This window comes from Rhododendron vialii, chromosome 6a (genome assembly GCF_030253575.1).
Source record: "Rhododendron vialii isolate Sample 1 chromosome 6a, ASM3025357v1".
NCBI classification, from domain to species: Eukaryota; Viridiplantae; Streptophyta; class Magnoliopsida; order Ericales; family Ericaceae; genus Rhododendron; species Rhododendron vialii.
This window is the reverse complement of record NC_080562.1, coordinates 30,204,703-30,342,037: the sequence shown is the minus strand read 5'-3', so window position 1 is coordinate 30,342,037 and position 137,335 is coordinate 30,204,703. Positions and strand designations below refer to the sequence as shown.

The window sequence follows — 137,335 nt, the reverse complement described above, 5'->3', positions numbered from 1 at the left end:
CCAGTATCGGGAGACTTGATTTTGATAAGTATCGATCTCGATTTATCAAATCTCGTTTTGACTCGATTTTAACTGATTGGAATTCTCTTTGTAATTTTTTTTTGAACAACAGATCTCTTTGAATTGTTTCAATCTTTGCGCTGATCCAATTTTGTTGTTGGATCTCAAATGAATGGATATGATTTTGGCTTTGTTGTTTAATCCAATTTTGTTGTTTAGGAGCAGATATGATTTTGTTGATAAATGCTTTCTTGAAACTGAATGAACCTATATATATATATATATATATATATATATATATATAAACTGTGTATTTTTCTATGAGAATTGTATAATTTCTATGAGAACTATGTATTTTATATGAAACTTGTATATTTTTTATGAGAACTGTCTATGAGAATTGTATTTTTTCTATGAGAACTTTATATTTTTTTATAAGAACTGTGTATTTTGATTACCTTTTTTTGTTTTTGTTTAATTTTTGTTCGAGTGTGTATTTTCTATGAGAACTGTCTATAAGAACTAAGTATTTTTCTATGAGAACTGTATATTATCCATGAGAACTGTTTATTAGAACCGTGTATTTTCTATGAGAACTATATATTTTTTATGAGAACTGTGTATTTTAATGTGTTGTAAGAATATGTGAACTTTTTACTTTTCATTTCATATAATCAGTTCACATAGCTAGTTCTCATAACGCAGTTCACATAGCTAGTTCTATGAGAACTGAGTAGTTCTCATAGACTGACTATAAGACTTGATAGTTAAAAATTCAATTCTAAAATAGTTCTTATGTGAACTATTACTTTTTTACTTTGATTAATTTTTAAAATATGGCGGTGAGAATATTTATAGGTATATTTGAATTTGATTACTTTTTTTATTTTTGTTCAATTTTTGTTCGTGTGTGTATTTTCTATAAAAACTGTGTATTTTTCTATGAGAACTGTGTGTTGTTCATGAGAACTATGTATTTTTCTATGAGAATTACGTATTTTTCTATGAGAACTATCGATTAGAACCGTGTAGTTTTATGATAACTATATATTTGAGAATTGTGTATTTTAGTGTGTGGTAAGACTATATAAACTGTGTATTTTTCAGTTCACATAGTCCAGTTCTCATAACCAATTCACAAAGTTAGTTCTCTATGAGAACAATCACTTCTCATAGAACTGATTATGAAAACTGACAGTTCTCATAAAACTAGTTATGAGAATTAGCAATTCACATAACCAGTTCTCATAACTTAATTCACATAGCCAATTCTCTATGAGAACTGAGCAGTTCTCATAAAACTGACTATGAGACTTGGTAGTTTTCATAGCCAGTTCACATATCCAAGGGTATTTTATAACTATATTTGATTTTGATTACCTTTTTGTTTTTGTTCAATTTTTTTTCGTGTGTGCATTTTCTATGAAAATTGTGTATTTTTCTATGAGAACTATGTGTTATTCATGAGAACTGTCTATGAAAATTGAGTATTTTTCTATGAGAACTGTGTATTTTTCTATGAGAATTGTGTATTATCTATGAGAATTGTCTATTAAAACCATATATTTTCTATGAGAACTATATATATTTTATGAAAACTGTATATTTTAGTGTGTGGTAAGACTATGTGAACTGTGTATTTTTCAATTTACATAGCCAGTTCACATAGTCCAGTTCTCATAACCAGTTCACAAAGCTAGTTCTCTATGAGAACAGTCACTTCTCATAGTCAATTCTCATAGAAGTGACTATGAAAACTGGCAGTTCTCATAGAAGTGACTATGAGAATTGACAGTTCTCATAGTCAGTTCATATAACTAAGGGTATTTTTGTCCGAAACAGTTTTCATAGGGACAGTTCTTATAGAAATAGTTCTCATAGAATTTTCTCATAGCAAATGGTATTTTTTTAATCTTTCATAATTTCATATTCAATATGGATCTTGTTTAGTAGATATCGTCGAGTAGGTTCCAAAAATATAATTTTTTTTAAAAATGAATATCTACAACAAAAGATATGACTTTTTGAAATTTAAACAATGTTTTAATGGTACACCAGTGCTCATGGAGCATTGAATAATTTTTCTATACTAGATGCTCTCTAGTTCTGTGCGCTGATGCACGTGAATGGGCAAGGTTGGAATAAAAAATACAAATAATTGTACAGAACTAAATGAAGACCGAGCCTAAGTTTTTGGGCCGGCCTAAAAATTCCCCATTAATTAATCTAAGCCTTTTTACTTTACAATGCCCAATTCAAACATTGTAATGGCAACTCTTTTGTAATAGTTTTTTTTTTTTTTTTATGAAACTACCAACCTTTGTAAGAAAAATATAGAGTGTGCCTCATTTAAGTAATTCGCTTTCGGCCCCTGAGAGTTATGAACCGACGTGATATGACCAAACATATCTTGATAAACGTACATCACTATTCACTCCCGTTCGGCTAAATAAGTCAATTGATTTTTTTTTTGTCCTTATTCAAATTTTTTTCGTATTTGTTAATTTTTCGTTAATTTTTTGAGGATTATTGCACCATCATGATGAGAAAAATCTAAAAAGTAAAAAATTATGATAGAAATCCAATTTTTTTGAATAAAGACGAAAAATTTGGCTTATTTTTGTCTTTATTCAAAAAAATTAGGTTTTGATCCTAATTTTTTACTTTTTAGATTCCTCTTATCATGACGATACAATAATCCCCAAAAAATTAACAAAAAACTAACAAATACGAAAAAAAATTCCGAGTCTCTGAACATTGCCATGTGAAGAAAATGCCTTGCTATAAATGTGGTAAGATGGGCTGGGAAGCCCATCTCTGTTTTTTCACCCAGCTCTATTAAATGAGCGTTTTACTCTCTCTCTCTCTCTCTCTCTCTCTCTCTCTCTCTCTCTCTCTCTCTCTCCAGCTATAGTCCACAAATGTATACACGCATACACACAGATGTACACATGTACATTTGCCTTATTCGAATGATAAAACTTCTAGTAATTCAAGTGGTGATGAGCAGGGCAAACTAGGTTGACTGTGGTATCTGTAATAGACTTTTCTCTGTGTACATTTTTTTTTTGTCATTCGATAGATGTCGGCCTACTCTTTAAGGGGATGGAGAAGGGGGTATCGTTAAGCGGCATACAGATGGAGCAAGCCCAAAGGGCATCAATCACACCACACCAAGCACTCACGCTCTTGAAGAGAATTGAACCTTCACTTTCCATGTGGAAGAAAGAAGTGACGAAGTGCACAAACTTCTATATGAACAAGGCAATTTGGTTTGTGAGTTCTATGAAATGCCATAAGTACAATTTCCAAACAAAACACAACTCCGATCCATATGGAGAAAGCACGTAAGGTAGGCACATCTAAAAGTCAATAGCATTCATGTATCTGGATCTAATACTACTGCATGCATTAACATAGTATCAAACATCAAGAGGACTACCGACTAACAAGGGGGAGTAAAGAAGATGGAGTTGCACAATAAACCAATGTACGTATTTTTTGAATCAATCAAAAACCGAAACTGAGTGCCGGAACTTGCAAAACATGCAATACGTAGGAACAAACATGTTGAGAGGTACTATATACAGGCCGAATTACTGCTTCGAAAACTTTGCATAATGAAGACAGCTAGACCAAGCGACAAAACGAGCCGAAATTATTGAAGCCGAGCAAAGTGAAGACAGGCCTAGATGAGAGGCAATTAATTGCATGATGAAGACAAGACCTAGATGAGAGGCAATTAAGAAGACAGACCTAGATGAGAGGCTATTAATTGCATGGAGTAAGACCAGCTAGGGCCACGAGTAGGTAACAAGCAGGCAGGTAAAAACACTTGCCTCATTTCTTAAAGCAGTACTTCTACACTTTATCTAGCCTTCTTCTACACTTTATTTGACCTATCCAAATATGGTAGGTCGCGACCAAAATTATTGTAGCCGATCGAGCAAAGTTTGCAAATGTGAGTAGTAGTGAAAAATTAAGAGGAAAATTAAACTAAACTCATGCCCACTAGATTATATATATCCGAAGTCCAATACATTTTACTAGCGCATTAAAGCCAATGTTTTCTTTTTTCTAGAGAAAAAAGATTACCGAAGGAGTCTTTATTCCACACGCGAACACGATTGGAAAAATTAGATAAATTATCGCAGAAGGGCACGGAGGGATCATTCCAGGATTCCTTGACAAAGAGGAGAAAAATACGGGTCGCTAAACCAAATAGACTCACAACGGAAAGGTTGAGTGAGTGGGAGATCGGAGCACAGATGGGTATTAATTAAGGAGAATAGGGCAGTGATCCGAGTGAGTGCGAGGAAGGTGACGGACAATCGGTTCAGGGAATAGGAGCTTCCAATCCGCATTACTCCAACACCTATATCCGAGATCAATTGATTCAGGGAATAGGAACAGACAATTAATTGATTCAGTACGTTCTTTGATTAAAAACCCCAAAGCTACGAAGATTTGACCAGGGTTTATTTCGCGCAGGAGAATCCAAGATAAAAAAAGGGATCCGGTCGGCTTCTGTAAACTGCACAGAAACGTATGCAGTTCAATCTGAACCGTTCATTTTAATAATTAATGGTTCAAATTTGTTGAAATTTTTAATAGTAAAAGTATATTTTGACCGGTAAAAATATGAAAACAAATCTAGACCATTAAAGATATCATTCGACGGTTACAATTACTTAGACCGCACCTCTGCAGTCCAAGTATTCAAACGTTCTTGAAATTTGGAGGCCCACCTCCAAGTTTATCCGTGGCAAAGAGAACTTGATAACAATCTCTAATGACTAACCAAGGAGCAACCAAGTCATCCCTCTAAACTTTCTTATTGTTATAGGGAGAGGATGGCAGTTAAGTACCAAGAGGCAGGAGAGGAGATTTGGACTAACCTGGACACAAGCACTGATTCTCTTGGAATCAGAGAATCCCTAATCTGTTTGGAACTTACAGGCCCCTTTGAATGATGGGGTTTTATGAAAAGGTTATGGTTTGTTGTGAAAACCTCTCATTTGAATTGAACATTTTGGTGAGAAATGGAAAGAAAATTATAAAAAAAGAAATGTTTTGATTGGCCCTTCTCCTTTCTCACAAAATCTCATAAAAAATGATGAGATTTTATGAGAAATGGCTCTCCTTTCTTATTTCACCATCCAAACGAGCTGTTAGAGAAAATGGAAGGAAAAGAAAATGGGAGAAAGATGAGAGGAAAAATTTATCATTCATAAAATCTTATTTTCTTCTATTTTTCTCTTCCAACCAAACAAAACTAGAAGAGAATTTTTTTTAATTTTCCTTTATTTTCCATTCGTTTCCTTAATTTGGAATTTAGGAAAAGTGATTGGAAAGTGAGAGAGAAAAAAAAAAGAGAAGAAAATTGGGAGATAATGGAAGGAAATTTTCAATATTTACAAGATTTGAATTCTTTATTTTCTCACCTCTTTCTCTCTAATCTGAATAATTTAAAGGATAATTTTTTAATTGTTCTTTCTTAACTTTTCCTAAGTACTAAACAAAGCCTACGAAAAATTTTCCAGTGTCGGGTGGATAATGCGTAGTTTCCGCTTGGCGCATCCGAGCTGTCCATTATCTTTTTGAGTTTGAAAATGTGAAATAAGTTGCTTATTTTTTAAGAAATTTTTTGGAACGGAGCCTTAGAAATATTTGTGTATTATCAGTAGGTGTATGATTGTATACATAGATATGTATCCTATTACGGTATTACCGCCGTAATAGCAAATACTCCCCACTTTTCCTCCTATTGAGAACCGATGTGGCCCATCCTAATTAGCCCCACCCTTTAGTCTTTGTAATGCTTATTCAAAGATTAATAAAATTTTCTTTTCCATTCAAAAAAAATCCTAATTAGGCTGATACGCACCTAAGATTGCTTGATCGTGGTGCTTAAGTCCGTTAGTTAGAAGTGTTTTTAGCCTTTAATTGTCGTTTTTATTCAATATTGCTCGTAAGGTAGTTTGTTAAGTGTTTCAGGCAAAACACCCTTAAAAGGCGTATTTTGAGTGCAAAGCCAACCCCCAAGTTAATTCAAGAATCATCGGCCGGTGGAACTGGTGCCAAAGTGACCAAAGAACGAAGAAGAGAAGCATCGGGCAAGCCCACGGTCGTCGGGTGTCAAGACTGGGAGGCTGGCTTGAAGAACCAGAGATAAGCTTCCCGTATCGATACGGATTTTTGACCGTATCGATACGCGTTGGTTATCTTGCCAAGCAGAGAGTCCCGTATCGATACGGGCATAATCTGTATCGATACGGGATTGTTACGGGAGATTGGCCTTTTCAGCTTAACGACGTGGTATCGATACTTTGCTTAATCTGTATCGATACGGAGAGCTTTCGGCCATATATTTTGCTACTTTTTGGGCTTTCCATTTATGGAATACTTGCCTTTTATAGTATGTTTTTTAGATATTTGACGAGAGAGAAACCCATTGTGTATAAATAGGGGTCTCCTCTCTCCCCTTTGCTATCTAGCTCTTTATTAATTTTAGTCTTTTCCTCCATTAATGTTCTTTCAAGCTTTTCTAGTGTAATCTCTTAGAACTCAAGTAAGTAATTCTCGTTTGTTAATTTCTCGTTTATTAAAGTTGTTCCTACGGACTAGATCTTTTATAATATCAAGTTTGTTTTCGTTTTCATCGGTTAAAAGTCATGTCTCATTTTTATGCTTTCTTTTATGCTTTAGCTATGTGTGAGTAGTCGATAGGCCAAGTCTCGGGGTAATCTTTCCCAAGTACTTAGATGGTTATTTGGTTCTCAAACCTTCGGGCTTAAAATCTTGGTTTTCGGAATTTCATTAAACTAGTCTTTTTGGTCTAAGCGAGGCGTGTTAACTCCTTGGTATGAAGTTTAGTCAAGCGGTCTTGGCAAGCGACATATTGAGGGCTCGTGGCCCCCTACGTGTTAGATAAATTAGCAAAAATAGGTTGATTTACTTCCGGTTAATCACATCTTCCGATAAACGTAGTCATTAAAATTAAATCCTCCGGGCGTGAGCACGCGGTCGTGACTCTCGCCTGAGTTATAATTGAGAACTGGTAACGGCTTAAGTCAAGGGTTAGACGATCCCTAGACTTGCCTCCTTTAAGTTAATCGAGCGTTTTCCTAGTCTTTTGCCTTGGCAATTTTCCACCGTTAGAAGCAAAACCAAGTTGGCCGTCTTAAACGCCACAATCCACCTTATAAAACCTACAATCCGATTAAGCTACATTCGAATTCTCTGTGGGTACGATCCCGGACTTCCGGATATTATGCTACCGATGATCTAGCCCTACGCTTGGGGTTTTCAACCTTATATTTGAAGGCGAGGTTTGAGGCGAAGCATTTTTGGCGCCGTTGCCGGGGATTTCTTTTATAGCTTATTAGGAGGATCGACAAACCATTATAAGTACTCCGTTTATTTTTCCTTTGTGTACTTTGAGCTCGGCTTAGCGGATACCTCTAACTGAGCCACCAATTCGACTTGAGGTTTAACGAAGCTAGTCGAGCATCAACTGCCTTTCTGCTTACTATTTATTACTGCATCTATAGCTGTGGTGGTGGCATAACCCCACGAGACTGTTTGTGAATGAGGCGGCGGCATAGCCCCTCTAGTCTGCTTAATTGGACTGTGCAGGTTGTCTGCTCAATATCTATCGTAGCCCTTTATCGAATCGGCTACATCGATCTGCATCTCGCGAGCTATCACCTCCATTAAGCCCAATGGCAGATCAACCAGCAGCTCGCACTTTGCGCGATTATTTAACGCCAGAAAGAGGTCCACATGTCTCCCCCATAGCCATTCCCACTTGCACTGCCGCCAATGCGTTTGCTTTCAAGCCAGAATACCATTGGGTTATCCCAGAGTTTCGGGGGCGTGAATTGGAGGATCCCTATGCCCACATTCGAGAATTCGAAACTATTGTTAGCACCTTTGTGACCGGGCCGGGACAGCTAGATCAAGCTCGCCTGAAGTTATTTCCCTTTTCGCTCAAGGACAAGGCTAAGCAGTGGTTCCATTCTTTGAAGCCCTGCTCCTTGCTCACATGGGGGGAAGTGCAAGATGTGTTCACCACCAAGTTCTTCCCGGTCAGCCGAACCAAGCTCCTCATGGATCAAATTCAGAATTTCAAGCAAAAAGATGGGGAGGTCTTCTACAAGTATTGGGAGCGTTACAAGGATTTACTTGCAGCTGTCCCACACCACAATTTTCCCATGTATTTTGTGATCAACTATTTCTATTTGGGTTGTGACCGAGAGTCTAAGCAGCTTCTGGATACTATGGGGAGCGGTGATTTCATGGGGAAGGACCCCGACGCCGCTTGGGAATTCTTAGATGCTTTGGCCGAGCGAGCTCAAACTTGGCAATACATTGATCCGGGTGACCAAGCTATGAGAAATCAAGGACCGGGAGGCTCCGGTAAGTTTTTAGTGAATGAGCAGAACGGTCTTGAGACGCGGTTGGATGAGCTCTCGTTAAAGTTGGACAGAATGAAGCTAGATTCGAAAGAAGCGAAAGAAGCGAAAGAAGTGAAAGAGGTTCGCCAAGTGGAAGAAGTTTGTGTCATTTGCGAGACTACGGCTCATTCGACCGACAACTGTCATACCATCCCCACCCTTCGACAGTACTATAATCAACTCCCTGAAGAAGTATGTGCACTGAATCAACGTTGGGATCCATATTCCAACACTTATAATCCGGGGTTGCGGTCTAATCCAGCTTTCCGTTGGAGTAACCAGAATGAGGCTGGCTCGTCAACTTCTCAAGGTCCTCCTCCTCCTCAGAATCAAACATGGCGCCAATCTCAGTTTCAAGGTCAACCACGGTTTCCTTCGGCACAATCTCAAGGCCCGCCAGGATTCATACCACCGAGCCAATTCCAAGGGCAAAATCAATTTCAGCAGCAACCAGCTCCACCTCCACGACATTCTCTGGAGGATTCTCTGAATGCATTCTGTCAAATGCAAACGACCACTAATGAGCAAACTACTCAAGCGATGAACGACATAAGGAATCAAGTGGGTAAATTAACAACGGCTATCGGTGTATTGCAACAAGAAAAAGGCAAACTACCTACCCAGCCTCAACCAAACCCTCAAGGCCAACATTTTGCACAAGGCTCTTCGGTGACTTTCCCTGAGCAAGTAAAGGCCATAATATCGTTGAGAAGTGGGAAGACGGTTGATAATGCTCAAGTGGAGCCGCCGGTTGCGCAAATCTTGTTACCTTTTCCGGCACCATTGAAGCCCACAATGCCAAATGGGGAATCTCCCAAACCGGTTCCTACGGAAGAAGAGAAGGGAAAAGCCAAAGAAGTTGAGGTTCCACAAACTTTCACCGTTCCCGCTCCATATCCTAACCGACTTAAGTCGCCTGCCAAGCCGAATTTGAACAGTGATATCTACGAAGTTCTCCAGAAAGTGACGGTTAACCTTCCTTTGCTCGACGCTATTAAACAGATTCCATCATACGCCAAATTTTTGAAGGAGTTGTGCACTCACAAACGGCAACTCCAAGTGTAGAAGAAGGTGTTCTTGACCGAACAAGTAAGCTCACTCTTCCAGTCAACCCTTCCGCCCAAGTATAATGATCCGGGCTGTCCTACGATATCCATCACCATCGGGGGTAAAGTTTGTGAAAAGGCTCTTCTCGATTTAGGGGCAAATGTAAACCTCCTACCGTTCTCGGTCTATGAACAACTCGGTTTGGGAGAGATGAAGCCGACTCGGGTGACTTTACAACTGGCAGACAGGAGTATTCGCATTCCCAAAGGCATGGTGGAAGATGTCCTTGTCCAGGTTGACCAATTGGTGTATCCGATTGACTTCGTGGTTCTTGATACGTGCCCGGTACCGGCAGCTCAATCGTCCGTTCCAATCATTCTTGGCCGGCCGTTTTTGGCAACATCCGACACCGTCATTCATTGCCGGGATGGCCGCCTTAACATGAGTTTTGGCAACATGAAGATGCAAGTCAACATGTTCCATATTGGTAGCCAATTGGGCGATGACGAGGATGTGTGCGAAGTAAGCATGGTCGATTCACTTGTTCAAGACCACGTCACTACGTTTATTTGCAAAGATGAGTTGGAACTCGCACTGACTTCCGCCGAGGCCGATTTTCTTGAAGCCCCTGAGGCTGCGTACTTGTGCTCTTTGTTATATGAGGAGGAGATGTGTGGTATAACCCCGTGGGTTCCAAAATTTGAGGAGCTACCTCCTATTGAGAAGCGCGCCGTTCCGTCTAGCGTGGAACCCCCAGTGCTTGAGTTGAAACCACTTCCGGATACCCTCAAGTACGCCTATCTTGGCAACGACAAAACATACCCGGTGGTAATCTCCTCCGCCCTCACCGAACTTCAGGAATTTCAATTACTCTCTAAGTTGAGGAAGCATTCAAAGGCTATTGGATGGTCCATAGCCGATATCAAATGAATAGATGGATCTCTTTGCTCTCATCACATTTACATGGAGGAGGATGTTAAGCCCTCTCGCCAACCTCAATGACGATTAAACCCGATTATGAAGGATGTGGTGCGAGCGGAAGTTCTTAAATTGTTGGATGTTGGCATTATTTACCCGATAGCGGATTCCAAGTGGGTGAGCCCGATACAAGTGGTACCTAAGAAGTCTGGGGTGACTGTGGTGAAAAATGACAAGGATGAGCTTATTCCAATGCGTGTTCAGACTGATTGGAGGGTGTGCATTGATTATCGGAAGCTGAACGCCAGTACCAGAAAGGGACCACTTTCCCCTTCCCTTCATCGATCAAATTTTGGAGAGAGTGGCCGGGCACAAGTTCTACTGCATTTTGGACGGGTACTCCGGTTATAATCAGATTGAGGTGTCCTTGGAAGATCAAGAGAAGACTACTTTCACGTGCCCATTCGGGACCTTTGCGTATCGTCGTATGCCGTTCGGGCTTTGCAACGCCCCCGGTACCTTCTCGCGGTGTATTATGGGTTTATTCAGTGACATGGTGGAGAAAATTATGGAAGTATTCATGGACGACTTCTCAGTTTTTGGTGACTCTTTTGAGGCTTGTCTTACCAACTTGGGGTTAGTATTAGCCCGGTGCGAGGAAAAGAACCTAGTGCTGAATTGGGAGAAATGTCACTTTATGGTGACCAAAGGCATTGTACTTGGCCATATTGTTTCTTCGAAAGGCATCGAAGTGGATCGGGCAAAAATCGATTTGATTGGGAATCTTCCGACTCCAAAGTGTTTGAAGGATATCCGATCTTTCTTGGGGCATGCCGGTTTCTATCGGCGTTTTATCAAAGATTTTAGTGCAATTGCCCGGCCTTTATGTCATTTGCTCGCCAAAGATGTGCCGTTCGAATGGACGCCGGGTTGCGAGGCCGCCTTCTCCAAGTTAAAGTCAAGTCTCACCTCTCCACCTATTGTGTGATCTCCGGACTGGGAATTGCCCTTCGAACTCATGTGTGACGCCAGTGATTACGCCGTTGGAGCTGTTTTGGGCCAAAGAAAAGGGAAAGAGCCGTACGTCATCTACTATGCAAGTAAGACGCTCAACGAGGCTCAAATGAACTATTCGACTACGGAGAAGGAGTTGCTTGCCATAGTCTTTGCGTTGGACAAGTTTCGGTCTTATCTGGTGGGGGCTCCGATTACCGTGTACACCGATCATTCTGCTCTCAAGTACCTTTTTACGAAGCAGGATGCCAAGGCGCGTTTGATTCGGTGGATTTTACTCTTACAAGAGTTTGACCTCACTATTAAGGACAAGAAGGGTGTCGAGAATGTGGTGGCCGATCACTTGTCTCGATTAGAATTCGAAGATCATACATCGCACCTTCCTATCGATGACTCCTTTCCCGATGAGCAGCTGTTCTCCATCACTACGGCTCCATGGTACGCGGATATAGTGAACTACTTAGTCACCGGTCTTATGCCTGGACATTGGAATTTGCAGGAGCAGCGTCGGTTTTTGGCCGAGGTGAAACGGTTCTCTTTTGACGACCCGTATTTGTTTAAGTATTGCGCCGACCAACTTGTTCACCGTTGTGTGCCCGAGTCTGAGCAACATAGTGTTATCCAGTTTTGCCACACGGAGGCTTGTGGCGGCCATTTCTCGTTCAAAAAGACCGCCGCTAAGATTTTACAGTGCGGTTTCTATTGGCCACAATTGCATAAGGATACGTTTGCTTTCTGCCGGGCATGTGCGCGCTGTCAACTTCTGGGGTGCGTAACGCGACGTAATGAGATGCCGCTTACCCCCATTTTGATTATTGAGGTGTTTGACTGTTGGGGTATCGACTTCATGGGGCCATTTCCTACATCTTTTGGGTACCTCTACATCTTGTTAGCCGTTGACTATGTCTCCAAATGGGTGGAGGCCATCCCTACTCGTACCAATGATGCCCAAGTGGTGGTTGAATTTCTCAGTGACCAAGGGTCCCACTTTTGCAACCGATCCATTGCGGCCCTCATGCGGAAGTATTCCATCATTCACAAAGTCTCCACGGCTTACCACCCGCAAACAAATGGCCAAGCGGAGCTGGCGAATCGAGAGATTAAACATATCTTGGAGAAGACGGTTAATCCTACTCGCAAAGATTGGTCAACTCGTTTGATCGATGCTTTGTGGGCTTACCGTACTGCGTACAAGACTATCTTGGGAATGTCACCTTATCGGTTGGTTTACGGGAAAGCATGCCACTTGCCAGTCGAGCTTGAGCATAAAGCGTATTGGGCCATTAAGAAGCTGAATTTCAATGTGGTACAAGCTGGTGCCCGCCGCAAGCTCCAATTTACGGAACTCGAGGAGTTGAGGTACAATGCTTACGACCATTCTAGCACTTACAAATCTAAACTCAAAGCCAAGCATGATAATAAGATTTTGCTTAAAAACTTTGTGCCCGGTTAGAAAGTCTTGTTGTATAATTCTCGATTGCATTTGCATCCCGGGAAGTTGCGCTCACGTTGGGCCGGACCTTATGTTGTCAAAAATGTGTCCCCTCACGGGGCGATTGAAGTAGAGAGCATGCGTAACGGTTCCTCTTTTACAGTTAACGGTCAGCGGCTTAAACCTTTCCTTGGTGGCTTTGAAGCTGGCGAGCTCGATGAGGTCTTGGCCGATCCCGTTTATACGGATGGCCCATCGTTTTAGCTTGTGTTACTCTAATTTGCACGGGGAGCGAAAACGTAACCGCTGAACTTAACTGTTTGTCGGACCCGGCCCCCAGGTAGGGGGTACCCTCCATTGACTTGGGTATATGTAGCTCCGCACGCCGCTACTAAAAAAAGGATCGTGTGCCCAGCTCCGGTTAGTAAGGGCAATTTTAATATCAGCGACATAGGGCTTTCATTAGCTTTTCTGATAGGAGTAATTCACAGTGAACCACTCACGTCTTCCAGATTAGCCCCAACGGGGGTGGCATAGATCTTAGGTTAGGCCTTGATATTCCCGTGCTCCATTACCGCACTTGGCTCTATCTTGTGCCTGCCTAGTTGCGATCTTAGGGGACGCTGGACTTCATTGTTTGGCGGAGTCCAGCTGTGACTTGGACGCTCTGAGTTCTGATATTAAATTCTGTATATTTGTACATTTGTAAATACTGCTTTTATGCTTTGTTCTTATTTCTCATGTTTCGGGATTTTCTCACCAAAAGATTTCACCAACGCATCATTGTATCGGGCTTTAATTAGTCCTTCTTTGTCGTAGTTTGCCGTTAACAATCCATGCTCACCAGATATGTCCCTATCGGGGGCAATTTAGGTCTTTGGGTGCGGCTTGAAATTCCCGGGCTTTGGCACTAGGCTCTGTCTTGCATCACTTTGTTTTGATCATAGGGAACGCTGGGCTTAATTGCTTGGCGAGGTCAAGTGGTGAATTTTACTTCGGGCATGATGTAACAACTTTGATGGTCTAGTATAGCCACCCGCGTTTTGCCTACTTGGTGAGACACGGGACGAAAAGTATGACTCGTAAGATTGCGTGAAAATCGGGTGGTGTCTTTTGTTTTTCTTTGTCTATATGTTTGTTGGCGCCCAGATAACACGAGCCGGGCGGTTCTAATGTCATTTGGCTCTTAGTAGGTAGTTCGAGCTTAAGTCTTTTGCAGGGTGTACGTGCTACCACACCAGCCTTGGTGGTTTGAATTTAACATCGGAATGATTGAGGCATTCAGGAGCCCTAAGCATGGGTGCGATTACGCGTCGCGGTTGTTAGTCCAATAAAGTTTTGGCCATGATCCTGTGTGACTAGCTGTGGTTCCGTTGGAAGAGCCGAAGGAGTCGACCTTGAAAGCCGTTCGGATGACAAACGGAGCCGATGACGCAAAAACCTCCAACTTGGTCGAGGTATAAGGGGGTTGACATTCCCCCGTAGGTACGATCTTTTGTTCCTTTTTCCCTACTGTTGTTCTCCATGCTATGAGGGCATAGCATATTTCAAGTTGGGGGGAGGGACATAAATTGGATATTTATGTTTTATGCGTTTTGTTTAAATTTTTCGCTTTTGGTAGATCAATCCTTCCGTTATTACAAGTTAGTGGAATGGAGCAACTTAGCACTTGGTCATCAGTTCATTAATTGGCAAGAGTTCGTGTAAATATTTTTGTTAAACTTGTTCTGTCCAACTCGAATGCATGCTAAAAGGCGAGAAATTAAGTGTTGAGTGTGTTGTGAGCAGGTTTGACCCATATCCCGTTGATTGTTCTCAGTATATTCTTAGTTAGGTTTTAATCTCATGTCATGCCTAAACATGTTCGTTATCTACTTTAAATCGCTTCGGAATCTATGACATATGTAAGAAATGATACAAGGCCATCTTTGCTTGATTAAAACCACAAGAGAGTCTCATTGTCCTTTAAAAATAAAGCCTAGTCCGCGTCTCACTCTTATCCATAGGAAACCGGATGTTTGGGTGGATGGTTGGAAGTTGGTTTTAAGCTTTGCTGGGGCTGGCTTCAGGTTTACAGGCTCCGGGTGTATCTTAAAAGTGGCTTCGGGCGTCGGCATTGGCTATCGGGTGGCAAAGTTGAACTTCTGGAGATAAGCTACCCGTATCGATACGGCCCGTAAGGCGTATCGATACGCGTTTGTTCGTGGGTAATCAGAGAGCCCCGTATCGATAAGGATTTTGGACCGTATCGATACGCGTGGGTTAAAATCGAAATCTGCAGTTATTAAGGTCGGCCTCTTCATCTTCCCAAACTCCATTCTCTCTCACTAACCCTCCATAACCGCCCAAGCTCTTCGAAACCCAACCCCAAAAACACCCAAATCAACCCCAAAACTCCATAATCTTTCATCAAAACTCCAAGCTTTCAAGGAATTCCAAAGGTTTTCAAGGATTTCAAGTCAAATCCTACTCGTACCAAGGTAAATCCTCTCTCTCTCTCTATGCGCATCATCTCCCATTGTTCTTCCTCTATATTAACTCCAAACCTTGATTACCCACTATATTGCCATGCATTGCTATTTTGAACCATCCTACCATGTTTTCTAAACCCCGATTTCCGAAATCACCCATGAACCCCTGTTTCCTAGATTTTTGAAATTTTGATTGGATTTGGGACTGGAATTGCATGGCGAAGTTACCATTTGTGTACTAAAGTTTAGAAGCAGAATCTGTGTAGTACAACTCAGAAGTGTTGTGGATTTTGTCTGGCCGCCTGTTTTTGTTGAAACTTGCGCGTTCCTGGCTGCGATCTGGGTTGTTTTCTGTAGTATTTTGTTTCAAGATTTGGGATATTGTTCTGTTTGGTAGGCCTTGCATGCAATGGTGAGAACAAAGACTGTGGCTTCTAAGGGCAAGGCTCCGGCTTCTTCTTCGCAACAAGCGGAGGAGATAGTGCAGAAAATGGAGGAGAAAGAGGAAATGATTGCGAACCCGCAAAAGCGAGGCTGGGCTAAGAGGAGGACGGCGGCTGAAATTCGTGCCGCAACTCAAAAGAAATGGGAAGAAGGGATTCGGAACCGGGGGTTCAAGAATGAGCGACATGTTGATGTCGACAACCTTGGCATCGAGAATCCGTTTGTTCTTCGCATCCGTGACCAAGGTTTGTCTTACTACCTTGCCCCTAATCCTAGTTATAACAAAGAGCTTTTCGTAGAATTTTACAAAAACATGAAAATTCCGCCTGAGGAGGATGAGAAGAAGGATGATGCTAAGGTAACGTCGAAAATTGGGAAGATTCCTATTGAGGTGACTTCAGGGTTTATTGCACGGGTTTTGAATTACCGCCAACCACCCGCGGATGATGTGAATTATCCCGATGAGGAGTATGTGGCAGACGAGACCATTGTTCAGGAATTGTACAAAAATCCTAGGGAGGCGAGTCTCCCTCATGTGCCTGGGAAGTTTAAGGAAGTTTATCGGCTTGTTAATCAACTAGTGCACCACAATTTCAACCCGAGGGGGACTGAGAACAAGCCGGATAGTTACGAGGGGGGAATGATTCACGCATTCATGAATCCAAATGTGGTGTGTGATTGGGCAAAGGTAATATTTCAGGAGATGATTGACTTCAAAGCCAAGGCCCCAACCAACTCTAGGTTGCCTTTTCCATGTTTGGTGACCGTTATGTGTTTGGCTCAGAAGGTTCCCGCTTGCAAGTTTCCGGAGCGTGAAAAGCTCAATCCAGGGGATATTAATAGTTCCATACTCACCCGGAGTATCTCTCAGTCCCGACCTACTGCTGCTGCTGCCCCACGTGGGGCGTACTTGACTACTTTGTCACCAAAGGGTGCAAAGTCGGCTGCTTGGAACAAATTGCTGTTCTGCCAAGGGGTGGCCACTATGGGATGCTTGAAGAAACTGAAAAAGGAGACAAGAGCCAATGCAAGGAGGCAGCGGAAGATTGACCATAAGTTAGACTGGGTTCTGAGCCAAGGAGTGGGGCAAGCCAGTGAGCAATATGTACCACCGCCCGAGGAGCCTGATGAGGATAGTGATGATTTTGCTGGGGAGGAGCCTGTGTTTGTGGATGACGAGTAGTTTGGTGGAGCAGATGGAAATCCCTCAACTTGGTCGGGGTGCTTGGTGGTTGACAGCCCACCTCTTATCTTTTATTTCGTTGTTTTTAGTCTAGTTTAGTAAGTTTTTGTTGAGGCCGGCATGTGGCCTATGACTTGGTAGTTGGAGTTGGAGGCGGCCAAGGGTAGTTGAACCAAGCTAGTATATGGCCGCCATCCTATTTTGCTAACCGTTCTTTGATTTAAAACCAAGGTCAATATATGCTATGAAGCCCTTAGTAGATCTTTAATATGCCTTGATTCCATTTCGATTTATTGCCTGATAGTTAGTATATTTAGTTTGTGGCATGTTTTCTTTCGGCAATTCAGTTTTCAATCGTTTAGTCGTAAGTTCTGTTTAATGGTGCTCTCCACTTATAAGGCATGGTATTTTTGTTCTCCGTGCCTAATTCGAGCACCTTTCTTGTGGGATATGGTTACATTGGTTGGAATTGGTTAAATTATAGCTTCATATCCGTCTTTTGTCTTTTGGCGCTCGTTTTGAATACTTGATTATAACTTGCTCAATATTTAGCTGATCGCTCAATTGTTGGCTGCGAGTTGTTTTGGAATAATTAAGTTATTTTAACTCTTGCCAATTAGTTGCAGTTTAAGTAGGTGCTAAGTAGCTCTGTCGGAAGGATGGTCAGGCGTTCTTTATTTCCTTTAGTTTCTATTTTGTTGCTAGGGGCTAGCAACGCTCAAGTTGGGGGGTGTGATACGCACCTAAGATTGCTTGATCGTGGTGCTTAAGTCCGTTAGTTAGAAGTGTTTTTAGCCTTTAATTGTCGTTTTTATTCAATATTGCTCGTAAGGTAGTTTGTTAAGTGTTTCAGGCAAAACGCCCTTAAAAGGCGTATTTTGAGTGCAAAGCCAACCCCCAAGTTAATTCAAGAATCATCGGCCGGTGGAACTGGTGCCAAAGTGACCAAAAGAACGAAGAAGAGAAGCATCGGGCAAGCCCACGGTCGTCGGGTGTCAAGATTGGGAGGCTGGCTTGAAGAACCAGAGATAAGCTTCCCGTATCGATACGGATTTTTGACCGTATCGATACGCGTTGGTTATCTTGCCAAGCAGAGAGTCCCGTATCGATACGGGCATAATCTGTATCGATACGGGATTGTTACGGGAGATTGGCCTTTTCAGCTTAACGATGTGGTATCGATACTTTGCTTAATCTGTATCGATACGGAGAGCTTTCGGCCATATATTTTGCTACTTTTTGGGCTTTCCATTTATGGAATACTTGCCTTTTATAGTATGTTTTTAGATATTTGAGGAGAGAGAAACCCATTGTGTATAAATAGGGGTCTCCTCTCTCCCCTTTGCTATCTAGCTCTTTATTAATTTTAGTCTTTTCCTCCATTAATGTTCTTTCAAGCTTTTCTAGTGTAATCTCTTAGAACTCAAGTAAGTAATTCTCGTTTGTTAATTTCTCGTTTATTAAAGTTGTTCCTACGGACTAGATCTTTTATAATATCAAGTTTGTTTTCGTTTTCATCGATTAAAAGTCATGTCTCGTTTTTATGCTTTCTTTTATGCTTTAGCTATGTGTGAGTAGTCGATAGGCCAAGTCTCGGGGTAATCTTTCCCAAGTACTTAGGTGGTTATTTGGTTCTCAAACCTTCGGGCTAAAAATCTTGGTTTTCGAAATTTCATTAACCTAGTCTTTTTGGTCTAAGCGAGGCGTGTTAACTCCTTGGTATGAAGTTTAGTCAAGCGGTCTTGGCAAGTGACATATTGAGGGCTCGTGGCCCCCTACGTGTTAGATAATTTAGCAAAAATAGGTTGATATACTTCCGGTTAATCACATCTTCCGATAAACGTAGTCATTAAAGTTAAATCCTCCGGGAATGAGCACGTGGTCGTGACTCTCGCCTGAGTTATAATTGAGAACCGGTAACGGCTTAAGTCAAGGGTTAGACGATCCTTAGACTTGCCTCCTTTAAGTTAATCGAGCGTTTTCCTAGTCTTTTGCCTTGGCAATTTTCCACCGTTAGAAGCAAAACCAAGTTGGCCGTCTTAAACGCCACAATCCACCTTATAAACGCCACAATCCACCTTATAAAACCTACAATCCGATTAAGCTACATTCGAATTCTCTGTGGGTACGATCCCGGACTTCCGGATATTATGCTACCGACGATCTAGCCCTACGATTGGGGTTTTCAACCTTATATTTGAAGGCGAGGTTTGAGGCGAAGCATAGGCCCCACACCTTGGCACCCCTCCTCCCTCTATAAGTACAAAACCCTTCACACTTTCGATCCCTCCTATTGTGCACCAGAGAGAGAGAAAGAGAGAGAAAGTCGGCCCTACCACCCGCCGGAGCCTTCATTGCCGCCGCCATGCTCTGTTTTCTCCGCCGATCAGCTCTTTCGATGAAAAATCTTTAGGGGAGGGGTATTTGACCTATCCAAAATCTTTTCATGCTCGTTATGTTGTCTTAGTGAATTAAAATTGCATATATTAAACGAACAAAAATGGTATTTTTGGGCACCAATGGTATTCGTCTGGACAAACCAAACTTGCAACCTCCACTTCAACACTAGCAGCCACCTCTATGCCAATGAAGAATTTGTATCGATTTGGGCATCTCTAAAATTCCTGCTCGGGCGGGTGGCTTGTGCGCACCGAAGACAACCTGGTTCTCTGAAATTTTCACTTAGGCGGAAATCAATCCGGGATTACGTTGAAAGACTCCGCTTTTAGGATTTCCTAACCCAATTAGGTTTTCTTTTGTTAGGCAACTTGTCGTTGGCTATATATAATTGTTATGTGACCTTTTTATTGGTTTTATATTTTGCCAATATTGTACTCTATACATCAGTGGGGGGTTAGCGGGAGTTAGTAAGATAGTCTACAAAGGATTCAGATGCTGTCCATAGCCCTAAAACCATAAACGCCCGCAACGGGGCTTGAACCCTGGTCTCCTGCATGGGGAGAACTAGGAGATGTCAAGTGGGCTAAAGCCCATTGGCGACCTTTTTATTTTTGTGAGAGCAAATATTAAGTTTTTGGTTGAGGGTTTAAGAGGCTTTTGCCTTTGTTTTTGGCTTTAGTTAGATTTGGGTAGAAGGGTTTTTGTAGAACTTGTTTGTAGCTCTTTGAGCATCTGTTTGTCCTTGTTTAGTGGAAGCCATTGATTGACTGCTTGTGGAGTGGATTTACATCCCAAAGTAAGCCAAAGCATGTAAATCTGTGCATCTCTCTCTTCTTTCGTTTGATTTTTCTCACATTCTTTCACGTTTGGTTTGATTATTTTGGTTTGCTTTGCACAACAACTCATTGATTCGATAGTCATAATCATCATCTTGTTATTTGGCTTCCGCACAACAGTCCATTGATTTCCCTCCAAACGAAAACTTTTGTGGGTTATTTGGTTTTCTATAACTTATTATTATATTTTCTGTTTAGCCCATGTAGTCTAATTTTACCATCGTTTACCATTTTAGACCCTAAAACTATTTTAGTACAATTTTAGTCGTGTAACATGTAGAGACTCAAAAATTTTAATTATTGAAATGTTTATTAATTGCTTAATTGGGAAAGTAGGATTTATTGGTGGTAAATTGAATTGAGGATTGAAGTGAAAGGATAGAGACTTGAAGGAGTATACGTGTGATTAGAAGATATGGGAGTATATATAGTGGGGTGTGTGTGTAGGAGATTATTGTATCTCCCATCCTCTCTCTCTCTTACTCTCTCATAAATCCTCACCCAAATACCTCAAGAACCTCAAAGATCAACCTCCCTTTGACCTTTCAATTGCGTTCTTGAGCTCGAAATTCCTTGGGTTAAGCTTGGAGGAGAGCATTCGGTTGATTTCGAAGTCTTTGGAGCTAGGGCTTGTCCAAATCAAATGGATCTTGATTATCGTCGCGAGATAGGGACTTCTTTTCCTCTATTATGTATTTATATGTTGATTTGGTGTAGAATCATGCATTGGATCGTTAGGTTTTATTGTCATGTTTTCCTTTGAACAATCTGCAGAATCGCTGCTCGAAACCCCGTGGTATCGATACAACATAAGCGTTGTATCGATACTACAAGGTCATCTTTCAGAACAGTTAATGTTGTATCGATACGACTTTGGTGCGTATCGATACCAGGACCTTAAGTCCAGTTTTGCTCTTGTTGCCTCTCCGTCGAGCGTTTTGACCTCTGATCACTTTTAAACTCCTTTGAATACCTCCTAACCTACCTTAACCATGTCTAATTGACTTCTTTTGATTATTCGAGGTTATCCATGTTTTGTTGGTCTTCCGTTAGTGAGGAATGAATATGAAATTACTTAGTTAAAATGTCGTTTAAGTGCATAATACTGATTGCTGGTATTTGTGATTGTTCATGGCGTGTTTGTGATAACATTGGCATATCGTATGATGTTTCATGTGAATGTGTGATCAATGTAAAGTCTTGGTTTGCTTGTTGAGTACGAAGGTAGGTGTGTGAGTCTAAAGATGGGCTAGGAAGTCTCGTAACGCAATGGGTGGTAATACGGAGACTTAGACGGTTCTCGTAACGCAAGGGGTGGAAATACGGCGAGCCGAGTCGTTAGGGATCACCATGACACAAGGGGTGGTAACACGATAATCTTTATAGTGTTGTATGGTAGCGCAAAGGGTGGAAATACCGATGGTGGGAGTTTGGGATAGTGAGTCGTGTTGGGACTGGAGAGTGTATGAGTCTTGTGAATTGTGTAGTTAATTGTGACGTTGGTGTACTTTTGAACGACCGAAATGAAAGTCGACACCCATATGAATCAATTGTTATCTCTTGAGTGAGCTACATCTCCATGTCATCTCATTTGGCACTTGTCATCATATCTATAAATAAGACTGGTAAAGATTTTTATATTAGGCTAGTGTAGCTCAACCTAATCTTTCTTTTCAAGTTTAAATACCAGACAATAGCTTGCATGTTCTATGTGCTTGGATGCGAAGACTCTTTGGAAGCTAACTACTTTAGTTACTTGAACTTCTTTGTAATTAACTTTCTTTTGATAAAGATGAGTTTGTAACTATTTACTCTAGAACTCCTTATGACTAAACAGTTTATAACTTAATAACTTGTTCGTATTTGTACTTAAAGCTTAATTTGGGCCGAAGTGCTATTGTTGTAAACTCTTTAAACTTGGGGACTTAATTGTAAATCGAATGGATGGGAACTCTTTTGGGTATCTATCTATATAATGTGAGAATCTTTTTATCGAAAATGATTATTTATTTATGTTGAAAATTGAGGGCGTGACATAACATGCTTAATTATGGTTTAATCCCTAAAAATATGTTTTATTACAGTTAGACCACTAAAGTGTGCTTATTGACAATTATCCTAGAGTATCTTTATCGCCATTTTTACACTTGGAGTATATTTTATCATGGTTTAAATCCTATTAAATGTTTAATTACTATTTAGAACCCGTAGTAGAATTAATTACAGTGTTTCCTCTGCATGTTAAAGTAAAGATTTGGACTTCGACTATGATTTGTTTATAGAAATAACTCCAAAAAATCCTAGACCCATATAGTATGCTAATTGGCTTACTCGCATGATTTATTGTAGCAAAGAATGAATATGTCCTTCATTGCTAGTTCATTACCGTTGGTGTGACGTAAAGGTGTAAAAGGAAATGATATGGATCATGTTGAAATTTGAGGTTGACATGCGGGGTCCTACGATTGTAGGTGACCTTGGGGGCCCAGGTAGTTATGATGCAAAATCCTAAATAGACATGGTTATGATTAATTTTGGTGAATATGTTTTAGGATAAGGTTGGATATGTACTATAGGTGCATCCTAGGGGTTTGTTTAGGCATCTTGTGATGGTGGCGGATAAATTCAACCGAGTAGATAACTTATAAGTATTCATCTAGACTCCTATTTTTAGAAGTATTCATCTCGACTCCTATTTGGACAAGCGGAAGTACTACTTGAATAATATCAGGGCCATAGCTTAGTGGTTAAGGGTGGGAAAGATTCTCGAGACAGAGATTTAGAATGACAAATAGGTTAACGACTAGTTAAAGAAATTGGATATCATTGTAGATTTTAAATCACATATGTAAATTTTTGGGTGTGCGAAGCACACACCAAAGTATAGGTATTTCCCTCTAATGGGCCCACCCCCTCAAACCAACTCCATCATCTCATAAAGGACTTATTAAACTTGACCGTGAGACCAAGTAGAATGACAAATTCAATACCGTAGACATATATACACACACAAAAACATTGATATAAATACTTGGATTTATAGAAAAACCAAAATAAAAATATAGGAGTACTAATTAGTGTACCTCTGGACTGCCGATAAATGTAAAATACAATCCTTTAATGGGGTGATTAGCCAAAGCCATTTTCTCAATTGGCCCAATCAAATTCGACATTGCTATGCTCGAGTTCTTCATCGTGTTGTAAAAGTACCGAGCTGCTATGTGCAATATCAGTTTCATGACTTTTATAATCTTCGATTATGATCAAGAAACAAGTATCATTTTTTTTTTTCAGGGAACCAAACTCCATAAACCATCATGGTTTTAGAAAATTCTGAAAAGACGGTGAGACTTATACAGAGCCTATGTGTAAATGCACTTGTGGGGACAACCAACTAACATCTAACACATCACCAAAAATTAAAGAAACAGTGGGGCACCTATTTAGTTGCTCTACTCTAAGGTGGTGTTTGAGAACTCAATTTAGCATTTAAAATTGAATGTGCTAAGTGATACTCCCTCCGTCCCAAAATGTTTGTTCGGTCCGCAAAATGGAGTCTTAAAAATAATACGATTTTTGCAAGAAAAATTCAAAAGTTTTTTAACAAGTTACTAGATATCAATAACTTCTATTAATTTGTGAAAAATGTTTGAATTTTTTCTTTAAAAAATTGCATTATTTTTAAGTTATCATTTTGCGGACCGGACAAACAATTTGGGACGGAGGGAGTAAGTAATTAAGGTGGTGGGGTAGCTATATTTCATCATACTTAATATTTTAAGTGACTTTTAAAAGATAACTTAGAAAATTATAGGAATTAAGTAGAGCCTAGTTAATTATGAATGAATTTGTCAACACTTGCGTAGCACCTATTGCTCACCACTACTACCCTTAACAACCACGTACCGCCACCCTTATTGTAACCAAAGCCACAACCACCACCACCATGGCACCTCTGTTGCCACCACAACCATCATTACCCCATCGTTGCCACCACCATTGCCACACCCACTCTCCTGTCGCCATCACTCCACGATCGCTTCAATTATTACTACCACCACAGTAACCAACCACTAACCCAATCTCTCCAGCAAAACCACAAGCATTCCAACCACCATTATCTCTCTCTATATCTCCATCATGTTCCATTGCTACATCCAACTAACTTCTTCGCCACCACGACTACGCAACCCCTCACTACTATCATGACGCACCGATGGTGACACATTTGGGCGACAGGACATAAATCTTGTCACCGAAAGTATACAAACGGTTACACAACAAGTCACAATGTCGTTGAAAGTCTAATTAGTAATTAGCAACCTCGACATAGTTCCTGTCACTAAAACATACTTTTTGGGCGACAATTCTTTTTTGTTGGGACCTGTTACCAAATTTATGTCATTGTTAAGAAAATTTCAAGACAATTACACAATTTTATCACTCTTGACTTTTAGTGTCACGGATACAGTGACACCTCTTCCTGTGTCGCCAAGGTGTCACCAATGATAATAGGTGGCAAAAATTAGACCTTTGGTGTTCATGTCACTAGACTTTTAGTGTTAGATTCGTTGCCATTGTTTAACCATACCCCCTCCGTTAACCACACTATAAGAAATTACACCATTCCCGACTAACAGTTTAGTCGGCAAAAGGTAGAATTTTAGTCGGCAATAAACTTTCCCGACTAAAAAATTTGGTCGGCAATTTAGTCGGGGAATTGCGGTCGGCAAAGGTAATCGCCGACTAAAAGAAGTTTAGTCGGCATATGTTGGTTTTCCCCAACTAATTATTTAGTCGGGAAATATTTAACAAATTACCAACTAATAATTTAGTTGGGAAATATTTTATAAATTACCGACTAATTATTTAGTTGGGAAATATTTGATAAATTACCGACTAATTTTGGTTTTAGTCGTCAAATATAATGTTTTAGCAACTAAATGGTTGGTCGCCAAATGTAATTTTTGCCGACTAAATATGATTTGGTCGGTGAATATACGTTATTAGCGACCAAATAATTTAGTCGCCAATTACTATTTCCATGTCCACGTCATCACCAAAAATGGATGCTCCACGCTGGCACTATCTGGCCCCTCGAGCCACCACTTAGAATTTTGATTTGTGTACTTTAATTGACAAAGTGCCATTCCCAAGATTCAAAACCCCGACCTCCAGTCCCATGCGCAGTAACTGTACCAATCTGGCTAACCACTCTCTTGTTTAAAGCATGAGGATTTAATTTATATATTCTATACTCCTTAAGTGAATGCATCAGCACGATTTCTGATTGCGCTTTGCAAAAAAAATTAAGTGCTTCATTTTATAATTTTTTGAGCTAGCTCGAAAATTTTATTTTTCTGATTAATATATTCTAAAATGTCATAATTAATTTTTTTTTATCTCCAGGCTCTTAAAGTATGTGCTCTTTCATTTGGTTCAACGGCTCTCTTGGCCCTATAGCCAAAAATTAATTTTGGACTCTTTAGAATAAAATGATCAAAAAAATAAGATTTTTTCACCGGTTCAAACAAATTAAAAATGAGAGCACTTAATTTTTTAATCATATTTTTTAATATATAAACAGTCTAATAAGTGCTCCAATACAGTTTAAAGTCCTACCGATAAAAAAAATTGGTTAAAGTCCCTATAGTGCACAGCTCGAGGGCAGCCTAAAAAAAGAAGTAAATCCCTTATCTTTACATACTTTGATCGGACGTAAAATATCATTCTAACAATGAATTTGCGTCCCGATCAAGGGGCTTTCAAAACTCGATAAATCCAAAATTTTACGAGAATGATTAAAACATGAAGTACAAAAAAATGAACGGTATTGATCGTTGAGATTGTATTGCGATCTTCTGGCTACTATATATTAGATTATAGCACAAAACATTGATTCATAAACAAGTAAAATCAATGTATAGATTTTAAAGGTAGTTGTCGGCTCATTTTTCTTAATGCTTTGATCTAAACTGTTAGGATTTTACATCTTACTGATTATAGCATTGGCACAAAAAATCGGAGATAATTAGATATTGGCGATCACATGATCAAAAAGGCATTTAATACGTTTGAAGATTTCGATCGGGAAGGTTGCATCGTGATCAATGTATCGGATCAATTATTTCCCTTCTTGAAGTCTTTTGCCACGATCAGAACCATCTATCTTTAATTTATTATGGGTTAGATCATTCTTACCGAGATTATAGTTGATCGATTTTCATTAGACAATTGATCAAACAAAAAATACCTTTTTTTTATAATGAGTTCATGTGCCAATAAAGGGGTTTTCTAAACCTAATCGAATCACAAATTTACAAGAATGAATAATTCAACAAGTGCAACAATATCAACGGTCTCAATCGTCATGATTGTCTCGCAATCCTGTGGCTACTACAACAACGAGTGCAACATAAGACCTAGTTGATTACCAAGTAGATCAAAAGTATAAACTATAAAGGTAACTACCGAATCACTTTTTATAATCCTCGATCTGAACCGTTAGGATTTTATGTCTTACCGATTATAGCATTGTCACCAAATTCGGATATCATCCAATATCTGCGACCACATGATCGAGCTATTTAATGCGTTCGGAGACGTTTAAGTGTTATAATGCACTAAATGAATCCTGCCGGAGATCTTTCTTGGCAATCGAAATCATCCATCTTTGACGCAATACGAATAAGATCATTTGTACCAAAAATGAAGTTAATCCCATATAGGTAGACACTTGATCAAACAAGAATTTTTTTTAATTTAAGAATTTGTGTGCCGATAAAGGGGCTACTTTAACCTTATCAAGCCAAAATTTTACGAAAAATCTATGATTAAGAAGGACAAAAAAATGAATGGTTTTGCTCGAAAAAGTTGCGTCGTGATCTATGTAGTCGGAACAAATATTTCTATTATTGAAAGTTTTAAAAATGGGGAAAAAATTGATATTTCATGAATAAAATTGTTTTTAGTCGGCAAACATATATAAATCCCGACGAAATAAATTAGTTGGGAAATTTATTTCATTTTTTGATTTTTTTAAATTGGTGAAAATTGCTTATTTTTCCTACTAAACCTATTATTAGTCAGTAAAACTAAATAAATGCCGACTAAACTAATTAGTCGGTAAATGTATTTCGTTTATTGATTTTTAAAATTCGTAAAAAGTTTATTTGTTCCCGACTACTTTAGTGAGTTTTTGGTCTTTGTTATGGGGTTTTTTAGCGGGTTTAAGGCTTTCGCTTTGCTTAAGATGTTTTAGGTTGGCTTCTTGTCGTCCTCTTTGGTTTGGTTCTCGGGTGGCTTTTTGTCGGTGTACCCGAACACCAAAAAGAATGCCAAGAGAAACACACCAAAACAATGAAAACCTGGAGGGAAACTGAATGCCAGCCATGTTGAGAGATCGAGGTAGCTAGCTAGGAGAAGAAATTAAGTACAAAAAACTGGAGGAAAATATCTGATTGGATTCATTTCTCATCCAACTTACTTACTTGTACATACACCAACTAATCGTCCAAGTGCTCCGATACACAGGTACGTACACACGCAAATGCCTGACTTAACCAACCAAGCTTCGCCGGTATCGCTAACAAGGTACTCGAGTATTGCTTCAAAAACTTTGGCATTAACGGTTAATGTAGGGAAATCGAAGCCGAGCGCTCAGACTCATAACGAACAAATCACTCATGATCTTGGGATACTATCATCACAAAAAACAAATCAGAGAAAATGAAGAGAAAGAGGAACAGAATATACAAATATACGAGGTTCAGCAACTTGTCTACGTCCCTCATTTCCTTTTAAAAATTAGGTAGGTGAAAGGTTTTTGGTGCAAATAAAAAGATTATGTACAAAAGAATTCTTGTTTTGGTCGGCTACAAGGAGATGGAAATGCTTTTCGATTGGGTGACATGAGAAAGATGCTCAGTTTGGTCAACCACATCAAAACAATGATCGGGAAAAAAAAAAAAAACTAACATTAGAATATCTTTATAATATGAGAAATTAACAATTGGATAACACTACGACAAACAATTAATTGACCAATTAAAAGAGAGGAAAAAATTACAGTTGTATAACAACCGTACAAAATTCGGGTGAGATAATAAAAATAAAAATTGACCAATACTCCAATTTCTAATACTTCACACAAAATATGGGATTCAATCCTTTGTCGTTCGAAGTGACTTTCTTCTTCTTCTATGAACCAGTGATGGTCTTTTCATTCTCCAAACACATAGTAAAATTGTGTCCGACACCCTGCACAATCTACAAGTCTTTGTTTGTTTTCCTTCCTTCCCTTCCACCTTTCACTCGTTTTCTTTTCAAACGACCTTCTTTCGAAATCGGAGGACACCCAACTTCGTTGAGCATATCAACATTTTCATCTAGCAATAATTCCTCTCCAGAAACTTGGAAATCCTCTCCCAAAACTTGGAAACGATCCTCAATGCTTGACGGCACCAATGTGATGGCTAATAATGAGAAGGAATTTTACTCAATGGAACTAAAGCTTGCTCCACCTGCTCTTATGGAAAGAAACTGGCGCCAATTAAGTCCTTCCAAGTTCCATATGAAGGACTATATTTGAACTAAAATGTCACACCCCATCCCGGAAAAATACCACGCTAAATTATTTTCCAAATGGAATGGACCCACACCTTAGCCCTGCTCAAACAGTAAATAAAAACACCAGCCAAGTGTCCAACTCATAAAAAAAAAAAACTTAACTTGCATATATACGGAAATAACTGTCACATCCCAAACCGGGTAGGTTAATGGTACTATCCCTAGTATGCGACATGTCAAAACCTGATTGTCTCACAATTAAACTAGAACAATCATTTGAACATAAGTTAAACCGAACCACTATTATTAAAATAATAGGTGAACTGTACAACATAGAACAAGAGTCACAAAAACATCAGAGTCCCACTCTGGCCACAACCTATACCAAAGGTGCAATGAGCCACACTCCCAAAAGATCACAGAAGACACCCCGATGATGGTGACAACTGTATAGAGGACCACCTATACTCTCGAACACCTGAAAGAGTAACACATTAAATGCATGAGCTAACCATGGGCTTAGTGAGTACAGTTGAATCATATAAATAAGAACAACTACAACAACAAAAAAAAAACAATTATGGATCAAGCATAAGCCAAATAACTCTTCCAGTAAAACTATTCTTCATAGCCCACCACAAGATCCTTCAACTCATCCCATATAGCCAAGGGTCGTTTATCGCCGACCAAAGTTATCGCGGTACCGTTACCTTGAGAGTCAATGCAAATAAGTATATTGGTGAAACCAGGGGCCATTCAATATAATTCCCAATGGTAGGGACACACTCACATATTCCATATGCGAGCCAATAAAAATATATAAGCCCAATTAGGCAAACACTCCTACATTAGCCCAGGAGCAAGACACACTCCTACATTAGCCCAGGAGCAGGGCAACAAGGCTATCATAGCATGAATCTCAAAACACATTTCTCAAATATTCTCGATCCATAATATTTCAACCAATCAAATCACGTTCATAAAAAAAAGTACTTTTAATAATTCCAAGCAAATCATTTTAGTTCAGATCAATATGATTCACTTGTACTCACCTTCAAAAACAACCGGATTAACCGGAACCTCAACCTAACTCCTAGGTAGAGTTGACATGGGCACGAACCTCTCTGAACCTAGCACGATTCACACGACGATGCAAATGAGTGATGGCAATTCATAATACATCTAATGCATGAAGATGCATGCTAGAGATTAAAACTTATTCAGTTTCCTTTCTAATAATCAACGCCTAAGCACAACGTTTACCATGCTTAATTACACCCTGTACCTCATCACATATATACCAGCAAATAGAAATAATTGTTACATCACAGCCTAACAGTGATCAACTGATGGGTTTTCCTTCATAAATCACAACTTTCTCACATAACTAAACTAATTAAATTTTCTCTTAATGCTTGGTTGGATTATAAGCCACTTAACCCAAGGACTAACATAATCTATTTAGAACTAACAAGTTACGTAAAGAAGATGGACCAAATTCTAGAGCAAGTTTTTATCTTCTACAACTCTTGTGCTAGAATACAGTCAAGATATTGTACGTAGAAGATCTAACTAATAAAACCCTAGAACCCAAACAATTGCTAATCTAATAATCCCTTTTCATTCAGTAGGAGCACAACATGACAAACACAATTCAAGGAATCGGAATATAAAATTACCGACAGCTTTGAATTCCTGTTCCAAAACCCAGTTTCCTTCTCTATGTTTTTAGAGTACTCCTATTGGTACCGATGATACCGTAGAGAAAATGCACCGACGGCCACCGGACGGTCGATCCGAGCCGTCCAAAAATTTTAAAAAACAAAACCGAGTGGGCGTACGCGGGAATCAACGGCATCCGAGGTGTGTAGGGTGCTTGATCCGAGAATCCCTTTTTCGTGTGTATACACGTATATACATATATAGACGAAAAGGGGGTACTCGGATGCTATTGATTCCCCCGCGTTGGCCCACTCGGTTTTGTTTTTTAAAATTTTTGGACGGTTCAGATCGGCCGTCCGGTGGTTGGAGACGGCCGTTCGGTAGCCGTCGATGCATTTTCCCTACAGTACCATTGGTACCAATATCATTTTTGATGTTTTTATTCTCTCCTCACGGCCTGCTTGTGCTCTTTCTTTATTTCTTTCTTTCTTTTTTCTCCGAGAGAAATTGGTACACCAACCGACTGGAATTTAGAAAACAAAAAGTCTTTTATACTTACACATGGAACAGTGACGTGTCTTCCTAGCATTCATGCTTATCTTGGTCCCTAATTCAATCGCAATACCCTCCTTTGTGATTTGGAAAATAACACTTTAGGCCATAGCATGAAAACAAAGACTATGTACATTAATTTGTCTGTATGACACTACAACAAAATTCGGTTATGGCGACACACAATAGTACGTCGGCAAAGGGTTTTGGCGACGCAAGTCCTTGCGTCGGCATGCCGTCGGCGTTGCTATGTCGGCAATAGTTTTTGCCGATGCGAACACCTCCGTTGCCAAAAGGCAGGAGATTTGGCGACGCACTTTGCGTTGGCGAAAGTATGGTTGGTGTGGGAAACATATTACACCTTTTCCGACCTGTTTTGCGTTGCCAAAAGGTAGCCTATTGGCGACCCCAGTTGTTGCATCGCCGAAAGGTTACTTGACGAAAAAAGACAATTTTCTTGCACCTCCTTGGTTTTGAACCCAAGTCATCCAACTACACAAGCCTTTATGCTCAAAGCTACGACCAACTGCACTATACATCTTTTCGTTATATATTTGAAACATCTAATATATATAGTATATATTAACATTAAAATAGTGATTAAAGTTGAATCAAACGTGATTTTGAACCTTTAAACATTAAAATTAGCAATTTTGATAAACATAAAAATTGTAGCCCTTTGTGTTATTGTTCAAACCCAATTTTAATTACCTTCAATCAGAGTTAATTTATTTAGTATTTCGGGTATAACTTTGTACTCATAATTGTGATTGAAGTAATTCAAATTGGGTTTGAATAATAACACAAAGGGCTAACAACTTTCATGCTTATCAAAATTCAAATTGGGTGAAGCAATTTTAGTATTTTGGACCGAAAAAGACTGGGTCTTCTTGAAACAACGTCGTTTTATGTTATTGTATTTTAATAATTTTCTTTTTGCAATTGTTAATTTCTTCTGCTCACTTCGTCCTAATTTAAATGTCTACTACGGATTTTCGTTCATTTTCAAACCCCAAAAAAATATTTTTATATATTATTTTTTTATTTTCTTACACCAAATTAAAGTGAAAATGCACAAAAATTAATAGGAGACATTTAAATTGGGATGGAGTGAGTAGATACTATATCTATGTATTAATTTCACGGGTTCACTAGATTTTTTTAAATTTCTTATTATTACATACTTGATCAGATGTAAAATACCATATTCTAATAAAGAATCTATGACCCGATGAAGGGCCTTTCAAAATTGAATACACCCAAAAATTTACAAGAATGATTAGTACAAGACCTTGGTTCAGAAATAAATAAATTCAATGTATACCTTTTAAAGGTAGCGGACATCTATTTTTTTTTTAAATGATCGATCTAAACTTTCAGCATTTAACGTCTTATCAATTATATCATTCTCGCCAGAATTGGTGGTAATTAGATGTCAGCAACTATATGATCGTAACACATTTGATGGTTCATGAGGCATTAAAGTCCTACAGTGTACAACTTGAGGGCCGCTTGAACTATTTTTTTTTAAATTGGAACCGTCTATCTTATAAATAAGAAGGATTAAACCATTTCTGTCAAGAATGAAGTAAATCTCTTATCATTACATACTTGATCGGACGTAGCGTCCCAACGAGGGGGCTTTCAAAACCCGATAGACATAAAAATTTACGTGAATGATTAAAACACTAATCACAACAAAATGAATGGTATCAATCGCCATGATTGTGTTGCGGTCATCTGGCTATTGTACATTAGACTATAGTATAAGACATTGGTTTAGAAACAAGTAAATTGAATGTATAGATTCTAATGGTACGTAGTTAATTGCTGACTCATTTTTTCGAATGGTCAATCTAAAACGTTAGGATTTAATGTCTTATCAATTATATCATTCTCGCTAAAATTGGTGATAATCTGATCTCGGCCACTACATGATCGTAACATATTCGGTAGTTCCAGAGACATTAAAATCCTATAGTACACAACTTGAGGGCCACATGAACTATTTTTTAAAATCGGAACCGTCTATCTTTTACATAAGACGATCAAATCATTCCTGCCAAAAATGAAGTAAGTCTCTTATCGTTACATATTTAATCGAACGTAATATATCATTCTAATAATGAATTTTTGTACCGATGAAAAACTTCATACCCAACGGCGATGCACTTCGCGTCGCCAATTGCGAAGATTGTTGGCACCAAATATCCCGCCAAAAAATTTTCCCTTTGGCGACGGGATTTACGTCGCCGAATGTGAAGACTATTCGCGATATCAAAGTGTGTCGCCAATACATACCCAATGGCCACGCACCTTGCGTCGCCGAATTTGAAGACTTTTGGCGACATCAGAATGTGTCGCCAATACACATCCAATGGCGACTCATTTTTGTTGTGTCGCCAATCCTTGTCGCCGAATGTGAAAATTATTGGCGACATCAAAGTGTGTCGCCAATACATACCCAACGGTAACGTATTTTTGGGTGTGTTGCCAATTCTTGTCGCCAAAAGTCAAATGTTGTAGTGTGAATGCATGCACAATACTACACACAAACATCATTTCAATTTATTAATTTTTTTTATTAACCATAAAAATGCATGATATGTATGAAATTAGGATTCGGGTCTCACAATAACTATTATTCAAGACGTGCCCACAGGTATTTACAACATATACAACTCCAAAAATAGGCACATAACCAAAAGAGTCAACAAAAAACCAGACTACTATATCAACAACTTCTGTCTAGACTCTGCAGTGGACCCGCGTGCCGTCACGTATCTGAAAAGAAAACATTGTGGGGGGTTTGAGCTATCAACTTGCTCAGTGAATGTTCTTATCCGTAATAAGAGAAGTAATAAAGACAAGTGCTATCAAATAATTTAAACAAAAATATTCAGCCTCACAATAATGTTCCATTACGTAATACTCATAACGCCACTAAGGCAATTCCCATATTCACGCCACTAAGGCAATACTCTTTACGCCACTAAGACAAGAGTCGTCACGCCAATAAGGCAATATTTATCCAGGCCACTAAGGTAATATTCAATAACGCCACTAAGGCCATATTATAATGCCACTAAGGCTACATTATAACGCCACTAAGGCTACGACCATATTCTCGCTTAGGAGCTCAAGCCAAATATTAACCATTTCAATACGAAAAATAACTCTACACAGTGTCTCATCTTCCGTTATTAAAAATAAGAACACCCACCTCGAGATCCAGCCAAAAAATACCAACACGAGCTCACTCCCTATGTGGAATAACGGTGCTCATTGCCGCTTCCGAACCTGACATACAGCACATAAATCCACACATGTGAATGTGGAGTTGAAACCATAAGGAAAACACTATCAATTACTCAAATGGAACACTCCTTTCCTCAGTCACAATTGGGAAACTCCCAATAAGGTATACTTCAGTTCCCAACTCTAAATATTAAGAAAATTTAACCTATTATAAGTTACAGATACAAATATCCAACAGGTAGTATCATATTCCAACTCTTATAAGCTATTTTAGCACTTGAGCATTTAATTTTAGCATTCCGGTTCAAAGCCTGGCATATTACAAGGAAAATTCAGCAGTTACACAGCTTATATCCAGCAACAACGACCAGTTTCTTGCAATAAAAATCAGTTTAGACTAACCTTAAGATCGGGTTTTGACATGTCCAGAAACATAAGTAAAGGTAATTGCATTACTAGTCCCCATTAGAGATGCTAACAAATTACGTGCAGGATAAATTAACAACCCTTTCACATAGGATAATTTTTCCAAAGTAGCCATTGACAACATTTACAGCAACAGCAAACACGATGATCACAATGCCCCAATACGGAGGGAGTAGTTATATTTTCAATGTTATTGTTAATAAATGTCGGAATGAATATAAAAAATATAATTAAAGCATTTAAAGTGCCCTAAACTAATGCCCCAAAGGCACCTTGTAGCATTTGTCTATTACTACTAATGCCTCAAACGGTGGTAGCCTTGTATGTCCGTCAAGTGAGGTGTGGTAAAAGTATTGTTCATGACACATAGTTAATAGGATAGATTTTGATTGGTGAGAGGTACAACTTGTCATAAATGACGTGCTGCCCCAATGGTAGGGCTGTTCGAACCGAGCAGCTCTCGAACTCGGCTCAACTCGGCTCGTTAAGACTTGGTTTGGCTCGGCTCATTTAGTAAACGAGCTGAGCTCGAGCTCAAAGTTTCGGCTCATTTAGTAAACGAGTCAAGCTCAGCCAGCTCGCTTGACAAAAGCACGACTCGTTAAGGGTGACTCGGCTCGATTAAAGAAGTTTGTTTAGTAAATGACTCAATTCATAAAGGCTCAGCTCGATAAATGCTCGACTCGTTAAGACTCGAGCCGAGCTCGAGCTCGACAAAGCTCGGCTCGCTTACTGCCCTATCCAAGGGCAACGAATAATTTCTCCAACAATGCTACCCGCACATACATTTTAGAAACTGATCCTTCACAGATAAGTGTGTGGGCGCGGCGGGGCCCATTACGGGTTTCATACAACGATTCAAGTCGTTCATTAAACATAAAATATTTTTTCAATCTGCTCAAGTCGATACCTGTAGATACTCGATACAATCATTTAACTTTTCATTAAGATTTCAGAATAATAAAAAGTTAGATGGTTGGATCGAACACCTATAGATATCGTATTGCGCTATTTTTCTGCAGAAACCTTTAAAAAATTATTTTACATTTAATAAATGTACAGCTTGAATTGTTTGTGTGAACCTTATAACGAGCCTAACTCACTGATCTATGCAGATCTGTTTCTAAAATGTAGGAGTACGTGTGAACAGACTTAAAGGGGCAGTGGGCCCACACCTTTATTAGAGGCGTACATGTGTCTGACAACGTTTACCTTTCCATGACAGTAGAGTAAGAAAGGACTGTGGGCACACATTCTTTGCTACAGCCGTACATATATGTATGTAAAAAGAATGTGGTCCAGATGTAATTGAGGTAACGTGCCTTTAGTATTTTTGAATAATTTTCTGTTTCTATGTCCCTGGAAGAAAGCCACTTGCTGAAAAAGCACTGTTCTTTCAGTTTCAGCACAATACTTGATTGCATTCAAGTCTCTCTGAGTACGGAGTATATGACAAGTCTACCCTTATAACCTTCTTCCATACAGTCAAAACAAATTACTCCATTTTCTCAGAGCATACACATTAGGATCTCTACTTGCCCCATTTAGCTAAAGAAGAGAGGAATGTTTCATTTACAGGCATGCATCAGCCTCGCCTTTGCTTCACTCCAAGTTAACATTGCTACAGTTCCACGCTGAACAATACGAGGAACTGTTCAAATGTTATACATTATTATTTTATTATCTTGAGCTGGCACACTCCCAGAAATAGGGCCTGTTTGGTACATGAAAGGAAAGTTTGATTTTTTTAATTTTTGCGGGGCTCATTATGGATTCTACAAAGATGATCCAAACCACAATTCATTTTTAAAATATTTTTTATGAGTTCTCAAAGTATTAGCTCAATCCGATATCAATAAGGGCTGTTTCAGAATTCATAGAGAACACCCTAAGAATTCTGAAACACCTCCCTACGAATTCTGAAACACCTCTTAGAGCTATTTTTTTTTCAGGAAATAGATTTGAAGAATGACTTGCGGTTTGAATCATCTTTGTATGATCCGTAATGGGCCCCGAAAAATCATCAATTTCTTGCACATTTGTTCTGCTCCAAACAGGGTCTTTGGCAATAAATATTTAATTGAGAAGAGAGTGAGAATAAACAATAATTTTAATGGAATAACTTTAATATAGAGAGCCTGATGCAGTAGTCAATTTAAAAGTGAATAGTTAAAGTAATAAAGTGGCTTTTTAAGGTGTAATTTGGTCCAAAATTTAAAGAATCTGGTGCCGATGCTCTTAGGACAGGTCTCCACTAACCTGAGTTCTTCTCCACTTAATTATTTTTCTTATTTTATGTGTTTTGTTTGTCTTTTTTGAATTTTTTTTGTTAGATTTGCTTAAATTTTTTGGATTGATCATCCATTTAACCGAAAAGAGTCTAAAAAGTAAAAAATTATGAACAAAAAAAAAATCACTAAAGACAAAAAAAATAATAATCACACAATTGTCTTGAATTTTTAGTGCCATCTTATTTAAAAATTTTCAACATCAGTCCTTTTTTTCATATTTTTTCGACCAGCTACTATATAATCTAAGGTTAACCTTATGAATTACATTGTTAGGCTAAAGGTTAGCAGGTCAGTTGATGCGGATCGTTACAAATTACTTTGGAGTACTTATCCAAAAAATTAAAAAAAAACTACTTTTGGAGTAGTCCACATAGAGTTTTGCTCTATTTTAATTGTGGCTCCTGTAATAGAGGCTGCGTTCCTGTAAATTTATAAGTCTGAAACTTATTTCATTTTTTTTAATTTTTCCTAATTTTTTGTTTATATTCTCGTCAAAATCTTTGGGATTAATCGTTCCTCTTGACAAAACAAATCGAAAAAATATAAAAATATGGACTAATATTGAAAAAATTCAAATAAGACATTACTTTAGACAAATAAGATAATTGTTTTATATTTTTTCATCTTTAGTAGTACTTTTTTTTTCTTTCGGTCATAAATTTATAATTTTTAGATTCCTCTAGTCGATAAAGATGATTAATCCAAAAAAAATATCACCCGAATTTATCGAAAATTCAGAAAAGACGAACAAAAAATACAAAACGAAAAAAATAATTATGTTTAAAAGAATGAAACCTGGGCGATGGGATTGATCCCTAAATATTAGTCGAGATACATGTAAGCTGATCAGCATACTGCATACTGGAGTTATGAAAAAAATTCAATTTCTTTTTAAGAGTAACTAAATTACATACTCCATTTTATAGATCTAATTGAACGACAGTCCATTATGCTTTACCCATAGCTTTTCCATTTTTTTATTGGCCGGCAAGTTGCCATTTGGAGGGAAAACTTCTTCACATGTGAATGAAAGTCAAAATAAGGGAGAAATGCACAAAGACAACATGGTCATTGTGCTTAACCGTGTAATCAACTCTGCAAAGGCTGTCAGCGGGTAAATCAGTACATGGCAGAATGTTTCTTTTAATCGCGCGCGTGAATAGCACTATAGTCCACCCTTTGGGCTGATTACAACATTCTCCTTAATCTCAGTTAATGGTTGGTAGGGGTGTAAACGAGCTAAGTCAAACCGAATATTGGCATGTTCGAGGTCGGCTAGATCAGAATTTGTTTGGCTCAAGCTCGGCTCGAGTTCAAATCGAGCCGAAAAAGCTCGGCTCGAGCGCGGCTCGACAAGCATGTACAAAGTTCAAGTTCGGCTCGTTAGTATTCGGTCTGGAATAAACGAGCCGGCTCGGCTTGAATTCGAGCTCGAATTCGTCAACTTTTCGGCCTTAATATCGACAAAATTGGCTAAACGAGCCGAATCGAACCGAATAATGGCATGTTCAAGCTGAGCCGAGTCAAACCTATATATTTTGAGCCGAGATGAACCTATTCGCGAACCTATATATTGGTATGTTCGAGCCGAGCCTATATATTTCGAACCAAGATGAACCTGTTCGAGCTGAGCCCTGCTTGGTTCGGGCTCGGCTCGTTTATCAAACGAGTGGCAAAATCAAGCTCGAGCTCGCTCATTTATCTTTCGAACCGAGCCCTTATCGAGCCGAACTCACGAGCTGCTCAGCTCATTTACAACACTAATGGTTGGGGAGATCCTTAACTACGAAGTGCAATGTTGCATAGATTTTGTGGATGTAATTTGACACTATTGTCCAGATTTGATGCGCCATATGAGCGCACATGAGTTGTTCCAACCCGTCCGCTTCTCTCTCTCTCTCGCACATGCGATTTGCCACCTCTCTCTCTCTCTCTCTCTCTCTCTCTCTCTCTCTCTATTTCTAAACTTCTGTTCTGTTCATCTCAAATTGTTGGTCATGTTTTACTTTTTGTGTCACTCAAACAATTATTTACATATAATTTTTTTAAAACTCTACCTAGGCTAGATCTCACCTCACCCTCAATGTACTTCCACAGTCAATCAACCATCCAGGGTTCAAGTGACTCAGAAAACAGGAGCTTGCAGGATCTCTTGTTCGAACGGCTTTGTAAGCTTGTTTTTGGTGAAAGAAACCCATAAAAACAAAGAGACAAGAATGAGAGGATTGATGCTTGTAATCTTAATTTAGGTTTGATCATAGTGAATAAATTTGATCATTCTCCTGTGGAGTAGAGACACAGAACGTGATAACGATATGACCTAAACTAGCATCTTGATAAACCTACATCACTACAATCAGTTGCCCCTCCATTCACATGCCACGGATCGTCCATCACCGAAGCCAAAATTCAAGACGTTGCAACCTCACCATTGTGACGTACGTCAACTTTTTTTGGCAGTACAAAGATGTACACGGAACAAATAGAGCGAAATGTGAAACCAAATACTCGGTCCCAGCCCACTACAAGAAAAAACACAATTGCTGACTAAAGGTTTAGTCGCCTAATGTGGCCTTTTTAGTCGCGAAATGGTTTTTCCGACTAAATAATTTGGTCGGCAATTTAGTCGGGGAATGAGAGTCGGCAAATGTAATTGCCGACTAAATAAGGTTTAGTCGGCTAATGTATAGAACATTTGCCGACTAAATACTTAGTCGGCAATAATAATCGCATTGTGGCATCAAGTGATATTACAAAATAATTAAAGGGCCAAAAGTGGATATATAATATTCCTCTTTCCTATGCACCTTTTGTATTTGCATGGTTGGTTTCCTTTCCGGACAGAACCTCTAAAGTCTCGAACCCAATACCTTGTGTTTCATTTCACACCCATCTTGCCACTCAACCACCGGTATTCTCTGTTTACTTTTCGGTAATAAAAATACTTATACCATTGGATTTTGTTTGTTTTACCCTCAGTTTTTTACTGTTCATCCAACGTTTAATATTTTTATTTGAATCCATTATAGATCCTATAAAAATTATTCAAACTGCAAGTCATTCTTAAAATATTTTTTTATAGGTTCTTTAAAAAAATTAGCCCAATACGATTTGAATAGAGCTCTCATATGAGTTAGGGGTCTCTTAGGGTGTTCATTGAAAGGCTTTAGAGCCAAAAATTCATTATATGACCATCCAGGAAAAAATGATAAGAAAAATAAAATCTTTTCATCGGTCCAAACAAATTGAAAATTAGAGGACTTAATTTTTTTTTATCCGGTTCAATCTATTTGTGAATTTTTTTAAAAAATATGAAAAAAAAATTAAGTACTCCAATTTTCAATCTATTTCAACTGGTGCGAAGATTTTATTTTTCTGATAATTTTATCCGAAATGGTCATAATTAATTTTTGGTTTTAAAAGCTTTCAATGAGCACCCTAAGAGATCCCTTAACTCATATGAGAGCACTACCCATATTGGATTGGGCTAATTTTTTTTATGAAACCTATAAAAAACATTTTAAGAATGACTCGCAGTTTGAATCATTTTTATAGGATCCGTAATAGGTCCAAATAAATATTAAACATTGGATGAACAGTACACATTTCATAATTCTATTTGTAACTTGACGGAAAATGATGGCAAAGGCTTAATTGTAAGCTTTTTTTTGTAAACTTTGGAGGTTAAATTGAAAATACGTTAAGTTTGAAAGCCTATGGGACATTGCGGTATAAGTTCAGAGGTTTTTTTTTTTTTTAATTTTTCCCATTTTTTTTTTACCAACACACTAAAAGATAATATTTCAATCACATTCATAAAAAGACAGAACCTATTCTCCAATACACAATTAGAACCATTATCACCCGAGCCCCATTTGAGGTATTTTTTGCCCGGTTAGAACCAATCTATTTTTGTTTTATTATATGGGTTAAAAAATCATTCTTTAACGAGATAACAAGGGTTTATCTAAACTTGATCGAGCCACAAATTTACCAGAATGAATTATTCAACAAGTGTAACAACATGAACGGTGTTGATCGTAATGATTTTCTCGCGATTGTGTGCCTTCTACAATAATGAGTGCAACATAAGACCTAGTTGACTATCAAGTAAATCAAAGTATAGATTGTAAACATAATTGTCGAGTAATTTTTTATAATGCCCGATCTGAACCATTAGGATTTCACTTATTACCAATTATAATGTTGTCACCAAAATCGAAGATCACTCGATATCGGGGACCACATGATCAAAAGATATTTAATGAGTTCGGAGACGTTTTAGTGTTATAGTGAACTAACCAAGCCCTGCCTGAGGTCTTTTTTTGCAATCCAAATCATCTATCTTTGATGTAATACGAATTATAGATCATTCATACTAAGAATGAAGTTAACCGCATATGAATAGATACGTGATCGGCCAACAAAATTCTTTTTATTTAAGAATTTGCGTGCCGATAAACGGCTTTCCTTAATCCGATCGAACCAAAAATTTACAAAAATCTTATGATTAAGAAAGAAAAAAAAAAGATAAAAAAAGAACGGCTTCGATCGGGAAGGTTGCATCGTGCTCAATGTCATCGGGACAAATATTTCCTTGAAATTTGTTTGATAGGGAAAAAAATTAATAATTGCCGACTAAATGTAATTTTAGTCGGCAAATATACTATTCCCTACTAAACTATTTAGTCGGGAAATATTTTTTCATTTATTGATTTTTATTTAAATTAGGAAAAATTGATATTCGCCGACCAAATGTAATTTTAGTCGGCAAATAAACCTATTCTCTACTAAATTATTTAGTCGGGAAATATTTTTTCATTTATTGATTTTTATTTAAATTAGGAAAAATTGATATTCGCCGACTAAATTATTTAGTCGGGAAATGTTTTCCATTTATTGACTTTTTATATTATGGAAAAAAAATGATATTCCCCGACCAAATGTAATTTTAGTCGGCAAATATTACCATTCCCTACTAAATTATTTAGTCGGGAAATGTTTTTCATTTATTGACTTTTCATATTACGGGAAAAATTGATATTCCCCGACCAAATGTAATTTTAGTCGGCAAATATTTCTATTCCCTACTAAATTATTTAGTCGGAAAATGTTTTTCATTAATTGACTTTTTATATTAGGGAAAAATTTATATTCGCCGACTAAATTCATTTTTTAGTCGGCGAAAATTATTATTTCCCGACTAAAATAGGATTTGGTCGGCAAAAATTATTATTTCCCGACTAAAACTATTTAGTCGGTATTTGTTCAACAATTGGCGACTAAATTTACTTTAGTCGGGAAATTTTAGTCGGCAATGGTGTAATTTCTTGTAGTGGCCTTGTATAAATTGTGACCTTTGGCTCTTGCATAGGGAACGGTCAATTCCCCCTCTCATACACAATACACGGCAACTTTCCAAAAAGGTCTTGTTCTTGGCTTTCAAGTAGGGAACATGTCCGGATCCATTAATATTATCCATGAAAGTGCCCATGTTAAGCCGTCCATTTATGTTTCATGGATAATATTCATGTAAGTGTATCAAGCCTTTTCAAGTAGTGAAAAACTAGGACTTCTTTGTGTTTTAGAGAGAGACAAGAGTTTTTGTTTGCTAGTTTGATTTGGAGTTCACAGGAGGATTCCCCAAAGTCTTGTTACAATTCCCTTTTTTGCCCCCACCCCCCCCTCTCCTTTTTTTTTTGTCGTTTGTTGCTAAATCAACACTTGTATTAGGGTAATTGATTTCCAGAGAGAGTGATAGCCCAAGAGGCATAAATGGTTTTCTTTCTCTCCACAATTACCTTACGTTTTTCTTTTCCCCCCCGAAGTCCATGAGTTACGTTGCGTTTTTTTTTTTCGTCAACATACAGTGCAATTTTGCCCCCTAATAAGGAAAAACGTTTTGGGTGTGGACAAATTCTACTTCATAGAGCTTTTGCTTGCGTTTTGGGAGTTTTGTTCCAAAAAAAAGTCATCTATTTTGAGTTACCTTGCGTTTTGGGAGTTTTGTTTCAAAAAAGTCTTGTCTCTTACGTATGATTCACACACAACGAAAAATGTTTGGGTACGGACAAATTCTACTTCATATGTAGAGTTTTGCTCCATCCGGATCACAGAAAAGAGGAAAATGTTCAAGGATTAGTCGGTGTCCAGTTCAGAAATATTTTGTGCGCTTGAGTTTAAGCATAACTCACAATAGTTAGTTTACTACTTCGATTTGCGGTTTTACTGAGCAAAACATTGTCTTTCACTTTGTAGTTCAAGTACAACTCCTAATTCAATCTTTATATTGTTATACTATATCTATATAGTCTATATGTAATGCTAATTGGAAGTCTTGCTTATATGAAATATTGGTAATAATGTTAGCAATTGGATATGACATTATAGTTGAGTGTCGTATCCAATTGGATAGGTCTCCCCGGCCAAGCATTCTTCGAAGTCCCGATGTTATTATCTTTAATGGAATTAGATGCCATTCCACTTTAAGAAAAGGAAGGATTTTGGAAAAAGAAAGTAATTTCAAGGTCAAAAATCACGTGTTTACGCAAATAATTTTCCCACCAATATAGATCTTGTTTGATAGATCTCATTAAGATCTTTTACATGGTGCAAAAAAATTGAAAAATTATTTTTCATTTTCGTTATATTTGAGTTTGAAATTACTTTGTTTTTGAAAAAGAAGATTTTGAGATAAAGCAGAACGAGGCCTGCTTTGTGATGACTACATGAAAATCATTCTAGCAATGGTCGAAAGTGTTGCTAAAGATGTCAAAAGGTGCTACTATAGACTCTGCAGGGTTATACCAGCGATTTCCAAAAGTGTTTGGGAGATTCTCGTCGGTAAAGCCCTATAGCAATGCTTTTTTGAAGCTGGTAGATATATCTTAGTGACGCTTTCGAGAACCAAGCCTACCTATATAGTAACGCTTGGCAGCTGCTGTTAAAGGCAAATATTTTTTTTCTTTTGATAAACATATTTATACTAATTACTGTTGTGAGTTGTAATTTTTTTTATTTTCTTTGATAGGCCTGTGAGTTGTAATTCTATGAGAATTCTATCAACACATCGAAAATGTATTTCGTGAAGACATCAATTTACAAAATAGAGTATCAAGCACTAAAGTAAACTTATCACAACTTTGGGCGTGTATGAAGGGAAAATTTCAAAAAAGTCCCTGAATTTTCTGACAACTCGCAAAAAAACACATGGACTTTCACTATTAACAAAAAAACACCTAAACTTAGCATTTCGTTAACAATTAGGCCCATGCCGTCCAATTCCGTCTAGTCCTAACGGATGGAGCTAACGGAAGGCGTTAACTTTTTAATTTTTTTTTACTTTTTACATTCAAAAATTACTTTTGCCTCTTTCTTTTTTATTAGTAAATAAATATGCAATAAAGTTTTTTTTTCTTATTGTTTATCGAAAATTACTTTAACCCCATTTTTTATTTTCAAATTTTCCTTTTTCCCCCCCCACCCCCCCCCCCCCCCCGCCTTCCCTTTTTTTTTTTTAATTAGAATCAACTCCACACCACCAATTAACCCCACAACCAACCGCCAAAGCCTTAGCCACAGTTTCAAAAATTCGAAAGTATTTTTAACCTCCTCTTTGAAACCTTTTCTTTTTTTTACTACTTTTACTTCCAAAAATTATTTTTAACTCATTCTTTTTTTAGTCATAAACAAATATGCAATAAACTTCTTTTTTCCTTACTCTTTTCCAAAAATCATTCACCCCCGTTTTTTAACTATTTACGAAAATTATTTTAACACCCCCTTGCTTCCCCACACCTCGTCCCGTTTTTTTTTTTTTACTTTCAAATTTAACATTTCCCCTACTCTATCTCCCTCTTTTTTTTTTTAGAAATTCGATCTCATACCACCAATTAATCCCACAACCAACTTATAGATGAATTTTGGGTTTTTCCAAATTGATCGGTGGAGAGAAGAGGGGGGGAGGATTTTCATCAGTGGAGAGAGAGGGAGAGAGAGATAGAGTTGTAGACATGTAAAATTTATTGCCAATCACAAGTTGCCACGTGTTGCGAGACCTAGTAAATAGGGCACGGTAAATGGCCAATCAAATGTTGCCACTTGTCTCGAGGTCAAAAGTCAAGATGATGCATATAAGCCAATCAAATGGTGTCACGTGTCAAAGTGACACAGTTATTATTTTTATTAAGCTCGGTCAATCAAATAAAGCCACTTGGTAAAATAATAATTGTGTTTCTCTTCACAAATAATTGTCTTTCTTAAAATAAAAGAAAGAAGGATAACTATTGAATTTTAATTATTTCTTTTACACAAAATAAAGAAATAATTAAATGGTGATAAATATGAAGGAAGTAGAGATTGGTCATGACTCTCCATCCTACATCTCTATAAATAGAGATGCTCTCCTCTCATATTTTTTGGGTCATCTACACATTCAAGTGTACAAGCTCCAGAGCTCTGAAAATCAAAGCCCTCAAGCTCTTCAAAATTCTTCAAGTCTGTATCCAACAAGAAGATTATTCGGATTGAAGCTTCAAAGCCTCGAAGAACATTTAACTGAAGTCATCATCTTCTTCTTAAATCATCGGAGACCCCATCTTCTTCTTATATCATCAAAGATCCCATCCAAGGCATCCAGAGCTCTGAAGATTGAAGCTTCAAAGCCCTGAAGAATACTCAAGTCAAATCTCCATCATCAAATCCAAGCATCCAAACTCCAAAACTCTGAAGATCAAAGCCTCCAAGCCCTTCAGAATTTGCATCCATCCATCACACTTAAGCTTTCGGAGTTCTAAAGATCAAAGCTTCAAAGGCTCTTCAGAATCTTTCGAGTCCACATCAAGCCAGATGCTCTTTAGTTCAAAGTGTCCAAGCCCTGAAGAACGTTCAAGCCAAGTCCACGAATCATTAATCTTTTTCAACCGAATTGAAGAAGATCAAGCAATTCAACTTGAGAAGAAGATTCAAAACCCTCAAGTCAAAGCCCGTCAAATTCGTTGTCATCTTCTTAAAGACTGTAGAAGATATTGTCGTTTAAATCGCGATCAAGCTGTCAAGCCCTCGTTTCAACAATCGAAGAGAAGAATCAGATAATTAATTTTCATTGAAAATTGCAGTAGAAATTGTAACCCTAAATTTCTCAAATTAATAAAATTGACCTTATTCAGCATTTTTCCGTCTTTTTTCATAGACTCGAATTTTGGGTGATATGATGGGTGCATAAATATGTCTATTTACGCCTCCTAACTTAGGTTTGTTATGTCCGTTTAACGCATTACTTGGGGTTTGATATTTGTTAATTGCGTTTCAGAACTCTCGGAGCCGATGAGTAATATTTGCAGCTAAAGCGCAAAGTTCAAATTTTATTTGGTGCGAAAGCATAGCCGGTGAACAAATGAATTCCAAACGGTTGTTCCGAGCTCTAATCGAGAATTAAGAATAAATGGTTTGGTTCGAGCATGACTAAGGCTTTGCAACGCATGACCAGCGCCATCCACGTAATTGACTCTGCATGACACACCGTGGCCAGTGATTAGTGAGTAGTCGCATAGGTAAGGTTGCAGAGTGATTAGCACACCGTGGCCAGTCTGGACACTGTTCCTATTTTCAAACAATGAAAAAAACAATTTTAGATTAGAAAAATACTTCCCGCAAACGAATCCGGGCATTGTCGGAGCCCATGTGAACGGGGGAATGGGGGTCCAAAACTCATTCTCCGCTGCGCATGGGTAAACGACGACCATAGGGTCTCGCATCTTGTAGGGTATCTTTTTCAATCCAAAGTTGAATGTTTTTAAGAACACTGAATGAAGTAGGTTAATCCGGTCTTGTTACGAGTGCTATGAACCCTACGATCGTACCTCTTTTTAATTATTTGAAAAGAACAGTTATTTCGTAAGTTTAGTTAAATCTCATTCAAAACGACAAGGGGTGGCTACCTAAGAGCCAATTTAATCAGTAACAACCCGAGTTTTTAGTCAGCACACATCACCGTCTCTTTGGATTCGATTCCGAACTTACCGGATATTGTGCTACGTCGATTTCAACCCTATGCTTGGGGCAACCCATTAATTTAGGATTAGGAATCGGTCAAGCATTTTTGGCGCCGTTGCCGGGAACGATAACGTGTGTACGTTAAGAATTCGGATAGTTATTTATTTATTTATTTTTTGTTATTTGTTTTCTTTTTAGTTCTTTTTTTTTTCTTTTTTTGAGTCATTATAGGTAGAGTTAAACAATCCCCCATTGTAGAAAATCAATCACCTCTGAAGCCCAAGTACTACCGGGATAATACCAAGCGTCTAGTCTCTATAGATAGATAGAGTCGATCCCCGTAATTTAGGAAGTGTCAGCCAGTATTGAGTCTTTTAATATTGACAACCTTTTTGTCGATTTAGTAATCGAAACACCAATGGCAGAGCAGACGTCGATGCGTGAGCACTTGCATCCGGAGATGACCACTTCTCTCGGACCAATTGTTTTGCCAACAAAGACGATGGAGGCACGCAATGCTTTCACTGTCAAATCTGGTACCCACAATGTCCTTCCCCTGTTTTATGGGAAGGAGAATGAGGATCCGTATGAGTACATCCGTTATTTCGAGGGGTTGGTGCGCACCATTGCCATCACTTCTCAGTGGAAGAATGATTGTCTTAAGCTTTTCCCGGTTTCACTAAAAGGTAGTGCAGATAAGTGGCTACGGATGCAGAAGCCACAGTCTCTCAGGACGTGGGCTGCTGTCCGAGATTTATTTTACAAGAAATATTTCTCGAAAAGTAAATCAAATTACCTGACTCGCCAGGTCCAATCGTATAAGCAGAAAGAGGGCGAGTCCTTTTTAAGGTGCTGGGAGCAGTTCAAGAACTTGCTATTGTCCATTCCGCATCATGGGTTCGTAAAACATTAGTTGGTGTCATTTTTCTATTTGGATTTGAATGTGGCGACGACCCAACAACTTAAGCACCACTACAACAAAATACACAATTCCCGACTAAACACTGTTTAGTCAGAAAATATAAGCCATTCACCGACTAAATAATTTTTAGTCGGTAAAATATAAAACAATTGCCGACTAAATTATTTTAGTCGGCCAAAACATATATTTTGCCGACTAAAGATCAATTTAGTCGTGAAATATCATTTTTTCAATTTTAATAAAATAGAAAATTAATTCCGACTAAACAAATTTAGTCGGTAATTTTATTTTTTGCCGACTAAAGCTCAATTTAGTCGTCAAATATCATTTTTTCGAATTTTAATAAAATAGAAAATTAATTCCGACTAAACATTTTTAGTCAGTAATTTTATATTTTGCCGACTAAAGCTCAATTTAGTCGGCAAATATCATTTTTTGAATTAAATAAAATAGAAATTAATTCCGACTAAACAAATTTAGTCGGTAATTTACGTTTTTGCCGACTAAAGCTCAATTTAGTCGTTAAATATCATTTTTCGAATTTAATAAAATAAAAAATTTATTCGGACTAAACAAATTTAGTTATGAAATATCATTTTTTTGAATTTAATAAAATAGAAAATGAATTCTGACTAAACAAATTTAGTCTGTAATTTTCTTTTTTGCCGACAAAAGTTCAATTTAGTCGTGAAATATCATTTTTTTGAATTTAATAAAATGGAAAACGAAATTACATTTTCCGACCAAATATATTTAAGTAGGGTAATATCATTTAATCCGAATTAAGAAATCAAATACATTTCCCAACTAATAGATTTAGTCATGGAATATCAACTTTTCCCCCTTTTTAAAAATGTCAAAGAAATGAAATATTTGTTCCAACGACATTGATCACGATGCAACCTTGTCGATCACTACCGCTCATTTTTTTTTCCTTCTTAATCATAAGATTGTCGTAAAATTTTGGCTTGATCGGGCCAAGGAAGCCTGTTTATTGGCACATAAATTCTTAAATGTAAAGAATTTTGTTGTCCGATTAAGTGCCTATCCATATGCAGTTAAACTTCATTCTTGGTACGAATGTTCAAATTCGTATTACGTCAAAGATAGATGATTTCGATCGTGAAAAAATATCTCAAGTGGGCCTCGGTTAGTTCACTATTACACTTAAACGTCTCCAAACGCATTAAATGTCTTTTGATAATGTGGTCGCCAAAACCAAATGATCTCCGATTTTAGTGACAATGCTATAACAAGTAAGACATGAAATCCTAACGGTTCAGATCGATCATTATAAAAAATGACTCAACAGTTACCTTAACTATATATATGTTTGATGTATTTGATAGTTAACTAATTCTTATGTTGTACTTGTTATTATAGTAGCCACAAGATCGCGAGACAATCTTGACGATCAAGATCGTTGATTTTCTTGCACTTGTTGAATTATTCATTCCAGTAAATTTGCGGCTCAATCAAGTTTAGAATATGCCTTTATCGAGACGTGAATTCATTAGAAAAATGGTATTTTTTCATTAAATGTCTTTTGATAATGTGGTCGCCAAAACCAAATGATCTCCGATTTTAGTGACAATGCTATAACAAGTAAGACATGAAATCCTAACGGTTCAGATCGATCATTATAAAAAATGACTCAACAGTTACCTTAACTATATATATGTTTGATGTATTTGATAGTTAACTAATTCTTATGTTGTACTTGTTATTATAGTAGCCACAAGATCGCGAGACAATCTTGACGATCAAGATCGTTGATTTTCTTGCACTTGTTGAATTATTCATTCCAGTAAATTTGCGGCTCAATCAAGTTTAGAATATGCCTTTATCGAGACGTGAATTCATTAGAAAAATGGTATTTTTTGTTTGATCAATTGTCTAACGGAAACAAATCATCTGTAATATTAGTAAGAATGATCTAACAGATAATATTAGAGAAGATAAATGGTTCTGATCGAGCAAAAAAATCTCAAGTGGGGCTTGGGTGGTGTGTTATAAGACTTTAATGTATATTTTTAGACGTAGCAAGGTATTCCGACTCAAAGAATTATTCCCTACTAAATATTTAGTCGGCTAAGACAAAAAAATCACCGACTAATTAATTTTTGGTCGGTAATGATACAATTTTTGCGCCAATCTGAATTTTTTGCGGAAAAAAAATGGCGGGATTTAGGTAATTTCCGACTAAATATTTAGTCGGCAAATATTTTATAATATGAAACGGCGCCGTTACATGTTATCGAAACCCATCCAGTTATACCCTTCCTTTATCTCCTTCACGCATCGTCAATCGGTCCATTCCACTCTCAATCGAACCTCTGACCCTTGCTCCAACCGTGGTCTCTCAACCGCTCTCTCCAGGCGCGGTCTCCACCGTTCAGCACCGCCGCCGCTGCCACACCCTCGACAAAAATCCCTCACTCCTCCGACTGTGGTCTCAGATCCTCCTGCTCCTCTCAATCAAACCCCCCGACGAAAACCCCTCTCCTCCGACTTTGCATTTCCAGCCGCGGTCGAGCCGTTGTGTCTCTCTATCGCTCGCTCCTGCTAGGTACTCACTCACTCACTCTCTCTCTCTCTCTACCCCCGGCTACAATCTGGGATTTCAGTGCTCCAAATGAACAAATCGACTTGGGTTTTTAGTGCTCAAACGAAAAAATCAATTGGGTTTACTCGGTTTTCCAATTTGGCGGCTGGGACTCAACCGTAGCTTTCATATAGTTGTTGGCGTGAATGAATATTGCAGGAGAATGGGCGCATAATCTGGAGTTCTCTCTCTCTCTCTCTCTCCAACGCCCAACACAGCTCGCTGTCTCTGTCTCCCCAATGCCGTCCTCGTTGTAACCGTGTTCTCTCCTCGAACTACATCAGAAATCAGAGCCCAGTCTTCGTTATTCAAGGCTGAGGTCGCTCTGCTTTTCCTCAACAGGTACAATCCAAGCTCAGTCTTTGTTTTGCATGTGTTGAATATTTTGATTATCTACTGATTTGGTTGATTTCTCTTATAATCTGGGTTTTGCATGTGACTGTTATATGGTGAAAAATGTACCACATTGAACCCCCAAATTTACTGTCACATTAATTACTGATTTGATTTATTGCTCTCTTAATCTTGGTTTGCCCTATTGCCGAACTATTGGTCAAAGATGTATGTTAGAGTTTTGTTAAGCATCGGTAGTGTGAAATTTCTTGAAAAAAATGTGTTTCAGTACTGTTTGACCCAAAAGTGGCCGAGTAACATACTGTTTGAAAGCATTTTCAAACTTTACGAATAAGTATCGCTATGCTACAAGTGCAACCAAAGTTGTAATACAGGGAGATTATATGCAAATGAAATAAGTTGTAATCCAGGGAGATTATTTGGAGGCTCGATGCGGTGGGGATCCCTTTTACAGTAATTGGGCCTACAAATTATTTGTCCACTGGAGATTGATTCCAGTTTTGGTGTCGACCATAGGCTGAATACCATTCGATGTTTAGAGTTGTATGGGGTGGGTTGTCAAATGGTATTAGGAAGGGTAGGCCAAACTTGTTGAGAAGGAGAGTTTTGTGCCTGCTGATGGTCGAAGATGCCTCGGTAACATACTACTTGAGAGTGTCTTTCTCTAAGTGTGTGTTCTAGACTTCATTAGGTTGCTCCAAAATGGGAGCAGGGGGCTATGAGTGTGAGTTTCTTGAATGACTTAGTGTGGGTTGGGTTCCTTAGTACTTGATACTCCTACCCAAGTCCCAGGGCCTCAAAGCTTCAGTACTGGAATTTTTCGTCCAAAAAATTTTGGCTTTGTCCAACAGCAATTTTATATGAGAAATGCAGACAAAATAACCAACCAATTTTATTCAATATTGTTTCATGTTCCATAATTATGAGACGTTGTCTGATCCACATACCTTGTACCATATCAAACTTTCATTAAATGGAATGGCACTGCCCTGAATCCATACTGAACTATTCGCAAGACTTACGTTACCAAGTCCAAGGTACTCTCCTTTAAGTCCCACCTAAAAAGAAGTAAAAAGGACACCGATCATACAATATCTCGTGTTGAGATAAAGAAAAAACTTGAAAAAGAAATCTTCCTATAGTGAGCACAATACACACTTAAAGCAAGACGAATCCCATGAACTTTCTCGTAACAAGGCAGCAGAACCACAAACACATCCTCCCCTCCCAACCAATTTTTCTTTGTCTCTTTTTTTTTTTTTGGTTATCTTTCTTTCCTTTTTGGGGGCTTACTCAGGTTTTTTTTTGTTTTTCTTTTGTGCGTGTGGGCATGGGCCCTATGTCCTATGATGAGGTGGAATCGTTGTAATACTAATGAAATTATTGGTTAGGTCCTATGGATAATCGATTCTTTGGGGGACAAGAAATCCTTTTCCTAAGAATATTGCATGGACTTAGCAAGAAAGAAAAGAAAAGAAGATTACACGGAAGTATGTAGTACCAATAAATGTGGAGTTTTATTTTCTCTCTTGCCAACTGCTTTAGAGTCTCCATTCGTACTATTGATGATGTGATGAAGTGTGGCTATAGACTTTCTAGTTGGTGCTGCTTGTCCTTGCTTTAGACTATGATCTGATGAAGGGTGGCTATAAACTTTCTAGTTGGTGCTGCTGTCCGTAGAGCAGGAGATAGTTTTTTTTTTTAGGCTAAGCAAAAGGGAGTTATTAATCATAGACTCATAGTAATGGATACAATGATTAAAAGGATTGAGGGCACGACAGTACTTACCGAAGTTTTTTTTGTATTGTTTTTGCCGTACCTCATACTTTTTCCAATAAATACCTAAGTCGTACCACATCCCAAATAGTATTTTGTTTTACGTAAAAATGAAGCTAACGTCACAAGACTTTTTCCTACGCATAGCATGCTCGTAGAATTAAGATTTTGGTCTATTATTTGGTTGGCATAATGACATTTGAATCTTATTTGTACCTTAAGTTTGGCATTGAAAAGCGGGATTATTTTTGGATTAGGTCTTACCTTTTTTCTTTTTAATTAAGTCATGTCACTATTACCTTAATTTTATGAATACTTACTATATGTAACACCTACCTCTAAATATAAGAACTCTATTTTTCCGGCCGTATCCCAGTCGTACATGTACTCTATCTTTTAGCTTTTACTGTATTGATCTACCCGTAGTTCTGTACAGTAGATCACAACACATTTCAGCATGCTAACAAATAATTATGGGAAGATATGTAATGAGCGATACTTTATTTCCCCCTCACCTTAGGAGGCGAAAATAAAGAATGAAATTATACTGAAGGTCATGTTGAGAAACATTCTGCCGCTGCGTGTTTCTGAACGTGCACATGGATCTCAACTTATAAGTGGATCTGCACTTCTTATCTTGTAAGGTTATCATTGTGGTTGAGTAATATTTTCGATTAGCTAGTAAAATATGTTAGCTTGTAAGTTTTTGTTCACTTTGTTGTGTTTGATTAATTTTTGTTCTTGACTTTCTGGTACTTCTGATGACATGGGCATCATACTGATTTTTCTTTATTCTAAGGCACACCTTTATTGACCCCCAACCATGTGAGGTTCTGGATATTGCTTTAGCCATTATGCCAGTTGTTGGCATAATATTTTCTGAAACTTGAGTCCTGGTACATGGCTGTTTTTTTGGCATTTCAAGTGTTCTACCTTGCTATTTTTTGTGTTCCTTAAGTTTTTTGTTTGGTTGAGTCAAAATGTGCTGCCTGTTGAACATTTTTCATTGTCATGTTTCTTATTGTGTTTATTCGAGCTCTTTGTATCACAGCTGCCATTAATGACTTGCTGTCATTTGCTTTGGATTCGTTATAGTGAGTTTAGCTTTGTTATTGTCTTTTGCTTCCAGAATTTCTATTCCATATAACATTTTTTGGTCATAGTCTCATAGGCAGTGCAAATGTTTTTGCTGCAAGAATAGAAAGACCTGATACTTGAGGATAACCCCACTACTATGATGTCGTGATGGTTTTTTTTTGCGAATTAAAATCCAGTCATTTGAATATCGTCAAGGAAATGGACAAAAAAAAGAAGAAGCTAACAATAAAGGCGGGTTTATTAGTGCATGTTAGTTTTGTTGTACGTTTATTTGTTCCACGTTTAAAGTTCAAAAAGGGCCGAAAAACGTGACAATTCTAACTTCAAAAACAAAAACAAAAAAAACTGATATACCATTATTCTCTTAAATGGTTTACTGCTCTGATTGCATGGAAGGGAAAAAACATTTGTTCTGAACATGTGGATAGTAACAGTTGTTATTGGAAGTGAATGAATAACAATTGTTCTTTTGACGGTGTTCTTATGCTTCATTATTTATTCCTTTCTATTTTGTGCATATACTTTGGCCATATGTAGTGTTGTGAAAAAAACATAGCAACGTTGTGTAACCTTTAATTAATTTTCTAGGTTATAAGTAATGGACAAGAGTTGGATGACGATAAGAAGAAATAGGTTGGCAAGTAGAGAGTATATACTAGGGGTGGAATCTTTCCTACAATTTGCGATGGCGAATTTAGGACCACAGCCTGAGATTCGGTGTCCATGTAATGATTGTCTAAATGGCAGAAAACATAGCTTTGCAGTTAAGATCCATTTGATACGGAAAGGATTTGACTCTTCTTACAAGACTTGGGTGCACCATGGGGAATTTGTTCCCACACCTCAAGCATATGATGATGACCATCATCACCCCAATGAAGGTATTGGGGATGAAACTGGAGGGGAGGTCCCTAAGGATGGTAACCCATTGCAAAATATGTTGGAACAGGTCTTTGTTGGTGGCCTTTTGGATGACGATAGCGATGAATTGCCTGCTAATCTTGGGAGGGGCAATGTCCGGAGTTTCGATAAGTTGTTCAATGCTGCTCAACGTAAAATTTATCCTGGATGTGAAAAGACTGTGCTAGCATTCATTGTTGAGTTGCTTCATGTTAAAGTCTACAAGAAGATGCCGAATGACACGTTCCATATTATGATGAATATTATTAAAGGGATGCGATCAGACTATGATGAGGCTATTCCTTGGAACACTTATGAAGCGAAGAAATTCTTAAGGGATTTGGGTTTGGGATATGTGCCTATTCATGCATGCATAAATGACTGCGCACTCTTTTGGAAGGAGAATGCAAATATGGAAAATTGCCCAAAGTGTAATGAGCCTAGGTACAAGGTGAACGATGGTACAGGTAAAAAGATCCCCCGCAAGATATTGCGGTACTTACCATTGACTCCTAGACTACAAAGGCTATATTGTTGTGAGAAAATAGCTCCTGATATAAGATGGCATAAAGACAAACGTGTAGATGATGACGAATTGCGTCATCCGGCTGATGCTCAGGAATGGAAGAACTTTGATGAGCGATTTCCCGATTTTGCTGCTGAACCACGAAATGTGAGGCTTGGGATGGCTACTGATGGTTTCAATCCCTTTGGACACATGAGTCAATCATATAGTATGTGGCCGGTAATCATGGTGCCTTACAATCTCCCCCCGTGGAAGTGCATGAAAGAACCCTTTTGCTTCATGTCACTGCTTATTCCTGGTCCATCATCCATTGGAAAAGATATTGATGTTTACTTGCGTCCGTTAGTTGATGAGTTGAAAGAGTTGTAGAAGAATGGTGTACAAACTTATGATGCCTCTACTGGAAAAACATTTACGATGCGTGCATGTGTGTTTTGGACCATCCACGACTTTCCTGCATATGGGATGATGTCTGGGTGGTCTACGAAGGGTTATTTGGCTTGTCCCATTTGCAATTGTGATTTCTCATCAGTTAAGTTGAGGAGTAAGATTGGATATTTGGGTGCACGCCGCTGGCTACCTGAGAACCACATTTGGCGAAGGAGCAAGCTCTTTAACGGTAAATTTGAGGATAGGACCAGACCTGTGGAGTTGTCGGGCCAAGAAATATTAGAACAAATTAACTCAGGGACATACGAGCCGTTTGGGAAACATCCAAGTAACAACAAGAAAAGAAAAAGAGATGAGTTTGAGAAAAATTTGAATTGGGGAAAGAAAAGCATTTTGTTTGAGCTCCCTTACTTTGAGTTTCTCAATCTTCGATGGAATCTCAATGTCATGCACATAGGGAAGAACATATGTGAAAATTTGTTGGGGACATTTTTGGGCATAGATGGAAAGAACTAGGATACGGAAAAGGCACGCAAGGATTTGGAGGATTAGGAATTACGCAAGGAGTTGCACCTAAAGAAGCGTGCAAATGGGTCATTTGAAGAGCCCCCGGGCATGTACACATTATCAGCGAAAGAGAGAGAAGGCTTTTGCAATTTCTTGAAATCGATCAAGTACCCAGATGGATATGCTGCAAACATCTCTAAATGTGTGAACACTCGTGGTGGCAAGCTATCGGGGCTCAAAAGTCATGATTGTCATGTCCTTTTGCAAAGGCTTCTCCCGATTGGTATGCGTGGCTATTTGAACAAGGAAATTGGAACCGCGTTATTTGAGTTCAGTAGCTTCTACCAACAGTTGTGCTCAAAAACAGTGAGGAAGAGCGATTTGGATAAACTTCAGGAGAACATTATACTTGTGCTTTGCAAGTTTGAAAAGATTTTCCCTCCCGCTTTCTTTGACGTAATGGTACACTTGGCTATTCACCTGCCTCGCGAGCTTAAACTAGGAGGGCCAGTGCATTATTGATGGATGTACCCCATTGAAAGGTATGTATACCTATTGTACTAATTGTGTCATTTAGCTATAATCATAGAACCATAACCTAATACTGTGGTATTTTGTATAGACTACTTGGAGTTTTGAAAAAATTAGTTGGCAATAAAGCTCATCCTGAAGGTTCAATTGTGGAGGCTTATGTTTGTAAAGAATGTACAACCTTTTGTTCTATGTATCTCGATGGAATTGAGACAGTGTTTAATCGCCAAGAGCGGATTGACGATGGTGGTGAGCATGATGTGGGGTTAAGGGCTTTCACTCAGCAAATCCGTCCCTTTAGTATAATTCGGAGAGCACCTGATGTACCTGTTGACCAACGTGACATGGCTCATTGGTTTGTCTTGAACAATAGCCCTAAAGTAGAACCATATCTAGAGTACGTATTTACAACAATTTTTTTTTCTATATTTGGTTGTGGTTTTATCATCATTCATAATTCTCTATGTTAATTAGGATACACAAGAATTTGTTAGGAAATGGCAATACACTTGACATTGCGAAGAGACAACGCAAAGAGTTTCCTCAGTGGTTCAAACGGCATGTAAGACATACAAAATTAAATTTTCTCATTTGTCGCATTAAGCTATGTTTATTTAAAGTAGCATAATAGTAATTTTTAATGTAGGTGAATGAATTGCGGAAGCAAGGGTCTCCAGAAGCAACTAATGAGTTATGGTCATTGGCCAACGGACCCAGGCCAATAATAAACACATATTCAGGGTGCATTTCTAATGGCGTCCGTTTCCTTACTATTCAACGGGACAACCGTCATACAACTCAGAATAGTGGGGTGGTAGTGGAAGGGGAGCATGAAGGGCAGACAATAAACTTTTACGGTTTCTTAACCAAAGTATGGGAAATGGCCTATTTATTCGATCATCGAGTTGTTTTGTTCCAGTGTGAATGGTACAATTCCGGTTGTAGTAGATTTTTTCGGGTTGATGCACATTGCTCAAGTATTGATGTAAGAAGTCGATGGTATAAGGATGACCCATTCGTTTTTCCAAGTCAAGTCCAACAAGTTTTCTACATTGCAGATACCAAGTTGGGTGAGCATTGGAAAGTAGTAGAATAAATTCACCGTCGAGGAATCTGGAATGTCCCAGAGACGGCAAGTTTGGAAACCAGCGGGTCTCCCAATGAAGTTTTCCAGCAGGAAATAACTACTGAGGTTCCAACAATTGTCGTTGAAGATCCTCCCATCGTATCCTCTTTGCGGAGAAATGATATTGAACCTGCAATTACTAGTGAGGAAGAATATCATAGCGATGAGTATGAAGAAAACTTAATGTCTGATCTAGACGATGAAGAAGATGAAGAAAATCATAGTGATTCTGATGATGATTTTGACATAGAAGCTTAATGTACCAAGAAATTTGGTGGTCCCTACTTGTACCTAAGATTAACTGCCGAAATTAGTTTTAGCTACTTTGCTGTTGTATGTGGCCCATTGATTTGTCCACTTCAATTGATTTTGTTCATTTCCTAGCCTTGGGGGATGTCCCTTGGAAGATCAAATGTAGGTTTGTGTTGGTGGCTACTATCTTTTGTGGTTAGCTAGTCACGCTGTGTTCAAGTAGAGAATTCTAGTGCTGAATTCAAGTAGTGTTTGCTTCTAAATCTGTTTCTGTTGGTGGTGGCCAGTTGTGATTCTATGCTAACAGGTTGAGCTGCATGTGGTGCTATTGATGGATTGAAATGCAATTGTGTATGCATCTTATACTTGGTTCTTGAAGAATCTGGATTTAGATTCCACTAGTGCAGCTCCTACTATGAAGCTGCTTATGATGGTTTTGATATTGATGGTGTTATGCTTTACTTGTCAATTGGTAGTGCTGGATTTTAATGATGCTTGTAGCAGCTTTAACTGCTACCCAATTAGCTAGAGTTATCCAAAAAAAAAAAATTGTATTTTGTTTTCTGATCTAGAGTTATCTACATCTATGCTTACATATGGGTGACAAAGGTTCAGTGTAATTGACTTCTTGAGCAATATGGTTATTAATTGTTTGTCATATGCTACATACCTCATAATTTGCACATTGTTTGTCTTACATATCTCTCATTATAATTCACTTCTTTGATATGCTTGTATGTAAATGGAGTGTTTCAAAATTTGACAGATTGCATCATGCCTCCTGGATCAAAAAAGAGCAGTGCATCTTCTAACTCGACAAGCACAATGCGTAACACTGCAGCAGTACGAGTTGAAACAGAAGCTCTAACACCCGCTTCAGAGATTCTGACATCTACTCCTTTGACTGTTTCATCTCCTTCTACCCATGCTAGTGCTTCAGGTTAATGCACCTGTATCTCTCTCTCTCTCTCTCCCCCTCCCTCCCTTTCTATATGTATCTCACTACATGCCTTTTGTATGAGTTGAATCTGTCATGTCATGTATTTGAGGAATTTGAATCATTGACGTGCCGATCATGCAAAGATCACAAGCACTAATGACCAGACCTGTGGATAAGACCATTAAACAACAATGATGTCACATTCTCAGTTAAATCTGCACACTCTAAATGGGAGAATCACCTGACCATATCTTTATCCTATGTATTCTGGCTAGGAGAGTATGGAAAGCTATTTTTTTATGGTGGCACATCCATTGGCTTCTAACATGTAGTTTTGATTGTAACAAAATCATAACGTTTCTGACGTAAGAGTCTCTTCGAAACTTGAGTTGAGTCCATTATAGTTCAGCGTTAGAAGTAAGCATGAGGATTTGTGGACACTTTCAATCATACAAGGTTCTAGAATCAGTTCTTGCCACAATCAGACTCTCTGACTCATCTGCAGAACGTAGAGCAGCTCTACGATAGAAAAAAGTATGTAATATGCTGAATGTTTGAAACTTGCTGACATAATTGTGAAGTAAAAACCGCATTGGTCATGGTTCATCTGGAAAGACATTTGGCTTCTTTACCAAAAAAAAGTGCAGAACTATGAGGACCCTGCTCATTTTTGGGGGAAAATTGGCCACGCTAGTTATATATTCATCATTCTTTTACTTTTTATTCGTTCTTCTGATGTTAACAATAGTTAAGAATGGCAACAAATGTTTTTCTTATATCAAATTGGAAGTGTCAATTGATGGATCTCCATGCTGTTTTGTCTGCACTCTGCATGTTGGTCTTCGCATCCATTACATTGGAGCTGTTCAGAAACATACATACGGTCCCAAGTTTTCTTGCATATTACACAAAGTTCTCAACCTTTTGCAATGCTTGGCTTAGTATTGGATCCCATTTGTGTACTTGTACATTCTTACTTCTACTAGTACACATGGTTCTGTCCGTTATGCTTCATGTCCAGCTAGTTGCATTGTGGAGCTAATGCTACTAGTACACATGGTTCTGTCCAAGTTATGCTACAAGCTAATGCTAACTTGTTGTAGTTGTTATTCTGCTTCTGCTACTGCTACTGTTTCTGCTAGTTGCACTGTGGTTCGCTTCTACTGTTTTCAAGTGTATTATTGATGGGCATTTGTCTGCTTTTGGTCAGCACATTTGTGTAGTTCCAGTAGTGTTAGTTATGGTTAGCGTATTCATTTGATGTTAACCGTTGTGGACACTTTCATTTCTGAACTGGACTGTTTGTATCTCCTTATAATTACCAGTTTCTATTCTGTTTTGTCTGTATCTCCTTGTCTGCATTTTCTGTCCAGCTTTGGTATTTTGTTGCTTTGAATCCTGTTTTGGATGTTGCTGTTCTGTCCAGCAACTGTACAGTTCTGTCCGTTACTTCCATATCACTTTTGTAATGCTTTTGTAATGCTTAGGAGTCCAATCACTTTTCTTACTGCTGCTACTGTCCAGTTCAGTTGCTGCCAATCACTCTCTTTTGCATGTGTTTCACTCCCAAACATGTGGTGTTTGTTATGGCCCAATCAGTCCATTTTTCTTTTAGCTCTTGGCTTAGATCCTTGTAGCCACTTGGCTTATTTACTGTTAGTTTACAGGTGCACCTTCAGCAAAGCGGTGGTGTGTGCGAGGGCCAACACGTGGAAAAAGAATTAGAAGGATAATTGTTGAGAATAAAGGGGAGAGGATCTCAGCTTATGTGATGCCAGAAATGAGAGCGTTTTGTGGAATAAATGCAAACAAGGTGGCAAGTGAACTAGGGACACAAATTAGGTGGATATGTCCTATTCAGGGATTTTACGCCTCGTGGAATGATGGTAGTGATGACTTGAAACGTGCTGTCCTACAAGCAGTCCGGGTAAGAATGTCAAATTTGAATGGTTACCAGCATAACACCCTCATAATATAAAGACTGCAGATTGCATTCTGTTAGTGAATTCTCTCATATATGTTCGTAGGACAAATTTAAAGTCACCGAAAATGGCGTTGAGGGCACCGAGTTAGTTGAGCAAATTTTTCAAGAAAAGGCAAATCTAATATACAAAGATTGGAAATGGAGAATGAACAATTTCTATACAAAGACATTGGAAGCTGGATTAGACGCATATCATCATCCATTTCAAGAGATGTCCATAGATGACTGGAAGTACTTGATCGATCATGTATTCAAGGATCCAAAACGAGAGGTTAATTGAATACTTATTGGAGTTGCATTTCCAACTTTAACTTAATATCTAACAAATGATTTTTTTATGCCCGCAAAATAGCTGGCAAATTAAATAGGGAGGCTGTACCGTATGGTCATACTACGGGCTCTCGATCCTTTGCTACCGTGATGACTATTGCGGTGAGACATTTTGCTCATAGTGCTGTACTTACTTTTGTTCGTGGTGCTGCTATTGATGATATATGGTTGTGCTTATTCTGTTATGATTTCTGCCGGTGCTATTTGTTGGATTGTTAATATGCTATGGTTATTTAAATATGCTAGGCTGATCAAGAAAAGCAAAGAATTGCCAATGAGGGAAATGATGATGCTGGAAACGGTAATGAGCCAAACAGTAATGAGGGTAGTGTGGGAACAAAGAAGCTCGATTTATGTGATTTGTTCAAGGCATCACATAGATTGAGAGATACAAATGAATGGATCAATTCATCATGCCAAGAGAAACATGTATGCATTTAATGTTCAATCCTTTACTTTTGTTGTCTGCTTTTTAATTAGTCCGTTCCTTATGTCTTTGTTGTTTGTTTTCTTTTTTCCGAAATGATAGGAGATGATGGTGGGAGTACGTGATGAAGCAGCTCTATCTGGCACTCCATTATCAGCCGAAGAACTTTCAATAAAGTGCCTCGGGGAGTCGAAGACAAAGAACTACATTAGAGGATTAGGGAATGGGCCAAAGCCATCTACCTATCTTTCCAAATCCAACTCACAGTCAGCAGCACGCCAGGACCAGCTGCAAAAACTTCAACATGAGTTGGATTTAATTCGTGAAGAGCAAAGAAGAGAGAGGGAAGAGGAGAAGACGCGGAGGAAAGAGGAGAAGACGCGGAGGGAAGAGGAGAAGACGCAAAGGGAGGAGGAACAAAGACAACACGAGGAGGAACAAAGACGACGTGAGGAAAAGTATGAGGAAGAGAAAAGACGGTGGGAGGAGACACAAAGGCGACAAGATGAGGAGCGGTCTATACTTCTAAAAGAGATGGAGGTATTCAAAAGCTTTATGACCCAAATGCAGAATGGTGGACGAGGCAACATGGGAGCAGGGTGATGGTGGCTCGAATTTATGGTACGTAGTTTGAGAATATCACTTTTAGAATTTACTTTGATGCTAAGTAGGAAATTTGGAATTGCAATTTTTTTTAATTCTTTTGAGGTTGAATAATCAATGGTTTTATGACTGGGAAGCTAAGAGTTCCAAGCACCCATGTGTTGCATTTACTTTGTGTGTTTGGATAGTCGTGAAGTAGTCTGTCAACTAGTGTATGAAGTTTGTGGCATGCTTAGACTCCAAATCTATTGCCAGTGAAGACATCCTGAGGACATTTTAAGGGTAGTTATTGTGGGTACATTGATAGCTGGAGCCTAAAATCCTAAAATCTATTTTCACTTGACGTAGATGTTTTGTGTCCTGCCCAAAGATCAGGTTTTGTTTTTGTTTTTGTTTTTGCAGCCATGATGCTTTAAGATACATTAGAGTATTGGTTAGAAGTTGGTATCAAACCTGCACCAGTATGTGTAACCTGTACAGTTGAACCATTGCCAACCAAGTGAAAAAATTACTCTGGCAGTCCATATCTTGTTGCCTTTCTGCGTAACTTATTCCTACATGCATGCATTATTTACATTCGTCATTTCAAGGCTGTTAGGCTGTTGTTGGTGTTGGGCAACTTGATATAAGTTGGCGGTAGCCGCTAACGCTTTCGGAACAATTGGTGATTGAACATGGTATCATAGATTTGGTTCTGAGAGATGTTTGGTTCAAAATTCTGTCCACGTGTTTGCCGTGCATTCTTATTCTCTGGGTGCATTGTGCTTTTTTGTGTGTATGGATGTTTTCAACTCCATGTTCACCACTGGGTTGCTCAAAACCCATGAGGTAGGGATTTCTCCTCTCTCTTTACATGGCTATGTGTTGACTTGAGTATTGGTTTTGCTATTCAAAGTCATTCGATCCATAAAATTCGTGGTCCTTGTAGTAGCTCTTATAATCCATGTGTTTGAGCATGTTCTTCCAAGGTTTTGGTGATCTTCTAGCAAGGGGCTTGTACCTTGTCTCTGTTTTCTGCAGAATTCTTGTTTTGCACGAATTTTTAAGAGCATCAATTGACCTTCAAATGATCTGATTTTTGGACTGATTATGCCTTTTGTTATCTACTATGAGCGTGATTTTTTATGAACATGGTTTATTTGGAGGAAGTAGGTCAAACCCAACAAGTTTTGGACCCCTGTTTTTCCTTCTTCCAAGCTGTCAACTTTGAGACAGTCTCATTTCTTCCACATGTCCTATTTTTTAGTGATTCTTTCACACAAAGCAAGAAAAAGAAGTTAACTTTTAAACCCAACTGGTCTCATCTATTTCGATGAAGTTTTGAGTGAGTTATGGTTACTTTTCGGGGACTGATCCGTTCAAGACTAGCACTGAGGTTTCTTTCAAAAACTCAAGAAGTAGACCTTCATTTACAAATCCGAGAGTACCATTGCGTCCCTAACGAAATTTTGCTTAACAGGGGTGAATGAGAGGTTTGTAAAGTGCTTGTTCTATTTTATTCGAATTTTTGAACGAAGGGACAGCTTGCTGAGTTCTTGGCAGATTGAACGTAGGAAGCACCCTAGACTGACCGGAGCCTCGTGACGGCTTGTTGGACTTGTTCTCTAGAATAAGATGGCGTGTAGATGCAAATGTGATATGTGGGTCATGTTTGAGTAAATGAAAATGTGATTCGCTGTTTGTTATTACATGCCTATAATGTGCTTACATCCCTATAAGGGGACACGAAGAAGGGTACGATAGATGTTAACCTGAGAATTGATAGATAGGTTTGAATGTATGTTTGAGTGTCTTGATGTTGTGTTGTTATTTTTCGAAGTGTCATTTCTCGCATTATGTTTCTCCTCCTCATGAGTAGGGTATATATTTTGATGATAAGTTGGTTAGTCAAATGGGACAGAAAGAGAAAATAGTTGTTAGAGAACCGAGAATGTACCAACACGTACTCTCACCCACGCACACGCATGTACACACACCATTTACTTAAGCTACAGCTTACCATTACCAATATAAGTTTTGTTATTTCATTATCATTCCACCAGCTGTGTGAAAGAGAATTCTATGTTGTCGAAAATAAAGATAGCGTTGTCTGCTCTACCTTTAGTCAAACATTATTTCTTTTATCTTAATGATTTACTAGGAAGATATATTTTGACTGTTATAGTGATGGTACATTGGTGAAAAGCTAGGTTAGTATCCACGAGTTGGAATCATAAAGGAGATTTATGAAAAGAGATTCAATAGATAATAACCTGAGGTTTGAAGGAGTGACGTGGGTGTGTGTGTGTGAGTTCTCCGAAGATTTGTTAGTATGACTAATAGTTTGGCATTAGGGCATATTTGTTACTTGATAAACGATACTCTGATGAAGGGTTGAATTGGCTTTTGTAAGTCAGACTTATAAAGGAAATCGGACAATTGTGATTCAATAAAGGAAAGACTGAAAAAAAAATGGTATAAGTGCATTAGTTCTTGAGTAACTAAGTTATAATGATGATGTACAACTTTATTTTCTCTAATGTCATTACCCATATTTTGAGTTCTGTCTTCAGCCATATGCATGTAGAACTTGCTAGAGATTTTGGGCAATTTTAGCTCAACCTGTCCTTTTCAGTACTGGGAAACTTGCTATAATGACTTGGTTTTTGACAGTTTTGAACCAGAGTTTGACCTTGGTTTGTGACTTGGAAAATAGATGCAATTTGAGTACCTTGTTTTTTGCCCCATGTGTGAGTCTATATAGAGCACAAAATGGAGGAAAACCCATCTGGCTTGGCGCCTGGCGCCAGATGTGTTGGGAAGGTGGAATTTCAGTTCTGCCATAGTGCAGTTTTTTGTTGGGTTTGCCATCCAAAATATTGGATGGCGTTAGGTTATGGACCAAGTAGGGTGGGATATGGATAGTTCGAGGACGAAATAGGTCATTTTGATAGTTCAAGGATGAAGTAGAAAAATGAGTGATAGTTTGAGGGATGTTTTCATATAAAACTTTAAATACTAATGATAGATTGTTCTTTTTTTGGTTTTTTTTCAGGGACGGCGTTTTAATGGAGTATCGTGCAGGATGTTGGTTATTGATTATGAAGATTGACGTTGGATTTTGGTTGTGGACGTGCTTGGATTTTTTTGGGTTATCCGTTTGTTGAAGTTGAGTGTTCACGAGGTTTGGATATATTTTGTTACTGAGCTTGGATTTTTTTTTTCCCCTACGGTGGACGTGTTATTTTGCACTTTAGGAATTTGGATACAAGTTGTTTTTTAACTATTTGGTGGACACCTTTATTTATAAAAGTTTCTATTTATTTCTTGGAATTTTTATTTAGTATTAATTGCATTAGATTGGCAATTTTGTGCATTTAATGATTGTTGGTTGAAATTTATAGGGAATAATAATATGGAAAAAATTTGGGAATGATAAATTGGTATGGAACATTTTCCGACTAAAGTTTAGTCGCTAATAGGTCACAAATTAATTGATTTGAAAAGACATTTACCGACTAAAATTTAGTCGGTGATAATTAAAACCATTCCCCGACTAAATAATTAGTTGGCAAATAGGTAATATATTCCCCGACTAAACAATTGGTCGGCAACTACGTAGCACATCTCCCGACTAAATAATTAGTCGGCCAATAGTAAACCATTCCCCGACTAAATTATTAGTCGGCCAAAAGGTTATATATCCCCTGACTAAACAATTAGTCGGCCATGTTTAATACATTCGCCGACTAAACCGTTAGTCGGCAAATAGTCCGATCTTTGCCGACTAAATACAAGTGCCGACTAAGTATTTAGTCGGGAGATTTTAGTAGGTAAATGTAAATACTTTAGCCGACTAAAACATTTTTTAGTCGGCAATTTCCTTTGCCGACCTTCCACCGACTAATGTGCCGACCAAAATTTTTAGTCGGGAAAGTGTTTTGCCGACTAAAAATTGTACAATTGCCGACTAAACCTTTAGTCGGGAATGGTGTTTTTTCTTGTAGTGTACCTTTGTAAGGAGAAGGACTTTCTAGACAAGTCTCCGGATGATGCGTGAGACTTTTTAGATGAGTTGGCCGAAAAACACCGGAGTTGGGAACCTTCCGACCTTAGTGAAAGAGCCATGGTTGCGCAGAGACCCAGTGGGTCTGGCATTTTTCCCTCGAGTGTACGAGAGCTCAATGTCCAGTCTCAGCTGGATAAAATGGCTAAGCAGTTAGAGAACTTGAAGCTTAAACAAGTCCATCAGGTGAGAGTTGAGGAGGTTTGTACCTTATGTGAGTGTCCGGGGCATCTAGTTACCGTTTGCCCTGCTTTTCCTATGGTGAAAGAGGCCTACCAAAGCAATCAGGCTGAGGTGAACGCAATTAACCAGTGTTAAGACCCGTATTCAAATACCTACAATTCAGGGTGGGCCCAAAACCCACTTTTGAGTTTGAGGGATCAAAAAGCCCCGATGTAACCCCAAGCATCACCTCAGCAGCAAATACAATAGTTTCGGCCTCCTCAAGGCCAAATGACCCAGTTTCATTACCCACCTCAACAATAGCAGGGGTTTGGTCCTTCATCTTTTAGACTACCCCCTGCCATTAACCATCTCCCGCGGGATAAACAGACTGATGAGATGATGAAGGCTCTCATGCAGTCTCAAATTAGCTTCACTCAACAGACTAAGTAGGCAATTGGTGACATTAGGACCCAATTGACCCAGTTGACGGCAGCAGTTGGACAAGTCCAGCAGGAGAAGGGAAAGTTTCCTTCTCAACCTCTAGTCAATGCCGCTAGTACTCATTATATGAGTGATTCTTCTGGCCTAAGTAATCCGAATCTCAGTCTGGAAGAGGCTAAGGCGATCACCACTCTCAAAAGTGGGAAGGTGATCGACAAGGACTTACCTCCAAAGCAGAAATCGGTACCACCCCCGGTGCTGGTAGCTATTCTAGCAGTCGTTCCAGACTTGAGAAGTGTTCCTGAGTGTGAGAAAGAGGTGGAGTCTCCTGAAGTGGTGGTGCTTGCAACTGCGGCCCCCACGACTCTAATGCCACCCGTTGCTCCATATCCAAATCGCTTGGTGGCGAAACCTAAGGTCAATGTAAACTTTCAAATGCTTGAATTATTCAAGAAAGTTCAATTTCCTATCTCTTTGATGGAAGTCATTGCCGCAATTTCTCAATTTGCAAAGGTCTTAAAGGATCTATGCACGTCAAAACGGAGAACCAAGAGTCAGGACAAAGTGCTTCTGACGGAGCAAGTGAGCTCCATTCTCTAGGCTGAGATCCTCACCAAGTGTAAGGACCTTAGGTGTCCCACCATCCCTATAGCAATCGCAGGCCAAAAGTTCGACAAAGCTTTGCTGGATTTAAGAGCAAGTGTCGACTTGCTCCCCTATTCGGTATACTTGAAGTTGGGTTTAGGCGATTTGAAAGCCACACCGGTCTCGCTGCAGTTGGCTGACCGGAGTGTGAGAATTACCAAAGGGGTGGTGGAAGATGTTTTAATTCAAGTGGGCGAGTTTCTTTTTCCAATCGACTTCATTGTCCTGGATACATGCCCAATACCGGAGGTCTTTGAAAAGACTCCTATCATCCTAGGCCGTCCATTTTTAGCTAGCTCTAGTGCTGTCATGGATTGCAAAACTGGACAAGTCCAATTGTCGTTTGGGGACTTGAAAATGGAGGTGCAAGTGTTTAATGTGGATAGCCGAGTCAAGGATGATGAGAAAGTGTATAAGGTGAGTTTGATCGACACGCTAGTTCAGGAGCATGTTGATAGTGTTTTGTATAAGGATCCTCTGGAGATAGCCTTAACCGCCATGGAGGCGTCATTCTTAGATTCTCCAGAGGTAGGGAGTTTGATAGAGATGCCTGCGGTAGAGGATATGTGTGGCGCCGTTTGGGACCCAGTTCTTGAACCGCTGGGTGCCCCATCGTGTTAAGTTCCGACGGGTAGCTTTTGCGTACCACTCTCTTCACTGAGAAGTGGACCCGGCCCCTAGCTATAGGGGTACCCATCATTGACTTGGGGTTTATAGCTTTGCACTCCGCTATTAAAATAAGGATCATGTGCCCAGCTCCGGTTAGTAAGGACAATTTTGTGTCAGTGACATTGGATTTTACTAAGTTCTTTTGTTTTTGGCACAATCTATGTATAATTGTCTTTTATTTCTTGTTTTTATTTAGTTATTCTTATATTTCTTGTTAAGAAAAAGAAAAAAGAAAAAAAAAGAAAAAAAGAAAAATTGAACACAGAAACAAAAATAATATAATGGTCTTGTATAGCCACCAGTTCCTTGCCCTACCGGCTAGGGATGGAGAGAAAAATATGACACGTTGATCGCATGAAGATTTGGTGGCGTCTTTGTTTTTCTTTTTCTTTTTATCTGTGGGAGCCCGGATAACATGCGTCGGGCGGTACTAGGGTTTTTTATTTTGTATTGGGACTAACATTGTGCAGGTACTTCGCTTCAAATTGGGGGATGTCTCCCACCTCTTCTTTTGCCTTGCCTTTTGTTGCTCATCCGCGAGGTGATATCTCTCATTTCTTTCTCCAGCTTGTCTTTTATTTTTCTATGGTTGAGTCGTCACTGAGGACAGTGTCGTTTTAAGTTGGGAGATGGATCACTTTGTTCATTATCTTTTTGCAAAAAAAAAAAAGACACCCAAAAAAAATGAAAATTTAAAAATACTTGTTGGATCCTTTCTACTTGAGACTTGGAGATTGCAATGTCTACTTGTTGGTTGCTTGTGCTGAGAATATGTGGGTATTCATTGAATATTTATGTTACATGGTAATTCTTTTTGCTAGCATGGCGATAGGAATTTATCTTGGCATTCACTCTTAACATCTTTGCACTGCACGTTTCTTGGACCTTGACTGCTTGTGAGTTGTGACTTGAATGCTTTCAATGGCTAGATTAGTGGAAACTTACGCCCATGTGAGCTTTAGCACCTTACCTTCCTTTGGAGTGGTGTCACACAAATTCTTTTATTTGTCATTAAAAAAAGAGAGGAAAGTTTAATCGTTGTCGATCTCATTATTTTTGTCGTCAAGTATTGGGACTTAATGCATGCCTATTATTTCTTGTTTTGGGAATGGAAAGTTATATGGTTGTATTGCCCCTAGGAGATGATAGTAGTCCATTTTTGTGCTTTGAGCCGGTTCGTTTCTTTTTCTTAAACACTAATCTTTTACAAGCAACATTGTGCCTTTTGCATGAGTCTTTTTCTTGTTAAGTTTCACCAATAATATTGTGTCTTTAGAATGGCAAGTTAATCATGTGAAGGCTAATTTTTGAAGAGAATAGGATAAGTGTATTCGAAAATGTTGAACTTGAGTTGCGGTGTTCTTTCCTATGCTAAAAAAAAGGAGGTTAAAACTTGAATGAAAAAAAGAAGAAGAAGAAGAAGACACCAATACACTTGTTGCCAGAAAGAAACAAGTTGTTTCATCGTGGAATTATGTGAAGGGTAAAGAATATGAGGGATATGGCGGAGTTGAAAAGAGTTGAAATATGGCGCACATTATTATTTGTCTTATGTGTTTTGGCCTTTTCTCGGACACTTAATTATGTCTTACTCTAACCTTGAAACAACTTTTTCTTACCTAACTATATAACCGAATAAAAGTCCTATTTGATCTTAGGGGCAATGAGTTGTGGATCGATGGATAGATAGTCTTTAATGCTTGACATTCCTTTCATGAGATCATGTGTTTACCTTAAAAAGCTTTCTCTTCGTGTTTAAAGCGTGCGGGATATTTTGATTCTTTATTGCATAACTTCTGCCCGCACTCATTGAGAGTTTATTAAATGCACTATGTTTCGAGTGTTTTCTTTTGTTGAGTGCATGACACGGTGAGAATTAAAGTCAAGACTCGGTCCGGAGAGAGTACTTGGTTGTGGTTCACTTGTGGTCAAGGTCTTTACTCAGACACGCTAAGTTTGGATACCATGATTAATTTCTATGTTTTGATAGCATCTAAAAAACTACTCTTGCGTATGCTATATTCTTGGCATTGGTGTATCAATGAGTTGCATTGTAGTTTTTGAGTTCCATGTGGAAAGAATTCACGGTATTTTGTGGGTGATCACTGCTGAAAATCCTCACGAGATTTCATTCGTCCTATCGGGGCCACCCGGGGGTTTAAAAGATCTATCCCTTAGTCAATTGTTTTATTTTATTTGTTTATCTTTTCTTTGCTAGGGACTAGCAAAGTGTAAGTTGGGGGATGTAATGGGTGCGTAAATATGCCTATTTACGCCTCTTAACTTAGGTTTGTTATGTCCGTTTAGCGTGTTACTTGGGGTTTGATATTTGTTAATTGTGTTTCAGGACTTTCGGAGCCGATGAATAATATTTGTAGCTAAAGCGCAAAGTTCAAATTTTATTTAGTGCGAAAGCATAGCCGGTGAACAAATGAATTCCAAATGGTTGTTCCGAGCTCTAATCGAGAATTAAGAATAATTGGTTTGGCTCGAGCATGACTAAGGCTTTGCAACGCATGACCAGCGCCATCCGCGTAATTGACGCCTGCATGACAATTCATTGGCTGATGATTTGAAATAGGAAATCACAGTGTATTTTTTGTATAAAATAAAGTAGGACTTGTGGGGGCCAGTAGGGCTTTAATTGGGCAGCAGCTTATAAAAGGGGCAATCACAACTTTAGGTTTGGATCATCTCTTTTTGAAGCCGCGGAAAAACACAAAACGAAGAACGGGGGCTGCCGAAACAACAAACGGCGCTGCTAGCAACATTGTTTCTTTTTTAAGTTTTGTTCAATTATTCGCATTCCGGTAATTCGTTTCAATTTTTGTTTTTTTGGGTTTTCTTCGTATTAATTTCTCGTTTATTTTTTATCTTGCATAATAGAAGCATGTTTCAAACTAGGGTTTCTTCTATTTCTTGTGCAATGATTAGTGAGTAGTCATATAGGTAGAGTCGCGGGCCAGTCTGAACACTGCTCCTATTTTCAAACAATGAAAAAAACAATTTTAGATTAGAAAAATACTTTCCGCAGACGAATCCGGACATTGTCGGAGCCCATGTGAACGGAATGGGTGTCCAAAACTCATTCTCCGCTGCGCATGGGTAAACGGCGACCATAGGGTCTCGCATCTTGCGGGGTATCTTTTTCAATCCAAAGTTGAATGTTTTTAAGAACACTAAATGAAGCAGGTTAATCCGGTCTGGTTACGAGTGTTATGAACCCTACAATCGTGCCTCCTTTTAATTATTTGAAAAGAACAATTATTTCGTAAGTTTAGTTGATTCTCATTCAAAACGACAAGGGGTGTCTACCTAAGAGCCAGTTTAATCAGTAACAACCCGAGTTTTTAGTCAGCACACATTACCGTCTCTGTGAATTCGACTCCGGACTTACCGGATATTGTGCTACGTTGATTTCAACCCTACGCTTGGGGCAAACCCGTTAATTTAGGACTAGGAATCGGTCAAGCATGATACAAGAGCATTTGAAAGTAAAAATGGGTCTTAAAGTTATTATTATAAATAGTAAAGATTAGAGTTAAAGTAATTTTTTGTAAATAGTAAGAAAAAAACTTTATTTCATATTTATTTACTACTAAAAATAATGAGTTAAAAGTAATTTTGGAAGTAAAAAATATAAAAAACAGGAATGCTAAAAAAAAAGGAGGTAAAAAGTAATTTTGAATTTCTGAAATTAGAGCTAGAGCTTTGGCAATTGATTGTGAGATTGATTGGTGGTTTGGGGTTAAAGTTCTAGAGAGAGAGAGAGAGAGAGAGAGAGAGAGAAGGGGAAATGTAAAATTTGAAAGTAACAAAAAAGATGGTGGTTAAAGTTATTTTTATAAATAGTAAAAAAATAGAGTTAAAGTAATTTTTCATAAATAGTAAGAAAAAAAAGAACTTTATTGCATATTTATTTACCAATAAAAAAGAAAAGAGTTAAAGGTAGTTTTTGAATGTAAAAAGTAAAAATAAAAATAAAAAGTTAACGCCTTCCGTTAGCTCCATCCGTTAAGACTAGACGGAATTGGACGGCAGGGGCCTAATTGTTAACCGAAAGGCTAAGTTTAGGTTTTTTTTGTTAATAGTGAAAGTCTAGGTGTTTTTTTGCGAGTTGTCAGAAAGTTCAGAAGTTTTTTTGAAATTTTCCCATGTATTAATAAACTCTGACCTAAAAAAAAAAAAAATTACTCAATGATCCTATTGCATTCAAGGAATGCACAATTCAATACTCGATGAAATATTCAACTGAGCTCTATGAGAAGTCCTTCAAGTCCGCCATCTTGTCTTATCTGAAGGATCGAGAAAAATGTCTTATAATTGTGCTCTTCCATCGTGTTACAATCCAATTGAGCACAAGCGATGACCAGTAGCGGGGACGAATTTGTCTTAAATAAAGAGTGTCACACTCGTATTGATCACCAATTTGTTGCATCGATTTCCAGATTTTGAGTTCTAATTTTATTGCACTCATTTTATTGGTTTTATCACCTAAAGTAAACAGATTATTCCAACAATAAAAACTAGACACCCAACGCCAGACAACAGACCTCCAAATCAGGAAAACAAAGATACAAACCAAACCACAAAAAACAGAGGACCAAGACACAATCCCATCCTTTTTTATTCCACGTTTATTCCATAAAGTTTGATTGTATCAAACATCCTATGAATTTGGTGGTAGAGTATTTTGGACAGCGGCCTTAAATATCATGTCAAAGGCCTTCTCAATGCACGAATTGAATTTTTGTGGATCCATGAAGCCCTTTTCCATCCGGATGGTGATCCTCAACTCGCCTATGTAGCTCATAATCGTTATTGCTAGACTCTGCAAAACCATCATTCATCAATACACCATGACAGTTATACTGCTATATGGGATGTTATATAGGAAAAATGAAATTGTCATATACTGGTTTACCTTATATGTGCAAATGGCACTATTAACTATTGCCAATCAAAAAAAAAAAAAAATGGCACCATAAGAGGTCATACAAAAAGGAAGGGATAGATGTTGACTAAATTGGGTCATGTCGAGTCTACTCATATTTTGATTAGTGCTTTTGTTAATCAGAAAACACCATACACTACAAGAAATTACACCATTGTCGACTAAAATTTCCCGACTAAAGTAAATTTAGTCGCTAATTGTTGAACAAATACCGACTAAATAATTTTAGTCGGAAAATAATAATTTTTGCCGACCAAATCCTATTTTAGTCGGGAAATAATAATTTTTGCCGACTAAAAAATGAATTTAGTCGGCGAATATAAAATTTTCCCTAATATAAAAAAGCCAATTAATGAAAAACATTTACCGACTAAATTTAAATTTGGTCGGCGAAAATCAATTTTTTCCGTAATATCAAAAGTCAATAAATGAAAAAAAGTTTCCCGACTAAATAGTTTAGTAGGGAATTAGTAATATTTGCCGACTAAAATTACATTTAGTCGGTGAATATCAATTTTTCCTAATTAAAAAAAATCAATAAATGAAAAAATATTTTCCGACTAAATCGTTTAGTAGGGAATTAGTCATATTTGCCGACTAAAATTACATTTAGTCGGCGAATATTAATTTTTTTCCCTTTTAAACAAATTTCAAGGAAAGCCGTTCTTTTTTTATCTTTTTTTATCAATTAATTTTTTTCCCTTTTAAACAAATGACATTGAGCACGATGCAACCTTCCTGATCGAAGCCGTTCTTTTTTTATCTTTTTTTTTTTCCTTCTTAATCATAAGATTTTTGTAAATTTTTGGCTCGATCGGGTTAAGGAAAGCCGTTTATCGGCACGCAAATTCTTAAATAAAAAGAATTTTGTTGGCCGATCAAGTATCTATTCATGTGCGGTTAACTTCATTCTTCGTACGAATGATATATAATTCGTATTACATTAAAGATAGATGATTTGGATTGCAAAAAAAGACCTCAGGCAGGGCTTGTTTAGTTCACTATAACACTAAAACATCTCCGAACTCATTAAATATCTTTTGATCATGTGGTCCCCGATATTGAGTGATCTTCGATTTTGGTGACAATGCTATAGTTGGTAATAAGTGAAATCCTAACGGTTCAGATCGGGCATTATAAAAAATTACTCGACAATTATGTTTATAATCTATACTTTGATTTACTTGATAGTCAACTAGGTCTTATGTTGCACTCATTATTGTAGAAGGCACACAATCGCGAGAAAATCATTACGATCGACAGCGTTCATTTTGTTACACTTGTTGAATAATTCATTCTCGTAAATTTGTGGTTCGATCAAGTTTAGATAAACCCTTGTTATCTCGTTAAAGAATGATTTTTTAACCCATATAATAAAACAAAAATAGATTGGTTCTAACCGGGCAAAAAATACCTCAAATGGGGCTCGGGTGATAATGGTTCTAATTGTGTATTGGAGAATAGGTTCTGTCTTTTTATGAATATGATTGAAATATTATCTTTTAGTGTGTTGGTAAAAAAAAAATGGGAAAAATTAAAAAAAAAAACCTCTGAACTTACACCGCAATGTCCCATAGGCTTCCAAACTTAACGTATTTTCAATTTAACCTCCAAAGTTTACAAAAAAAAGCTTACAATTAAGCCTTTGCCATCATTTTCCGTCAAGTTACAAATAGAATTATGAAATGTGTACTGTTCATCAAATGTTTAATATTTATTTGGACCCATTACGGATCCTATAAAAATGATTCAAACTGCGAGTCATTCTTAAAATGTTTTTTATAGGTTTCATAAAAAAATTAGCCCAATCCAATATGGGTAGTGCTCTCATATGAGTTAATGGATCTCTTAGGATGTTCATTGAAAGGTTTTAGAACCAAAAATTAATTATGACCATTTCGGATAAAATTATTAGAAAAATAAAATCTTCGCACCAGTTGAAATAGATTGAAAATTGGATTACTTAATTTTTTATTCATATTTTTTAAAAAAAATTCACAAATAGATTGAACCGGATAAAAAAAAATTAAGTGCTCTAATTTTCAATCTGTTTGGACCAATGAAAAAATTTTACTTTTCTGATCATTTTTTTCTGAATGGTCATATAACGAATTTTTTGCTCTAAAATCTTTCAATGAACACCTTAAGAGACCCCTAACTCATATGAGAGCTCTATTCAAATTGTATTGGGCTAATTTTTTTAAGGAACCTATAAAAAAATATTTTAAGAATGACTTGCAATTTGAATTATTTTTATAAGATCTATAATGGATTCAAATAAAATATTAAACGTTGGATGAACAGTAAAAAACTGAGGGTAAAACAAACAAAACCCAATGGTATAAGTATTTTTATTACCGAAAAGTAAATAGAGAATAACTGTGGTGGAGTGGCAAGTTGGGTGTGAGATGAAACACAAGGTCTCAGGTTCGAGACCTTGGAGGCTTTATCCGGAAAGGAAACTAACCAGCAAATACGAAAGGTGCACAGGAAAGTGAAAATATTATTTATCCACTTTGGCCCTTTAATTTTTTTGTAATATCATTTGATGCCACAATGTGATTATTATTGCCGACTAAAAATTTAGTCGGCAAAAGTTACATTTCCCGACTAAAATAGAAACCGCGACCAAGTTTTTAGTCGCCCCATTTAGTCGCTAAAATCATACATTAGCCAACTAAACTTTATTTAGTCGGCAAATGTTCCATACATTAGGCTACTAAACCTTTAGTCGGCAATTACATTTGCCGACTCTCATTCCCCGACTAAATTGCCGACCAAATTATTTAGTCGGGAAAACCATTTCGCGACTAAAAAGGCCACATTAGGCTACTAAACCTTTAGTCAGCAATTGAGTTTTTTCTTGTAGTGATATCGACGTGCTAAGTTTAACGGTACTAGTTTACGGGCTCGATCCTGTCCAATTGACTTCAAACCAGTTTGGTCCAGTTTATGGACAAGATCCAGCCAACACACCTTCCCCAAAATCAAGGGCTGGGATCATCCCAGATCACGCCCGACCCTTCTTCCCCCAAAATCAAGGGCCTCTCCCCCTCGACCGCTGTATCTCCTCCGCCGCCGCCACCAACCATCCTAACGCTGGAGATATAGCGTAATGCCTCTTATCGCCTGAATTCGGTTTTCGTTCTGACCCTACTCGATTAAAACCCGACGCGTTGGTTTCATCCACTCGTGGAATGGATATGTTCAACATGGACGCCGGTCAATCAACCTCGATGATGTCGTTGGATTTATGGTTCGTGGGTTTGCCTCGAATTCGAAGTGGTTGATTTCAATTTTAATGGTTTTCTACTAATAGGTGTACTGGTTTCGAATCTGAAGTTGGAGATATGGATTAAGCATCAGATATAGGAGTTCGCATGTTTCAAATCTGAAGATGGAGATATGGAAATTGGGTTTCGGATGAATTTTTAATTTGCTTCACGAGGGAGTTCTTGAAAATGGGTCGCCGGCAATCGAACTCGTCGAAAAAAGGAGGTGCCCCTGCCGGAGTGGGTAAAGGGAAAGGTGGGGCAGTGTCATGGCGGTGGTCGGTAATGGCGGCGGCGGCGGAGATACAACGGTCGAGGGAGGCTGAGGGCCTTCATTTTTGGGGAAGAAAAGTTAGGTGTGATTTGGGATGATCCCAGCCCTTGATTTTGGGGAAGATGTGTTGGCTAGATCTTGTCCGCAAACTAGACCAAACTGGTTTGGGGGTCAACTGGACAGGATCCAAGTCCCTAGTTTACATGTTGTATTCTACCAGTTAAAAAATAAAAAGTTTTTTTTTTTGATAGACAACACAAGTTTTATTAAGAACACTTGACAAGGGTACATCAAATGGGAGAGATGGGGAGGGGAATCCAACCAAGGGTTGGAAGAAAAGGAAAGAAAATGACGGGTCAAAGCCCACCAACACCCAAAGAGCCAGGCCCCAAAAATAAATCTAGAATCCACCTAAGCCTGGCCCGAACAGAGCCAAAAAAACCCTAAGCCCAGATCACTTCCAAACACCAGCAGAAAACGAATAGTTGCCGTCGCCACCACAAATCACATCCTCCACCAACCCAAGGCACCACCATCAACCACCTGAACTCCAGCCCCTCAACACCAGCCGCCCCAAACCCAGCCGCCTCCAACCACTCCACCACCTGCTTGGACCACCACCAGCCTCCTCCACCCTTTCCACAACCTACGGCCACCACCACCCACCAAAACAGACGACAAGCAAATTCCGACGCAGACGCGAACCCTGCGAGCAACTGGAACTCGAGATTAACCGCCGAGGAGCCGGCGATTCGGTCCTTACAAACGATTTGGGAAGCCAGAAGCTGAGCACTTCCATACGTCAACACCAAAACAACCACCGCCGTGCCGACCACCACCTCCTCTAACCTTCCACGGCCAACCTCCGGCCGAAAAGACCCACAAACAGCCATTAAGCAAAACCCACGCCCGTCCAGCAATGGAAAATGTGGTGGGATCCATTCTACCTCAACATCTCCGGCCACCGTCGGACCCAAGCCGTTAGGACAACCGAACACCCCCAGATGTGGTGACCGGCAGGAACCAGAACGGCAACCAAGAGAAGCGAGGTAGGGAAGACAAAACGGCGACAAGAAAAGATCGGTGAGAGGAAGAGAAATCGGCCTTGAGTTTGGGGAGAAAAAAGAAAGGAGGAAAGAGAAGAGAGAGAGAGAAAGGGAGAGAAGGAGGGAGCCCGGGGGGAGGAGGGAGGAGGGCACCTCTCCCCCCCAGGCGGCAGCAGCTGAGATTGGGATAAGAGCTCTGGTTTTTTAGAGAGAGAGAGTTAAAAAGTTAACTTGCATGATTGTAAATAGTAAGTTGGTCACAAAGTATAGCCAGTCTTATATGTCCATAATGTAACAACCGTAATTTTGATATTGAAATTATAAATTACTTTTAAAGTTTCTTTATTTTTTATTAGCATTTTTAATATAAGTTGAGTTTGTATAGAAATTTGTGTACAATCAGTAGGTATATACAGATATGTATCCTATTACCCTAAAATAGCAAATACTCCCCACTTTTCCTCCTATTGTGAACCGATGTGGCCCATCCTAATTAAGCCCCACACCTCAGCATCCCTCCTCCCTCCACAAGTACCAAACCCTTCCCATTCCCTCCTATTGTGCACAAGCGAGCAATGTTTTGAAAATCGGACTCGTGAGTGAACCGGAAAATATAATGGACTGGATGGATGAGTCACCGGTTCCAATCGAGTCGAACCGTGATGTCATAAATATATAAAAAAATAAATTTTATAAATTAATTATAACCGGATATATGTAGAGAATAAAATTTGAAATATAAATTTATCCCATTGTTTTGTGAAGTTAAAGTGGAGGAATTGAAGTTATATTAGTATTGTTCACATAGGAGAGAAAAGAGTGATTTTTCAGTGCCGAGCAGATATATCTTACGTGGTACTCGCTCGGCGCATCCGAACCATCCGATACACTTTTGGATGGTTTGGATTGAAATACTTTCTCTCCTCTCACCTAACACTTTCTCTCTCTTTTTTATCTCTCCATATCTAAGCTGTTCACACACGTAATAAATGGCTCGGATGCGCGAGCGGACACTACATGGTACCCGCTTGGCACTGAAAAATTTTCCGTGGGGGAACCAACTTAAGACTTTAGCCTGCTGTCCATAACAGCTGTCTAACACGTGACCTGCCCTTGAGTTTCAAAATTTTTGCAGACCGGTTTGGGTCAGTTGATGGTCCAATCAGTCGGACCGGCCGGTCCGGTCTTGTTTTTTAAAACATTGCTAGAGAGGGAGAGGGAGAGGGAGAGGGAGAAGAAATTAAGTCGGCCCGAGCACCTGGCAAAGCCTCCATTGCCGCCACCCTGCACCGTTTTCTCCGCCGATCTGCTCTTTTGACAATTAATCTTTAGGAGAGAGGTGTATTTGATCTATCCAAAACCCTTTTCATGTTTGTTATACTATCTTACGGAATTAACATTGCATATATTAAACAAAAAAATCAAAACTTTTTGGGCAAAATATCAATTCTGACCAATCGTATCCGTCTGAACAAACCAAACTTGTGCCCTCCACTTCAACACTAGCGGCCACCACTACGCCCATGAAGTATTTGGCTCAATTTGGGCATCTCTGAAATTCCCATCCAGACAGCTTTCAATCCCACCCGGGCGGCTAGTGCACACTAAAGACAACTTGGTTCTCAAAAAATTTCACCCGAACGGAAATCAATCCGGGATCACGCGGAAAGACTTCACTTTTAAGGGGTTTCCTAACCCAATTAGGTTTTCTTTTGGTAGCCCAACTTGTCTTTAGCTATACATAGTTGTTATGTGAACTTTTTATTGTTGTGAGAGCAAATTGGAATTTTGGTTTGGGAGATTTTTGTCTTTGTTTTGGCTTTGGTGAGATTTGGATAAAAGGGTTTCTACAAATTTTATTCTTTATAGCTCTTTGGGCATCTGTTTGCCCTTGTTTAGTGGAATCCATTGATTGACTATTCGTGGAGCAGGTTTACATTCCAAATAAAGCTGAACCGCGTAAATTTGTGTCTCCATCTCTCATTTCGTTTGATTTCTCTCACAATCTCTCACATTTGGTTTGATTTGCACAACAGCCCATTGATTAATTCCATATTCATAATCATCGTTTGTTTATTTGGCTTCCGTACAACAGCCCATTGATTTTCCTCCAGACGGAACTCCTGCGGGGTAATTTGGTTTCCAACTTATTCTTATATTTATGGTTTAGCCCTTGTATTGTAATTTTACAACATTTAACTTAAGTCCCTGAATTATTTTATTACAATTATAGCCATGTAACATGCTTAATTATAGTGTAATCCCTAAAATATGTTTTATTACAGTTACACCCCTAAAGTGTTCTTATTGACAATTAAGCTAGAGTATCTTTATCGCCATTTTACCCCCGGAGTATGTTTTATCCGGCTTCAAATCCCGTAAAAAATTTAATTACAATTTAGAACCCAAAGTAGGATTAATTATAGTTTTTCCTATGCATGTTAAAGTACAGATTTGGACTTCAACTATGAATTGTTTAGAACTACCCCCAAAAAACCTAGACGCATATAGTATGCTTATTGGTTTACTTGCATAATTTAGTGTAGCATAGCATGAATTAAAGTCCTTCATTGCTAGTTCATCATCGTTCATGTGACGTAAAGGAATAAAAGGAAATGATATGGATCTTGTTTAAAATTGTTGGTGACCTGTAGGGTCCTACGATTGTAGGTAACTTGCGCTGCCCAGGATAGTTATGATGTGGAATCCTAAGTAGACATGGTTTTGATTAATTTTGGTGAATATGTTTTAGGATAAGGTTGAATATGTACTATAAGTGCATTCCAGGGGCTTGTTTAGGCCTCTTGTGATTGTCACAGATAAATTCAACCGAGTAGATAATTTAAAAGTAATCGTACATCTAGAACCCTATTTGGACAAGGGGGAGTACTTGAATAATATCAGGGCTATAACTTGGTGGTTAAGGGTATGAATGATTCTCGAGGTAGAGACTTAGAATGACACATAGGTTAACAACTAGTTAAAGAAATTGAATATCGTTGTACATTTTAAATCACATATACATTTTTTGTTGTGCGAACCGCACACACTGAAATAGAGTTATTTCCCTAAATTTTGGATGATTCACTAAACTTCATAAACTCTATTGGTGGCCTATTTTACTCTAATGGGCCTACCCCCTCAAACCAACTCAATCATCTCATAAAGCGTTTAGTCAAACTTGAGCATGAGACCAAGTATGATGACAAATTCAATAGACATATATACACATACAAAAACCATTGATATATAAATACTTGGATTTGTAGAAAAAAAAAAATTATATTAATCAGCTAATTAGTGTACCTCTGGACTGCCGATAACTGTAAAATATAATCCTTTAATGGGGTGTTTGGCCAAAGCCATTTTCTCAACTGGCCCAATCAAATTCGACATTGATATGCTCGAGTTCTTCATCGTGTTGTAAAAGTACTGAGCTGTTGCCTGAAATATCAGTTTCATGACTTTTATAATTTTCGATTGTGATCGAGAAAACAAGCATCGTTTCTTTTTTCCGGGAACCAAACTCCATAAACCATCATGGTTTTAGAAAATTTTGTAAAGAGAGTAAGACTTATACCGAGCCTCTATGTAAATGCTCTTGTGCGGGCAACCAACAAATATCAAACACATCACCCAAAAAATAAAGAAGGAAAAATTAGGCATAAGGACGGTAAAATAGTTTTTATTTAGAGTAAGGACGCCAGTAAAATAATTTTCTGTGGAGGTCCTTCAACTTTTTTAGTTTTTTAGCCATAAGTCCAAAACATGTTTAGGCACTTTCATAGGGTTTAGGATGCACTTTCCTATTATAAGATTTTAATAATTTAGGCACTTTCATATATAGGGTACCCTAAAGTTTTAGGCATTTTCATATATTGGGTACCCTAAGGTTTTAGGCACTTTTATAGAGCACATTTGTCCTTATATTTGATTACAAAAAGTGCTTGTCCTTGAGCTCAAAAAATATAAATTGGAGGAATTTTTGACTAAGTCTCCCTAAAATGAAATCATGTCAAAGTCTACATGCATACCTCAGGGCCTCTAAACTTCCTCCAAATCGCCAGCATCCAAGCATTGAGATAAACAACAGCAGAGTTTCTTTTCCTCTTGATGATGCAATGTGCTTCCTTCACAATTCTAAGTGGGTTTAAATTAGCCTGATCATCAGTAGCACCACCAATTAACTTAGGTATGGAGACATGCAAGAAGGTGAAGTGGTTTCCCCATGGCATCTCGGACTTGGTTTTCACCATCTCTTCAATTATCTTGTACCCACCAAGGGCTCTGGTGTTTAGCACCACCAGTGCAATGGTATTTGTGTTCCCATGTTGTTCATTATGATCATCCTTGGTTGATGATGATTGTTGCATGTACAGCCGAGTTCCCAAAAAGATTACTCCCATAATTACGTCGTTTATCGTCTGTAATTAAACACTACGGTTTAGCAAGGTCGAAAAGACTCGGGTATTTTTGCTAACACAGAAGGTTGATTTTTAATATGGCAAAATACAGATTACTTTCCTATGTCCTTTTCCCCTCACATTATAAGAATGAAAGAAATGTTTCATATTAAGTTGTTAATTTGAGATTGTAAATATGTGTGTATCTCCCTGTTATAAGAAAGAAGATACTCCAATGGCCCAAAAAAAAAAAAATTAAATTACGAGAGATAGAGGGAGGGAGAGACAAATTTGGCAATTAAGTAATTAAATCCTTACGAATCCAAGCTTGGCTTTGATTTGTTTGACGCGATCAAGAGAAAATGTTACGGTAGTTATTACGTTGGGCCGGAACTCCACTCCATCTTCACCGGACCGGATCGGCGTCCGCCCATCTTTAACAAAGGTCGAACCAAAATCCAATACTGTATCCGCGACGCCAGTGAAAACACTACCCAAACCCCTAAGAATCCCATTGTCTTTTCCATTTCTTGTCGAGCTAGATTCATGAGAAGGGAATGTTAAGGGGGGAGAAGGATTATCAGCTCTTTGTAAGCAAGAAAGAAGAGCTCCCATGAGAGAGAAACCGTCGCCGAGAGCGTGGTGAAGCTTGAAAATTATGTGTCCGGCTGCATTACTAGTAGTGTATTTGAGTATGTGAACTTCCCATAACGGTTTGTTTTGTGGGAATTCATCCAAGGATATTTTTGACAAGTAGTCATTGAAGTATTTGTCGTAAAATTCCGGCGACAGTCCGGCAGGGAAAGAAGGGACGTTGATGTGGTCTTCTAGCTTCACTTCCACCCTTTTCCATTTTTGGACTCCATTTCTGTCTCCAACCTGTTTTTTCAAGAGATTTTACCAAGAAGTGACGGATTTAATTTCAATATAAGGTGCATGCGTTGAAATTTTAATTAAAAAAGCAGAGTAATTTATTTGGTGATCTTACCTTAATTAATACAATTGCGGTACTAAAATATACAAAACACTAGACAAACTTGGAATAAATGGGCAATAGGATTTATAATGCAAAAGTGCTTGGTACCCAAAAAAATATACCCGAATAGACTTATAGAGGTATTTATGACCGTTAATAGACTTTTATTAGCAGTAAGAAATACCTGTTAAGGGTGATTTTAGGGTTTATTTTTCAGGGTACCTAGCATTGCTTTTTATAGTGGCTGACCAAAATATCACAACCACTTGTATATGTGATAGGCGCGTGATATCATAGATATGAGCGCCTAAGTTGGGTGAATTAGCGCGTTAGAGGCGCGTTTTATCTCATGTTCTACTTGATGCCGTATTTTGTCTTGTTTTTTGATTTTTGTTAAGTTTCGCAGAAATAAGGTGGACTTTACGCCAAGATTGGATTGCAAGGCCTTGAAGCCGGTAGTTGGAGAGTTTGATACAAAAAGCGCAAAGTTGGAATATTAAACAGTGTTTGAAGCTGATCCATTTGAAGGTCAATATGGGTCAAGAGTTTAGCACTGAACTAATTAGTCCATAGGCATTACTGGAAAATGATTTGCAATTTTATTGCGTGGCCCAATGCTTATTGACTAAAAGATGGCCATAGAGTAAAAGAGTGATTGTGGGCCCATGAGATTTCCTACGGAAAAGGAGAAATAGGTTGGCTGGGAGTAAAAACAGAAAAAAAACAAATATAGGGCTGCTGGGGGATCAATATATATGGACGAAAAATGAGAGAACGGGGCCATCACTGATTTCCACGCACGAAGCACTATTCTCGACGGACGAAAAGAGAAGAACGGGGCTGCCGTGATATCTTCTTGGAATCACGCTGTCAAAGAACGAAGAACAGAGGGGCTGTGAGGTTTAGCTTTTTGTTCCGAATATTGTTTATTTTTGTTCCGAGTTTTTCCTTCAAGTTTTGAAGCTTCATTCAATTATTCGCATTTCAGTAATTCGTATTAATTTTTGTCTTTCATTAAAGTTGTTCATTGATACTTGTTTATTAATTTATTTCTTTTGCTTATTTCGTATTCAGATGCATGTTTCAAATTAAGGTTTTTTTCGTTTCTTTTGCAATGACTAGTGAGTAGTTTTTTTGAGATTGGATAGCGAGCACCGGATTCCCTACGACCGTACCTCCTTTTAATTATTTGAAAATAACAATTTATTTCTTAGTTTAGTTAATCTCAATCAAATTATAAGGGGTGGCTATCCGTTTGAATAAGTAACAACCCGAGTTTTTAGTCAGCACACATCAGCGTCTTTGTGGATTCAACTCCGGTCTTACCAAATATTGTGCTACGTCGATCTCAACCCTACGCTTGGGGCAACCCATTATTTTAGGTCTAGGAAATCGTCAAGCAATATGCATTGACTTTTTCCATTTGGTGGATAATATGGCTAAATCAAAAGAGTTTGTTGAGGAACACAGCCGCTCGGTTGCCTAGACACTGAACCAGTTTGGGAGCCTAATTTTTTGGCATTTTACATTTTAGATTATGAGTTATATAGATTTTTGAATTGTGGTCAAAATTGATTACAAATCTGTAGAGAGTGCTTGGAAAACTCAAGTTAATAAAATTATTTTCTCATTAAAAAAGGAGTGATGAAGGTGCATTAGAGATGGTAGTGGAGGGAGAAATTGAAAATCGTTGTCCATCCTTGAAAATACTGCTCTATCGTGTTGGAGGTTATATGAAAGTACAGGGGGTGTAAGTGGCTAAAAATGGAGTTTAGGGAATGTCTCTACAAATAGGACAAATAGGGCAAAGTACAGGTGGTGTAAGTACAAATTTCCCTAAATTATTTTTTTTTCCTTTTTTGCTATTTGCTAATCTTAATATACTCTATTCTATGAGACTTGAGGAGAGAGATGAGTGCTTATGAGAATCAAACCCCACCGGGCTGGCCTCTCTTCTTTTTCTGAGTTAATAATAATTGGTGCATGATTATTGATCCAAATGTTCAGCTATATATAGAATAGTTCCAGCCACATGCATGCCTGCCTAATTAATACGGTGTATTTACTACTACACCTATATGTAGTGGCAACTTTACTGTTCAAGCTACTGATAATGGGATCAAGCGTGTGTCCTGTGCGCTAGTTATCGGCCCACCCCGGGTATTTGATTGGTGAGTTTAACTTATAGTTTTGTAAAAAAAATCACCTACGACTATTTTTCTTAAATGTTTTTTCGAAATAAAAATACATTTTGAAGACATAATTACTTGATTGGTGAGTATTTAACTTACAGTTTGGCCAAAAAAAAAAATCACCTACAACTATTTTTTTTGAAGAAAAATGCTTTTGGAAGACATAGTTACTGATGTTTGATTATAATGAAGTTTATCTGCATTAAGTACACGACGAGACGAAAAAACTAAAAGGTTCAGATCAAATAATGGGACACAAGGTGGGCCGGCCCATAATGGGCACACAACACACACCCTCAACCCACTGAAAGGGTTTCCTTTTATTGGATATACTCCATTAATTTTATATATATATATATATATATATATATATATATATATATATATATAATTGAAATCTCTGCTTTTTAAAAAAAAATTAGAATTCCCGTAGGTGTTCGTGCTCCCCATTTCAAGCGGGGATGGAGGGTAAAAGCAAATTCTTGTCAGAATCAATGAGGAGACAAGGAAAGGATTTGGGCATCGGGCACTGGGATAGTAATATCCGGTCCCAATCCGCCCCGATGCCAACTCTCTATATTATTGGTGTTTACTGGTTATGTGTACTATTATCACGTTGTAATTGTACCTAGTAGGAATAGGTGTTGACTTATGACGTGTGTAATAAATATGGCAGGAATTAAGTTTTAGTAGGCGATGATATGTTTATACCGTTTGTTGACTAGTAATAGTATTAGTTAATTATGGTTGTACGTAGTAGTTGGTGTCATGTAAAGTTGTCAGTAGATTTGCAGCTAGATGTAGGACTAAGAATAGTGATATTCAATTATGGGTACCATCTGTATTCTTTGTATTCCCCTCCTTACACCTATAAAAGGAGGATTCTGCCTATTGTAAAAATCAAGTTAATGAAAGTCAGTGTTTCCCTAATATATCCTGTGTCTTATATTCACTCTCTTGGATCATAACCTACTTTGTATTTGTACCCATTTCGTGTCTGCAAATTTAGCTAGCTCAAGCGAATCCTGAGTTCAAAAAATTCACATCCTCTAACTTCACAAAAGTTTGAATTTGATTAGGTTTTTCAATATTATTTCTTATTCTTTATTTTAAACCTATTTAATTTTAGTCATTTATGACTAATAGCTTATGACATTTTATTCAATTTTTTTTTTTTGAACTTTTCAAGAGATATTTTGAGACGTTCCAAAACAAGAGGAGAGCAAAATAGGATGGATAGAGTACAAGAATTATCTTTTGTTGTCACTAACCAACAACTTGCAAAATAGAAAGAGAAATTATTCGTTGCCCTTGAGCAACATGTCATTTTTGTCGGGTGGTGCCTCTCCCCAATATATCAAAATCTGCCCTATTAAACTTTGTGTCAATACTTGTGCCACACCTCATTTGACAGACAAACAAGGCAAGCGGGAACGCAACGGCGTTAAAGTCTACCTACCCTTGTCTTTTGAATTTTAATTTCTGGCTTTTCTCTCTCTCCAATTACTTTACCTCTGTTTTTTTTCAAGTTGTTGGGGACCACAACTTGTTAGTTTTGTCCTTAATCAACTTTTTTTTTCGCAATCGTAAGTTTTGCGCCAAATTTTTATGTATTATTAGTTCTTCTCGACAAGAGAAATCGGAAAATAAAACATTGTTCGCTACCAAGTTTTGAAAAAAACTTTTTACTCTGTATAGTTTTCAATAAATTTCTCATCCGAGAAAAAGTTCTGATGTTTTGAGCTTCTACTTGGATATTTCTCAAAATACTTGTGTAAAACTCATAATTTTTTTACTTTTTAGATTCCTCTCATTATGATGGAACAATAATGCACAAAAATTGACGAAAAACTAAAAAATGCATTTTTTAATAAAGACAAAAAAAACCAATTGGCTAATTTAGCCAAAAAGGCCTAGGAGGGGTTGTTTGGCCTAATAAGCCAAATGAATTTTTTTGTCCTTATTCCATTTTTTTGTGCATTTGTTTATTTTGCATTAATTTTTATGTGAATTATTGCTTCATCATGACTAGAATGATCTAAAAAGTAAAAAGTCACCGTCGAAAGCCAATTTTTTTGATAAAGATAAAAATAAATTAATAAGTTAATTTTTCATCTTTATTCAACATAATTTGGGTTTCGATCATAATTTTTTACTTTTTAGATTTCACTCGTCTTGAAGAAGTAATAATCCACAAAAAAGAAATTGACAAAAAAACTCAATAATACGCAAAAAAATTTGAATAACAATAAAAACTACATAACTTATTGAGCCAAAATAGACAGATAAAGAAGAAGAATCATTGAAAATGAAACAAAAACAAGACCCCGTTCCGCTAAGGGAAATACTTACTTTTGAACTAAAGATAATACCACCTCCATCCGAATTTAATTGTTACTTTTGGGAGTTCGTGCCACTTTTCAATTGATTATATCTTGTAATTTATAATGTTTTAGGTGATTTTGAAAATATTGTATTATAGAACAAATCGAGATCTATCAAACAAGATTCATATTGGATATAAAATTCAGTATCAATTTAAAGATATAACTAGTTTTTTTATCCAGTTAGAATATAACTGTGACAAGTAAATTGGAACGGCGGGAGTATATTGTAAAAGAACGGCTAGGGTGGGCTTGCGGTGGTGTTGATGTATGGCATTGGTCGTCTGCCTTTATCACTGTTGGGTGGTTGGGTGCTTGCTTAACGGCTTGTGATGCTTTCGCGGCAATGTTTGGGTGTGATGGATCTGTCTGTTTTCCATGATGTTTACCGGTGGTGGTGTGGTGGAGCTTGGTGGCAGGGATCTGTTGTTTGTGGGCTGGTTGCTTGTCTGAATCAGTGGGGAATGGTGGGTGGCGGTGGTTGGGTGTGCACAAATTAGTGATTTTAAGTTTAGGGTTTTCTTCAGATTGGGCTTAATTGTTTAGATCTTGGTATTTTGGCCTATTTAGAGGTTTTGTGCTTGTATTGTTTTATCTGGGCTTCTAGGCCTTTTGCTGTACTAGGCTTTGACCATATGAGGTTAGGCTTGTTTCACGTGGCTGTATTTGTCCAACTTTTTGTTGAATTCCTCTTCCCTCTTCCCTTAATAAAATATTACTCTTGCCTATCAAAAAAAAAAAAACTTATCTCGTAAAACAAAGAATAAATACTTAAAAAATAAATGTGAAAAAAATTGAATAAGGACAAAAAAAATAGTAACCCAAATGAATTAACCAAAAGCCCTTAAATTGTGTATTTTTTTAAATAGTCTTTGGTCCTGTTGCTTATACACAAAACTTGAGTTTGAAGTTTTAAATCTATGCGCCTATTTTACAAAGAGAAGACTTTTGTCGTCTCAGTGGAGAGAGAAGACGTGTCAGTGGATACTTTCTCTGTCCTATTTTCATTGTTCTTTTTCGAAATTTGTATCAGTTTTCAATCGTTTATATCTTTTAATACTATATGAATTTAGACACGCCCAGTATTCTCTCTTTAAATATCATAGTCTTTTTCCAAATGGGTCTCGCTTCTCTCCAATCCAATGGTTTGGACCGGACGAAACAGCCTGGATCGGAACCGTCTAGTGGTAATCTTAATGGTTTGGATTTTTTCATATACTTTTACCAATAAGAATACACTCTCACCGGTAAAAGCTTGAAAATACATCCAATCCATTAATCGCAACAAATGAACGGTATTGATCAGAACTGTCTCCTCCAGTCCAGAGTATACATTTCCTTTCCAATTTTTTGTCATCAAAAAAAAAAAAATGGTAGGTGCTCCATTAAATGTGACCGGTCGGAGCGGTTGGTCTGTCACGTTCACCTATAGGAGTACAAAGGTACGAATAAAACACCATAAAAGATGGGAAAATGGAAAGCACATGGAATGAAACTTGTGGATGGTGTTCCACTTTCTCCAAAAAAAAAATTTTGAAAAAAGAAGATAATTTTAAACTCAAATATAATAAAAATAAAAATTTTTTTAAAATTTTTTTTCACCGTTTAAAAGATCTTAATGAGATCTATCAAATAAAATCCATATTAGTAGAAAAATTATTTGCGCAAGCACATGATTTTTGAGCTTGAAATTGTCTTTTTTCTTAAAAAGTAACTTTTTCAAGTTACTGGAACGGCCCCATGCCTTTGAGAGTGTCTTTGTCAGGTGGTTTTCAGGCAGCTATAGAACATTGGGGAACCCTGGGGTCCCAACTCGCTTTGCAAAATCAAAGATGGTAGGCAGGGAAATTTACTTACAGAAATGAAGGGCCTCTATTATGGGGGCCAAGGTCCGGTTCAGTTAACCTTGCAACCAGTACGGTCCAGTTTGGACCCTTTTCGAGCCCATAACAATGATCGAAATCGTTCACTTTTTAGAGCTCGTTGAGAACATTGATCATGCGAAAAATCACATTGATTGGACATAGTTTGATATGATTTCGAAATGCATTAAGGTTGGAAAAAAAAAGTGTGCAACACTGGATTGCAACCCTTTTGACACAATTATCCGAAGAAAAATGCATTTCGAAATCATACCAAGCGATATCCTATCAATGTGATTTTTGGCATGATCAATATTCTCGACGAGCTCTAAAAAGTGAACGGTTCCGATTATTATTGTGGACCTGGAAAGGACTCACAAAGGATCCAAATTGAACCGAACTGGTTGCAAGATAAACTGGACGGGACCTTGCCCCTTATTATGTGGTCACATGATCCTTTAATGTCACTGCAATTTTACTTGACAATTCAAGTCATTTATTATTTTGTAATTCTAATTGACTTCATGTGGAAAATGAAAATCTATAGGATATGTGATAAGTTTTTGTAGTCCCTCCCAGAGCTTGCATGCACGTTAGACTAATTACTTCTTAATGAGGCGCAAACCCATACAAAATAATCAAGTGTTCAAATTTTTTGATTAGCAAAAAGAAAGAAAGGGTTCAAAATCTCCATAACACCCAGAATTTCAATTACCCATGGCAACAAGCCAGTAGAAGAGTCCAAAATTACAAATTACTCTAAAAGGTAACAAACTGTCATGGTATTTGATAGTAGTTTTACAGTATGGGAAACATCATGACCAATTTTTGTACTTACGGAAAATCATAAGAATTACAAGCATTCTGCGGACTTTCATTCAACTTGGACCAGAGTGGAAAGTCAATAATGACGCGTACGGATTAGATACATCATGGTATTTGATAGTAGCATTCAGGTATTGGTTGTTGGTATTGAGCAAGTGTAAATTTTTACAATTCCATTATAACGAACTTGTGTACAATTGCGTGTTAAAATTTACAACCTTTCCTATGTTGACAATTGGCATCAATTCTCCACATGGGCTGCTGAGAGGTGCAGCCTTTGTTGAACCACATGGGCTGCTGAGAGGTGCAGCCTTTGTTGAAAATGGCATGACAGCCATTCTTTGAATGGCCTATAAATGGAGACCCTTTGGCTCAAAGTTTTGTATCAGAAATCAGAGAGAAGAGAGTGATACACGAGTAGATTGTGAGGCAATACTGTGTGAGTCTGAGTGATTGTTGTAATCCTCCTCCAGTAAATATAGTGAATCCGCTGCCCCTCCGTGGATGTACCCGATTATTGGGGAACCACGTAAATCCTTGTGTTTCTCTGTGTTGTGTGTTTGTGTTTGCTTGGTTTGACTCTGGTTTAGCACTACAATTGGTATCAGAGCAGTGTAGTGGCAACCAAGAACACAAAACACCATTGTTGTCTCTGTTTCAGGGTCTCTGTCCGAAAATCACAGCACGGATTTCTGATCCTCCACTCAGTTTGAGCACTGAGTCTAGTGCATCTCATCGAGACGATTCCAACGCACCAAGGCCCGTCGACAACGGAGGTCCACAGTAGCCACACGGTCCGTTCGACGGAGTTGCGTGTACAACGAGTTCTGTCCAGAAATCGCAGAACTGGAAAGTGATCGAAAAATAGATCTGATCATTAAGTCTTGTGCACCTCGGCGAGACGATCTCGGAACAGCCATCGCCGTCGCCGTTCTTTGTCGGAGCAAGCCGCACCTGCGGTTTGAAGTTGGAACCAGAACAGTGCGTGCTTAAAGGAAAAGAATAAGAACAGTGGGTCTTATCTTTTGTTTTTCTTTTATATATCTGAAGAAGATGGTTCTGTGAACGTGGGGTCAATTTTCTTGGGAGAAGGAAATTATTCCCTGCTTCTCAAAAGGAAAACCAGGTGCTGGTTTTTGACTAGTCAAAGCTAGGGAAAATTATCCAGTGCTACTGGCTCCCCTAGAGACGCTGATGTCAGCTTGACATCATCGATCCAGAAGCTTCAGAAGGTTACGCCCAGTCAGCACGCCACGTGTCACCCAGTCACCAGACACGTCACCAGCCACATCATCAGAGAGGCTGAGTCATCAGCCACGTATTCAGCCACGTGTCTTTCCACGTCAGCCCCAAGTGTGCGCCACATCAGCAAAAAAGGCCCAGTCATTAGCGCCCAGTCAGCATTTATTGCTGAGTCAGCAGGTCCAGTCAGTCCTAACCAGAGGGAATATTCTCTGATCCAAGGAATATTCCAGAAGGTGTTATTTTGCGATTTCGGAGCCGTTTCAACTCTGATTTGCGCAAGTGAGTAGTCGTTCCTGACTATTCTCGACGTTCCGGATCCAACGCCGCATTCCGTTTTCCGTAACTCAGCTCCGACATTGGTGTTTTGTCCGTTGGTTGGCTAAAAAGCGCCGTTTTTTGGTGTTTTTGTGCACCGGATATTCACGTGGGTGGAGTTTAAGGAGTTCTAATGGCGGAAGAAGAGTTTAAGGAGACCTCGGAAGTTTCTTCATCTGCAGAGAAGAATACCGAGCATCCCAAGGTCACTTCGAGCAGTTATGGGCAAAGGAATACGGTTTCCAATGCTAAGTTCGAGGTGGAGAAATTTGACGGAACAAGTAACTTCGGCATGTGGCAATGCGAAGTTTTGGATGTTCTGTATCAACAGGAGTTGGATATTACGTTAGAGGAGAGGCCGAACGACATTTCAGACAAGGATTGGATAAAGCTTAATCGCCAAGCTTGTGGCACCATCAGACTTTGTCTTACGAAGGATCAGAAATACTTCGTGATGAAGGAAACGTTAGCTAAAGAGCTATGGGAGAAATTGGAAAACAAGTACATGACGAAGAGTATTGAGAATCGGTTGTATCTCAAGAAGAAGCTCTACGGGTTCCAGTACGTGCAAGGTACGACTATGAACCAACACTTGAACAATTTCAATAAGATTTTGGCTGATTTGCAAAATCTAGACGTTTCCATAGAAGATGAGGATAAAGCTTTACTGTTATTAAATTCATTGCCTGATACTTATGATCATTTGACTACTACTTTATTGTACGGTAAAGAAGAAATCAAGTTTAATGACGTTTCAAATGCTTTGATGAATAACGAGGTACGGAAGAGGGATCAGCAAGCTCACCGTGACCCGTCCGCATCAGCTTTGACAACAAGAGGCAGAACCGACACTAGGAGGACTGGTGGTGGAGGGCGAAGGAGGTCTCGCTCAAAATCAAGGGGGAAGTCTGTAGAGAGAAGATTGGGGAAAGACGAGTGTGCCCTTTGTCGTCAAAAGGGGCACTGGAAGAAAGATTGTCCGAACAAACAACCAGCTGCAAATGTTGCAGAGGAGACAGAGGATGATCTAGAGTCAGCACTATTAGTTTCATCATCACCTGACCATTCAGATGAGTGGATACTAGATTCGGGATGTTCCTACCACATGTGTCCCAACAGGGACTGGTTCTCGAGTTTTCAAGATCTCGATGGAGGAGTTGTTTTGCTAGGTGATAACACCGCTTGCAAAGTCCAAGGGATAGGTTCAATCCGTTTGAAGTTGCATGATGGGACGTTTAGGGTGCTAACAGACGTTCGGTATGTTCCGGACTTGAAGAAGAATCTCATTTCGCTTGGAGCCTTTGATGTGAAAGGATACAAGATTACGATGATGGGTGGAGTGCTAAAGATAGTTCGAGGGGCGCTCATTGTCTTGAAAGGTAGCCGAAAAGGAAACTTGTATTTCCTAGACGGTTGCACAGTCACAGGGAGAGTGGCCGTTACTACTAGCTCAGATGAAGACGATGCATCCAAGCTATGGCACATGCGTTTAGGGCATGCTGGCGAGAAGGCCTTACAGGGTTTAGTAAGGCAAGGCTTGTTGAAAGGGGCCAAGACAGGGAAAGTTGGCTTCTGTGAGCATTGTATATTGGGCAAACAAACTCGAGTCAAGTTTGGCACTGGAGTTCACCGCACAGAGGGGATTCTTGACTATGTTCATTCAGATGTTTGGGGGCCGACCAAAAATGTAACTTTGGGAGGCAAACGATGGTTCGTGACATTTATTGATGATTTCTCCAGACGTGTCTGGGTTTATACCATGAGGCACAAGTATGAGGTCCTTCCAATCTTCCTTCAGTGGAAGAAAATGATGGAGACGCAGACAGGAAGGAAAATCAAGAAGCTGAGGTCAGATAACGGTGGCGAGTACAAGTCAGATCCTTTTCTCCAAGTCTGTCGGGAGGAGGGGATAGTTAGACACTTCACAGTTGCGGGGACGCCGCAGCAGAATGGAGTAGCAGAGCGCATGAATCGTACTTTGGTGGAGAAAGTTCGGTGCATGTTGTCAAATGCCGGGCTTAGCAAGGCGTTCTGGGGCGAGGCTCTCAAATATGCCTCCCATCTTGTCAACCGTTTACCGTCAGCAGCAATCGGAGGGAAAACTCCGATGGAGGTATGGTTTGAGAAACCAGTTACAGATTATGATTCATTACATGTTTGGGGTTGTTCTGCTTACTATCATGTAACTGAGTCCAAGTTAGATCCACGAGCCAAGAAAGCTGTTTTCTTGGGTTTCACTTCAGGTGTTAAGGGATACAGGCTCTGGTGTCCCGAGTCCAGGAAGGTGATTCTAAGTAGGGATGTTACTTTCGACGAATCTGCTATGTTACAGCAGGTTCCTTCCAAGGAGAATGTGGAGCCGAATGCCCAGCAGCAGGTGGAGCATTCAGAACAGGTGGAGGTTGAGACTCCCCTTGTTCCAGCCAAGACTGTTCAGACAGTCAGCCGTCCTGAGGATCAACCCGTTGATCAGGATGTCATTATTGAAGAGGAGGCTTCATTACAGGAAATACCACAGCAGCCAGAATCCATTGCAACCAGCAGACCGAGGCGGGAAATCCGGAAACCTGCTCGATATGCTGATACAGTAGCTTATGCACTTCCAGTGACAGACGATGATGTCCCCTCCACTTACCGGGAGGCAGTGCAGTGTACAGATAGTAACAAGTGGAAAGAGGAAATGGATGAGGAGATGGGTTCACTCTCCAAGAATCAGACATGGGATTTGGTTCAACTTCCCAAGGGCAAGAAATCTATTGGCTGCAAGTGGGTTTATGCGAAGAAGGAAGGTACAGGATCTGAGAAAGTCAGGTTCAAAGCAAGATTGGTAGCCAAGGGTTACGCACAGACAGAGGGGATCGACTACAACGAGGTGTTCTCCCCTGTCGTCAAACATTCGTCGATCAGGATCTTGCTTGCATTGGTAGCACAGTTTGACCTTGAGTTAGCCCAACTCGATGTCAAGACCGCTTTTCTACACGGAGATCTGGATGAGGAGATCTATATGGCTCAACCAGATGGTTACAGAATTGCAGGAAAGGAGAATTGGGCTTGTAAACTGAAGAAGTCGCTATACGGGTTGAAACAGTCGCCGAGACAGTGGTACAAGCGCTTCGATCGGTTTATGATGGAGCAGGGGTACACAAGAAGTCACTTTGACCATTGTGTTTACTTCTGCAAACTCCCGGATGGATCATTTGTCTATTTGCTCTTATATGTAGATGACATGCTGATTGCATGTAAGAGCAAGGTGGAGATTGACAGACTGAAGGCTCAACTCAGTAAGGAGTTTGACATGAAGGATCTCGGGGAGGCAAAGAAAATACTCGGCATGGAAATTCAGCGGGACAAGGCGAAAGGCACAGTTTGTTTGACTCAGACGCAGTATCTGAAGCGAGTGTTGCAGAGATTTGGGATTGACAGGAAAGCCAAACCTGTCAGTACACCTTTGGCCGCTCATTTTAAACTTAGTGCATCGATGTCGCCGCAGAAGGAAGACGAACGGAAGCAAATGGCTCAGGTTCCTTATGCCAATGCTGTGGGAGCTTTGATGTATGCTATGGTTTGTACGAGGCCGGACATTTCACATGCAGTTAGCATGGTCAGTCGATACATGCACAATCCAGGGAAAGAGCACTGGCAGGCTGTGAAATGGATTCTACGGTATCTTCAGGGTACTGTGGATGTTGGATTGAAGTACGAGAGAAATAGAAAACTTGGTCAGCATTTGGTTGGTTACGCGGATTCCGATTATGCTGGTGACCTAGATAAGCGACGGTCGACTACAGGGTATGTGTTTACACTTGCTGGAGGGCCAATCAGTTGGAGGTCAACGTTACAGTCAACGGTGGCTTTGTCTACTACAGAGGCAGAGTATATGGCAGTGACAGAGGCTTTCAAGGAAGCTATTTGGGTACATGGTTTGATTGAGGACTTGGGAATTGTTCAAGAAAACGTGGAGGTTTTTTGTGACAGTCAGAGTGCCATCTGTTTGGCGAAAAACCAGGTTCACCATTCCCGCACCAAGCATATCGATGTTCGGTTTCATTTCATCAGGGAGATTGTAGAGGAAGGGGATGTTCTTCTTCAGAAGATTCCGACTGCAGATAACCCTGCGGATATGCTCACCAAAGTAGTTACAGGGATCAAGTTCCAACATTGCTTGGACTTGATCAACATCTCTCGAGCAGTGCGCGCCTAAGGGCGCAGAGGGGCAGTGTTGTGTGTTGGGGGCAACATCGGACCTTTGGAGAATTGTCGTCAAGGTGGAGATTGTTGACAATTGGCATCAATTCTCCACATGGGCTGCTGAGAGGTGCAGCCTTTGTTGAACCACATGGGCTGCTGAGAGGTGCAGCCTTTGTTGAAAATGGCATGACAGCCATTCTTTGAATGGCCTATAAATGGAGACCCTTTGGCTCAAAGTTTTGTATCAGAAATCAGAGAGAAGAGAGTGATACACGAGTAGATTGTGAGGCAATACTGTGTGAGTCTGAGTGATTGTTGTAATCCTCCTCCAGTAAATATAGTGAATCCGCTGCCCCTCCGTGGATGTACCCGATTATTGGGGAACCACGTAAATCCTTGTGTTTCTCTGTGTTGTGTGTTTGTGTTTGCTTGGTTTGACTCTGGTTTAGCACTACATCCTACTGGAAAACCAACAACAGGTTTTATTTCTGATGCCAAGGAACGCAGCTCAGCAATCTCTTCACCGGTGAGTCTCCATGAAAGTGCACCAGCAAACTCAGCAATCTCTTCACCTGTTATTGGGATAACATTCTCCTGTGCTATCAACCAATTGAGAACAACCTGCACAGTGGAAACAAATATTACAATTTACAGAATCTTCGCATCAAGAAACTGCAGCTGGTTATAATAAAATTTCGTTTGCCGAGCAAAAAAAAAAAGAAACTGCAGCTGGCTGCCTCTTAGGTCCGAGAAAATTGTCTTGTTGAGAGGTTATACGTAACAAAAGTGATTGCCAACTAGAATGTTTGAGCTTAATCTTTACAACGATCAGAGGCGGCTCAATGTTGTTTGGAGACCTAAGACTTCAAGTACAAAATGGGGCTTAGTTTTCAATGTTATTTTCGTTTTTGAAACTTTTGCTTCTTGCTTCTTTAGATGCAAAAATACTTATTAAGCTTTTATATTTGAGTTCTTTCTGAAATACTCTTTCAAACTGATATTTTTGACAATTCATTTATGCTTTCTTGTAACATAACCGAATTTAAGTTTTAAGTACATCTCTGCAAAAGCTACTATTAGAAACAGTGTGTAAGCATTAAACAATTAATGCACGTAAATTAGCATATGATATGTCGAAGCACATAAACATGTGGGGCTGTCCTAAAGGCGAGGGCTTAGGTGGAGAGCTTACTTGCCCACTGGTTGAGCCGCTACAGATAATGAACTTAATTACGAGATGGTTGATAAGTAGCATTTTCTGGGGTCGATTTTGTGCATGAATCAGAGGAACGAAAACAAGTTCCGGTGCCATCTTGCAGACTGTGTCAGAAAATATGGTAAGAAACATGGAATCATGGATCTGATTTATCTCACACTTGTCTTGGTTTGTTGGTTGTTATGATTTAGGAAAACTTGATTTAAAACAGAGACTAGTAAAGAACGAATAGAACCTGTGTAGGAGTTTTTCCATATTTCTCTCCTATGATCCTATCTCCTCGATTCTTCATCAGAGGCTGGAGCTGCATGGCACAAAAACGAAAATACACTTGCACGAATTAAAGGAGATGGTGATATCCATTAATTGGTTGTCATACAATCCGAGGCCCATACCATCGTTAGGAACTCGGGGGTGTAAATATTCCCTCGAGGACCTGTTGGAGGATTTTGTGGAGTGTAGTTTCCTGTCAAAGCACCTGCAAAATTCGGAAGGAACATATGTCATACAATGTGTATCTAATGTGTCCAACCATGGAATGGAATTAGAGCCCAGACAATAGGGACATAAACCGGCGAAGTTTCCAGGCTCAAGTAGAGCAAGCAAAATGAAGGTTCCAGGCTTAAATTTTCATGACAGAATTCTTTTCCTGTTTGTGTGGTTTATTTTCAATTCAAGAGTAATATCTAAGCTTCCATCAAGCTATCCCTTTTTCTTTTCTTTTTTTAAAATAGCACGAGATAATCTCAATATTGTTTCTGTCCCCCTATGTCATATAAGAAAGTTTCTGCTTCATGAAGCTTTCTGGTTTCACAAGATAAATGTTTCAAATTGCAAACCTCTCTCTTAAACATTAGGGGACGGTTCTCTCTAGCGTTCAAGCATCCAACTCAAAATCCATTGGCGATGAGGGGAGAGGTCGCACAGACTCCTATACTAGTTCGGATGTGCTAAATAATCAGAGTGGGAAAAGATCTAACACTGCCTTGAACATGCGACTCTCAACTTGAACACGGAGATGTAAACAAAAAATCCTTAACATGGGACCACACTTATTGATGTCTAATTAACATGAAATTTTAATGTGCATTAAGTACTTGACAAGATACGAAGAAAATAAACCGTTTAGATCAAATAATGGGACACGGGTTGGGCCCCATAACGGGCGGATAGCAGGTGTGCTGTGCACACTACAAGAAAAATGAAAATTGGTGACGAAAAAGTGGCGACGAAATTTAATTTTGTCACTAAATGAGTATATTTGGTGACGAAAAAATAAATTTGTCACCGTTTTGACAACTTCCGCGACGAAATAATTTTGTCACCAATTATACCTGTTTAGCGACGAAAAAAATACTTTCGTCACCAAAAGTACCCATTTGGAGACGAAATACATTTTTCGTCACCAAAAGCTTAAAAAAAGGTGACGAAATTATTTTTTGTCGCCAAAGATATTCATTTGGTGACAAAAAAAATATTTCGTCGCTAAATGAGACCAATTTAGTAACGAAATATTTTTTTTGTCACCAAATGCTTAACTTTGGTGACGAAAAATAATTTCGTCACCATTTTAACGCTTTCAGCGACGAAAAATATATTTCGTCATCAAATGGGTACCTTTCATGACGAAATTTATGAATTGCGCTTTGTCACTAAATGTATTTCGAACATAACTATTTATTAAAAACTCCGATTGAGATAATTCAAATTGGGTTTGAACAATAACTTCATTGCCTACAACTTTCATGTTTATCAAAATTACTAATTTTAATGTTTAAAGGTTCAAAATTACATTTGAAATATATTTTTTATGTTAAACATATATGTTATATATTAGATATTTCAAATATTTACTGAAAAGTGTTTGTGGTGTAGTTGGTTAGAGCTTGCGCAAAAAACTCAAGAGACTCGGGTTCGAAACCCAGCAAGAGTAAGAAAGAATGATTTTTTTCCCATATGAAAATGTCTTTTGCAACGAAAATTTTCGTCACCGATGAGACTCATCAGTGACGAATTTTTTCGTTGCCAAAAGGAATAATTTATGACAAAAAATTTCATCGTCAAAAAACACAATAAGTGAGGAAAAAAATTTCATCACCAATTATTCACTTTTTGATGACGAAATATTTTGTCATCAAAAGACACTATAGGTGACGAAAAATAGATTTCGTCACCAGGTAGGAATCCTCGACAACCTTTAGTCGACAAATTTTTTTTCGTCACCTATATTATTTGTGACGAAAAACAAGCAATTTGTGACGATATTCATTCGTCACCCAATGCAATTTTTCTTGTAGTGGCATTGGGTGCACAACACACACCCTAAACCCATTGATATTGATAGCCATTTCGCCTGACTGTCCGTATCCGATCCGATCCCTGTTCCGAGTAGATTAGAGATTCAGGTTTTGTTCGTAGATCGGGTTGCATATGGTGATTGATTTTAAATAAATTTTGAAAATCGGGTAAGAGGCTGGCCGGGGTTATGTCGGTCCTTGCCCCAACCCTATTATTACTGTGCCCACCTCTAAATCGCCAGTATACGTTTCCGTTTGATACTACTAAGTTATGTTAGATTTGGATGAGAGAGTGTGCGCGCGTGCTAGTACAAACATCAAATACTCTCAATAGTCGGTCCTTTTTCCATGTCTGATTGTGTTTGTAAATTTTGTGCATCCCTGATATCATCTCCCTATGTTAGTGAGAAGTAGAGAACCCATGGTGCATTTCCACAGGTTCTACCATTTAATCATTGTTTGTACAGTACCAAAATAAAATATTCCTGTTTTTGCATTTCATAGGCTGAACTGTGAAGTAGGGTACAGGATTGTACTTTGCCCCAAGTAGGCCTGTCAATAGACCGGATTCGATAAGACTCAAATTCGATAGTGATAATCCGGATCCGAATCCAAAAAATCCGGATCTGATCCGAAAATCCAAATCCGATTCGGAAACTTTTTTTACTTCAAAAATTTTTAACAAAAATATATATATATTTTTCAAAAAAATACAATTTTTAAAATATATATATATTTTTTCCGAAAAAAATTAAAAAAATAAAAATAAAAATACAACTTCTTAAACATTTTTTTTTTCAAAAAAAAAAATTACTATTTTTTAAAAAAAAATTATAAAAATTTTAAAAAATAAAGTTCGGATTTGGATTGATAACGGATTTAATCCGATCCGATCTGGATCCGTATTGAATTACTGGATTCGGATTATCGAATCGACGTTATCGGATCCAAATCCGGATCAGATTTTTCGGTTCGGATCCGGTCCATTAACAGGCCTAGCCCCAGGAGGGCAAGGCTCGGATTCTGTCAAGTAAGGTAAAAACCTGTTTGGTCCATTTTATGGCCAAGATTCAACCACAAAAAGTTCTTCTAAATCAAGGGCTGAGATCATCCCAAACTAATTTCACCCTCCCCCCTCTCTCTCTCTCAACAATCGAGATCCCAACAGACCCAACTTCATCCCGCCTTGAGTTTCTGGGTTTTGTGGAGTTGGGGTTTTAGGGCTTCTGGGTTTCTTTAACTAACGGCCCCTTTGGATGGAGGGGTGAGAAAGGAAAAAAAATGGGAGTTTTCTCCATTAATGGCGAGAAAGGAGAAGAGAGGGGAGTGATTTCTCACTGTGCAACCCAAACAACTAGGAGAAATCAAACCCTCTCCGGCGAGAAACTCTCTCCGGCAAAAATTTAGTTTTTAGAATTTTGTAGTTTAAAAAGGTGATGTGGCAAGTTTTGGTTATCCAATTTTGATTATTATATTGTGGATATCTACATTGCTAACATTGGCAATGTCTTAAATGGATAACCAAAAGATGATGTGGTAACTTTTGGTTATCCAATTTTTATTATTACATTGCGGATGCTTTTGCGATTGCTGAAAAAGCCCTTACAGATTTCGGATTGAGCTAACTTTTTACAATAATCTATAAAAAAAAATTATGAATAACTTGTGGTTTGAATCATCTTTGTGGGACCTAAAATGGACCCCGCGAATTCATGTCCCTAGCGAACCATATAACGCATCTTCAAGATGCGTGATGTTTTTTCAAAAAGCTTCACTTGCTTGTGTGGATTTGTCACGCATGTTTCGTAAAACGCATTTTTTATGTTCGCGATTGACATCATGCATTTTGAAAATGCGCAATGAACTATTTTTACAAAACGTTTCAGAATATGAACATTTCTCAAATTTCTTTCTCATTAGTGGACAGAGCAGCGAAAAACTCAAATTATATGAGCCCCATTGCGCCAACAACTTTAATTCGGTTTTGGCCCAGTCTTCCTTATTGGATGTGCCCAGTCTTCCGTTTTGGCCCAGTTTGCCAAGCAAATCAGGGCTCGTTCAAGATGCGCTATAAGCTGGAGTACAAAATTTAATCCTTGCATTGTCCCCTATTTGGTTCGAATAAATGGACATAATTTTGTAGGGTTCATTTCGAGTCTCGCAAAAATGATTCAAACTGCAAATTATTTCCAAAATTTTTTTTTATGGGTTCTTGTAAAAAATTGACTCAATCGGTTATTGTAAGGATTTTTTCAGCATTCATAGGGGCTCTACGAATTCTAAAACATCCTACGAGTTCTGAAACAATTCTTATCAATATTGAATTGAGCTACTTTTTTTCAGGGACCCATAAAAAATATTTTCAGAATAACTTGCGGCTTGAATCATCTTTGGCAAATGATCCCCGCAAAAATAAAAAAATCTACGCATCTTCAAGATGTGTTATATGTAATATCAGCATTTTCTGGTTGGTGGAAAAGATGTGTTATATGTGTGAGTACACTTTTTTAGATTTTTTAGATTTTTGAAGGGTCCATTATGGATCCCACAAAGATAATTTAAATCACAAGTTGTTTTTAGAATGTTTTTTTTATATTCTTGTAAAAAAATTAGCTCAATCCAATATTGTTAAAGGCTTTTTTAGCATTCGTAGGGGCTTACGAATTTTGAAACACTCTACGAATGCTAAAATAACCCTTTTCTTTTTTTAAGCTTACAAATATAGCACATCTTGAAGATGCGTTATGTGCTTCTTTTTCTTTTTCTTTTTAAATAAATTGTTTACGTTTATAGCACATCTTACGAATATCGGAGTGAGCTATTTTTTAAAAAAATATCATAAAACAATATTTTAAGAATAATTTACGATTCGAATCATAATTGTGGGTTTCAAAATGGGCCCACAAAATCATTCTCATTTATTCGGCAGCAAACACGGGGCTTTTGGGTTAAGTTTTGTACCTTGTTTCAAGATGCGTGGATTTTTAATTTTTTTTGCCATTAAACGGGCAATTATATTTTTGATTTCCGTAGGGCTTATTATGGGTTCCATAAAGATAATTCGAATCGCAAGATATTTTTAAAATATTTTTTATGGGTTTCTAAAAAAAAATTAGCTTAATCCGATATCGATAAGGGCACTTTTAGAATTCGTAGGGTGTTTTGAAATTCGAAGGGCCCCTAGGAATGCCGAAACGCCCTTACAAATTTTGGATTGAGCTAATTTTATACATGAATGTATAAAAAAATATTTTATAAATAACTTTCGGTTCAAATCATCTTTGAGAGATCCGAAATGGACCCCACAAATTCATGACCCTTTATTCGACACCCCTAGCGAACCATTTATCATGGTTAGTTTTTTACCTCACAATATAATGCATCTTCAACATGCATGATGTAATTTTTTTTCAAGAATAACGCATTTTTAGAATGCTTCGATCACTTGCTTGCGTGAATTTTGTTGCCATGCATGTTTTGTAAAATGTATTTTATATGTGCACGATTGACAATCATGCATGTTGAAAATGCGCGATGAACTATTTTTACAAGCCCAATTGCGCAAACAACTTTAATTCCATTTTGGCCGTCTTCCTTATTGTATGTGCCCAGCGCAGTCTTTCGTTTTGGCCCAGTCTGCCAAGAATTATATGTGCCCAGTGTTTCTTATTGTATGTGCCCAGTTGTGCCAACATGAAATTAACATTATAAATTTTACCGGTACAATTTTATTTTTTTGGTCGATCTGGACAGATAGGATTGCATGTCTTACCGATTTTATCATGAGCGCAAAAATTGGTGATAATCAAACGTTGGAAACCACTTAATCGGTACCATTCCGATGTTTTCAAAGGCATTTAAGTCAGATAGTGCACTACTACAACACCGCCTGAGTAATTTTTGGCCATTAGAACCGTCTATCTTTTACATATTACTCCAATAATATCATCCTTACCAAGAATAAAGTCTATCGAGTTTTGGTAGCCAATTGATCGGACATAAAATAACATTTTTTGCATGATTTTTTTCATCTAGATGAGGGCTTCCTCAACCCGATAGGCCAAAAAAATGATGAGACTAATAATACATAAAGCAAAACAAAGTGAACGGTCTCGATCGTTGTTATTGTGTTGCGGTCGTTGGAGTGCAGTACATTTCACTAAAGCACTAGACTTAACTTTAGAAACCATGAGGTTGAACGTAAAGAATCTAAAGCTACTTAGCGAGTAATTTATTCTGATGATCGATTTAAACATTTAAGATTGAACTTCTTATCGATTCTAGAATTGACACCAAAATCGGCAATAATCAGATATCAAACAACCATAGAATTGCAACACATTCATAAACCAATGCTAACAACCAAATCATCGATCTTGATTATTAAAAAACTTATGTACTGAGCTCCATTAAATTTTACTGTTCAAGATAATTGCAAAAATTGCATAACATTGAAAAAAACTTTCCACCTAATAACTACGGTTAAACACATACCAAAAAAAAAGGGGGAATTGCATTTCAGTGGAGAGTGAGGCAAAAAATGCCCAACTCATGGAGCATGTTTTTGGAATTGCTCAATCATGGGAAGGAAAACAATAATTCCCAAGACATGGAATTGAAGACAAAAATACCCCTCCCTTCTGTCATGAATTAGGGGCAACTTAGGTTCATACACGGGGCAATTTAAATTTATACACAGGGCAACTTAGGTTTATACACGGGATAACTTAGAGGGCAACTTAGGTTCATACATTGGGCAATTTAGATTCATATGCGGGGCAACTTAGATTCATACATGGGGCAACTTAGAGGACAATTTAGGTTCATACATAGGGCAACTTAGAGGGCAACTTAGGTTCATACATAAGGCAATTTAAATTTATACATGGGGCAACTTAAGCTTATACACGGGACAACTTAGATTCATACATGGGGCAATTTAGATTCATACACGAGGCAACTTAGAAGACAGCTTAGGTTCATACACGAGGCAACTTAGAGGGCAATTTAGGTTCATACACGGGGCAACTTAGGTTCATACATGGGGCAATTTAGATTCATACACAGGGCAACTTAGAGGACAACTTAGGTTCATATACGGGACAACTTAGATTCATACATGGGACAACTTAAATTAACACATCTTGATATCTTGATAGAAGGTGCATCTTATTTTCATAACATCTTTGCACCGGCTGAAATGGATTGAAAATTGAAACACTTATTTTTTAACTATATTTTTAATATGTATATAAGAAAAAAAGGAGAAAAAAAAACAGTCGGATTCATTAGAGGCAATACTTACATCTCATGCTTAGAGTGTTGATTCGTGTGCCAAAAATGTTATTTCCGGAGACTATAAAAGGAGGACTTTGTGTTTCAACTATATTTTTTAACTAAAAAATTGAAATACATAATTTTTAAATATATTTTAAATATATAAATGGTATAAAAAAAATGTTTCAAATTTCAATCCGTTTGAACCGGTACAAAGATATTATTTTTCTGACCATTTCATCCTAAATGGTCGTAGTAAATTTTTGGCTTTAAGGCCTTTCAACGAACACCTTAAGATTCCTTATTTAATTTTAGAGTTCTTTTAGGGTGTACATTGAAAGGCCTTAGAGTGAAAATTTTATTACGACCATTTAGGATGAAATGATAAAAAAATAATATATTTGCACCGGTTCAAACAGATTGAAAATTGAAATATTTATTTTTGTAACTATATTTTTTAATCTGTAAAGGACAAAAAAGGAAAAAAAACAGTCGGATAGAAAGAGAAAAAAGGAAATAAAGAGAAAAAAAACGAAAAAAAGAAGAAGATTCAAACTGAAAAAAAAGAAAAGGAAATAAAGAGAAAAAAAAAACAATCAAACTGGAAAGAGGAGAGGGGTTAAATGTGGAAATGGGGTTGTGGGGTCGGGGTGGGGCGTCAGGGAAAAAAACACAAAGTAAGAATAATACAACCACGTGCTGGGTGTGGCTGCTGTGCCCTCCATGGTAGCAGAGCTTTGCGTCTGATTTGGGAAGGGGTATCTTAGTCATTTAGCTTTCTGTTTTTATGTCTTAGAAATTATTTGTTCTCCTTTTCATTCCTAGAGTAATTACCCAAAAACGTGTCCATGAGTTGAGAAATAATTGCCCCACCGGCCTCTGAAATGGAATTCCCCCAAAAAAAAACCCTTCAATCATGCCCAAGTTAGGGAATGACTTCGGTGTCCCCGGTCATTTTAGGGACACCATAACTTTTGGCATAACAAAACCATTATGAGCATAACCAAAATCCATTACAAGCATAACAGAACCATAGCAAAGCATAACCAAAATCATAGCAAGGCATAACTTGTTTGTTATGCCCTAGTTGGGTTTGGTTACGCCTTGATTTTGGATATTTCTTGGTTATGCCTTGTTTGGGTTCTGTTATGTTTGTAATGGGTTTTAGTTACACTCATAATGGTAAAGTTATGCCAAAAGTTACGGTGTCCCAAAAATGACCGGGGATACTATAGTATCATCCCCCAAGTTATGTACTATTTGCTTTTTCCTTTGCACTAGAATTGTGGTTTAAATGTTATATATGCCACTTTTCTTTTTGTTATGCCTCAATGGTTTTTGGTCACGCTTCTCAGTGTCTTTTGTTATTCTCACCATATTACGACACACATGCTATGTCCTTTAGTGACATTTATGCCTATTTGTTTTATTGTTATATACTATTGTTATACCTGTTAGTGGACATGTTATACTCATGTTTGGGAATGACTTCGGTGTCTCTGATCATTTTGGGGACACCGTAACTTTTGGCATAACAAAATTATTATTAGTATAATCAAAATCCATTACAAGCATAATAGAACCATAACAAGGCATAACCAAAACCATAGCAAGACATAACTTATTTGTTATGTTTTGGTTGGGTTTAGTTACGCCTTGGTTAGTTTTTTGGATATTCCTTGGTTATGTCTTGTTTGGGTTCTGTTATATTTATAATTGATTTTAGTTATGTTCCTAATGGCATAGCATCATCCGGGAATGACTTCGGTGTCTCCAGTCATTTTGGGGATACCGTAACTTTTGGCATAACAAAACTATTATAAGTATAACCAAAACCTATTATGAGTATAACCAAAACCAATATGAGCATAACAGAACCATAACAAAGCATAACTTATTTGTTATGCCTTGGTTGGGTTTGGTTATGTCTTGATTGGTTTTTTGGATATTTCTTGGTTATACCTTGTTTGGGTTCGGTTATGCTTGTAATGGGTTTTAGTTATGCTCATAATGGTGAAGTTATGCCAAAAATTACAGTGTTTTCAAAATGACCGGGGACACCATAGCATTATCCCCACTAAATTTTATGTTACGCTCTTTTTCCATATTAGTTATGCCATTTAGTGTTCTATTACACTAAATGTGGATGACCAGTTCTATGACCGGTTTGACCAGTCATATTTGGTCAAATTTTGCATATGTGGCATCATCTTAACCGTTCGATCGGAGGATACGGTATCCCGTTTTGCTTGAGGGATATCGAAGGTGTTCGCTTATTTGAAAATTTATGTTCCCGTCGTCTCAAATTATTGATCATGTTTTATTTTTTGTGTCACTCAAACAATTATCTATATGTCACAATTTATAATTAATATTTTTTATAATTTTAAAAACTTTGTTTAGTAAAATTAATTGAGATCTGTCAAATAATATCCAAATTTGATATAAAAAATATTACTTCCTTCATCCAAATTTAATTGTCACTTTTGGGAGTTCATGCCACTTTTCAGTTGATTATATCTTGTAATATATAATGTTTTATGTGATTTTAAAAACATCATATCATAAAAAAAATCGAGATCTACCAAACAAGATCTATATTGGATATAAAATTCATTACCAATTTAAAGATATAACTATTTTTTTATCCGATTAGAATATAACGAGGGACAAGTAAATTAGGACGGAGAGAATAAAAATTACTCCATCCGTCCTATTTTAAGTGTTCACATTTCTATTTTGAGATGCCCCAAAATAAGTGTTCATTTTCTAAAAATAACCATCAAGACGTGCCAAACTTTCAATTTTACCCCTAAAAAGTACCATTTCTCACCTAATTATTTGGCAGTTTTTGATATTCATGTCATTTTTAGAATTCGATTGACAATATCTTTCAATTTAATATATTTTCATGATTTTAAAATTTTTATATACTAAAGCTAATTGAGATCTATTAAACAAGATCCATATTACATAGTTTTTGAGATCCATATTGAAATATATAAGCAATTTAAATACATATAATTAACTTCACAATTTTTAAGTTTAATTTTGAAAATTAGAGAAAAAAAATTGACTTCTTAGAAATTAAGCTCAAATTCCCATAGAGGATAATTAAATTGGGACGAAGGGAGTAAAAGCTATAGCCAATTCCTTGAGAGGTCCGAATAGTAAACGGGACCAATAATTTTGGATGAAGGGAGTAATTTTAAAATATTTATTTATTACCGAAAACACCTAACAACTTGATTGTTACAAATTCTTTATCAAACTTATTCATCAGTGGAAACGCCCCTATGTACTTTTACATACACCAACTAATCGTCCAGGTGCTTTGATACACAGATACATACACAAATGCTTGACTAACCAACCAACTCCGAACTGGAATATTAAATAATCATGCTCTTTAGTCATGCCATGTAAGTATTCATCCCATGCAATTCAAACAGTTATGATTTCATCCTCATCTTAAAATAATCCCAGAACTACCTTTATATATATATATATATATATATATATATATATATATATATATATATATATATATATATATATATATATATATATATATATATATATATATATATATATATATATATATATATTAGTCTGTCTCCCGTAAGGACCACCTCATTTTAATAAAATGCGGACCTCCCTTTCTCGATTGAATTTCAATGATCCGAGCCGCTCAATGTGTTCAGAACGTGATTTTAAGGGTACCCGCGAGAAATCAGCAAAAAAAATGACCGGAAAGGGCTTCATCCGAGCAGTTTTTGTTTGTTTTTTATCAAACGGTTCAAACAAAAACTGCTCGGATGAAGCCCTTCCCGGTCATTGTTTTTGCCGATTTCTCGTGGGTGCCCTTAAAATCATGTTCTGAACACATTGAGCGGCTCGGATCATCGAAATTCGATCGAAAAATGGGAGAAATGAGGAGGTCCGCATTTTAACTAAAATAAGGACTCCCTCATTTGAGACTGACTGATATATATATATATATATATATATATAATTTGGGATGAAATCTTAAAGCTAGGATCTTAACCGTTATTAGAGATACCAATTTCAAAAATCAAATCTCGTAATTGACGTCATATCTTGTAATTAATGCAATTTGTTTGCCCTATAAACCAAATCCCGTAATTTCTGGCTGCTTGTGGAGAGAAGACGAGCGATGGAGTCTCGATCTCTATTTTCGATTCCGTTTTTTGCCCCAAATCTCGAACACCCACAACGGTGCCATCTCTTTTCTCCCTTCGAACACCCACGCGTCGGTCCTATCATCGGCGGGCCTCATGGACCATATTCTCCCCCCCCCCCCCCCCCCCCCCCCCCCACACTCTCTCTCCTTTCTCCATTGATAGAGATCCAGAAACATTGAAGGCGATGGGACGCCGACGACATCCACAGTAGATTGAAGAAAGGAACAGATCACAGCGAGCGGCGACGCATGAATTGGCTGCGATACTCGAAACGGCAGCGGTGGCAGGGGCATGGGAAAGATGCAATCCAATCACTATATGGTTTTGATAATACAAGCTTGAATCGTCATGGTTGATTTTCAAACGAATATCTCGCCAATTGATAACAACCTTCCCTCCCCCTTCCAAATTTGAAACGCCATTTCCATTTAATCCATTTTTGCACGAGATCATTGAAATGGCAGCTGTCATGGGATCAAAGCCCATCGCTGGTTCTTCAATAATAGCTTCAAGAGCTTTGAATAAATCCCCTTCTCCTCCCGTCGACCTCCTTTTGTCGCCCTCTGTGCCGACAAACGGTGCTCCATTGCCATTACCGTTCAACTTCGCCTCCGCCCGAATCGACGGGTTTAGAGATGATAAGTTTGGGATAAAGAATAATAGATTCAGGTAGAATCATATAATGTTTTGGTACTTGTTATATAATCAAGTAGAATTAGTTGGTTAAATCTGTCAATAACAGAGGAAGGAATAACAAACAAAAGTGTGCATTATACAGTTATAGCACTAGCATTTTCAGCCTCTTTATCTTCAAGTATTGTTAGGACCGGATGGGACACACGCACGCAGACTCACACAGTAATTTCAGAGAAAAACTCTCCGAGTATATATATTCACACAACGTATACACAAAGAAAAAAAACTCTCCGAGAACCACACGCCGGTCCCTCTCCAGGAGGCCACAGACCGGCCCCCCACGCTCGCCTCACCCCCTCTCTCTCTCTCACATTATGACACAACTTTCCTATGTTCTATACATGCATATATATAGACAAGGAAACCTAATACTCGTAAGGAAATAAAGTGGGGAGTGATCCTGTGCTTTGCGCACACCACCCCACTTGGGTGGAATTCCAAATGTGATGTTGTTAACAGAAACAGAATCATACAGAATGAAGCACAAGCAGTTTGGACTTGCAACAAGATCATGGGATTGGGATATAATGGAGATGAGGATGAAGTTATTGTTGGGAAAAATACGGCAATAACAGAAAATTCCAGAGAACAATTCCATTGATAATTCAAAGTTACAGAATACATAACAATAGACAGATTATGAAACGAGATACAAACAGATTGAATGAAAATCAAACCGAGTCCTGTGTGATACCACAGTCTCCTTAAGAAAGATTCGCCGCCTACCGTCGGTGTTGTAGGATCTTGTTCGGCGTCTTCCTCCCAGGGTTGGCTCGGCTATACCGCAAGCCGTCGGAACACCACCGTCGACCGCCTTGGCGAACTCACTACTGTCTGTCTCTCTCTCACACAAGAACGAATTTCAGAGCTGTTGAAGGGTGGATTTTCTGGTGCAGAATGAAGAGAGCACTGCCCCTTTTATACTGCTCAGGTGCCTTTGAAAACAGTCAGGAATTGAATACGGGAATTCAATTCCCAGCCTTGAATAGGGAGAATCAATACACGAAACTGCCGGAATGAATGGCAGGTGCAAATGCCTGCATTAACCTCTATTCATGGCCATTATTCTGTCAAGAAAACTGCTGGAGAAATTATCATTCATTAATTTTTTGAAATTTTCCAACAGTTATAAGTAAGATTGCAGATTTGGAAGCTCAAGATTTAGACAGAGATGTAACCAAAAAGAAAAAAGATTTAGACAGAGCTGAATGAAATGCAGGGCAACTCTAAGCTCTCAAACTGTACAACAGAGTGTTTCATGTCTGCACTTACAACACAATGAAGTGTATGACTTGAAATGTCAGAGGGTTAACCAAAAGGAGAAAAGAGGAAGAATAAAGAAGATCCTTAAAAGAGAGAAAGGTGGACATGGTCTTTTTTCAAGAAACCAAGCAAAGATCTGTTACCATGGATTTCATCAACTCAATTTGGTGGAATGACAGCTGTGAATTTTTGGAAGTTGATGCATTTGAAACTGCAAGTGGCCTTTTTTGCATTTGGAATCCAAATGTCTTCTGTTGGAAGGAAATTGGGGGCTCCAGAAACTTCAAAGTTCTTTGGTCACTGTGGAAAATGAGGAATGAACACATCTTTCAGAATAATGAGTCTCTGATTGTGGTACCTTTGTTCTGGGGTTTTTTGTTGGGGTCCTTGGTTTTTTGGGTGATTGGTTTTGATGTTTTCCCGGTGATTGGGTGGCTGTCGTGTGGTGTTTTGATCGAGTCTGTCCTGGGTTTTCTTTTGCTGGGAGGTGGTGTCTTGGTTTGAGTCTTGTTAATTTGGTGGTGTCTACACTAGGTTTGCGTCTTGTTTTGGAGGGTTTTGGGTCTGTCATTTGGGTCTTTTGTGGCTCTTGTGTCTTTCTTTTGTGCTCCTTGTTTTTTTGGGTGATCGGTTTTGATGTTTTCCTGGTGATTGGGTGGCTGTCGTGTGGTGTTTTGAGTCTGTACTGGGTTTTCTTTTGCTAGGAGGTGGTGTCTTGGTTTGAGTCTTGTTTGGTGGTGTCTCTAGGTTTGCTTCTTGTTTGGGGGGTTTTGGGTCTGTCCTTTGAGTCTTTTGTGGCTCTTGTGTCTTTCTTTTGTGCTCCTTGAGGTGTTCTTACTTGCATGTTCATTTTCTACAATCATCTTGAGCTAGCTGCTTACACTTCTGTTCTCATACTGGAGCTGCTGGCACTACTAGACTATGTTCTTACCTTTCATTTTAGAACTTCATTATACCAGTGCTTGGTTGTCTGCTGCTGCCGAGGTTTCAATTGTTGGTTGCCTTCATTATACCACCAGTGCTTGGAATGCATGGACTTGGAATGCCTAATCCTTTACCAGTGCTTGAAGATTGTTTTAATACTTCAATTCAAAAGGGGAGTGGTTCTTAGTATATTGTATATTTGGATGGACATATGTTTAATTTATATCTTGTTGGTGTAATTTGAGGGTACTATACATTGCTTGCATGTAATGGGGATATCTTGAAATACATTTAGAAATTAATTTCTGTCAAATATATATATGGAGAGTGGTGCTGTGAAATAACCACAAAATATTGGCAGGTCAAAATTTTCATCATCTTTGATATTCTTATAATTCGTCACACTGTTTGAGTTAACAAGCTAGAAAACCCTAACGATTATTTCCTCTAAAATGTGCTTCATCATCTTTTGATATTCTATAGTTAGTCTTACCGTTTGGGTTTACAAGAAGCTTAACTATTATTTCCAACATAAAAGGATAAACAGATATACACTATCATCATAATTATCTCGTGAAGTGATTTTGTTTACAGATACACAGTACCACCGCGATCGAGAAAGGATCTTGTCATGTAACGATCCTTATAGTTAATGTGATCCCAAATATTTGACTAACTTTATTTTTTGCATAGATGCATGATAAACACATGATCAGACCTCTAAAATGACCGATCTGATCTCCATATGGAACAATAATGGATACTTTTTCCTGTTACATGAGGAACGACATGAGATAATCTTCACATGAGATGATCTTAACTCCCCCACCTGATCACCGTAGCATTTCCAAATTAAACGTCATCAGGAGTACTATTTGGTTAGAATGCCATGCCCGATTTCATTGTCTCGGGTGCGCCTTCCATCTCAAACTTTATTAAATTATTCTACCATAGAATTTTAATTGCCTAAATACATCAGTAATAGTAATAGCTACGGAGTATTACGTTCCCAAAAAAAAAAATCATTTACAACAATTTGGCTATCGAAATTTGTTAACCTCATTTGCATTAATTAAACTTCAAGTGAAAATTAATCACTCATAAAAAAGAAAAACATAATTGTTTTTGAGTAAATGATACAGTTTGAAGCAATTTTTACCTCGTATGAGCTTTTAACGCTATTTTCACTTATAGTTCTCTCTCTCTCTCTCTCTCTCTCTCTCTCTCTCTCTCTCTCTCTCTCTCTCTCTCTCTCTCTCGCACCACAAGTTTCATTGCATCAAACTTCTTATGTATTTGATGGTGGGGTATTGTCGACGGTGGCTTTAAATATCATGTCGAAGGCATTCTCTATGCATGAATTTAATTTTGGTGGATCTATGAAGCCTTTTTCCATTCGGATGGTGATCCTCAGCTTGCCCACATAGCTCATGATCGTTATTGCTAGACTCTGCAATATCATCAATCATCAACACCATGTTAGTTTTGCTAAATGTATAACAAAGTATTAAGCTACATTGGAGGTTGGTTTAGGGAAATGAAAATATATTATTTTCATTTTAACAGCGAAAAAGCGACCATAGTATTAATCCAACCGAAATTGAGTTACAAAAGCATACGAGATACAACAATAAAAGGGCTAGAGCATACGGCATCACAACAAAAAATTAGCATCCAAATATATTAATCTTATGGCCACCGCCTATTATATATTCAAATGGCACTGCTGACTATTTGAAGTGCTTGCCATGAGGGCTTGCTTAAGAAGTTCACCAGCCATTGCTCTTCAGAGCCGGCGGAATGTGGAAGGAAGGGACATATATAAATAGGCCAACTAAAGTTGGGTCATGTTGACTCTACTCATACTTTGACTAATGCTTCCGTTATTCAGAAAATGCCATATCAACGTGCTAAATTGGTCATGATGATGTTAATCAATGTACTTCCTATTGATTGAAGAAAAAGAAAACTTAATTTTCCCTAAAATTTGGGGAGGGCTTCAATGTACATCTTAGTTGGGTATGTACAATGCTGTAGGCACCACTTGAATGTGTAGTATATATTACATAAAAATTCATACTATTTTCGTATAAAAGTTTCTTATAGTAGCATTGAAATTCATGACATTTGTTTTAAAATCATAACCTCAAGACGAAAACTCTTATTATGCGAACATTTGAGGACTCAAATTTATCGTTATGAGTTTCTATGAAAATACTACGAATATTTATACTCACAATATGAATTCAAAACTCTTACCCGGAATAGTATGAATTCATGTGATTTAAGGGAATGCATATCGCGCACATCAAAGTAGATGTATGTATTGGAGTATTTCCCTAAACTTTTGGTTGATTCACCAACTTTATGGTGGTGCCAACCCCTCAAACCAACTCAATCATCTATAGCGTTAACTCGAACATCGGAAGTACGATGACAACTTCAATACTATAGACATATGTATGTTGAAATAAACAGTAAGCTTGATTGGGTTTGTGGAATTGGCAGCCTTTGTGGACTTTGTGGAATGGATGAGGCTCAGCCGAATTCGTGGAATTGGCAGCCCACGCTTGAAGACTTGGCTCAGCCGAATTCGTGGAATTGGCAGCCCACGCTTGAAGACTTGGAAGCCTCGCATGGCTATGAACAATTGTATGAGTTCCTCTATAAAATACAGGTTGTATTGAGAGAAAAAAATGTGAGTGGAGTAAGAGAATAAGAGAGTTACAGAGAGAGAAATTCCTCCTCTTTGTATGTTATTTTCAGATTGAATGAGTTCAATATATGTGAGTGTGTTTGTGCAATTCTCTTGTGAGTTTCATACATTATAAGTGTGTGATCAATACTCCTCCACCCAACAAAGTGGTATCAGAGCTCTTAGGCTAATCCCGGAAAAAAAAAATCTCTCTCACAAAACATACCTTCGCCCTGCTATTTTTCAAACAGACTCAAAATCAATTTTTTTTGGTGCTGCCCAGATTTTTGAGTGCGCCGAAAAAAAAAGAACCATCTGTTTTTTCCACCAGAAAAACAGAAGTGATCGACACTCAGTTTTTCGATTCCATAAACTGAATCGTCTCACGCCGACGAGTTCAGTCCCGGCAAGATCGAAGCCGTCCGACTGGAGGTGAAAGCGCAGCTATTCATCTTCCACAAGTCTGGTGAACCAAGCCGAATCATTGAGACGAAGCCGGAGTGGTCACACCCGAAGCCAGACGGACAGTGTGTCTCTGTAGTTCCAGATTGAAGAAGCAATTTTTTCTTCTTTGGTTCCATCGTCAAAATCAAAGAAGAAAGGAGCAGGTGTCTTTGTTTTTTTTAAAAAAACAAAAGATTACATTTAATTTCACCACCAGACAAGTTGTCTGATCTCATTACTCCTACCGAGCTACTTTCCATAAAAGCTGGTCCACCGAAGGTTCAATTGCAGTCTAACTCCTGTACTTTTGAAGTTATCTAGTCAAAGTTCAAAAGTTGCAAAGATTTCACTTTGACCCCAGTAAACTAGATTCCATCATTTCTAGTTTCGATGGCTAATGGAACATCCCAAGCTGTTATTCCAAAGCTCACCAAGGATAATTATGATAATTGGTCTATCCAAATGAGAGCACTGCTGGGTGCTCAAGATGTTATGGAGATGGTAGAAGAAGGTTACGATGAACCCGCCTCAAAAGAAGCTGAAACAGCTTTAAAGGAGGAACAGAAGACCACACTTCGTGCCGAGCGAAAGAAGGATTGCAAAGCCAAGTCCATCATCTATCAAGGACTTGACGAAGCCACATTCGAGATCATCGCTTCCGCCAAAACTTCCAAAGAAATTTGGGAGAAGCTGCAGAAGACCTACAGAGGTGCTGACAAAGTAAAGAGGATTCGCCTTCAAACACTACGAGGTGAATTCGAGTCTTTACGAATGAAATCCTCAGAATCTATTTCTGAGTATTATGCTCGAATTATGGTGGTTTCAAATCAAATGAGGAGAAATGGCGAAACTCTCACCGACACGAGAGTTATAGAAAAGATCTTGCGATCTTTGGATCGCAGATTCGACTTCATCGTTGTTACGTTAGAAGAACTTAAAGACGTTTCAACCATGTCTATTGAAGAGCTCGTGGGTTCGCTGCAAGCCCACGAACAGAAGTTGCACAGAGACGATGATAGAGCCCCGGAACAAGCTCTACAAATGAAGTTATCCCTCAATGAAGGAAGGTACGAGCAAGGGGGGACATCTCAGAGGGGACGAGGCTATGGTTCCCATGGAAGAGGCTCTAGAAATTCAAATTCCAGAGGCAGAGGTGGCAGAGGATTCTCCAGAGGAGGGAATCAAAATCATGCTCCAAGAGGAGGTGGTCGAGGACAACAAAATTATGCTCCAAGAGGAGGTGGACGAGGACAACAAGGTCATAATCCACGAGGAGTAGGACAAGGCAGAAGAGGCAGTTACAACAATCGTTCGAACGTTGACAAAAGTAACGTTCAGTGTTACAATTGCGAAAAGTATGGCCACTATAGCAACGAGTGCCGGGGAAGATCAGCATCAGATCAAGTTGGCGAAATAGCCAACTATGCAGACAAGGAGCCATCAGGAGGAGATTCAATGAGTCTCATGGCACACAGCCCAATCGAGCAGGATCAAGGTACATGGTTTCTTGATTCTGGAGCCAGTAATCATATGACTGGCTCAAGGCAGCTTTTTACTGAACTTGATGAAAAGGTTCAGGGAGATATTTCTTTTGGTGACCTCTCTAAAGTACCAGTTCGAGGGAGAGGTGATATTATAATCAAAAGGAAGAATGGAGATCATGCATTCATCTCTAACGTCTACTATGTTCCAGACATGAAGACTAATATTCTTAGTCTTGGACAATTCCTTGAGAAAGGCTATCAAATTAGCCTGAAGGATATGCAGCTGACGGTTGCGGATGCTCGAGGGAAGCTGATAACTCGAGTAATGATGGCGAAGAACAGGATGTTTCCGCTAACTGTTCTTCATGACACGCCAAAGTGCCTCAATGCCATTATCAATGACAAAGATTGGATATGGCATCTCAGATATGGGCACCTCAACTTTGAAAGCTTGAAGCTGTTGGCAAATAGGAAGATGGTTAAGGGCTTACCTCATATTCAACATCCAAATGAGGTATGCGAAAGCTGCATTCTTGGCAAACAACACCGCAATAACTTTGGAAAGCAAGTTGATTGGAAAGCATCTATGCCTCTCGAGCTAGTACACACAGATGTTTGTGGTCCATTAAAGCCAATCTCAAATGGTCAGAACAGATACTTCCTCACGTTTATCGACGACTATAGCAGAAAGACGTGGGTATACTTTCTGAAATTGAAGTCAGAAGTATTTGAACAGTTCAAAGAGTTCAAAGCTCTTGTTGAGAAAGGAAGCGGCTACCACATTAAGACATTGCGGTCAGACCAAGGAGGAGAGTACACTGGAGATCAATTTGAGGGATTCCTTAGGCAACAAGGAATCAGACACCAGTGCACACCTGCCTATACTCCTCAACTAAACGGTGTAGCTGAAAGGAAGAATCGCACCATTCTCAACATGGCTAGAAGCATGTTGAAAGATAAAGACATGCCCAAGAGATTTTGGGCCGAAGCAGTTCAGTGTGCAGTTTATCTACTGAACAGGTGTCCTACGAAGAATGTGCAGTCGAAGACACCACAAGAAGCATGGTCCACTCACAAGCCAGGTGTGGGTCATCTCAGAGTGTTTGGTTGTATTGCCTATGCTAAAGTTCCGGAGGCTAACAGAACCAAACTCGAAGACAAAGGAGTTAAGTGTATCCTTGTTGGATATGGTGACAGAACGATGGGATACAGGTTGTATAATCCCATCACTCAGAAAGTGATTTTCAGCAGAGATGTCATTTTCGAGGAAAATGAATCCTGGAGCTGGGGTCAAATAGAAGCTACCAAGAATATGGAGCTAACACTTGAAGATGAAGAACAGGTACAAACCAGAGATGTACCTGGTAGACCAGAAGATCAACCAGCATCTTCCCGTGGTTTCTCTTCACCACAACAAGGTGAACCATCCTCACCAGTTGAACGAGAAATTTCAGACATGAGGCCCAGAGGAATTCGGAACTTGAATGATCTGTATCAGAATACAGATCAGATGGATGCAGATTTTACCATGTTCTGTCTGCAAATCAGTTGTGATCCAGTTAGTTTCGAGGAAGCTACCCAAGAAGGAAAATGGAGGAAGGCTATGGATGAAGAGATTCAGTCCATAGAGAAGAACAAGACTTGGGAGCTAACCTGCCTCCCAAAAGGTCACAAGGCAATTGGAGTAAAGTGGATCTACAAAGCTAAGAAGAACGCTCAAGGAGAGGTTCAGAGATACAAGGCAAGGCTTGTAGCAAAAGGATACAAACAAAGAGAAGGCATCGACTATGGCGAAGTATTCGCCCCTGTTGCCAGGATGGAGACAATCAGGCTAATAATCTCATTAGCTGCTCAGAAAAGATGGAAGATCTACCAGTTGGATGTCAAGACAGCATTCCTGAATGGCCTTCTAGAAGAAGAAATCTATATTGAGCAGCCATTTGGATATGTGAAGAAAGGTCATGAAGACAAAGTGTACAAATTGACGAAGGCACTATACGGGCTGAAGCAAGCGCCTCGTGCATGGAATACCAGAATTGATAAGTACTTCCAAGAGAATGGATTCGAGAAGTGCCCTTACGAACATGCACTCTATATGAAGAAGGAGACTGATGGAAGCCAGTTGTATGCATGCCTCTATGTTGATGACTTGATTTTTACAGGCAACAATCCAGCCATGTTTGAAGCATTCAAGAAGACGATGTTTCAAGAGTTCGAAATGACGGACATCGGACTTATGGCTCACTTCCTAGGCATTGAAGTGACGCAAAGTGACGAAGGAATTTTTATCTCCCAAAGCAGGTATGCCATGGAGATACTGAAGAAGTACGGGATGGAGACATGCAATCCTGTGACGACTCCAGTCTACAGTGGACTGGAACTGAAGAAAAGTGATACTGGGAATGTTGATCCAACCTATTTCAAAAGCTTGGTTGGAAGTCTGCGATATCTAACCTGTACTAGGCCAGACATACTCTATGGTGTTGGGCTAGTCAGTCGATACATGGAGACGCCAGATCAATTACACTTGTTCGCAGCAAAGCGGATTCTCCGCTACATCAAAGGAACTCATAATGACGGACTATTCTATCAGTCAGGCGGTGACCTGAATCTTTCCGGCTATTCAGATAGCGATTGGGGAAGAGACTTGGATGAAAGGAAGAGCACAACAGGGTTCGTTTTCTTCATTGGAGATACTGCCTTCACTTGGACATCCAAGAAGCAAGCGATTGTGACATTGTCATCTTGTGAAGCTGAGTATGTTGCCGCTAACTCAGCTGTCTGTCATGCTATATGGTTAAGGAATGTGCTGAAGCACTTGGGCTTTCTGCAAAAATTGCCCACAGAGATCTATGTCGACAACCGCTCTGCAGTTGCGCTTGCAAAGAACCCGACTCATCATGAAAGAAGCAAGCACATCGATACCCGCTACCACTTCATCAGAGAGCATGTAAAAGCAAAGGAAGTGGAGTTAGTTTCTTGCAGGACATATGATCAAGCAGCAGATATCTTTACGAAGCCCCTCAAACATGAAGCTTTCGTCAAAATGAAGACAATGCTTGGAATGAAGAATCTCTGAGAATCAAGCTTAAGGGGGGATGTTGAAATAAACAGTAAGCTTGATTGGGTTTGTGGAATTGGCAGCCTTTGTGGACTTTGTGGAATGGATGAGGCTCAGCCGAATTCGTGGAATTGGCAGCCCACGCTTGAAGACTTGGCTCAGCCGAATTCGTGGAATTGGCAGCCCACGCTTGAAGACTTGGAAGCCTCGCATGGCTATGAACAATTGTATGAGTTCCTCTATAAAATACAGGTTGTATTGAGAGAAAAAAATGTGAGTGGAGTAAGAGAATAAGAGAGTTACAGAGAGAGAAATTCCTCCTCTTTGTATGTTATTTTCAGATTGAATGAGTTCAATATATGTGAGTGTGTTTGTGCAATTCTCTTGTGAGTTTCATACATTATAAGTGTGTGATCAATACTCCTCCACCCAACAATGTACACATACATAAAACAGAAGAAAACTATACTGATTAGTGTACCTCTGGACCGCCGACCAGTGTGAAGTACAATCCCTTAACAGGATGATTTGCCAAAGCCATTTGCTCAACTGGCCCAATCAAATTCGACATTGCTATGCTCGAGCTATTCAACGTGTTGTAAACGTATTGAGCTGCTACCTGAAATATCAATTTCCTGATACTTTATAATTCCTCTGTTCTGATAGAATAACCTATTTATAGAAACAAAAATTCTAACCAAACGACATGGTCAATTTTTGTCATTTCATTGCAAATGAGAACAATCGATCTATTCCCAAGGGCAACAAAAAAATCTTCTAGTATCGAGGAAAATTCTTTTTTTTTTTAATAGCAAATTTTTTTATTGAACTCAACAAAGGGTACATCATTTGAATATATATAGGAAGATTCTATTTTGATAGGAAAAATTCTATTTGAAATGAAAAATAAAATCATCTAAATGTATGCATACCTCAGGTCCTCTAAACTTCCTGAGAATCTCTAGCATCCTACCGGTGAGATAAACGGCCGCCGAGTTTCTTTTCCTCTTGATCATCCTATGTGCTTTCTTCACAAATCTGATTGGGTTTGAGTTAGTCTGATCATCGTTCTCGCTATGCTTCAGTTTAGGGATGGTGATATGCAAGAAGGTGAACTGGTTCCCCCATGGCATCTCGGAATTGGGCTTCACCATCTCTCCAATTGTCTTGTACCCACCAATGGCTCTGGTGTTGAGCACCACTAGTGCAGTGGCATTTGCATTTGCATTCCCCTGCTGCTGCTCATCATCGTGGCTTGATGATGATGCTTGCATGTATAATCGAGTCCCCAAGAAGATTACTCCCACAATCACGTCGTTTATCGTCTGTAATTAGAGATATAACGATAACATTTCATGTGTACTCCCCATGTGAAAAGAGAAATGAGACAGCATGATCGAAAATATGAAGGTTGGTTTGGTCATTTTTCTAGTACCACATACAGTGGCGGAGCCACTTGAGAATGAGTGGGGGCACGCGCCCCCACTGAATACTCTTTTTTTTTTTTTTTTCAGATTTTATATTTTTTCCTTCTAATTGGCTTCTTAAATTGTTCTTTGTTTAATCACTTTAATACATTTTGTATATATTTCATTCTCAACTTTTTGTTTCCAATATTACAACAATTCCACCACACTTGCGAAGTGAGATGTTTAATGAATAACAAGAGAGCCACCACTCACTATTTGAAACTCCTCAATACATAATGTCCAAATTTGTAAGTGGCTAAACCATGGGTTATATGGATTATGCTTCATTAATTATTCACAATTTTGAAAATAATCTTGTCTTTATCGATAGAACTCACAACGCGTGACGAAATTAGAGGTTTAAGCATAAAATTTGAAAAGAAAAGCACATTTTTTCTGATTGGATCAAGATTGCTGAATATTAACATTTTAGTTATTGTATCTAACTGCTAGTATTAGACTTGGTCCGTTAAGACAATTTAAACAATTGATTTGTTTTGATAGTTTATGAAATTACTACCTTCCTTAGTAAATGTCTTAGCTTTTTTTTTTTATAATTATTTTTAGCACACAAGCATTCTTTTATTATTTTGGTGTCACTAATTATAATTTTTTTTTGAAGTGTGTTTAAAAAGTGCCCCCACTGTCGTTAATTCTTGGCTACGCCACTGACCACATACATTTACACATCCAAACACACACCCAGACTCACATTCGTGGTGGGTTCCACACACACTAACACCTCAAGTGTGTGTGGGACCCACCACTCATGTGAGCGTGGGTGTGTGTTTGGGTGTGTAAGTGTATGTGGTGCTAGCAAGGTTGTTTACCGAGGGTGGAATTAGCGCTATTTGTGAAAATATTGCGGGATTTAAATGTGAAAATGTTTAATGGATTTATATGTATGGATGTGTACATAAATCCATTTTGACATATCTTGTTTTTCTGAAATATATTTTCAAAGAAAATAATAAGAACCAATATCTGGAAAGCAATTGGGATAAACAAAAAATAGTGATATACATGGAAATAAATCTCAAACTTCTTTGAATCTGAAAGCAATTAGGCTGCGTTCTTATGAACTTAACTTAAATATGAGAGTTTTGTCCTTATTTGAATTTTTTTTTACATTTATTAGTTTTGCGTCAAACTTTTGTGAGTTATTGATTCGTCTCGATGAGAGGAATCGGAATAGTAAATTTTTTTTACGTTTACCTAAGTATTTTGAGAAATAACAACTTTTTAGCCAAAAAAAAAAAAAGGTCACTTTTTTTGCTAAAAAATGGTTAGTTTTCAAAATACTTAGGTAAAAATAAAAAAAAATTATTTTTTTGATTCCTCTCATAAAGACAAATCAACAACCCATAAAAATTTGAAGCAAAACTAAAAAATGTAAAAAAAATTTAAACAATGACAAAATTCTTAGATGTAAGTTGAGTTCATAAGAACCCAAGTGTTATGGACTACAAGTCTACAATGGGCTAGTGGGCTTTTCCAAAACTTTTTTTGGGCCCTAACTCATATATATCTCACTTCTCTGAATTAATTTCTAAGCCCAATTTCGTAAGCACTACCAATATAAAACTCTCAAACATCGTAAAAAGGCAGAATAATTCCACAAAAATTAAAGTTGAGAAGAGTGAAACCTTAAGCAGACCTATACTTTTTTAGTTAGTTAGATTACTAAGGTAGGCCGATGTTGCTCTATCAACTCGAACCTGAGATTTCACACCCTTACACTTTAAGTGCCCTCTGATCATTTGGGCTAGAGCTCTAGGTCTACGGCAAGCCAATGTTGCTCTATATTTGTTTATCAAATAATTAATTGAAAAAGTATTTCTCTAATATGATTACATGCAAAACTATTAGTCCAAAAATTCTTATGTCCATTTCCTATTTTGCCTTCCAACACAAGACAACAAATGAATTCATCTTTTTGCTGCAGTATACTCCCTCTATCTTGTACTCAAGTAGTTTTGGTTTCTTTTTAGAAAACCGTGCTATTTTCAAGGCCAAACACAAAAATTTGAGACCACCGAGGTATGTCGTAAGAAATGCCTCGGTGGCCAAAAGGATGACGAGAAGTAAGCAAAAACTTGACAAGTACTACCACGTACGGAATTCAACATATGCAAAAGATACTTACAACTCCAAGCTTGGCCTTGATTTGTTTGATGTGGTCAAGAGAAAATGTTAAGGTGGTTATTACGCTGGGTCGGAACTCCACCCCATCTCCGCCGGACCGGATCGGTGACAGCCCATCTCTGGTGAAGCGACTCTTAATGAGCGTCGACCCAAAATCCGATACAGTATTGGCAACCCCAGAGAAAACCTGACCCAGACACCGAAAAATCCCTTTATTTTTTCCATCCCTTTTCGAGCTAGATTCGCGAGAAGGGAAGGTTAAAGGGAGAGAAGGATTGTCAGCTCTTTGTAAGCAAGAAAGGAGAGCTCCCATGAGAGAGAAACCGTCGCCGAGCGCGTGGTGAAGCTTGAAAATTACGGTTCCAGCTGCATTACTAGTAGGGTATTTGATGATGTGAATTTCCCATAGTGGTTTGTTCAGTGGCAATCGTTCCAATGATATTTTCGTCATGTAGTCGTTGAAGCATTCGTCGTAAAATTCCGGCGACATTCCGACGGGAAAAGAAGGGACGTTGATGTGGTCTTCTAGCGTCACTTCCACCCTCTTCCATTTTTTGACTCCGTTCTTGTCTCCAACCTGATCGCGCATGAGTTTTTACTTAGAAGTTAGCACTCGTTAGGATGAAGATGATTTAATTTAATTTAATTTGATTTAATACAGTAGTATAATTTTAACATACGGTGAATGTGTTGGAACTTCAATAAAAATAGAGAAAAACATTTTACAACGGAACTGTGAATATACTTTACGACGCTCAATCGCACGCATTTTTGGATGGTCCGGATTTTAAAAAACTATATTCGGTAGAAGAGTTTAACTCTTCGCAGGAAAAATTTTTTTTAAAATCTGGATCATTAATTGCGGAAACGAACGGCCGTGAATAAGTTTCTCTCCTAAAAATAATAATGAAGCATCCACATTCTTTTGAGAGGTGCATAGTTGATTTAACTTTATTTACAAATGTGTCATTAGTATTAGAGCATCTCCAATCTTAATTTCAAATTTGAGCATGTCAAATTTTTTTTAAAAGCTTATATGACAATTCGATATGTAAAATTTGGTACCTTCAAGATATCAACTGCACCCATCATGTCAGATTTAATACTCTAGGAAGTTTTGGAGAATAAAGTAGTGGAAGATAAATTTTGACGCCAATGTCAAATTTGACATCCCATGAGAGGTGGGATGTTGAATGTCATATAAGCATGTGACATTTTGGTTGAAGTTCTTTCACATGTCAACTCTTTCACCTAGCATGTTATGTCAAATTTGACATCCCTATTTGGAGATGCTCTTAGGCAATAAAAAAGGAGGAGGGATAGTACAACCCATGAAAGGAAAACATGAAAGCGTCCATGAGACTGGAATGAACGATTTAGATTCACATCAATGTAAATTTGTGTAAATACGTCATTCATTTCAGTTTCACAGACACTTTCATGTACCCTAACACTTTTGTGAAAAAAGAAACTTGTAATAAATGAGCGATAAGATTTATTGGTTTATGGAATAGTATGGGGTGCCATGCTCTATTCATTATATATGGTTAGTTCCAACAAGAGAAGTAATTCGGTATATATGGGTTGGTTCAATTGGTTCTTGAAATCAACAAAGAAGAGTGGTGAAGAATGGCACCACATTACTAAGCAAGCAATAAATTTTCGAGTTCCAATACCACGACTATGTGTTGTCAAATCCAACATCATTGAAAGATACTCCAAAATATCAAAGGACCAAAGAAGAAAATAGGATGAAAAAGCTAAATTGACCGGTCTATTTTCCTTTCATTTGTTAAAAAAAAAATCAGCTCTTTAAAAGGAAAATATTACTGTAGTTTTGCAAACAAAATCACACCTAGACTAAATCATCCCATGTTACTATTGGGACTATAATTAATCCCGGCTATGGGGCCATATTATTTATGGAGACCTTTTGAGATGTCCATATTTAATTCGGGCAGATGAGGCTCTCCTCATCCTCCTCTCCCAACAATTAATCTAGGCTATGGGGCTGAATTTTTAATGGAGACCTTTGAGATGTCCATATTTAATCCAGGCAAATGAGGCTCTCTTCACACCTAGACTAAATCATCCCATGTTACTATTAGGACTATAACTAGTCCAGGCTATGGGGCCGTATTATTCATGGAGACCCTTTGAGATGTCCATATTTAATCCAGGCAGATGAGGCCCTCCTCATCCTCCTCTCCCAACAATTTTAATCTAGGCTATGGGGCCGTATTATTTATGGAGACCTTTTGAGATGTCCATATTTAATCCGGGTAGATGAGGCTCTCCTCATCCTCCTCTCCCAACAATTAATCTAGGCTATGGGGCTGAATTTTTAATGGAGACCTTTGAGATGTCCATATTTAATCCAGGCAAATGAGGCTCTCCTCACACCTAGACTAAATCATCCCATGTTACTATTAGGACTATAACTAATCCAGGCTATGGGGCCGTATTATTCATGGAGACCCTTTGAGATGTCCATATTTAATCTAGGCAGATGAGGCCCTCCTCATCCTCCTCTCCCAACAATTTTAATCTAGGCTATGGGGCCGTATTATTTATGGAGACCTTTGAGATGTCCATATTTAATCCGGGCAGATGAGGCCCTCCTCATCCCCCTCTCCCAACATTTCAACTACAAAACAATTTTATCCATGGCCCCATTTTATCCCCATCCAAACAAAGTACTTTTTTTTTTTGCACCATCCAAATCAAGTTTTGTTTTTGCACCATTCATAAAAGTCACATTAATGTGGACCCACCTTCCATAAATAATACACCCTATTATCTTATTCCCCTCTATAAATAATACTCCAAAACTCATCATGCATCCAATCGGACCTTTTAGGGGAGAAAGTAAAATAGAGAGGGAGGGATTCAATACTTTTGGTACTTGTTGCAATTAGAGAGGCCTGAAAAGGCAAAAAAAATCTCTCTCAAGAGGGTTCAAAAATAAAGACAGAGGGTTCAATGAAGCCTTACAATATCACCCATACCTAACAGTGAACATTTTTTCAACCTCAGATGGTCCAGCTGAATCCCCTTACTATATGGTAGGGCCGGCCCTGATCTATACAAATGCTTGTGAGAAACCTGTAGAACTAAAGAATGAAAAAATAAAATCTAGAAAGAGTGCTTCCCATTGGTCTGTTTTCTCCTACGCGTATTCTCTTCGAGTATGCTCGCGGCAATTTTGTTGCTTGCTTGGTTCTTAGTTTCTCACTTAATCAATTAAAGGATCAAGGATAATCTCAAGTCAGCAACACCTTTGCATTGAATCCCTGCACTACAGGGTCCCAGGTATACTGTGCGTACCCAATATTTTTTTGTTAATCGATAGAAGAGGTCATTTTACATCAGATATGGAGTACAGAGTATAAACCCGGGACAATATATCAATTGTGGGGGTCTACGAGATAACCAAGCCCAATAATTAAACCAATGCAAGAAATAAACCCATTACAGGATAGAAACGAAGAAATAAAGGACAAACCCTTTAAGGGAAGAACATTCACATACGGGTGGAGAGACTCAAACTTCTGACCTTCTTCTAGTGAAATACAAGAGTCTTGGCCAATTAAGCTAGCCATAATATAGGATGTGCACATCTTGAATTGTATTCAAGTTTACAACATTTTCACATAAATTCGTATCTTGAATTGATATAGATTTCAGTTATGCCCCAAAGATCAAAACTAAACACACACAACACAGAGTTTTACGTGGTTCCCAAAATAGAAGAAGTAGAGCAATACTCACGGAGACAAGCTTTACAAGGCAACAATTCTCTCTCAACTCAGTACACTCTCTCTTTATCTACATTGTTAACCCCTAAGTGACACAAAATCTGAGAGCTCAATTTATAGAAAAAGATTGAGCTCTGTTTACAAGCCATGCCGGAGAAGAGATCGAATACCCATAAGAATTTTTCTTCATTAATGGAGCCTTTAGCTTTAAGAATCCTACTAACCACACAGACATCTGTGCATAGATTGTACACAGATTTTTTTGTGGGGCCCACCACGGGTCCCATACAAACAATTTGAGCTGTTCATTAAATGTAAAATATTTTTTCAAGGATCCTTGCGTAAAAACAGCTCAATTTAATACATATAGGTACTCGATCCAATCATCTAAATTTACATTCAAATTTTTCGATAATGGAAAGTTAGATTATTAGATTGAGCACCTATAGGTATCGGATTAAGCTGATTTTTTACGGAGACCCTTGAAAAAATGTTTCACATTTAATGAACGGTTCGGATCATTTGTGTGAGACTCATGGTGGACCCCACAATAAAATCTGTGCACAAATTGTTTGTGTGGGCAGATTTATTGTATCTTTAAGGCTCCCAAAGTCTACAAGAGGGGCTATGCTCAATCTTTTGCGTCCCCAAGTCAACAATGGAGGCTTCAATCAATCCTCGTGAATTTCAACAATTTCTACCTATTAGTTTGTTGTAATTATTACTCAAGTTAAAATTCTTTTCTGTATTTTCTAAATAAATAAATAAAAACAAAGAGTGGTGGTTGAAGGAGGTGGTGGTGGAGTGAGAAATTGAAAATCGTTTATGAATCATGAAAATACCCCTCTACGGAGTATCTACCGTATTTTCTTAAAAAAAAATATTTCATTTTCAGCGACAGTAAATATAAAAACATTATCAAACCAGTTTGTTTGGTACTACTCGATTGCAAATAATACACCAACTAAGTGGCCATGAAGTTTTACTAGGTCGATCAATTGTGCATCTCATAAAGCTGATAGCGAGGCATACCAACATTGTTGGCCTAGAAAGACACTAAAAACGCAATATTGGGCATGACAAAGTCCTTTTCAAATACTAGCTATGTAGAGCCTGTTCACTCGTTCGCGTCAAAATATTGTTACCAGAGTTGATTTTTTAACTTCTTGTAGTGTATAAAAAAAAAAAATTACTTTACTTTACCGAATTGATATTATTCTGAGACAATCTCAAGTTCGGGAAATTGAAGTAAATCTACCACTTTATTTTATTTTTGATACAGATCACTTAGATTGTTGAATGCGACAAATTTGGCATAGCCAAAATTGGCGCCAAAGACAACGTCGCCGTGAGCTTAGAATTGCCAAAGAAAATTCCAACGCAACATTTTACCGTCACATAAGCAACGGCCGACTGGACCGACTGGTGGAGTACTAATGCATTTCTTATCCTATCGTAGCGGTTTCATCTTTTGATCCTTCGTTATAATTAATGAAATCATTCTCCGCCGTTCAAAAAAGATTTGCCAACGGCCAACGGGTGGACTTGCTATTGAGAGAGAGAAAGAGAGAATATACGTACCATGATGGAGGAAAAGCGTGGGTTGATGGGGAGGAAGACATCCTTAAGCAGGGTCAGAGTTTGCGAGTCGTCAAGCGGAATTTCGGATTCCAAAACAGCCAGAATAGAGAGTGATAGGGCGGAGCTGTTGAAGTACTGTCCGGTTGGACTCACTGGCATTTCGGGTAGTACTTCATCCTCCTCCTCAGTGTGGTACTGATCCATTATTGTCTTGTCTCGCTCTACTTTTGATTGATCTTTCTTGAGTAGGATCGGAGCCTCTCTCCTCAGCCTCTTCTAGTATTTTTTTGAGCTCGCTCGTGCATGGAATTGGTCCTTGCATGTGTTTGGCTCTATATATAATATAGTTCCAGCCACTTAGGCTCCGTTTGTTTGAGTGTAAAATATTTTTCGGAATGTTTTACTCATTTTTCAGTGTTTGGTTATGTAGAATGTTAGGAAAACATTTTACACGTAAAACATTTTCTATCAATTGAATGGAAATGAGTTACTATTAAATCGTCTGTAAGTTATTTTCCGAAATGAACATGCTGCCTTTACTGCAATTCTCACTGTTCAGTTTCCTCAATCATCAGTCCTGACCCACGTTCAATTCCAATATTCTCAAACCTCTCTACCGGGTTTAAGCCCTCCTCTCTCTTTCTCTCTACACTATTTTGTTGATTTCTGAAAATATTTTCAAGTGCCGACCAAATACCAAAAAATAAAAATTTGAAGTTTGTTTTCTAAAAAAATATTTTATACCGAAACAATCAGAGCCTTAATTGCTAAATATCTAGCATTTAGCTATATATGCTTGTCTCAGCCACATTAATCAATACTCCCTCCGTCCCTTTTTAAATGTCCCACTTCGTAACTCCAACTTATTAAAAAACATCATCATTATACCTTTCACATTAACTTTTACCTCAATTTTTCCTATTTACCTTCTATGGAGATACCATCATTACACTTTTACTCACTAACTTATCTACTTTTAGGGGCAAAATGAAAAATGTACTTACTTTTACCCACTAACTTTACAAAATAGACATTTATTAAAGAACAGCCCAAAATGAAATACTGGACTTTAAAAAAGGGACGGAGGGAGTAACAAATTTTGACAAAAGAAATAGTGTTGCAATAAGGGATGGCAATTTCCTTCTTCCTCTTTTTTTGGGTCGACAGTAAGGAGTGTTTGGAATAAGTTACATGCACATCGACTATTTCTCTCCTCGGTTCAATCAAAGGCAGGCTATCCACACCGGAATTAGGGGATTTACAAGAGATTATCTTTCTTGCGGTTTGACTCCTCGACAGTGGCGGAGCCGGCGGAGCCAGGATTTTAACTTCGGGGGGCGGCTTAAAGACATATATTTTTTATCGGAACATATTACTCCCTCCGTCCCTTTTTAGAGTCCAGTATTTCATTTTGGGCTGTCCCTTAATAAATGTCCATTTTGTAAAGTTAATGGGTAAAAGTTGGTGCATTTTCTATTTTGTCCCTAAAAGTGGATTCCATTTTGAAAAGTGAGTGAGTAAAAGTGTAATGATGATGTCTCTATAGAGGGTAAATAATGGGGTGTTTGGGAGCTAACTTTTTGGCTTTTCATTTTTCACTTTTTGGCTTTTTGGCTTTTGAAATTATGATCAGAATGTATTTTATATTTGGAGGAGTGTTTGGATGATATATGCAAAATGTATTTTGCAATAAGAATAATGTTTGGAAGATATGGAATGAAAATGAATTATGGAGTGATGTTTTACTATGTTGCCCCCGCAACTATTTCTACTGCTACGTGGCCCTCCCTTCTACCACGTGGCCCTCTCTTCTACCAATGCCCCCACCTACCAGTACTCTTCTTCTCCTTTACTTCTTTTCTTTTCTTCTTTTGGTCAACACAACACTCACAGGGCTGAGAGAAAGGGATCTGGATCCTCTCCACACATCCCTCTCCCCACATCTACCACAACTTTCCACCAAATGCTGCCAACACATTAATGAACTCATCCAACGGCCCAGATTAAGCCAAAGCCCCATGTTTTCAATCCCTAAACTACACGACACCGTTTCAAAAAATTTCCCCAAACGGCAACTGCTACAGCGTTTGTCCCTCCTATTCTCTCTCTCCAAACCCAGTTACGAACTCACTGATTTCAGTCCCTCTGATGAGATCAGCCCGGACTCCGGTCACTCACGTGTGTTCGGGCGAGTGAAACTGACCTCGTTGATGAAGCTTCTTTGAATCTCGACACTGGTAGATGTTGACCTCTCCCTCTCTTCGTTTGATTTGATTGGTTTTTGTTCCGGTAAAAAATAGGGTTTTGCTTGTACTGTATTCTGATTTGATTTTTCAAAATTTTATAAGGTTAAATCTTCATGTTCTTACAGAGAAGGTTTAATCTACTATTCGCACCCTGTGTATTCCAAGAGTAAACTGTGAGGAGTGAAATCATTGCAGGGGAATTGAAGAAAATGGTTTCAGAGTCATGAACTATTATCAGGAGATGGATTTGAAATCCTTCCGCAGAAATTTCTAAAGTAACAAAGGACCAGAGAGAGAGATTGATACGATTAATGGAGCGCAATTTCAGTGGGATTGAATTCGTATTTGGGTTTAGGTTGAAACAAATCGCCGGAATCGGGACTGTATTTGGGTTTGGGGAGAGAGAGGGAGCAAACAGAGCAGCGTCAGTTGCGGTTTGGGGAAAATGTTGGGAACGGTGTCGTGTAGTTTAGGAATTGAAAACGTGGGGCTTTGGCTTAATCTGGGCCGTTGGATGAGTTCATTAATGTGTTGGCAGCATTTGGTGGAAAGCTGTGGTAGATGTAGGGAGAGGGATGTGTGGAGAGGATCCGGATCCGAGAGAGAGAGAGAGAGAGAGAGAGCAGCGTGTGAGAGAGGAAGAGAGAGAGAGAGACAGAGGGACAGTCCAAAATAAAATACTGGACTTTAAAAAAAAGACGGAGGGAGTAACAAATTTTGACAAAAGAAATAGTGTTGCAATAAGGGATGGCAATTTCCTTCTTCTTCTTTTTTTGAGTCGACGTTAAGGAGTGTTTGGAATAAGTTTACATGCACATCGACTATTCCTCTCCTCGGTTCAATCAAAGGCAGGCTATCCACACCGGAATTAGGGGATTTACAAGAGATTATATTTCTTGCGGTTTGACTCCTCGACAGTGGCGGAGCCGGCGGAGCCAGGATTTTAACTTCGGGGGGCGGCTTAAAAGACATATATTTTTTATCGGAACATATTACTCCCTCCGTACCTTTTTAGAGTCCAGTATTCCATTTTGGGCTGTCCCTTAATAAATATCCATTTTGTAAAGGTAATAGGTAAAGTTGGTCCATTTTCTATTTTGTCCCTAAAAGTGGATTCCATTTTGAAAAGTGAGTAAGTAAAAGTGTAATTACTATGTCTCTATGGAGGGTAAATAATTGAGTGTTTGGAAGCTAACTTTTCGGTTTTTCATTTTTCACTTTGTGGCTTTTTGGCTTTTGGGATTATGATCAGAATGTATTTTGTATTTGGTGGAGTGTTTGGATGATAAATGGAAAATGTATTTTGCAATAAGAATAATGTTTGGAAGATATGGAATGAAAATGAATTATGGAGTGATGTTTTACTATGTTGCCCCCGCAACTGTTTCTACTGCTACGTGGCCCTCCCTTCTACCACGTGGCCCTCCCTTCTACCAATGCCCCTACCTACCAATACTCTTCTTCTCTTTTGCTTCTTTTCTTTTCTTCTTTTGGTCAACACAACACTCACAGGGCTGAGAGAGAGAGAGAGAGAGAGAGAGAGAGAGAGCAGCGTGTGAGAGAGGGAAAGAGGGAGAGAGAGAGAGAGGGACTGGACTTTAAAAAAAGGATGGAGGGAGTAACAAATTTTGACAAAAGAAATAGTGTTGCAATAAGGAATGGCAATTTCCTTCTTCTTCTTTTTTTGGGTCGACGGTAAGGAGTGTTTGGAATAAGTTTACATGCACATCAACTATTTCTCTCCTCGGTTCAATCAAAGGCAGGCTATCCACACTGGAATTAGGGGATTTACAAGAGATTATCTTTCTTGCGGTTTGACTCCTCGACAGTGGCGGAGCCGGCGGAGCTAGGATTTTAACTTCGGAGGGCGGCTTAAAAAACATATATTTTTTATCGGAACATATTACTCCCTCCGTCCCTTTTTAGAGTTCAGTATTTCATTTTGGGCTGTTCTTTAATAAATATCCATTTTGTAAAGTTAATGGGTAAAAGTTGGTGCATTTTCTATTTTGTCTCTAAAAGTGGATTCCATTTTGAAAAGTGAGTGAGTAAAAGTGTAATGACGATATCTCTATGGAGGGTAAATAATGGGGTGTTTGGGAGCTAACTTTTCGGTTTTTCATTTCTCACTTTGTGGCTTTTTGGCTTTTGGGATTATGATCAGAATGTATTTTGTATTTGGTGGAGTGTTTGGATGATAAATGCAAAATGTGTTTTGCAATAAGAATAATGTTTGGAAGATATGGAATGAAAATGAATTATGGAGTGATGTTTTACTATGTTGCCCCCGCAACTGTTTCTACTGCTACGTGGCCCTCCCTTCTACCACGTGGCCCTCCCTTCTACCAATGCCCCCACCTACCAGTACTCTTCTTCCCTTTTGCTTCTTTTCTTTTCTTCTTTTGGTCAACACAACACTCATAGGGCTGAGAGAGAGAGAGAGCAGCGTGTGAGAGAGGGAAAGAGGGAGAGAGAGAGAGAAAGAGTGACTGCCCAAAATAAAATACTGGACTTTAAAAAAGGGATGGAAGGAGTAACAAATTTTGACAAAAGAAATAGTGTTGCAATAAGGGATGGCAATTTCCTTCTTCTTCTTTTTTTGGGTCGACGGTAAGGATTGTTTGGAATAAGTTTACATGCACATCGACTATTTCTCTCCTCGGTTCAATCAAAAGCAGGCTATCCACACCGGAATTAGGGGATTTACAAGAGATTATCTTTCTTGCGGTTTGACTCCTCAAAAGTGGAGGAGCCGGCAGAGCCAGGATTTTAACTTCGGGAGGCGGGTTAAAAGACATATATTTTTTATCGGAACATATTACTCCCTCCGTCCCTTTTTAGAGTCCAGTATTCTATTTTGGGCTGTCCCTTAATAAATATCCATTTTGTAAAGTTAATTGGTAAAAGTTGGTGCATTTTCTATTTTGTCTCTAAAAGTGGATTTCATTTTGAAAAGTGAGTTAGTAAAAGTGTAATGACGATATCTCTATGGAGGGTAAATAATGGGGTGTTTGGGAGCTAACTTTTCGGTTTTTCATTTTTCACTTTTTGGCTTTTTGGCTTTTGGGATTATGATCAGAATGTATTTTGTATTTGGTGGAGTGTTTGGATGATAAATGCAAAATGTATTTTGCAATAAGAATAATGTTTGGAAGATATGGAATGAAAATGAATTATGGAGTGATGTTTTACTATGTTGCCCCCGCAACTGTTTCTACTGCTACGTGGCCCTCCCTTCTACCACGTGGCCCTCCCTTCTACCAATGCCCCCACCTACTAGTACTCTTCTTCTCTTTTGCTTCTTTTCTTTTCTTCTTTTGGTCAACACAACACTCACAGGGCTGAGAGAGAGAGAGAGAGAGCAGCGTGTGAGAGAGGGAGAAAGGGAGAGGGAGAGAGAGAGAGAGAGAGGGACTGCCCAAAATAAAATACTGGACTTTAAAAAAGGGACGGAGGGAGTAACAAATTTTGACAAAAGAAATAGTGTTGCAATAAGGGATGGCAATTTCCTTCTTCTTTTTTTTGGTCGACGGTAATGAGTGTTTGGAATAAGTTTACATGCACATCGACTATTTCTCTCCTCGGTTCAATCAAAGGCAGGCTATCCACACCGGAATTAGTGGATTTACAAGAGATTATCTTTCTTGCGGTTTGACTCCTCGACACCGGCGGAGCCAGGATTTTAACTTCGGGGGGCAGCTTAAAAGACGTATATTTTTTATCGGAATATATTACTCTTTTCGTCCCTTTTTTTAGTCCAGTATTTTATTTTGGACTGTCCCTTAATAAATGTCCATTTTGTAAAGTTAATGAGTAAAAGTTGGTGCATTTTCTATTTTATCCCTAAAAGTGGATTCCATTTTGAAAAGTGAGTGAGTAAAAGTGTAATGATGATGTCTCTATAGAGGGTAAATAATGGGGTGTTTGGGAGCTAACTTTTTGGCTTTTCATTTTTCACTTTTTGGATTTTTGGCTTTTGAGATTATGATCAGAATGTATTTTGTATTTGGTGGAGTGTATGGATGATATATGCAAAATGTATTTTGCAATAAGACTAATGTTTGGAAGATATGGAATGAAAATGAATTATGGAGTGATGTTTTACTATGTTGCCCCCGCAACTATTTCTACTGCTACGTGGCCCTCCCTTCTACCACGTGGCCCTCCCTTCTACCAATGCCCCCACCTACCAGTACTCTTCTTCTCTTTTGCTTCTTTTCTTTTCTTCTTTTGGTCAACACAACACTCACAGGGCTGAGAGAGAGAGAGAGCAGCGTGTGAGAGAGGGAGAGAGGGGGAGAGAGAGAGAGAGAGGGACTGCCCAAAATAAAATACTGGACTTTAAAAAATGGACGGAGGGAGTAACAAATTTTGACAAAAGAAATAGTGTTGCAATAAGGGATGGCAATTTCCTTCTTCTTCTTTTTTTGGGTCGACGGTAAGGAGTGTTTGGAATAAGTTTACATGCACATCGACTATTTCTCTCCTCGGTTCAATCAAAGGCAGGCTATCCACACCGGAATTAGGGGATTTACAAGAGATTATCTTTCTTGCGGTTTGACTCCTCGACACCGACGGAGCCAGGATTTTAACTTCGGGGGGCGGCTTAAAAAACATATATTTTTTATCGGAATATATTACTCCCTCCGTCCCTTTTTTGAGTCCAGTATTTTATTTTGGTTTGTCCCTTAATAAATGTCCATTTTGTAAAGTTAATGAGTAAAAGTTGGTGCATTTTCTATTTTATCCCTAAAAGTGGATTCTATTTTGAAAAGTGAGTGAGTAAAAGTGTAATGATGATATCTCTATAGAGGGTAAATAATGGGGTGTTTGGGAGCTAACTTTTTGGCTTTTCATTTTTCACTTTTTGGCTTTTTGGCTTTTTGGCTTTTGGGATTATGATCAGAATATATTTTGTATTTGGTGGAGTGTTTGGATGATATATGCAAAATGTATTTTGCAATAAGACTAATGTTTGGAAGATATGGAATGAAAATGAATTATGGAGTGATGTTTTACTATGTTGCCCCCGCAACTATTTCTACTGCTACGTGGCCCTCCCTTCTACCACGTGGCCCTCCCTTCTACCAATGCCCCCACCTACCAGTACTCTTCTTCTCTTTTGCTTCTTTTCTTTTCTTCTTTTGGTCAACACAACACTCACAGGGCTGAGAGAGAGAGAGAGAGAGAGAGAGAGCAGCGTGTGAGAGAGGGAGAGAGAGAGAGACAGGGACTGCCCAAAATAAAATACTGGACTTTGAAAAAGGGACGGAGGGCGTAACAAATTTTGACAAAAGAAATAGTGTTGCAATAAGGGATGGCAATTTCCTTCTTCTTCTTTTTTTGGGTCGACGATAAGGAGTGTTTGGAATAAGTTTACATGCACATCGACTATTTCTCTCCTCGGTTCAATCAAAGGCAGGCTATCCACACCGGAATTATAGGATTTACAAGAGATTATCTTTCTTGCTGTTTGACTCCTCGACAGTGGCGGAGCTGGCGGAGCCAGGATTTTAACTTCGGGGGGCGGCTTAAAAGACATATATGTTTTATCGGAACATATTACTCCCTCCGTCCCTTTTTAGATTCCAGTATTTCATTTTGGGCTGTCCCTTAATAAATGTCCATTTTGTAAAGTTAATAAGTAAAAGTTGGTGCATTTTCTATTTTGTCCCTAAAAGTGGATTCCATTTTCAAAAGTGAGTGAGTAAAAGTGTAATGATGATGTCTCTATAGAGGGTAAATAATGGGGTGTTTGGGAGCTAACTTTTTGGCTTTTCATTTTTCACTTTTTGGCTTTTTGGCTTTTGGGATTATGATCAGAATGTATTTTGTATTTAGTGGAGTATTTGGATGATATATGCAAAATGTATTTTGCAATAAGAATTATGTTTGGAAGATATGGAATGAAAATGAATTATGGAGTGATGTTTTACTATGTTGCCCCCGCAACTATTTCTACTGCTACGTGGCCCTCCCTTCTACCAATGCCCCCACCTACCAGTACTCTTCTTCTCTTTTGCTTCTTTTCTTTTCTTCTTTTGGTCAACACAACACTCACAGGGCTGAGAGAGAGAGAGAGAGAGAGAGAGAGAGAGAGAGAGGAGTCCGGACACCACTACCTCCTCATCACCACCTTCAACCGGCCACCATCACCTCCTCTATAACCACCGCCACCAAGCTCACCCCACCACCGATTCCCACTAGCAACCGAGATCCCCACCTGCACATAACGTTCAAAACGAGAAATTATCCGAAAAGAGAGAGGGTAGCCTTGTCTTTTTGGCATAGCTTGATTCGAAAATTGGAAAATGAGAATTGAAAATGCTCCTTTTTGCAGATTTTCGATTTTGTTGTAGAAACAAGAAATTGGAAAATCCGTTTTACCCAAAATTCATTTTCCCTCTTCCTGCCAAATATTCAAAATCCAAAAATGAGAATTGGAAAA

At 38.4% G+C, this 137,335-nt stretch overlaps 4 protein-coding genes across 10 annotated transcripts; 3 read left to right on the top strand and 1 right to left on the bottom strand.

The window, feature by feature from the left end:
- The first annotated feature begins 7,724 nt into the window (after window positions 1-7,724).
- LOC131328620 (uncharacterized) lies at window positions 7,725-9,524 on the top strand. Its single transcript, XM_058361540.1, has 2 exons — window positions 7,725-8,090; window positions 8,262-9,524. Exons 1-2 carry the CDS (start codon window positions 7,725-7,727, stop codon window positions 9,522-9,524), a joined length of 1,629 nt encoding a protein of 542 aa, XP_058217523.1.
- Window positions 9,525-50,193: 40,669 nt separating this feature from the next.
- Window positions 50,194-61,091, top strand: LOC131328847 (uncharacterized). 2 transcript variants are annotated; one of them, XM_058361803.1, is made up of 5 exons: window positions 50,194-50,445; window positions 50,641-50,823; window positions 54,298-55,070; window positions 58,708-58,881; window positions 60,549-61,091. In XM_058361803.1, the coding sequence occupies exons 3-5, from the start codon at window positions 54,308-54,310 to the stop codon at window positions 60,857-60,859; spliced, it is 1,248 nt and encodes a 415-aa protein (XP_058217786.1). In that variant the 5' UTR covers window positions 50,194-50,445; window positions 50,641-50,823; window positions 54,298-54,307; the 3' UTR covers window positions 60,860-61,091. The 2 variants fall into 2 exon arrangements, with proteins under 2 accessions (XP_058217786.1, XP_058217787.1); XM_058361804.1 differs by having other exon boundaries at window positions 50,616-50,823.
- A 75-nt stretch (window positions 61,092-61,166) lies between these two features.
- LOC131328848 (vicilin-like seed storage protein At2g18540) lies at window positions 61,167-65,493 on the top strand. Of its 2 annotated transcripts, none has more exons than XM_058361806.1 (4): window positions 61,167-61,297; window positions 61,442-61,624; window positions 61,725-62,162; window positions 65,260-65,493. In XM_058361806.1, exons 1-4 carry the CDS (start codon window positions 61,286-61,288, stop codon window positions 65,314-65,316), a joined length of 690 nt encoding a protein of 229 aa, XP_058217789.1. In that variant the 5' UTR covers window positions 61,167-61,285; the 3' UTR covers window positions 65,317-65,493. The 2 variants fall into 2 exon arrangements, with proteins under 2 accessions (XP_058217789.1, XP_058217788.1); XM_058361805.1 differs by having other exon boundaries at window positions 61,725-62,243.
- A 7,333-nt stretch (window positions 65,494-72,826) lies between these two features.
- On the bottom strand, window positions 72,827-128,960 carry LOC131328846 (wax ester synthase/diacylglycerol acyltransferase 4-like). Of its 5 annotated transcripts, none has more exons than XM_058361799.1 (6): window positions 128,642-128,955; window positions 123,304-123,879; window positions 120,621-121,013; window positions 120,170-120,307; window positions 113,268-113,454; window positions 113,054-113,234 (listed from the first exon to the last, which is right to left on the bottom strand). In XM_058361799.1, the coding sequence occupies exons 1-5, from the start codon at window positions 128,843-128,845 to the stop codon at window positions 113,293-113,295; spliced, it is 1,473 nt and encodes a 490-aa protein (XP_058217782.1). In that variant the 5' UTR covers window positions 128,846-128,955; the 3' UTR covers window positions 113,054-113,234; window positions 113,268-113,292. The 5 variants fall into 5 exon arrangements, with proteins under 5 accessions (XP_058217783.1, XP_058217785.1, XP_058217782.1 ...); XM_058361798.1 differs by having other exon boundaries at window positions 113,054-113,230; XM_058361797.1 differs by having other exon boundaries at window positions 113,054-113,226.
- Window positions 128,961-137,335: the final 8,375 nt, after the last annotated feature.

What these genes read in the sequence shown, in the direction of transcription:
- LOC131328620 (XM_058361540.1), top strand. Translation starts at nt 7,725, where the DNA reads ATGGCAGATCAACCAGCAGCTCGCACTTTGCGCGATTATTTAACGCCA. An exon ending in TCACCACCAAGTTCTTCCCG is followed by an intron (nt 8,091 to 8,261) that starts GTCAGCCGAACC and finishes TGTGACCGAGAG; the next exon opens with TCTAAGCAGCTTCTGGATAC.
- LOC131328847 (XM_058361803.1), top strand. Translation starts at nt 54,308, where the DNA reads ATGGACAAGAGTTGGATGACGATAAGAAGAAATAGGTTGGCAAGTAGA. An exon ending in TAGGTACAAGGTGAACGATG is followed by an intron (nt 55,071 to 58,707) that starts GTACAGGTAAAA and finishes AAAATTTGACAG; the next exon opens with ATTGCATCATGCCTCCTGGA. An exon ending in TACCCATGCTAGTGCTTCAG is followed by an intron (nt 58,882 to 60,548) that starts GTTAATGCACCT and finishes GTTAGTTTACAG; the next exon opens with GTGCACCTTCAGCAAAGCGG.
- LOC131328848 (XM_058361805.1), top strand. An exon ending in CATCATGCCAAGAGAAACAT is followed by an intron (nt 61,625 to 61,724) that starts GTATGCATTTAA and finishes CCGAAATGATAG; the next exon opens with GAGATGATGGTGGGAGTACG.
- LOC131328846 (XM_058361799.1), bottom strand. Translation starts at nt 128,845, where the DNA reads ATGGATCAGTACCACACTGAGGAGGAGGATGAAGTACTACCCGAAATG. An exon ending in TCAAGGCCAAGCTTGGAGTT is followed by an intron (nt 121,014 to 123,303) that starts GTAAGTATCTTT and finishes CTCTAATTACAG; the next exon opens with ACGATAAACGACGTGATTGT. An exon ending in GGAAGTTTAGAGGACCTGAG is followed by an intron (nt 120,308 to 120,620) that starts GTATGCATACAT and finishes TTGATATTTCAG; the next exon opens with GTAGCAGCTCAATACGTTTA.